This window comes from Agelaius phoeniceus, chromosome 19 (assembly GCF_051311805.1).
Source record: "Agelaius phoeniceus isolate bAgePho1 chromosome 19, bAgePho1.hap1, whole genome shotgun sequence".
NCBI lineage: Eukaryota > Metazoa > Chordata > Aves > Passeriformes > Icteridae > Agelaius > Agelaius phoeniceus.
The window spans coordinates 11954794-12098972 of record NC_135283.1 but is presented as its reverse complement, the minus strand read 5'-3'; positions in this window follow the sequence as shown (position 1 = coordinate 12098972).

The window sequence follows — 144179 nt, the reverse complement described above, 5'->3', positions numbered from 1 at the left end:
TCCCCCAAAATCCATCCCCTAAATCCATCCCCAAAATCCATCCCCAAACTCATCCCTTGTGCAGCCAGGGAGGATCCCCCAAAATCCATCCCCAAAATCCATCCCCAAAATCCATCCCCAAAATCCATCCCCAAAATCCATCCCCAAAATCCATCCCCAAACCCATCCCTTGTGCAGCCAGGGAGGGTTCCCCCAAAATCCATCTCCCGAAACCCATCCCCTGTGCAGCCAGGTCCCCAGAATCCATCCCCAAAATCCATCCCCCAGAACCCATCCCCAAAATCCATCCCCCAAAATCCATCCCCCAAAATCCATCCCCCAGAATCCATCCCCCAAAATCCATCCCCCCAAATCCCCCAAATCCACCCCCAACCCCGTCCCTCGTTCAGCCGGGCCGGTTCCCCCCCTCCATCCCAAAGCAGCACCACGAGCTCATTTTTCATTTCTCAGCTCCTTTCCAGCCTCCTCCGGGCTCCGGCTCCAGGCAGGAGCCAGCCGGGCAGACTCACCAATATTTTCATAATTAACTGCCCCAGAATGTTCATAATTTGTAAACACAGTAAAAGAGCCGGGAGACAGAGGGGCAGCGTGTGTGTGACGGGCAGGGGGAGGCGAGGAGGGAGGGAAACGTTTCCTCAGGCAATTCACGGTGGATTCGGGAAATCTGGGAAGGTGCCCGCTGCCGTGAAGTGATCGGGCTCACGGCTCAAAGCGATTTTTCTTGAAGTGTCACCGCTGCACACAACAACCACCGTGTGTTCTCTTCTTGGCTCCGCTTCCCCCGCCGCTGCTCCAAGGCTGCTCCAGCCTGGTTTGCATCCATTCGCTCCAGCAGGGAACGGGACAAAACTGGGGTTTGATGCCTGCGCTCCTCCTCCTCCTCCTCCTCCCGCTTCCACCAGAAGGGGCCCTCCCGATTTTTTGGGATTTGGACAGGAGTGTTGGGAGCTAATGGACAGCAAGGGCGAGGATGTGTGTCTGTGTGCAGGAGTGGAAAAGGAATTGAAAAATGTCAGGAGCCATCCAAAGCGTGTTTGCCAGACTGGACTGATGTGGCAGCTCCAGACTCCAGCACTGCCTCTGCTGCTGGGCTTGGGCGCCAGATGATCCCCCAAAATCCACTCCCAAAATCCCCAAAATCCATCCCCAAAATCCATCCCCCAAATCCATCTCCAAAATCCATCCCCCAATCTATCCCCAAAATCCATCCCCAAAATCCATCCCCCAAATCCATCTCCAAAATCCATCCCCCAATCTATCCCCAAAATCCATCCCCAAAATCCATCCCCAAAATCCATCCCCCAATCTATCCCCAAAATCTATCCCCAAAATCCATCCCCAAAATCCATCCCCAAAATCCATCCCCAAAATCTATCCCCAAAATCCATCCCCAAAATCCATCTCCAAAATCCATCTCCAAAATCCATCCCCAAAATCCATCCCCAAAATCCATCTCCAAAATCCATTCCCAAAATCCATTCCCCAATCTATCCCCAAAATCCATCCCTTGTGCAGTTGGGCAGGATCCCCCCAAATCCATCCCCCAAAATCCATTCCCAAAATCCATCCCCAAAATCCATCCCCAAACCCACCCTGTGTGCAGCCAGGCTGGATCCCCCAAAATCCATCCCCGAATTCCATCCCCAAAATCGATCCCCAAATTCCACCTTCAAAATCCACCTCCAAAATCCATCCCCAAAACCCATCCCCAAATTCCACCTCCAAAATCCATCCCCAAAATCCATCTCCAAAGGTTTCTGTCCAAACAGGAGCCAGAGGAGTCCCTTTCTGGCTTTATTCCAATGAAGGGAGAGGCCATGGGGCATTTCCCTCTCCAATTTTTGGAGGATGCAGCCTCCTTTTTATCCCAATTTCCAGCCACATTTCCCTTCTCTCTTTCCCCATTCCTGAGGTACTTGAGAGGTTCAGACTTCCCAAAACACCTGATCCCAGAGATTCCCCTCTGATGTACAGCCCTATAGGAGCTGGGATCCTGAGGCACCCCAGAGGCTCTGGGAGCCTCGAGCTGGGGGTGCTGGGGGTGTTCCCCTTCCTCCCATGCACAGCACAAGCAGAGTCCATAGTGTGAACACACAAATTCTGTCCCAAATTTGGATTTTGTGTCCTCCTTCCTCCCATGCACAGCACAGAGTCCCTGCTGTGCACACACAAATTCTGTCCCAAAATTTGGATTCTATGTCCTCCTTCCTCCCATGCACAGCAGAGTCGGTGTGCACACACAAATTCTGTCCCAAAATTTGGATTTTATGTCCTCCTTCCTCCCATGCACAGCACAAGCAGAGTCCATGGTGTGCACACACAAATTCTGTCCCAAATTTGGATTCTGCATCCTCCTTTCCCTCCTTCCTCCCATGCACAGCACAGAGTCTGTGTGCACACACAAATTCTGTCAGAATTTGGATTTTGTGTCCTCCTTCCTCCCATGCACAGCACAGAGTCTGTGTGCACACACAAATTCTGTCCCAAAATTTGGATTTTGTGTCCTCCTTCCCCCCATGCACAGCACAAGCAGAGTCCATGGTGTGCACACACAAATTCTGTCCCAAAATTTGGATTTTGTGTCCTCCTTCCTCTTTTCCCTCCTTCCTCTCATGCACAGCACAAGCAGAGTCCATGGTGTGCACACACAAATTCTGTCCCAAACATGGATTTTGGGTCCTCCTTTCCCTCCTTCCTCCCATGCACAGCACAGAGTCTGTGTGCACACACAAATTTTGTCCCAAATTTGGATTTTGGGTCCTCCTTTCCCTCCTTCCTCCCATGCATGGCATGAGCAGAGTCTGTGGTGTGCACACACAAATTCTGTCCCAAATTTGGATTCTATGTCCTCCTTCCTCCCATGCACAGCACAAACAGAGTCCATGGTGTGCACACACAAATTCTGTCCCAAATTTGGATTCTGCATCCTCCTTTCCCTCCTTCCTCCCATGCACAGCACAGAGTCTGTGTGCACACACAAATTCTGTCCCAAAACTTGGATTTTGTGTCCTCCTTCTCCCATGCACAGCACAAGCAGAGTCCCTGGTGTGCACACACAAATTCTGTCCCAAAATTTGGATTTTTTGTGTCCTCCTTCCCCCCATGCACAGCACAGAGTCCCGGCTGTGCACACACACAAATTCTGGCCCGATTTTGAAAGCAACCTGGAACAATTTGCCCAAATTCCCGACAGGAGCGCGGTGTCCTGCTCTCTGCTGCAATAAAATAAAAGATAAATGGCAGACAACCCCTCACTCATCCCCATCCACCTCCTGAGCCCCACACTCCCAGCCCAGGGAGGCACCCAAGGAGCTTGCCAGGATCACAAAGGCTGCCTGGAGGTGAGGAAATGTTTTTCCCCGGGTTCTGTGAGCTGTGGTTTCCCCTTTTTGGGGGCGTCAGAGGCTTTCAGCTCTGTCAGACACCCGGCCAGACAAGGGAGGGATTAGCAGAGCTCCCTGGTATTGTTCTAGGGGTGGTTTTAATCCACCCACAGCTCTTGGCACCTCTGCTGCTCCCACTGCAGGAAATCTCGAGCTGTTTATTGATTCAAAGGCAAGAAACAGAACATTGGGATGGAGATAATTGGCCGGAGACATCACCTGCAAGTCACCCAAATAAATATTTCCATTAATTGAGACCCAGCTCTGGGGGAGGAAGGAGCAGCCTGAGTCAGGAGTGAGAATCTCTTGCAAATCTCCATTTTCTTGTTTGTTTTTTTCACGGGCAGACCCTCAAGTGCTGCCTTAGCTGAAGATGTCACAGCACCAGACCAGGTGCCCCAGTCCACACCAGGCCTGATTTGGGCTGGACTAAGTTTGGCCTTACTAGGACAGGGCTGGTTGGTCTGCCTGGGCTACTTCAGGGTTTCACTGCAGATATTTCAGGGTTTTGGTGCAGATATTTCAATATTTCAATGTAGATATTTCAGTGTTTCACTGCAGATATTTCAGAGTTTTAGTGAAGATATTTCAGGGTTTCACTGCAGATATTTCAGGGTTTCACTGTAGATATTTCAGGGTTTCAGTGCAGATATTTCAGAGCTTCAGAGCAGACATTTCAGGGTTCCATTGCAGATATTTCAGTGTTTCACTGCAGATATTTCAGTGTTTCAATGCAGATTTTTCAATGTTTCAATGTAGATATTTCAGTGTTTTAGTGCAGATATTTCAGTGTTTCACTGCAGATATTTCAGTGTTTCTCTGCAGATATTTCAATGTTTCAATGTAGATATTTCAGGGTTTCACTGCAGATATTTCAGTGTTTTAGTGCAGATATTTCAGGGTTTCACTGCAGATATTTCAGATTTCAATGCAGATATTTCAGGGTTTTAGTGCAGATATTTCAGAGCTCCAGAGCAGACGTTTCAGGGTTTCAATGCAGATATTTAAAGGTTTCACTGCAGATATTTCAGGGTTTCACTGCAGATATTTCAGTGTTTCAGTGCAGATATTCCAGTGTTTCAATGTAGATATTTCAGAGTTCCATTGCAGATATTTCACATTTCAATGCAAATATTTCAGGGTATTAGTGCAGATACTTCAATGTTTCAATGCAGATATTTCAGATTTCAATGCAGATATTTCAGGGTTTTAGTGCAGATATTTCAGAGCTCCAGAGCAGACATTTCAGGGTTCCATTGCAGATTTTTCAATGTTTCAACGTAGATATTTCAGTGTTTCACTGCAGATATTTAAAGGTTTCAATGCAGATATTTCAGGGTTCCATTGCAGATATTTCAGTGTTTCCATGCAGATATTTCAGGGTTCCATTGCAGATATTTCAGTGTTTCCATGCAGATATTTCAGTGTTTCAATGTAGATATTTCAGAGTTCCATTGCAGATATTTCAGTGTTTCCATGCAGATATTTCAGTGTTTCAATGTAGATATTTCAGAGTTCCATTGCAGATATTTCAGTGTTTCCATGCAGATATTTCAGTGTTTCAATGTAGATATTTCAGAGTTCCATTGCAGATATTTCAGAGTTTTTTTTCCCTCCAGAGATCTCTGGGCCTGGCTGCTCCTTAGGGACAGAGGGGTTGGATGTGCCTCACATCCTTAAATTGGGTGCTCCAGTCTTGAGAGAGCCACACAAGTCTGATCAATCCCTGCAGAACACTCTCTCCTTTGTTAATTTTTAATTTTTAAGTTTCAATTTTTAAGTTTTAAATTTTAAGTTTCGATTTTTAAGTTTCGATTGTTAAGTTTCAATTTTTAAGTTTCAATTGTTAAGTTTCGATTTTTAAGTTTCGATTTTTAAGTTTCGATTGTTAAGTTTCGATTGTTAAGTTTCAATTGTTAAGTTTCAATTGTTAAGTTTCAATTGTTAAGTTTCGATTTTTAAGTTTCAATTTTTAAGTTTCGATTGTTAAGTTTCGATTGTTAAGTTTCGATTGTTAAGTTTCAATTGTTAAGTTTCAATTGTTAAGTTTCAATTGTTAAGTTTCGATTGTTAAGTTTCGATTTTTAAAATTTAGAATTTAAGCTTCAATTTTAAGCTCCAATTCGTAACTTTTAATATTTAATTTCCCCCTTTCACACTCAGAAATATTCACAGGCTGCTGCTTTGAGCCATCCAAGTTTTTGCAAGAGGCCGACTGGATCCCAAGCTTTTTTTGGGGAGAAAAAAATTCCCATTAAAAGGCCGCTTGGACAGCATGGAAAAATGAGTGGAATTGAGTCCCTCAGTGTCACTCTGGGCCCTCTGCTCCTGTGTCCCTGGGAGCTGGGGAGGATGGAGCTGCTCCAAAGCGCTCAGAAGAGCAAGGGCAATAAAAGCAGAGCAACATTGATCAAATTTCAGCCTCTGCAGCACCAAGGGCTCCACGCATGAAAGCTCCTGCACTGCACAGAAACCCTCAACTCAAGCGTCCCCTTTTTATTTTTTTTCTGATTTTTTCCCCCCCTCCCTATTTTTCTAATTAAGCAGGACTCCTCTCCTCGCCGCCTCTCGTTTTACAGCAAATTAGATCTGAAATCAGAGCTGCTTTCCCCGCTTCCCTGAGCTCCACTGACTGCCCTCCATGGAGGAACGTTTTGTTTGGGCCTGGGAGAGGGGGCAGGAGCCAAGAACAGCTGGAAACGGGCGGGAAATGGCCAAGGAACTCCTGTGCTGCTGCAGGGCACGGCCCAGGGACAGGGCAGAGCTGGGCTGCAGGGAGGGAAACGGCCAGCAGGGCAGAGGGCATTGCTGGCCACTCAGAAAAACGGAATTTACCCTTTCCAGGGGCAAAGAATTTATTTAGGGGTAAAGAATTTATTTAGAGGTAAAGAATTTCCAGGATTTACCCTTTCCAGGGGCAAAGAATTTATTTAGGGGTAAAGAATTTCCAGGATTTATCCTTTTCAGGGGTAAAGAATTTATTTAGGGGTAAAGAATTTCCAGGATTTATCCTTTTCAGGGGTAAAGAATTTATTTAGGGGTAAAGAATTTCCAGGATTTATCCTTTTCCAGGGGTAAAGAATTTATTTAGAGGTAAAGAATTTCCAGGATTTATCCTTTTCCAGGGGTAAAGAATTTATTTAGGGGTAAAGAATTTCCAGGATTTACCCCTTTTTTCCAGGGGTAAAGAATTTATTTAGAGGTAAAGAATTTCCAGGGGTAAAGAATTTATTTAGAGGTAAAGAGTTTCCAGAATTTACCCCTTTTTCCCAGGGGCAAAGAATTTATTTAGAGGTAAAGAATTTCCAGGGGTAAAGAATTTATTTAGAGGTGAAGAATTTCCAGGATTTATCCTTTTCCAGGGGTAAAGAATTTATTTAGAGGTAAAGAATTTCCAGGGGTAAAGAATTTATTTTGAGGTAAAGAATTTTTCCAGGGGTAAAGAATTTATTTCGAGGCAAAGAATTTCCAGGATTTACCCCTTTTTTCCAAGGGTAAAGAATTTATTTAGGGGTAAAGAATTTATTTAGAGGCAAAGAATTTCCAGGATTTATCCTTTTCCAGGGGTAAAGAATTTATTTAGAGGTAAAGAATTTCCAGGGTTTATCCTTTTCCAGGGATTTATTTAGAGGTGAAGAATTTCCAGGATTTATCCTTTTCCAGGGATTTATTTAGAGGTGAAGAATTTCCAGGATTTACCCCTTTTTTCCAAGGGTAAAGAATTTAATTAGGGGTAAAGAATTTATTTAGAGGTGAAGAATTTCCAGGATTTATCCTTTTCCAGGGGTAAAAAATTTATTTAGAGGTAAAGAATTTCCAGGAATTATCCTTTTCCAGGGGTAAAGAATTTATTTAGAGGTAAAGAGTTTCTAGAATTTACCCCTTTTTTCCAGGGGTAAAGAACTTATTTAGAGGCAAAGAATTTCCAGGATTTACCCCTTTTTTCCAGGGGTAAAGAATTTATTTAGGGGTAAAGAATTTATTTAGGGGCAAAGAATTTCCAGGATCTATCCTTTTCCAGGGGTAAAGAATTTATTTAGGGGTAAAGAATTTATTTAGAGGTAAAGAATTTCCAGGATTTACCCCTTTTTTCCCAGGCTGGCAAATACCAGATTTATGTCTTGCTGCTTGCCATGGAATATCAGGCAGGTAAATAAAATTTTTCATGGCCAACATCCCACGGGAAGGTGAAGAAAATGAGGATTTTAGTACAGAGAGATGGGTGTTCTAAAGGAATAACCCCCCAGTCCTGTCCTGTGCAGCCTCAAATCTTCATTTTCTGCAGAGGAAATGGAGCCTGGGAATTCTGTCAGGGTTAAAAACTGAGCCCACCTCGAGGTGTGTTAGGGTGGAAAAACATCACTGCATCTTTTCAGGAGCCTTGGGAAATAATCTGAAATCCAAAGAGTTCATGGGATGGAGGGATGAAAAAAGCCCTTCCCTCCCTGGGCTGTGCTGAGCTGGATGGGCCTTGAGGCTGCTGCTCCTTCCTCAACCTTCTTGCCTTGCAAAAGGAAATAAAAAATCTCATTTTGCTGCTTGTGAGCCCTTGGATGTGCTGAGGAGCAGGGCCTTGATGGTGCTGCTCTTCCCTCAAATTTCTTGCCTTGCAAAAGGAAATAAAAAAAATCTCATTTTGCTGCTTCCCAGCCCTGGGTTCTGCTGAGCTGGGCTGCAGGAGCGAGGCCTTGCTGGTGCTGCTCCTTCCTCAAACTTCTGCCTTGCAAAAGGAAATAAAAAATCTCATTTTGTTGTTTCCCAACCCTGGGATGTGCTGAGGAGCAGGGCCTTGATGGTGCTGCTCTTCCCTCAAATTTCCTGCCCCTCAAATGGACAAAAATCTTCTCATTTTGCTGCTTCCCAGCTCTGGGTCCTGCTGAGCTGAGCTGCAGGAGCAAGGCCTTGATGGTGCTGCTCCTTCCTCAAACTTCTGCCTTGCAAAATAAAATAAAAAATCTCATTTTGCTGCTTGTAAGCCCTTGGATGTGCTGTGCTGGGCTCAGGAACAGGGCCTTGAGGGTGCTGCTCCCTCTTCAAGGTTCTTGCCTTACAAAAGGAAATGAAAAATCTCATTTTGCTGCTTCCCAGCCCTGGGTTCTGCTGAGCTGGGCTGCAGGAGCAAGGCCTTGGGAGTTCCACTCCTTCCTTAAACTTCTTGCCCTATAAAAGGATGAAAATCCTCCCTTTTCGCTGCTTCCGAGCCTTGGGATGTGCTGAGCTGGGCTTAGGAACAGAGCCTTGATGGTGCTGCTCCTTTCTCAAACTTCTGCCTTGCAAATGGACAAAAATCTTCGCATTTTGGTGCTTCCCAGCCCTGGGTTCTGCTGAGCTGGGCTGCAGGAGCGAGGCCTTGTTTGTGCTGCTCCTTTCTCAAACTTCTGCCTTGTGAAATGAAATAAAAAATCTCATTTTGCTGCTTGTCAGCCCTGGGATGTGCTGAGTTGGGCTTCAGGAGCAGGACCTTGATGCTGCTGCTCTTTCCTCAAATTTCCTGTCCCTCAAATGGACAAAAATCCTCCATTTTTGCTGCTCCTGAGCCCTGGGTTCTGCTGAGCTGGGCTGCAGGAGCAGGGCCTTGATGGTGCTGCTCCTTTCTCAACCTTCTTGCCTTGCGAAAGGAAGTAAAAAAATCTCATTTTGCTGCTTGTGAGCCCTGAGTTTTGCAGAGCTGGGCTGCAGGAACAGAACCTTGATGGCACCATTCCATCCTCAACCTTCTTGCCTTGCGAAAGGAAATAAAAAATCTCATTTTGCTGCTTGTGAGCCCTCGTTTTGCTGCTTGTGAGCCCTGGGTTCTGCTGAGGTGGGCTTAGGAACAGAGCCTTGATGCTGCTGCTCCTTCCTCAAATTTCCTGCCTTGCAAATGGCCAAAAATCTTCGCATTTTGGTGCTTCCCAGCCCTGGGTTCTGCTGAGCTGGGCTGAGGGAGCGAGGCCTTGATAATGCTGCTCCTTTCTCAACCTTCTTGCCTTGCGAAAGGAAATCAAAAAATCTCATTTTGCTGCTTGTGAGCCCTGAGTTTTGCAGAGCTGGGCTGCAGGAACAGAACCTTGATGGTGCTGCTCCATCCTCAACCTTCTTGCCTTGCGAAAGGAAATCAAAAAATCTCATTTTGCTGCTTGTGAGCCCTGGGAGGTGCTGAGCAGCCAGGCTGGGCTGCAGCATCCCCTCAGAGCCCTGCTGAGCCCCTCCAACACGCCCAAATCAGCAGCAGCAGCAGCAAGAACAGGAGCAAGAACAAACAGCTGGCTGTGCGCTCGGGCTTGGGGGGAAGAGGTCCCCGAATGCCTGGGCAGAAATAACCAAAAAATCCAAATTACAATAAACAAAGGACATGTGCTTGCACAAAAAACCCAAAAAATCTCCCACTGGGAGCCCTCGCAGCCCTCAGTCCCATCTGTCCATAACCCAGCTGCTCTGCAGGGGCTGCTCAGCATCTCCCTCTGTTTTCCAGGCGCCCTGGCTGTGTGGAGCACCCTCCCAGTGATTTTCAGCCCTGCTCTCTGTGCCTGCTCCCCTGTTTGCTTTGCTCTTGACCTCACCACTGGGATCTTGCTGCTGTTGCAAAACCCATTCTGGTTCTTAAATCCCACTTCTCCTTTTCCTGGTGGGGAAAAGCTGGGTTTGTTCCTGAGGCAGGAAATTTCCAGCCCTGAGCTGCCTCTGGATCCCCCTCCCGGGTGCCTCAGCTTTCTTAATGATCTTTTATCACTCATTAGCTTTGTTCATTAGGTGAGAATCTGGGGGTGCTTTAATTGAGTTGGCCCAGAGATGTGGAGATAATGAAGAACTATCAGGGCTGCATCTGGGCAGGAATGAGCCAAGTCAGCTGGAGCTGCCGGGCTTTGGGGTGCCTCAGAAACGGCAATTGCAGACACCTGGGCTGTGCATGGACTTGTTTGACAGCTTCCCTCCATGCCAGGTGAAAGTTCCCTGGATCCAGCAGAGAATCCTTGAGAAAGGCAAAGAGAAAACCTGGTTCCACTTCAAACACCCAGCCAGCCCTCAATGCTCTTTCTTAACCTCATGGCAGCTTATCAGGAGCTCTTTATTCTGCAGTTTCAGGGAGAATTTCTCTGGTTTATTTTCCTGGTATTGTTTTGATTTCATCCCAACTCCAATTTCTCTTTCCCAGCAGGGATCCTCTGCAATTACAGCGTCACTCATCGTTTCCCATATTACCTGCATTGCATCACCGGGGCTGGCACCTGGGCTGGAAGGGAAAAATGTCATTTTAGCTTGGCTCCAATGCTCCCAGAGATGTTTCTGGGCCAGGCACCAGAGTGCTGCAAATGAATCTGCCCTAAAAGATGGATTTGTTATGAAAAAATTAAAGCCTAGAAGCTTTTAAAGGATTTCTCTCTGTGAACTCTGGGATGAAGGGAACTCCTCCTTTTTCCTTTCCTTTCCTTTCCTTTCCTTTCCTTTCCTTTCCTTTCCTTTCCTTTCCTTTCCTTTCCTTTCCTTTCCTTTCCTTTCCTTTCCTTTCCTTTCCTTTCCTTTCCTTTCCTTTCCTTTCCCCTTCCCCTTCCCCTTCCCCTTCCCCTTCCCCTTCCCCTTCCCCTTCCCCTTCCCCTTCCCCTTCCCCTTCCCCTTCCCCTTCCCCTTCCCCTTCCCCTTCCCCTTCCCCTTCCCCTTCCATTTCCTTTCCTTGAAATTTCCCTTCCCTTTCTGAAATATCCTCCCTGATGACTTCACAACTTTCCCCTTCCATTTCAAAAAGTCAATTGTGGCCATTTCCCTTCCAATGGAACTGTTTCATGCAGAAAAAAAAAAAAAAGAGAATTATTTCACCTCCCTGCAGCAGGGGGATGCTGATGTGTGGGGTTCCCCACTGGGTTTCTGAACGCTTTTTGTCCCCTCACCAAAAATTCTCATTTTTGAGCATCTCCTGAGGCCAAAATGAATCTCCCAGGTGATTTCTGGCCCTCCAGGCTCGTTCCTCAGGTGAGCCCATCCTGGAGCACCCCACTCCCTGCTCACACTGACTGCCCAGCAAAGCAGAGACTCAACCCAGGGCGTTTGTTTTGCAATAATCCCTGCAAACAGAGCATGATAGCAGCTCCAGGAACTCCTTCCCTTTCCTTTTGGCACTTGCAGCTCTTCTTGAAATAAACAGGGAACTTACAGGCCTCGGGGGGACCTTAAAAACCACTTGTCCCTCAATCATTTTTCCACTTCCCAGCTCCTGCCCGGCACCAAGAGCCCTGCAATGTTATTTATGTTCCTGCAGACTTGGCAGGGCTCATAATGGGCCGTGTTTTTTGGGGCTGGGGGGAAAGGGGGGGGGGGCACAAATTTCCACTCATTTTGTATAATTATGATACAGAAAATATTTGGAGATGGTGTTTTTGGACTGCTGTGCTCGGGGCTGGCTCCTACGTGAGCCTGACACGTTTTGCCCCTTGCCTGGGGGATATTTACACCCTGCTCGGTGGCTTTGGGGGTGACATCACGGGGCACAGGCAAGAAGTTGCATTTTTTGGGGCTGTTCTTTGTCAGTTGGCTTGGTTGGAATTCCCTCTGCCACAAACAAAACAAACCATGAAAGGAAAAAATCCCCCTGAACCCCCTCAGCTCATCCACAGGCAGGATTGGGTTGGGATTTTTTTATTAAAAAATGTTGTCCTGGTTTCTCTTGTTGGGTGTGTGGGCTGCTCGGTGGTGAAAACCACTGGGGAAGATCTTCAGGGGTTCCTGGAATAGCCAAATTTCAATAAAATTTGCACCCAAATAGCCTTTGGGTGCGTGGGGTGCTCAGTGGTGAAAATCGCTGGAGAAAATCTGTAGGGGTTCCTGGAATAGCCAAATTTCAATAAAATTTGCACCCAAATAGAGGAGCCTTTGGGTGTGTGGGGTGCTCAGTGGTGAAAACCACTGGGGAAAATCTTCAGGGGTACCTGGAATAGCCAAATTTCAATTAAATTTGCACCCAAATAGCCTTTGGGTGTGTGGGGTGCTCAGTGGTGAAAATCACTGGGGAAAATCTGTAGGGGTTCCTGGAATAGCCAAATTTCAATAAAATTTGCACTCCAAATAGAGGAGCCTTTGGGTGTGTGGGGTGCTCAGTGGTGAAAATCACTGGGGAAGATCTTCAGGGGTTCCTGGAATAGCCAAATTTCAATTAAATTTGCACCCAAATAGCCTTTGGGTGTATGGGGTGCTCAGTGGTGAAAATCACTGTGGAAAATCTTCAGGGGTACCTGGAATAGCCAAATTTCAATTAAATTTGCACCCAAATAGCCTTTGGGTGTATGGGGTGCTCAGTGGTGAAAATCACTGTGGAAAATCTTCAGGGGTTCCTGGAATAGCCAAATTTCAATGAAATTTGAGTGTGCAGCTCGGCTGGGTGCTTCTGGTGACTGCTGCTGCCTTCTCCCACATCTTGGACCATCAGTGTCCTCCCAGGGGGAAAAATGAGGTGTCCTGGGAGGCCCAGGGTTCACCTGGCACCCAGAGGAGCTTCAAAGGGAAAAGGGGAATCCTGGGAATCGCTGGAATTCCCGGGTCACACTTTTCCAGAGCCTGGGAAATCCAACATCCCGAGTGTCCTTCTGGAAGTCCTGCTCAGCCTCTTCCCCCAGTGATTGCTGACCCTGATCTACCTCAGGGCAGGGAAATGGTTCCAGGCTGAGGCAGCTCCATCCAGAGACTGAAATTTCCCCCCAAAACGAAGCCCCTTTTTGCCTTTTTATCCCCAAACCCCTCCCAGTTCCTGGTTCCCCTCCCCAGCCTCAATAATTGCTTTTTTTCTGCCTCCCAGGCACGGGGAGAAAAGCCCCACAGAACTGGAGGTGAGGCAGACAGATTTCAATTAGCAATGCCCACAAACCATCTGATTAAATCCATAAAAATAATATCTTCCCACCTCAGCAGCTCGCCATGCCCCCTAAATTAAAATAAACACTTCCAGCCTCCACTTTTTTTTGTTCATTGTAATCGTCCCAAATCGGTGGCTCCAGCCTCCCTCGCTGGCTTCTGTAAAAATAATTCCATTTTCCTGCTGAAGCAAAGCGTCTTTATCCAGGCCTGATTTACCCAGGGGAATTACAAACAGGATGCTTGGATCCCAGAAATTCCACCAGGAGCTGCTGATCCCAGTGCCAGGAATCAGGTGTGTGGCAGGGGAGTTATATGTAGTATATGTATTATAGAATTATATTTATGTATTATTAATTTAATAATATAATTGTTAATTTATGTATTATATAATAATATGTATAATTATATTGTCTTTATTATATTATGCCATACATTATTATATATTATATTATGTATTATGTATTATGTATTATATATTATATATTATATATTATATATTATATATTATATATTAGCCTACATTATTACATATTACATATTACATACTATATATTATAGTATATTATATATAGAGTATATTATATATACTATATATATTATTATATATTATATTATAGTATATATTATATATTATTACTATATATTATATATATTATATATTATATATTATATAGTATATATTATATATTATATATATTACATAGTATATAATAGATAAAATTATATAAATAAAATTATATAAAATATATATACTATACAGTATAGAGTATATAATAGATTATAATAGATTATTATAGATTATATTATTATATTATTATAATATATTATTATATATTATATACTATATATTATACATTTTATATTATATATTCCCTATAATTATATATTATATATTCCCCATCATTATTTATTATATATTCCCTATATTGTCCTTTCTAGGGAATATCAGGGAATTTCCTGAGCTGGATGTGCCTCAGGGATCATTCAGTCCCGCTAGGACACGTTCCCACCCTATGCAACCCAAATTCTTCCTGATCATGGCAAAAATTCTGATTTGAACAATCACAGGGCTTTTTTGGGAAAAAAAAAATTGGGGAAAAAGGGAATTTCTTGTCCTGCTCTGGTGCAATCCCAGGATTAAGAATTGATCCCTTATTTTAACACTGGATCTGCTCCTGCTGGAATTCAGACACAGAACTGGGCTCAGCTGGGGGAAAAGGAGATTTTTGGGATGCATCTCCCCAGGGTATTAACTGAGGGATTGCTGTAACCCCAAATGCACGGTGTAGGTGGAATAAATGGAATATTTGTGCTCTGGAGGGGCTGGCACTGCTGGCAGCTCCTGCTGGGGCTGGATCGAGCATCAAGGACATCCCTGGGGAAGGGAACCATGAGGAAAAGTGTCCTGGAGCAGAGGCTGTAACTAAAAACCTCATTTTGGGTCCTATTTGAAATATTGAGACACCAATTAAAACAAGAGAGCCACCATAAGGGAAGAGAAAAAGCGCAGGGAACTGCCATTCTTTGCTATTTTATCTCAAATTTTACTGTTTCAAAATGTATCCTTAGTCTCAAAGGCCGGAGGAGAAAACCAGGATAAGAATTCTTTCCTTAACTATTTTGATTTATTTTTTTTCCTCTCCAAGTTTACTCCAGGAGAAGGGAATTTAGCAAATGTTCCAACCTGAAAATGTAGGGGAATATTTTGAATTTCTTAAATATGGGTGCAAAGACGCAAAGATGCAAATCCTTTTTGCATTTTTTTTTCCTGCTTAACCTCCACCCCCAAACCGGATCCTTAATCAAGAGCCAGGATTTTCCCTCAGAGCAGGGGAAATTGGGATATTTTGGATATGTTGCAGTTGTTTTCACCCCAGAGCAGGAGCAGGTTGTTCCTGCCCTCTCTTTCCTGCTTTGCTGTCCCTTTATCCTGGGAATTTTGTCCAGAGCAGCCTTCCCAAAAGACAAAAGTCTTAAGTGTGAATAAACTGATAATTTGTAGCTTCTCCCCCTGAAGCATGTAGTTTGGCAGATTTTGCAAATTCAGGCAGATTTTTTTGCAAATTCAGGCAGATTTTTTATATCATGAGAACGTATCTAAGACATAATTCTTTCTCCCACATCAAGTGTCTCCTCAAAGATTTTGGAAGGGAAACTTTTAATTTCTAAATGAAAAAAAAATAATATAATAATCTGCATGCATGAAAGCTTTTTCTTAGCCTCATTTTTGGAACTGTGTGACTTTTTCCTGGGAGTGGGAGGACAGAATTTGCAAAAATGTTTCTTTGCAGGGTTTGGTTGTGATCAGCGATTCCCTGCCCAGGCCAGGCTCTTATCACCTGCCCTTGGGATGCTCAGACTCTGCTGGGTGAGGCTTGGATTTGGGGAATGTTTGAAGGATTTTTCAAATCCTTCCTGGACTCAGTGCAGCCTCTTGCAGGCTGCTGCTCCAGCAAGGATTTAATGGGGTTTTTAATGGGGTTTTTATTGTTCCTGATATTGCCGAGCTGCAGGGGAGAGGTGGGGAGGAATCCTGTGTTAATGCTGGCCTCAGCCTGGAATAATCCCAGCAAAGCTTTTATGGGGCTTTGCTACTGAGCAGGGCCCTTGAAAAGGGACTTTCCTCCCCTTTGGTTGCCACTGTGATGCCTCAGGTTTTGGCTTTGCTGTTTTTCAGATTCTGTGCTGCTTTAGTGTGTGGGTCTGGGCTTCACAGGAATTCCAAAACATTGCAAGCTGAAAATGGCAGGGAAGGCAGGAGGTGGCGATACCATGCTCAAACTAGAGAAAAGAAAAAAGAGCTGAAATCCCCCAAAAGTTTTGCTACAAATGCTCACCTTGGGTACAGCCCCTTGCAAAATGCTTTGGGATGGAATAGTCAAAGATTATTTATTCCAAAACATTGCAAGTTGAAAATGACAGCTCGGGGTGAAAGAGTTGAAGGTTGGGTGTCCAGAGTAACAAAAAACCACCTAAAAATGAGAGCCTTGGCACTGTGAGAGGTTCCTTGATGAAGAAAATCATCTGTGGAAGTCATTTCCTGTTGCTCATTGAACATCCATCGCTCTCCTCTGGATCTAATTCATGATTGTGGGGATGAGAATCTGATTTTTTGGGCAGTGACCTCCCAACCCAGTGAAGCTCCAGATCAGGTGGGGTTTCCAAACTGATGCCCAAAAGCCCTGGACAGAGGGATGGAGTGACATCAGTGATGGCTCAGGTTTGAGCTTTTCTATGTTTCAGGTTCTGTGCTGCTTTAGTGTGTGGGGCTGGGCTCACATCAGGGGATGCTGAGCTCTGTGCACAGAGCAGGGACACAAAACAATTCCTGCTCCAGCTGGGCACCAAGGACAAATGATCCAAATCTCAGCCCAGGAGCACAAACCCCGTGGGCTGGAGAGAGAAAAACAAGGATGGGACTGCAGGGGCTAAAGCTGGAATGGGACAATGAACTGCAAGATGCAAATGGAGCAGAACTGATCCAAGGGAGAGACCCCGTGCCCGGCCGTGCATTTTGGGACCATTTTGGTTCATCTTGGGCTCATTTCGGGACCATTTTGGTTCATTTTGGGACCATTTTGGTTCATCTTAGGTTCATTTTGTGGCATTTTGGTTCACCTTGGGTGCAGCCCTGGCTGGGCTCTGGTGCTGCCCAAGGTGGATCCATGGAGGAGATGCTTTGAATAAATCCCTGCTTTATTCTGTGACTCTGCCCAGCCTCTGCTCCAGCTCAGCCTCCTCAAGGCACCCCTGGCAGCAACAGCAAAGGTCCCTCAGCTGTGGCTGGGGCTCTGAGCAGAGCCCAGGAGCTTCCTGGCTGTGCCATTCCCCATTTCTGTCCTGGGGCAGTGCCTGGCTGTGCAGATGAGCAGATAAACTCCCCATTCCTCGGGAATTCTGCCCCTGATTCCCAATTCCCGAGCAGCAGCAGGAGCTGGGCCCGATGTGATCGGCCTCATTCATCTCCCTTTGCTCGCACCCTCCCTGCTCCGAGCGCGGCAGGGCCCAGCACAGTGAGATCCCGGTTTTATCTCGGTTCAGGGATCTCTCCTTATTTATTTAAACCTCTGCTGCCTCCAGCTCCAGTAACGATGCTGCTGCCCTCAGCATCACGGCCCCTGCCAACAACAACAAGCTCCATTTAGTCTGCTACAGCTTCCTACAGAGAATTGTTTTCTCACTTTACTCCTGATCCTCAACCCTTTCAAAATAGGCAAAGCCTAAAAATTATCCCCAACAGGCTTTTGCATTCATCCACTTTGAAACAAAGCCTTTACACATGTTTGTTCTGCAGGGTCCCACTGATTTTGCCCTTTGCAAACTTTTCTCCCATTGCTTCTCTCCAAGGCTTTTCCTTCCAGGGCTTTTTTTATCTGAATGTGAAAGGCTGGAACGGGACAGAGACAAAAAAAAAAATTAACAATAAAAAGGACAGGAAAAAAAATCCAATATGTATTTCTTTTATTTGATTCCCAGTTCCTTATTTATGCATCTACACACACACACAGGGGAAGATGCTGTGTTCTAATCCTACAATAATTGGCTCTGGAAAAACAGGAGATGATAACAATAATAATAATAGTAATAATAATAATAGTAATAATAATGATAGTAGTAATAATAGTAATAGTAATAGTAATAGTAATAGTAATAGTAATAGTAATAGTAATAGTAATAATAATAATAATAATAATAATAATAATAATAATTTTTTGAGTGGCCAGAATCAAAAGAGCTGCTGGAATGATGGGGAAATTAATCCTGAGTGTGCATGGGCACCCCAGCAGTACCAGGGAGAGAAAAATCCTCCCCTGTGCCTGCTCCTGTCTGCAGATCCCTGATCCAGCCCCAGCAGGAGCTGCCAGCAGTTCCAGCCTCTCCAGAGCCCAAATATTCCATTTATTCCACCTACACCGTGCATTTGGGGTTACACCAATCCCTCAGTTAATAACCTGGGGAGATGCATCCCAAAAATCTCCTTTTCCCCCAGCTCAGCCCAGTTCTGGGTCTGAATTCCAGCAGGAGCAGATCCAGCATTAAAATAAGGGATCAATAAGGGATCAATAAGGGGTCAATGCTCAGTCCTGGGAGCACCAGAGCAGGACAAGAAATCTCCTTTTTCCCCAAGGTTTTTTCCCCAAAAAACCACAGTTTTTTCCCCAAAGTCTCAGCCCTGTGATTGTTAAATCAGCATTTTTGCCATGATCTGGAAGAATTTGGGTTGCATAGGGTGGGAATGTGTCCTGTGCAGGATCCAATGGGCCCTGAGGCCCATGGTGGAGGAGACAGAAGCTGAGGTGGCTCCATGCAAGGAGCTCAGCAATTCCTGTCCTGCTGTCCTGGGCTGTTCCCAGCCTGGAACAGGGAACTCAGAGCTGGCAAAACCCCCACACAACCCCTGAGCCTTTGGTTTTGGTCAGATTTCTCCCCAAGCCTGGCTCTGCTGGGACAAGCGCAGCCTGGGAGGGCTCTGTGGCGGCTTTGTGCTCTCCAGCCTCCCTCTCTCCACCAACAGCAGAGGGAAAATCCCCAAAACAGCAGAGGGAAAATGCCAAACAGGCTGCTCTGCCTGCAGGACACTGCTTTGGGGCAAGGTGTGAAGAGGAAATCCGTGTCCTGAGCAGCCCAGCCTGGATGTGCTGAGGGGAAAATGCTCAGGAGGAGCAGCTCTGGCTGAGCTCCTGCAGCTCCTCTCTGCTGTCCCTCAGTTTTGGGCTCTCTAGCTGCTCACAGTGACCCCAAAATGCCTTGGGCAGTCTCTTTTCCCAGCCTGGCAGTCAAAGGAGTCAGAGCTCTTCAGTTCTTGTTCTCAAGGTTGTTTATTGTTCCTTATCTATAAAATTCTCTCTCCTGCCCAGGCGAGGTCCGTTCAGCAGGACAGACAGAGGCACTCTGCCTGCCCTGGGCTGGTGTTATCCTTTTATACCCAAAGCCACGTGTGCTTCCAACACCTCTTTTACCACAGAATTTTACCAATTTAGGAGGAAATTCAAATATTTATAACTGAGGGGGTGAGCTGTGATTAGTTTTGATTTGTAGGTGCTGGAAGGAACTTTTCACTTATCTGTTGCACTTGTGTTATCAAATCTATGAGCATGACATAAAAGAGAATTTACAAAATCATTCCCAACCACGTTTTCCAATTGCATTTGCAGGAGTCCATAAGGACAGTGATGTCTCTGGATGGTTCACACCAGTGAATTGTGGGGCAGAACTTTCTGGTTAAAATTCTCCCTGGTTAAAACAGAACTGGAGCAGCTCAGAGAACTGGATCTGCTCTTCACACATTTCTTGTTGAGAAGGTGGCTCCAGTGTGAAAGTCCTTTAAAAGTCCAGGCTGCATATCCAAAGTGAGCCCACCAGAAAAGAAAAACAATAAAGAAAGTAATAACTGGGGGTGAGCTGTGATTTAGTTTTGATTTAATTTTGATTTGTAGGTGCTGGAAGGAACCTTCCACTTATCTGTTGCACTTGTGTTATCAAAACTATGAGCATGACGTAAAAAAGAATTTACAAAATCATTCCCAGCCACGTTTTCCAATTGCATTTGCAGGAGTCCATAAGAACAGTGATGTCTCTGGATAGTTCACACCAATAAATTGTGGGGCAGAACTTTCTGGTTAAAACTTGCTCTGGTTAAAACAGAACTGGAGCAGCTCAGAGAACTTTGGGATCTGCTCTTCACCCATTTCTTGTTGAGAAGGTGGCTCCAGTGTGAAAGTCCTTTAAAAATCCAGGCTGCATATCCAAAGTGAGCCCACCAGAAAAGAAAAACAATAAAGAAAGTAATAACTGGGGGTGAGCTGTGATTTAGTTTTGATTTAATTTTGATTTGTAGGTGCTGGAAGGAACCTTCCACTTATCTGTTGCACTTGTGTTATCAAATCTATGAGCCTGACATAAAAGAGAATTTACAAAATCATTCCCAGCCACGTTTTCCAATTGCATTTGCAGGAGTCCATAAGGACAGTGATGTCTCTGGATAGTTCACACCAATAAATTGTGGGGCAGAACTTTCTGGTTAAAACAGAACTGGAGCAGCTCAGAGAACTTTGGGATCTGCTCATCACACGTTTCTTGTTGAGAAGGTGGCTCCAGTGTGAAAGTCCTTTAAAAATCCAGGCTGTGTATCCAAAGTGAGCCCACCAGAAAAGAAAAACAATAAAGAAAGTAGCTTTGAAAGCCTGGGCAAAGGTCTGGAGGAGCCAGAGTTTTCCTTCCCTGCAGTAAAGCGTGGCTAAAACAACACAAACTCCTATGGCTTACTAATTTTTCAACCCAATATTTTCATATAATTTGTGTGCTTTATAAGCCTTGGAAAAGCCACAAGAGGCCACACATTTCTGATGTAATCGTCTTTGAATTCAACAAAGCCCATTACCATGTCAATGAGGGGGCTGGGTTCAAAGAGCGCGGGGTGGTTTGCAGAGCACCCAGAGGGGATTTGCGCTGCTGCTACTGAAATCATAAACTCCTCTCTCCCCCTTCCCTCCCTCCCTCCCAGGGTCTGGCTCCAGCTGGAGACGTTTCGGGAGTTTCGTCCTAATGGCAGATGATTCTTTTTTTGTTGTGTCACTTTGGGTTCTGTTGCTGGCCATAACAAATGTTGCTACGTGACTGGGGCAGCTCTAGGTGAGGTCACTTTGAGCGCAACCTCTCCGCGTTTTGGCCCTTCAGGATGTTCCACACTTGGGGTGGAGGCTGCCTTTTGTTTTCATGGAAATGCCTTTTTTTGCTCCATGAGTTTATCCCAGTTTTTCTGCCCTCCGCAAGCTGTGCTGATTTTTGGGATATTTCTTTTTCTTTTTTTTTCTCCAAGCTTTAATTAGAAGAGGTTAATCACCGATGCTTAAACTGTCAAACACTTCTGCGTGGGGATATTTTCCTGCAGGAGAAGTGCCACTGCCTTACACTGAGCTATTCATGGTGCAGAATATTTTATAGACATTCAGGTTTTGCACGTTTTGGACCTCACGTGTGCCCTTCCAGGAGCAAAGGGGAAGGCAGGAGGTGGCGATACCATGCTCAAACTAGAGAAGAGAAAAAAGAGCAAAAATCCCCCAAAAGTTTTGCTGCAAATGCTCACCTTGGGTACAACCTCTTGCAAAATGCTTTGGGATGGAATAGTCAAAGATTATTTATTCCAAAACATTGCAAGTTGAACATGACAGCTGAGGGTGAAAGAGTTGAAGGTTGGGTGTCCAGAGTAACAAAAAACCACCTAAAAATGAGAGCCTTGGCACTGTGAGAGGTTCCTGGATGAAGAAAATCATCTGTGGAAGTCATTTCCTGTTGCTCACTGAACATCCATCGCTCTCCTCTGGATCTAATTCATGATTGTGGGGATGAGAATCTGATTTTTTGGGCAGTGACCTCCAAACCCAGTGAAGCTCCAGATCAGGTGGGGTTTCCAAACTGATGCCCAAAAGCCCTGGACAGAGGGATGGAGTGACATCAGTGATGGCTCAGGTTTGAGCTTTTCTATGTTTCAGGTTCTGTGCTGCTTTAGTGTGTGGGGCTGGGCTCACATCAGGGGATGCTGAGCTCTGTGCACAGAGCAGGGACACAAAACAATTCCTGCTCCAGCTGGGCACCAAGGACAAATGATCCAAATCTCAGCCCAGGAGCACAAACCCCGTGGGCTGGAGAGAGAAAAACAAGGATGGGACTGCAGGGGCTAAAGCTGGAATGGGACAATGAACTGCAAGATGCAAATGGAGCAGAACTGATCCAAGGCAGAGACCCCGTGCCCGGCCGTGCATTTTGGGACCATTTTGGTTCATCTTGGGTTCATTTTGGGACCATTTTGGATTCGTTTTGTGACCATTTTGGTTCCTTTTGTGTTCCTTTTGTGACCATTTTGGTTCATCTTGGGTGCAGCCCTGGCTGGGCTCTGGTGCTGCCCAAGGTGGATCCATGGAGGAGATGCTTTGAATAAATCCCTGCTTTATTCTGGGACTCTGCCCAGCCTCTGCTCCAGCTCAGCCTCCTCAAGGCATCCCTGGGAAGGAGCTGTCACCGAGCTGAGGGCAGGACTGAGTTGCCAAAACATCAAAGATTTAATTACCAAACACCAAGGTCTGCACTCAGAGCCCTGTGCTAGCCCAGGTGTGTGTGTGGGGTGGCAGAGAGGATTTAGGAGGTTTCAGAGGAGATCCCAAACCTTTCCACAGCACCTGTGGAGCAGGAAAAACACCCCAGTGATAAAATCCCCCCTCACCTCATGGATGGCTGAGCAGAAGGACCAACAACCACAGAGACACAAAACTTTTGGGGCTTTTAGGGCAGGGAAGAGCATTTTCCTCTCAGTTTGGGAAGACACCCCTGCAGGTAGGGTTGCAAATCTTGCAGCTCACCAGAGCAGAGCCATTAAGGGTTTATTACAATCAGGTTTTATAACCCACCTTCTAATAAGTCCTGCAAGAATGTGGCTGCATGCAGTAATCATTTCATAAATATTAATACAGCATTTAGAAACGGGGCCTTAATTTAAAGTGTTACCTTTTTACTGGCAAGTGCACGGTTTAATTACAGCAGTAAAAGCAGAGATTAGTTAAGCCTTGCTGCTGTTCTAATACCTGGGAACCAGCACCGGCCCAGCTTTAATAAGCAGCTTCTGAGGAGGTGAAAGAAATTCCTCTGGCTGGAGAGGCTGGGGGGGAAGGTTTGCTGCTGGAAAGTGGCTGTATTCTTTAACAAGGCTAGACTGTGGAATGACTTCTTCTTGCTGTCTGCATTTTTGTGTGCGTGTGTGTTCGCTCACACAGGGCTCCAGGCAGGGCCAGCAGGGATTGAGACTCCCTCAAATAAAGCACCAGGACAAGCAACCAGCACCAAAGGCTTGCATTTCTTTTCTGGAAATCCAATTGGATTTTTTCTTCTGGAAATCCTTTTTTTTTTTTTCCTAGAAATCCAAATTATTATTTTTTTCTGAAAAAAAAAAAAATTACTTATTTTTTCATATATGGGTTATTTTTGTTCACATGTTGGTCATTTTTGTTCACATGTTGGTCATTTTTGTTCAATTCCGTGCTCCTGGAAGCTCCTTTTCCTTGCCATGCTGGTTTTTGTTCCCAGATAGGGCAGTGGGGAGGAGGCAGGAGCCTGAGTTTCCATCGGAGGGAATGGAACAACAACCTTGGTGTATCATTTTCCCAATGAATGAGATAAAAACGACCGGCCTGGAGATTGTTGGGCACATGGGCCTGAGGAAGAGACAGCAGAGGCCTCAGGGGCTGCACTTTGAGCACTTTAGACCTGATTTAATCTGGAGCAGGGGAAAAAATCTGCTTAAAATCTCCCAGCCTAAAATCCACTGTCTAAACTCTCACTGCCTAAAATCCCAAAGCCTAAAATCTCACGGTTTAAAAATCTCACTGCCTAAAATCTCCCTGCCTAAAGTCTCACTGCCTAAAATCCCAAAGCCTAAAACCTCACTGTTTAAAATCTCACTGCTTAAAATCCACTGCCTAAAACCTCCCTGCCTAAAATCTCACTGCCTAAAGTCCCTCTTCCTAAACTCTCATTGCCTAAAATCCAAAAGCCTAGAATCTCACTGCCTAAAATCTCCCTGCCTAAAATCCTTTGCCTAAACTCTCCCTGCCTAAAGTCCAACTTCCTAAATTTTTTTTGCCTAAATTCTCCCTGCTTAAAGTCCCACTGCCTAAAGTCCAACTTCCTTAATTCTCACTGCCTAAAATCTCACTGCCTAAACTCTCACTATCTAACATCTCACTCCTTAAAATCCTGCTGCCTAAAATCCCAAAGCCTAAAACCTCACTGTTTAAAATCTCACTGCTTAAAATCCACTGCCAAAAATCTCCCTGCCTAAAATCCCACTGCCTAAAATCCCAGTGCCTAAACTCTCACTGCCTAAAATCCAAAGGCCTAAAATCTCACTGCCTAAAATCTCCCTGCCTAAACTCTCCCTGCCTAAAATCCCAATGCCTAAAATCCCAGTGCCTAAAATCCCAGTGCCTAAACTCTCACTGCCTAAAATCCAAAAGCCTAAAATGTCACTGCTAAAATCCCCTTGCCTAAGCTCTCACTGCCTAAAATCCAAAAGCCTAAAATGTCACTGCTAAAATCCCCTTGCCTAAGCTCTCACTGCCTAAAATCCCACTGCCTAAATTTTTTTGCCTAAAATCCAACTGCCTAAAATCTGACTGCCTAAAATGTTACTGCCTAAAATCCCACTGCCTAAAGCCCAACTTCCTAAATTCTCCCTGCCCAAAATCCCACTGCCTTCAACCCCAGGCAGCTGCAGCACCAAATTCCCCCTAAAAGCAGAGCCTGGCAGCACTGGGATGTGGTGTTTGGCCAAGGAGAGGACAATTCCAGCAGATGGGAAGGGAAGGGCAGGAGAGGCCGTGCAGGAGCAGATTCCAGGCACAGGAAACGCTCTGAGCTCCCTGAGGAGGCCCTGGCTGTGCCAAAAGCTGAACTCACGTCCCTTTAGTCCCAGCCTGGGGAGATAAGCCCTGGTTTTGGGACAGGCCCAGTGGGTGAGGACAGCTCTGGGAAGAGAGGCAGTTGTGGTTCTGCTCTCTGCAGCCCCCTCCATCCCGTGATTGATGACAATTCTTGTTTTTCAGGCCCAGCCAGTGCAGATTGGAACATTTGGAGCCACTGTGGGTCACACCCTCTCCAAAAGCCTGGTGGCCACAGGGCCCAGGCTGTGTCCCCACACGTGTCAGGGCTGAGGGCGCTCCTGGCCAGAGCTGGGATGGCAACAGGCCCCTCCTGAGGGAATTGTCACCCTTGGCTCCTGGAAATAAGGGCACACGTCCCCCTTGGAATCACTTGAATGTGGGGAAAAAAGAGCAAAATGAGAGAGATGAGGGAGGGGGATTGGAATCACAGAATGTCCTCGGTGGGAAGGGGACCCACAGGGGTCATCCAGCCCAACTCCTGCTCAGACAGCCCAAAATCCAACCCTGGGCATCCCTGGGAGTGGTGTCCAAGCCCTCCTGGAGCTCTGTGGGCCTTGGGAATGCGCCCCTGGGCACCCTGGGCAGGGCCCAGCCCCTCTGGGGGAAGAGCCTTTCCCAAAATCCATCCCAGCCCCCTGACACAGCCATTCCCTGCGTCCTGTCCCTGTCCCAGAGGCCAGAGCTGCAAATCAGGGCTGGGGGAAAGTGGCAAAGTGGAATCCCAGCAGGACTGGCGCTGGATCCAGGGGCAATCCTGAGCATTCTGGGTGTGCAGTGGGAATTCGAGGGCTGCAACCTCCCCAGCTTTTTTTGCACCTTCCTTGGCCAAGCTGAGCAGCATTCCCAGCCTTTCCCAGCCACTCCCAGCTGTGACACTTGGATCATCATTAGGGGATGTTGCCATGGCTGCTTTCACAATTAAAAACAAATCCGGTTTACGCCGCAGCCCGTGTTATAAAAATAAACACAAGCTACTTTGCATAACAGCAAAATTAGGGCCTAATTGCCAGCTGGTGTGTTAAACCATAAATGAAAACAAACAGGCAATAAATGGAATTATTAGAAAGATACAATGGCTTGGGGAGATATTACACAGTGAGGGCTTATTTGGAGGATCGCAGAGCGAACCCAGCCTGAGCAGAGCAAAGCAGGGCCCTTGTCCCTCCTCTTCCTCAAATCCCTGGGCATCAAACAATCCATCATCATCCTCTTTCCACCTGGGATCATTGGGCCGTCCTCATGGACAGAAATGAGTTTTTGGTGTGAAGAGATGCAGCAAATGGAATCACAGGGAAAGGCTCAGAGACAGAAAAGGAATATTTGTGTGTCCCTGCTCATTTCTGGGAGGGGGATTGGGGTTGGGAATGGCACCAGGCCCAGAGTTTTCCTGGAAATTTTACCTTATGCTAAAACATGATCCATCGTTAAAGCTGATTTAAATTTTCAGCATTTCTGCCTCCGTTTCCTGCTGGTGCTGTTTGGTTTTGGGTGAACATTTGGAATTTCAGGGGCGAGTCAGAACGGACCTTCCCAACGCTGGCAACCCAGGGAATGGTGCTGAGCATCACCTCCAGGAGCTCCTGAGCTATTTCCCTCCATGAACAGATGCAGGAACACTGGAGACACCCTGGAACAGCCTCTGCTGTCATTCTCCCCTTTTCCCCCCTTCACAAGGAGCTTTCCCGAGTGCTTCTATCAGAAGAAAAGCCTGTCCTGTCAGGCAGCCCTTAAAAATGAAATTACTCGGGGCAATAACAAATTCAGGGCAGGATCTGTTGAAAACAAGGCATAAAACACCTGTTGAAAGGGAGCAGGGAGGATAAAAGTTCACGGGGCACAGGTGTGCCCACAGCTGTCCCCAGCACAGCTCTCTGGTGTTGTATTTTTTATTTGCTGTGATAAGAGCAGGACAGGCAAAAGGAGAGGAGAAAGAAAAGGGAAAATCCAACCCCACAGCGAGTCATTGGGTCAGAAATGCTGAATCTTCAACAATTTCCCATCCTTCCCATGGCTCCACATTGGATTTGACAAGATTTATCCCTGTTCCCTGTGTGAGTCAAGTGAGAAACGTGAATTGGAGCAAGCAACGCTCCAAAGGTCCTTGGGAGCCTCGGGGGAGAGGGCAAACCTGAGGGAAGGGCATTTGTTGTGTTGGAGAGGATTTCCAGCTCTGCTGCCGCTGGGTTTTGGAGATAATTGAGGATTGCACTGCCAGGGATTGTCTTGCCAGGACCTGTGTGAGCTCAGGCGCCTCTGGAACACCTGGGTTGCATTAATGCTGATTTTGGGGCTTCCCCTGGTGACACCGCTCACCAGGGCAGCTCCAGGATGCGGCTTTGCCATTTCCTGGAGCCTCTTCACCAATTAGGGCAGCAATTGGATGGGGGGATCCCAGCCAAAGGGATTGAGAGGAAATCACAGGTATTTGTGGCACTGAATCCCTCATGTGAGGGCCCGGGGCGGGGGGCTTTGCTCAGCCTCTTGTTCACTCACAGGATGTTCTGCAATTTTGCAGCAGCTTCCAGAATTGGAAAATTCCAAATCCCTTCCGAACGTGGGTCGAACGTTGTGCCAGTGGCACCAGCAGGAGCTGGGTCTTTGCTGGATGTGACCCACAGGGTTTGGCCACAGAGTGTCCTCAGCCAGCAGATCTTCCCAGGGGTGATAAATCAGATTTTGGACAAGGTGTTGCCTTTGCTCAGAGCTGCACCCCTCTGCCTGCACACGCTCTAACCCTGGGTTTGGGTGCTCCAGGCAGCCCAGTTTTCCTGTGGATCGGCCCTGTTCCTGCTGAGCCTTTGGGCAGCTGTTTCCCTGAGCATTCCCACATTTGTACTGGGCACTTCCTTCAGGGACGCGTTGCCATTCACGTTTGTTTTCTGTTCTCTTTGGCTGCCTCTCGTTGCTCTCCTCCAGCAGTTCTGGCAGGAGAGGGGAGCTAATGACTTCAGAAGGTCCTATTTCATGTAAAGTTTATCTCCTCCTGACTGACAGCTCCGTGGATGCTTTCCAAAAGCTTCAGGTTGGTTTTCCTGATGTCCTCTTATGTCAGACATAAGATTTATTCTCCTGCCAATACCCAGAAGGTTTGAATCACAGAATGTGCCTGTCGTGCTCTGCCTCTCCACCAGCTCTGAAGGGCATGTGGGCTGTGAAATGGACACTCTCTTCCTTGGGGAAAAGAAAAGACACTTTATTTTAACAAGTTTGCTCCATCCGTGAGAGGGGAGCAAGGGAAAGAGATGCGAAAGAAAGACGTGAGAAAAACGTGAGCAAAATTAAGGGCAAAGAAAATGAATGAAGGATTAATAAAAGTGAATGAAAAGAGGCAAAAATGAAAAGAGATTTAAGAAGTGATCTTGAAATGTCCCGTGCAAGAAGTGCAGACATCAAACCCTGCTGGTGAGAAGGGATTTAGAGAAGGAGAGGGAAGCTCAGGGAGGAACGGGGAGAGTGGAGAGGACCTCAAAAGGATCCACGTGAAATGGAACCTTCGTGCCTGTGGTGATCCAGCTGCAGATTCCGGCTGCTGGGCTCAGCTGGGGCCTCCTTGGAGCAGACTTTGGGAATAAACTCCTCCCTGGCACAGATTCCCGGAGAGTTTGTGGGATGCCCATCCCTGGAAGTGTCCACGACACTTGGATGGGGGCTTGGATCAGTCTGGGACAGTGGAAGGTGTGGAATGAAAGGGGCTTTAAGATCCCTTCCCACCCAACCCATCCCATAATTCCATGGAACACAGGGAATTAATGAAGGCTCCCCGTGCTCCCTTTCCTGCGGGTGCAGAAGAAATCCAGAAAAACTCTGCAGTTCCTCCAGCCCCCCTTGGAAGGGTCACACAATAAAACGAGATAAAGGAGGGAGCCAAGGCAAACACAACGGGCCCACTCTCAACATTTATTCCTAGATATTTTTTTAGAAAAAAGAAAATACAGACTAAGCACATAAATGGACAAGACTTACTTAGCTCAGTCATTTTTTTCCCTCCCATGCACCACTTTGGAAAATAAATAGTTTTAAAAAATATGGAGGTTTTTTTCTCTTTGCAGTCCAAGGCCTGTGCATACACTCACAGCAAACCTTTAAGAGCTACATTTTTCCTTTTTTTTTTTCCTGCTGTAATTATGGTCTCATTAAGATTCCAATAAAAAATAGTCAAGAAAACCATTTTTTTCTTTTTTTTAAATTTTTTTTTTCAGAGAAAACAGAAGTGCCCACAGTGTCTCTCTCTACATGTTATGCTTTTAAAATATTTGCATTTGAAATTCCTCACTGCAAATAATTCCAAGCCAAATGTAAATATAACACTTAGATTACTCCCAGAAGAACATTCTTTTGACCATTAATCCCTCCAATTCGGAATCAAATTTTTCCCTCTCTCTCCTCTTTTTTTTTTTAATTTTTTTCCCCCCAGGACTGTAATTTCACTATATTGACTGGGTCCTGTGATTCAACAGGCGATGTGTGCTAGGGGGAAATATCCAAATTTTAGAACCTGCTGGAGACCTCTTGGTCTCCTCTGCTTGATTTTTGTCAGGCTCTTGCAGAACCCATGGGGACAGAGGTCCCAGAACACTGGGATGAGATTCCTGGCAGGGTGGGGAGTGGATCATGGAGGTTCCTGGCTGGAGAAACAAGGTGTGACATGCTCAGCATGGAAGCAGAGCTCAACACAGAGCTGGAATAGGAACATGACCACCCCCACTTCCCACCTGCATTTCCTTGGGACACTGAAAAGTCAGGAGGAACCATCCCAACCCTCTGAGGCCAAACTCCTATGGAACACAGGCCTAAGGATTCCACCCAAGAGCTCCTGCGTGAGCAAATCTTCTGAAAACAGAGGAAATCCTGCAGGAGGGGCAGCAAGGGTGGGAGCTTGCCAGAGGATTTTAAGGAGAAGGGCTCTAAACTAAAAGAGGGTGGGTTTAGGTTGGATACTGGGAAGGAATTGTTCCCTCTGAGGGTGGGGAGGGGCTGGGATGGGATTCCCAGAGAAGCTGAGGCTGTCCCTGGATCCCTGGAAGTGTCCAAGGCCAGGTTGGAGCAGACTGGGGTGGTGGAAAGTGTCCCTGTGGAACTGGATGGGCTTTAAGGTCCCATCCAACCCAATCCAGCCCAATCCACTCCACTCCAATCAAACTGAACCCAATCCAATCTGATCCCATCCGATCCAATCCAATCCATTCCAATCCAATCCAATCCATTCCAGTCCAATCCAATCCAACCCAATCCAATCCAATCCATTCCAAACCAATCCAAATTAAGCCAATCTGATCCAATCCAATCCAAGCCAATCCTATCCCATCCAATCCAATCCCATCCAATCCAACCCAATCCAATCCAACCCAATCCAATCCAAACCAATCCAATCCCTGATTCCATGGTTCTGTGGTCCCAATTTGTGCCAATTGGGTTGGATTGGATTGGATTGGATTGGATTGGATTGGATTGGATTGGATTGGATTGGGTTGGATTGGATTGGATTGGATTGGATTGGATTGGGTTGGATGGGATGGGATGGGATTGGATTGGGTTGGATTGGGTTGGGTTAGATTACATTGGATTGGATTGGGTTGGATTGGATCAGATTGGTTTAGTTTTGATTGGATTGGATTGGATTAGATTGGATTGGATTGGGCTGGATTGGATTGGATCAGATTGGCTTAGTTTGGATTGGATTGGATTGGATTGGATTGGATGGGATTGGATTGCATTGGATTGGATTGGATGGGATTGGATTGAGCTGGATTGCATTGGATTGGATGGGATTGGATTGGCTGGATTGCATTGGGCTGGATTGGCTGGGTTGGACGGGACTTTAGAGCCCATCCAGTTCCACAAGGACGCAGCGTTTGTTGGGATTTGTGCGCGGCCACGGCAGAGGATTCTGGAACATCTGAGCAGTGCTGGATGAACACGGAGCTGCAGGCTCCATGGACAATGCACTTCTATGCGCTCCCAGCTGCCCGGCCAGCCCCCTCCCCTCAGGAAGATGGTTTATGAACTGTGTACAAATGTTTTCATTCAATGGCAGGAATGTTGTTTTCCTAAAATCGGGAATTAGGACTGGGGCTCATTTCAGGAATTAAGGTGTTAAGCCTCAGGAATCCAGCGGCAAAGACAGGCAGCATCCAAGGGCAGAAATGCCAACCGGCAGGAATCTGGGTGCGGAGGCTCTGCAATGTTAATTGGCGCTTTTTTTTTTTTTTCCCCGAGATAGGTTTGTCCTGGTGAGTGGAAGGCATTTTGTGCACTCTCTGTTGAAGCAGCACTTGGAAAAAGGCCCTGAGGGACTTTTTCCAGCCCTTGTGTTCACTGGAAGCGCCGCGGTTGGAGCACCCTGCTTTGCCCGTGGATTTTTCCCGGTGGGAACGCGGCGCGGTGCTGCTGGCACCCGGCTGCCTCCCACCTCCGAGCCGGGGTGGAATGCAGGGAGCACAGACGGATCATCCCAGGAATGCAGTGGGTGTTTCCTTGGGTCTCGTTTCTAGGTTTTAATTGCCTTAAAAATAATAGCGAGTGTGATTCGAAAATACAAAAAAAACCCCCAAAAAACAACAAACCAAAAAAAAACCAAAAAACCCAAACAAACCAAAAAAGATACAAAGCTGCGAAGTGAAGGGGAAATTAATTTGTGAGATAATGGAGCAGATTGCAGCACCCTGAGCCAAAGGCCTGGGGCAGCTTTCCCCACCTCTCCTGCCCTGCCCTTGGCTGATGGGAATCTCCCAATTTCCCTCCTGCCAAACCTGCAGCTCCCACCCCGCTCCTGATGGGGACCCCAGAGGGATCCCCTCGGTTCCTGTGGGTCCAGACTGACACAGCTCAGTCCTGACCCAGTCACAGCTTCCTCTGCCAGGAATTGCCAAATGTCCAGATTTCCAAAATTGGGATTTTAACGGCTCCATCTGTGCTGCATTTGGTATGAAACATATGCAAATAGATCAACATCTCATACAAACAGATCAACATCTCGTACAAATAGATAAGCATCACCTACAAATAGATCAACATCCCTAAAAGGCATTTTTCTGCTTTGTCTGCCCCTCTCTCAGGTCTCCACTGTACCACAAACTCTTCCTTGACACAAACTCCACTTTCTCATTCATCGGCCAAAATCCAGAGCACAATTTAAATACATTTGCAAATGCATCAAAGCTAAATCAGAGCAGCATTTCTCTGAAACTCCTGCTCAGGATTTTGGGCTGATTTTAGACTTTCTTTTTTGTTTTCTTGTGTCTGCAAAGGAAACATCAGCCTCTGTCCTTGACCCAGTGAAGATACAATCACAGGAGACTCCCTGAGCTGGAGAGAAATCAAAGCCACTGGATTGGCCTTTATTTGGGGTCAGTGATTCCTGCCTGGCATTTCAGATACAATTGCAACATTTGCCACGAAAGCTTCTCGGGAAAGATAAACTTAATTTTCCTCACCACTACAAAATGTATTAATTTATTGTCAGCAGCAGAGATTACCTCTGGACACAGAGTCCAAACCACCCTTTCCAGATTTCACTTCTCATTCCCAAGGAAGGTTTTTCCCACCCAGCCATCCCTGGGCTTCCTGCCCCACTGACCCATTTGTGCTTTGGGTGATTTTTTGGTTTTTATTTTTTCCCTGCAGCTGCCCTGAGATGGAATTTAAGGGTGTCAGGGATAAATTTGCTCTGTGGATTTCATCAAGAGATCCGCAAAGGGGGAGAGGATTGAGGATGGAATGAAGAAAAGCAGAACCGAAGGCACCCACCAAGGATAAATTTTGTGAGCAGCAGAATTCCCCCGGTGCGAAGAATAATTTGAATAATTATGCCAATGATTTGAATAAATACTCGAATAATTTGAAAGGAGAGATGGCAGAAGTGGCTCGGACTGAAGGGCAAGGCCAGCTGTGGGATAACCTTACCCAGTGTCACGTCTGAGGGCATCCTGTCCCCATGCAGTGACACTGAGCCCAGCACAGAGCTCTCAGCACATTCCAGACCCCAGGAAAGCTCCTGGCAAAGCTGCTGGGTGTGCTGGAGGTGCCCCAAAGCGGGGGGTGAGCCCTGTGCTGGAGCCAGGGCACCAGGCTGGTCCCTGGAGGCCTCACCAGGATCTGCTGCTGGCTGGGGCTGTCTGGCTCTGGGTGTCACATCCCTGTCTGTGCCGGGACAGCCCTGTCCTTGGAAAGCCTCCTGCATTTCCGGGAATGTTACTGCCAAAATTCTCCTTTCCAGAGGGCCGTGGTTTGACCCTGGCACAATGGCAGTGCCCCCATGAGGATGCCCTCTCTGTCGCAGACATCTTTCATGAAAAATCCTCTCTTAGGATTTTTCCTTGTGAGAAGCTGCAGTTTCAGCAACCAAGAGTGAACAATGGTTATCTGCTGCTGTGGAATGCAACAGGTAGAGCCGGGATTGGTCTCCTGTGGGTGTTTGGATTTCCTGACCACTCATGGCAGAGCTGGCTCTTGCTCTGTCTGAGACACAGATCTTTGTTATTCATTCTTGTCTATTCTTAGCTTAGCTAGCTTCTGAAGAAACCTTTTCCTTTCTATTGCTTTTTAGTGTAGTCTTAATGTAACATATATCATAAAATAATAAATCAAGCCTTCTGATCATGGAGTCAACATTCTCGTCTCTTCTTCATCCTGAAAACCCTTGTGACCATGGTCACACCCTCTCCCTGGTTTCTGCTGCGAGATGTGACCAGGAATAAGCAAAGCAGGCTCCCACTTAGGAAAAAAAATATTTATTAACTAAACTACAAGCTCCCACAGCCCTGGAGCTTCTACAACCTGGAACTTCCACAGCCTTGGAGCTTCCACAGCCTTGGAATTTCTCTCCCCTTTCCCCTGCACCCTCAGCAGCAAGGAGGAGGCCATGACATTGTCAGGCTTCCTGTATTTGTTTTGGTTTAGAGCAAATTTAGGAGAGGATTTTTAAAGGGGTTTTTGTAGGAAAACGGATTTAATTGGTCTTTTATTTTTTTTAATTGGTTTGGGAGAAACTGCTTTTTTGGAGAAAAGTGGAAAAAAACTGTTTATTAAACACTAAATCCTAAATAATATTAAACAATAAAATTTTTTTTGCTGTTTTAAAAGAGATGATAAACTGAGAAAACCCCCCTCCTTGGGTTGTAGTTGAGCTTATTGAATTTTTTATTAATTTTTTTTGGTGCTGGAAATGTTGTAGGCTACGCCCGGCCCGGTGGGCTATGGGTGCAGTTGTTGGTGGTTTTTGGGGTGAAAACTGGGAGAGAGATACCTGGGTTTATCCCCTCACCAAGGCAAGGCTGGTGGACAGAGGGAGAATCCTGGTTTTATCCCCTCAAGGCAAGGCTGGTGGACAGGAGGAGATTGTGGACAGGAGGAGAATGTGGACAGAAGGAGAATCCTGATTTTATCCTCCCCTCACCAAAGCAAGGCTGGTGGACAGAAGGAGAATCCTGGGTTTATCCCCTCACCAAGGCAAGGCTCATGGACAGGAGGAGAATCCTGGTTTTATCCCCTCAAGGCAAGGTTGGTGGACAGAAGGAGAATCCTGGTTTTATCCCCTCAAGGCAAGGCTGGTGGACAGAAGGAGAATCCTGGTTTTATCCCCTCACCAAGGCAAGGCTGGTGGACAGAAGGAGAATCCTGGTTTTATCCCCTCACCAAGGCAAGGCTCATGGACAGGAGGAGAATCCTGGTTTTATCCCCTCAAGGCAAGGCTGGTGGACAGGAGGAGATTGTGGACAGAAGGAGAATCCTGGTTTTATCCCCTCACCAAAGCAAGGCTGGTGGACAGGAGGATAATCCTGGTTTTATCCCCTCAAGGCAAGGCTGGTGGACAGAAGGAGAATCCTGGTTTTATCCTCTCCCCAAAGCAAGGCTGGTGGACAGGAGGAGGCACTGGGGGAGCAGGCACTGTAAATCCAGTCTGTTTCCAGAGTTTACTCAACAGTGCAAACAAAAATAAACGGGTGTCAGCTCGCCTGCTTAAAGAGGCCATGAAAGGTGACACTGTGTCACTAATCCCTTGTTGCCATTCATTAAATACATCCTCTGGGCTGTTAATCTTCACACCTTCCTTTGGGGGCCACCAGGCAACAAGCTGGGAGGTCTTGATCATGGCAGAGGATGGCAGGAGATGCCGAGGGTCAGCCTGAATAAGCAAAAGCAGGAACATTGGAATGGTAATAGGATCATGTGTGAAGAATGCACGTTAAACATGATCAAACTGGCCAGGGTGGCTGCAGAAGGAGCAGCCCAGCTGAGAGGCTATTCCAGAATGCCCATAGAGGATATTCCAGAATGCCCAAAGAGGATATTCCAGAATGCCCAGAGAGGATATTCCAGAATGCTCAGAGAGGATATTCTAGAATGCCCAGAGAGGCTATTCCAGAATGCCCAGAGAGGCTATTCCAGAATGCCCAGAGAGGCTATTCCAGAATGCTCAGAGAGGATATTCCAAAATGCTCAGAGAGGATATTCCAGAATGCCCAGAGAGGCTATTCCAGAATACCCAGAGAGGATATTCCAGGGTGCCCAGAGAGGCTATTCCAGAATGCTCAGAGAGGATATTCCAAAATGCTCAGAGAGGATATTCCAGAATGCCCAGAGAGGCTATTCCAGAATGCCCATAGAGGATATTCCAGAAGGCTCAGAGAGGATATTCCAGAATGCTCAGAGAGGCTATTCCAGAATGCCCAAAAAGGATATTCCAGAATGCTCAGAGAGGATATTCCAGAATGCCCAGAGAGGATATTCCAGAATGCCCAGAGAGGCTATTCCAGAATGCCCAGAGAGGATATTTCAGAATGCCCAGAGAGGATATTCCAGAATGCCCAGAGAAATGGGAGGAATCCAGGTTCTCACTGATTCCCAAATGTGACAGGAATGGCCTTGGCCGAGCTGGGCAGCAAAGGTGGGGGAAATGTTGGGGCTGATCACGTCCACAGTGCTAGTGTCTCTGCAACATGAAACATCCAAAGGAAAGGAATAAACGTGGATTGGTTTCCCACAGAGAGCAGAGCAGCTGGAGGAGGGATCCCAGCCAGCTCTGCACCCACAGAGCAGTGGCTGTGCCTGGACAGGAGTGACCACAGGACCCTCACTGTCCTTCGAGGGCAGGACAAGGCACTCCTCACCTTGCCTGAGATCAAAATTGCCTCTTGCACCCTGAATTTTCCACAGGAGATCTGTTGGCTGGTCCTGCACTGAGCCACAGGAGCAGCAGAGCCATCACATCCCACAGGGAAACAAGGAAAGGCTGCCCTGGGATGGGGTGAGTGGGTGAAACCCCACAGGGTGGGCACTGGGATGAATGGGATAAACCCAAGGGTTTGGTGGTTTTTCTGGATATTTTTGGTCTTTTTTTTTTTTTCTTTTTTTTTATTGTTTTGGTTTGGTTTTTGTTTGTTTGTTTTTGTTTTTGTTTTTGTTTTTGGGGGTGTTTGGTTTGTTTTTTGTTTTTTTTTTTTTTTTTTTTCTGCTTCCATGTTGTACCATGGCACTTAGAGGCACGACACTCTATTCTGTTTTATGGCACAGGATGCATCTCTGGCTGATACACTGGAGGCCAGGCTGCTTCAATGCTGCCAGCCTGCATTAACCTACAGCTTCAATGAATACTGGCCAAATGAAATTGAGTTATTCATCAATAACTCAAGTGGCAAAATAATGGGAAACCCCACAGCTTGTGTTCTACAAGCTGCCAGTTATTTATTAACAAATAGATCCAAATATCTTATTCAGATGCAACAATGCCTTGTGAACAAGGAAAGTGGGGACAACTGGTCTTTGCTCTTTGCTGGAGTGTTTTGCTTACAAATCAGAAGTCTGTGTCTTTTTAAGGATAATTCTATAGAGATGCCCATGAAATCTTTGTGGTTTTGTTTTTCCATTCCAGAGAAATGCCATGAACCTGAATGTTCAGATGGTTCCTCCTGGGAAAGAAATCCACAACTGAAGTACAAGTTATGGGTGAGCTTGTAGAGATTTGCAGCTGACCAAGCCCATCCTCCTTCCTGATCCTGCATGGCAAGGAGGGGAATATTTGGGGCTACAAAGCTTCTCCCTCCAGCAGATAAATTTAGCTGAGGTTTGAAGCACTCACACAAATCTGCAAGGCAGGGATTCAGCTCAAATTCTTTCCAGTGTTGTATCACCACATAATTCTGCACAGGTGCTGTTGTTGGTGGTGTTTCGTGGTAAATAATCCGAGCAAGTGGATGTTTTGTTACAACAATCTCTTGCTCCACTGGTTTGTCCCTGGCTCTCTGTGCTGAAGTTACAGTGCCCTTGTCTGGAAATGGGGCCTCAGCACAAAATAGACAAAAGAAAATAAAAATAAAATAAGAACAACACCTGGCAAGGAAGAAATCATCCAGCCTGTGTTATCAGCCAAGAGTCTGGGTGTTATCCATCCCATTTTTCCTTGGATACACTGAGGTGTCAGGGTGGCTTTGCTGGGTGAGAGACATGAACAGCAGCTGATTCCCTGCCCCTGGGTGTCCTGGGGAATTCCTCTCCTCTGGAAGAGCTCCCACAGTATCCCTGAGCTCAAAGGAAATCTCTCAGTTGGCTCACAATGATGGCAGACCCCAAAAGAACGGGCCCAGAGGAAAACCACCCCCTTTTTGTCCCACAAAACAGGCAGGAAATAAGATATTTAGAAGAATTAAATCTCTCATTTGCCTCACAATGATGGCAGACCCCAAAAGAACGGGCCCAGAGGAAAACCACCCCGTTTTTGTCCCACAAAACAGGCAGGAAATAAGATCTTTAGAAGAATTATCTGGAATTTAGAATTTAGCAGAGATCAAGCTGCACCAGGGAGAGGTGGAGAGAGGCCACTGCAGCGGGTGGTGGCTCAGTGACCCTGTGGTGAGAGATGGGGAATTTTCCTGCAGGATCCAGCGTCATTCCAAGGTGGCAATGACCCTTTCCTCAGAGCACAGGGCAGAGATGGGATCCAGACCCCAGACCCGGGAGCAGCTCTGCCACAGGGCCATGGAACTCCTGGGATTTGCACAGCAGGACGGGCGTGTTGGTGCACGTGCTTTGCCACCAAAATGTCTCTGCGCTCATTTTAACAACAACAACAAAAAAAACCCCAAACAAGCCCCAAACCCACAATTCTGTTGCACGGGGCCCTATTTACTGTTTATCTTTGCTGAGAACATATGGTTCCACTTTCTTGGGCTGTTGGTCTCCAGGGTTAATGACATCTGACCAGATGGCCCAAAGCAAAGAGTGATGGGACCAACGTGCAGGACAATTAATCTGGATGGGGGGAAAAAAAAGCAAAATAAAACAAGAAATCCCAAAATGCTCCCCCCTTCACCCATAAAATGTCAGATCCTTGGGCTGCCATCTAGACAGATGTTGTTACCATCTGGGAAGATGTTGAGTGGAGCCTTTCTGTTCTCTTTTTTTTTTTCCCCCATTGAAATGCCCCAAATGTAAATAGTAGACACAAAAACATTTATAAATGATGCTGTCTTTTTTCCCCCCGCAGTTGTCTCCACGGCACTTCCAGCCCAGCTTTTAAAGGTTTTTCCAGTGACACACTCCCAACGTGTCCAGTGACAAATGATGTAACGTGTTGCTGGCCCAGGGGGGCTGCGCAGGGGAGCCCTGGCTTTCATTACATTTTGCACGCGAACGTTTTTCTCTCTCACAAACTCCTCCGGCCCCACCACGCCTCCCACAGCCCGGGGTGCCAGGGCAGCACCAAAACGCCACAAAAAAAAAAATTAAAAAATTGCCACAAAAGGGCTGCAACTCCCTCTGAGCTCACCCTGGACTTTTTGTGGGATGGGTACCCCTGGGAGATATTCCACACTGGAAACCCTGAGGGAATCTGGCGCCCAGCTCATTAAGCTGCCCCTGTATTTCCAGAAACCAGGAGCAAACTGGGCTCAAACACCAGCTCTGGCTCTGGAAAACTCAGCCTCCACCCTGGCAATGCTTTGTTTGGGGCTTGTTTTCCTGAGAGGAACAAGTTCCAGCGGTGTCACTGAAAGGAAAGGTTTCCTTTGAGTCCCTGGCTGAAGCTTTATGCCCGTGACACCGAGGGCAGATAGAGTTTTGCTGAGAGAAGAGTGCTTTTTGGAGCATTGCTTATTTGGTTTGGGGCACTAATATAAACTGTGCTGGCAAATCCTTTCTCCTGTAGGCAAAGGTTAAGTAGTCCATTGATTTAATTGGCTTAAAGTTAAGTAGGTGTCTACAAGATTAGAGCCCGAGAGCAGCCCTTCATTTCAAGCTGGCTTCCTTCTTCCTCTGACATCACAAAAAAATCGTCAGGGAGCTTTTTTTTCCTCCCCAGCTTTGAAACTTCAACGTTATCTTTTGTCAGCATCTCAGAAGTTGGCAGAAAGATGCAAAAGAAAGAGGTTTTGTGGTATTTTCATCTCCCTCTGGCTTCGTTGCTCGTGCAGCTTCACAAGCAGCAGAAGACACATTTGTCCTGCACCACCACCACCACATCTGAGGCAGCTCAAGGAGCAGCTCGGCTTTTTAGACTCGGCTTGGTATTTTAAATGCTGAATTCAAAGTTTTCCACCCATTTTTGCACTGTTTGCCCAGGTTTTATAGGCTGGCTACAGAGAGAATCCCAGGGAAATTGAGGTATAAAATGGGCAGAGTGTCCCAGGCTCCTTGAGATCCTTCTCCCTGGAGGAGCAGCCACCATCCCATGATTTCCACGTGGGAACACTGAAGGTTTGAGTAAGCCTTTACTGTAAAGAGCCTCTCAGCCCAGTGACTCCTCCACATACTCATCACCCACCCACCCAAATCCGTATTTTGGGAGTGGGAGCACTGCTGTGGGTGTCTGGAGCTTCAGTGCTGGAAAGCACAAAAGGTTGAAGCAGAAATCAGAGTCTGAAAGATGAGGGAAAATGACTTTAAAGGGTCTTCTGTGTATTTTTTACCTACTTGAGTCTGTGCTTCCTTTCTGTCAAAAACCTCCTGAATCAAACCCTCCCAACATCATCTCCAAATGAACCAGTAATTGGAAGACATCTGCTTCAAGTTGGAAGGAAATTATTTAAAAAAACTCTCTCCTTTCTATTTTTGGTAATTTCTTAATAGTGCAGAAGCCTGTTGGATTGTACATGTTTATTACAGATGTTTGCAATGCATACCTGGCTCCCTGGAGCACATTTAATATTCATATATTAGATTATATGATTAAATCTTTATTGGAGACACCGTCCAGCACAATTTTCCATTGCAGGATGTTTGGAAGAACAACTGAGCATGAATTTAGGGCTTCAAAGATCCTTCCTTGTTATTCATTGTCCTGTTTAGGATGGAAACATTGGATGAAGCAAACAGGTGGGAATTTCCTTCTTCCCTCCACAGGCAGCACCACTCTCTCCAGAGGGAGTTCCAAGGACACTTCAAGGGGGTGAAAACAACTCCATCCAAGCTTCCTACTGAAATCAGGGCACTTTAATTTAATTAATTTAATTAATCCACTCGTGCTTTAAGCTTTTCAGAATGGGAACAGAGTTTCCTTTCTGTTCCCACAACCCCCACCAAAAGGAAATTCTGGGTTTGTTTGTCTCTCTCTCTTAAACACTTTCAGTAAATGTAATAAATGAAAAAAATAAAATGGAGAGGTCTGGGAGAAAACATAGATTAGGTTTTCACAGGTTTTGAGATGTTAAAGGTGTAGAAAAATGCAGCTTGGTTTTGGGATCTCAGATGGGTTGGGTTGGGGTTGGTATGGGCATCTCAAATGGGTTGGGTTGGGGTTGGTATTGGGATCTCAAATGGGTTGGGCTGGTTTGGGGTTGGGATCTCAGATGGGTTGGGCTGGTTTGGGGTTGGTGTTGGGATCTCAAATGGGTTGGGTTGGTTTGGGGTTGGTATTGGGATCTCAAATGGGTTGGGTTGGGTTGGTTTGGGGTTGGTGTTGGGATCTCAGATGAGTTGAGTTGGTTTGGGGTTGGTGTTGGGATCTCAGATGGGTTGGGTTGGTTTGGTGTTGGGATCTCAGATGGGTTGGGTTGGGTTGGGGTTGGTGTTGGGATCTCAAATGGGTTGGGCTGGTTTGGGGTTGGTGTTGGGATCTCAGATGGGTTGGGCTGGTTTGGGGTTGGGATCTCAGATGGGTTGGGCTGGTTTGGGGTTGGTGTTGGGATCTCAGATGGGTTGGGTTGGAAGGGACCAAATTCCAATTCCAAAGCTCTGCCATGGGCAGTGACACCTTCCAGGAGCTCCATCCCAGCTGGTGGCTGGACTTTGTGATCCTGAAGGCCTTTTCCCACCTGGAGGAGCCCAGGTGCAGATGTGAGGCACTGTGAGGTGCAGGATGTGCTCGGGGTACATTCCTCATTCCCATTTGGCAAACCCTGGGACTGGCAGTGCCTTCAGTCACGTAGGGTGGGATTTCCCTGCCAAAAAGAACGGGAGCTCTGACTGAAACCTGCAGATCCCTTAATGCACAAATTACCCATTAAACAAGATAAGAGCAGAGCAATCCCTGCTGGAATGAGAGCTGGGTGTTTGCCTAAACGCTCGGATCTGAGCTGGGGACATCTGTGGGACGGACACTCCACTTTCCCCTTTCAGCTGGCTGGGCTGTGGGATGGACACTCCACTTTCCCCTTTCAGCTGGCACTTGGAAGGGCTCTGCTAATTGCTTATCTCCTCTTATCTGATCACCTCCCCCAGCCTCTCCGGTGTGGTTGTTAAAGGGGTTTTCAACTGTGCAAAACCCTGACAGAGACAGGTTCAAAAACCCAGAATAAACACCCCCAGGGGTTGTCTTTTCCCTGTTTCCTCAGCTGATTATCTGAGAACAATCAGACTGCACCGTGCTTTCTTTGGATCTGGCCGTGCCCTTACGGAGTTCCAGGAGAATGCAAAATGAGCATGCATCGTGTTGGAGCAGGCAGAGGCTGCTCGGGGTGCTGAGGAGCTGAGCTCTGGATTTCCCCTCCTTCCCGGGCAAGGGGGTCATAAATCCATCATTTTATAATTTAATGCATTTGACCATGGATCCATTGACATGGATCTCCCTGAAAAAGCCATGGAAACATGGAATGTTTGGGTGGCAAGGGACCTTAAAACCCATCCAGTGCCACGGGCAGGGACACCTTCCACTATGCCAGGTTGCTCCAAGGTGGCCTTGGACATTTTGACACTCTGGACAGCCTGGTTCCATTTTGTTCCCTGTGTGAAAAGAGAACATTCTTGGATCTCGAAACAGTTTCTGCGTTGGGAATAATCCAGCCTAAGAGTGGCCAGTAATTCCAGGTTTTACGCAAACTCCAGGGCGGCTCCAGGATGGAATTTTACTTTGTCCTTCACCCATTCCCCATTTCGTCTCTAACCAGAAGAGAGCAGCCGTCCCACCAGACTGGGGATTTAAAGGAATGTTTGGATTGCCTTTGGAGCAGACAAACAGAGCTGGAGCACGGAGGGAGAAATGAATTTAAATGCTTTTTGTGTTTATTTGACTTAAGCAGGTCCATTTTCCCCGCACCAACCCACGGGTGCTTCCTGGAGAAGTTCCCCAGCCATTCCTGTGACAGGCTGCATCAGACAAAATAAATTAACAAAAATTTAATTAGTTTGTAGCATTCCTGTCAAAACTGACAACTCAAACATGGGGAAAAGATCATGTTTTTCCCTGGGGAACATTTTTTATTCCTTTTATTTTGCTCTCTGTCTGAGGGGGAACACAAAGTTGCAGAGCTATTTTTGGGTTTTACACGGCCCGCTGCTTCCTGTGCTGTGGGAGGGTTCAGGAGTGAGGCCATAAAGGAATTGAATTTCCTTCTCTCCCTTCAGGACTGTGGATATGGACCCTCTGCTTATTTACATTCTCCCTGACAGGTTTTCCTGTAATCCCCACGGGATCCTTGACATGGATTTCCATCACAGAAGGTCCTTTCAAAGGATTAGGCCTTGGTCCTGGCCTAACTCTGTGGATAGAAATACATGGATGGATATGTGACGAGTAATTCAGATGGATTTCCTACAGCCAGGAAGAATTCCCCTTGGAAAAAAATCCCAAAATAGCACTCAGAACCAGAATTTATTAACAACATATTCACATCTCCCACTTTCAAACCCATTTCCCACCTCCTTGTCAGTTAATTGTGGTGACAGTTGTTAATTGTGGTGACAATTGTTGGATGCCACAAACAGTGAAATTGCAGTGAAAATTGTTGGATGTCATAAACAGTGAAAGATCAGAGGAATATAATCATATTATAAATATAATATATAGAAATATAGCATATTTTATATATAGAAAATATATAATACATATTATATACTGTGGTGACAATATATAATTGTGGTGGCAATTGTTGGATGTCACAAACAGTGAAATATCAGAGAAATATAATCATAATATAAGTGTAATATATAGAAATATAGAAATATCATATATGTATATCATAGATATATATTGTGGTGACAATTGTTGGATGTCACAAGCAGTGAAATATCAGAGAAATATAATCATAATATAAGTGTAATATATAGAAATATAGAAATATCATATATGTATATAATAGATATATATTGTGGTGACAATTGTTGGATATCACAAACAGTGAAACATCAGAGGAATATAATCATAATATAAATATAATATATAGAAATACAGAAATATCATATATGTATATAATAGATATATATTGTGGTGACAATTGTTGGATGTCACAAGCAGTGAAATATCAGAGAAATATAATTATATTATAAATAGAATATCTAGAAATATATAAATATAATATATATTTATATATATAATAGATATATTATAAATTGTGGCGACAATTGTTGGATGTCACAAGCAGTGAAATACCAGAGAAATATAATCATAATATATATAATAATATATAGAAATAGAATAGATATAATATATATTTTATATATATATATATTTATTTATTATATAGAAATATAAAATAATATCAGAAATATAATGTTCCAAATGCAGTCCTGGGGGATGTCCTGCAGGGAGGATGTAATTCCAGAGGAGCTCCCACATCCTGGTCTGGCACAGAGCAGGGGAAGGTGTTGTGGTTGGAGTAGCTGCGTGCTGGAATCAGCTCAGTAATGATTTTGGGCCTTGAAAGCAGCTACTAATTACTTTAATTAAACAATTATCCAGGAGATCAAATATATAGCAAATAATAAATCTTGCAGGTTGGGAGTATCATGCATTTCCCACAGATAAGCATCAGTGAAATATAATAGAGTTGAGTGTTATTGTTAATTTTGACTTGGGGCTTACAAATCGCAGCTCCCCTGAGCTCTGCGAGATCCAGGTAAAGCAAGAAATCCAAGTAAAACCTCTTTAATTCCTGTTTTCCAAAGAAAACTTTGCCTTTGGTTTCCATCTTCCCTGATTGTGGTGGGGGAAGGTCTGTCTGGGATGTCAGTGACTCCCCCTGGCTCTGCTGGGCCCCTCAGCAGGGAAAAAAACCAGAGTTTAATTCATTATTTGAAGCATTTCTGTGGCGCTGGGTGCTGCTGGCAGCTCACATCCTCGGGGAATCCTCTCCTCCAGGAGGAATCAGGAGAGGATTCCACACTGGGTGTGGAATGAGGGAGGGAGACAGAACACGGGAATGCTCCCCTCAAAGCGAACTTCAGGAGTTTAAACAATGATATTTACCCCAAAAGGGAGACCCCAAATCTCTGCTCCTGCCCTGAGTGCCCAATGCCATTTTTTGGGCCACTCTGGCAGCACCAGCCCCCCTTTCCCAGCCCTGCCCAGGTGCGGAGCTTGCACGGTCACAGAACAGAACTACTGCATTAAAACTTAATTAATTCCATGCATCTTATGAAATCAATAATAATCCCTGGGCCCTGAGTGTTTCTTACAGGATTAATTCCTGGGTCTGAGCCAGCAGCTTCCCAGTCTGCCCAGTTGAGGCCCAAAGGAGAACATTTCCAAGTCAGTAACCAGGGGCTGATTTGTGACACGTCAGGAATATCCAGGGAAAAACGATGGGAAAACATCCAGAAACCATGGAGAATGGAAATCCATCTTCTGCTTGGGAAGAAGAGGTGAACAACTCTTGGAAACCCAACATAATTCACCTTCCCCCCTTGGCTCCAAAGCCTGTTCCAAGGTGGAAGATCAGTAGTGTGCAACTGAAAGAATTCCATATAAAATAAGAAAGGGAACAGATTTCCAGGAGCAGGAATGGTACCAGAAGGGAGCCACTGCCTGTCCTGCACTGAGGGAACATTTATTCAGCAATTAGGTTGTAATGGCAAAGCTTTCAAGGCAGTGCTGGGCAGAAAGTCAAAATCTACATTTTAAGGCGATGTTTTAGGTCCCCTATAATGCACGGGAGCCTGAATGATTTTTCTTTCCCTGTAACACAAGAATTTGTCTCCCTACAGAGGAGATAAATACAGACATCCCATAAAATTCATTTAATTCAGCTTCTCCGAATTTCCCACCTGAATCCCAGAGATGGATGATGCAATGTCACTATGGGGTGTTCACTCTAAAATTGAAAAGATCTTGAGATTAATTACATTCCTTAAATTAAATTAATTTAATTGCATTCCTTAAATTAAAGATTTGAGGGGAAACAAACAAATAGGCATTTTAAACAAAACCAAAGAAAAGCAGCAATCAGCAGCACAGTTGTTGGTTTGCAGGTTTAAACCCATGTTTGAAGGATTCCTATTGTGGAATCAGGGATTTTCCACAGAATCCCAGAATGGTTTGGGATGGGCGAGAACCCGAAAGCTCCTCCCATCCTTTGCCATGGGCATGGACGCCTTCCAGCAGCCCAGGCTGCTCCAAGGTGGCCTTGGACACTCCAGGGATGACAATGTGGACTTCAGGAGGATCTTCAGTGGTTCAGAGCTGTCCATCCCATGGGATATTTTACCTGGCAGAGCATCCAAATCCCTGCCTGTGCTCCTGTGCTGTGCTCAGCTCACCTCCCTCAGGGATTGTGCTCAGGAAGGGTCTGACTCTCATCAGCTTTGCCCTAAACTTCATTTCTTGCAAGTTTAATGCAAATACAGCAAGAACAAGGCCCAGCTCAGCTGCTCTGGGGCTGCTCCCTGCACTGAGGGCAGGACTTGGCCCAGGACAGAGGAATGACTCCTGGGAGATGAGCTGTGCAAAGAAATAGGAGTGTGAAGAGCTGAGAAATCTCTTTGTAACTCCTCAGCTTCCTCTTAACCAGGAATATTGACACAACCAGCTCTGCAGAGTGCTGAAACCTGCGAGTCTGGAGTGCTGGAAAGAACTGGGGTTTTCATAAAAAATAAAATAATCCTTGAAGAGAGTGTGAAAACCCCAGAATGTGGGGAGTAGATGGCAAACTGAGCTCCAGAGCAGGGAGATGGCTGCAGGTCCCATCCCCTCCCCAGCCCTTGTTTGTCCCTGCAGTGCAGCCAATGCAGGAGTGCAGAGGGAAGGAGGGGGGTGCATTGCCATGAAAGCTTCCCCCATCCTTTCTTCTCCTCTCTCTAATGCTGCCCCTGATATATTAAGCTGCATTCCAGCCAGCTTCAAGGACATGTTTCTGAATCCCATTCAAGATGCTGACAGCCCCTGAAGGTGTGAGAGGAAACATGCCCTCAGATGGACTGCATTTATTCGTCTGCTTAGACCTTTAATCTGACATGTTTAGCAAAGCCTCTGCAGCGCTGCTGAGAACGTTCCAGCAGAAGAAAGGAGGAGAAGCAGGATTCAGGTGTTGCCTCTGGAGGTTGTTGTGGTGTTGGTGGGGCAGGCTCCAAAGCTGACAAGGAAAGAGTAGTGCCAGCCAAGGAATGGGGCTCTCTGGTGCTGCTGGGCTGGGCAGCTTGCCCTGGCTGGTCTTTACTGGGCTGTTTTGCCACATGGACCCCCAAAAATGCCCACAAGCTCCTCCACAACCTTTATTGCAAATGGTACCACGTCTGCTCTTGAATCCATTCCACCCCTGAGGGCCACAGAGCCCAGTTTCCCTTCGTGACCCAAACCAGGACTCAGTGGAATTACTTTGTGCAGATCCTGAGCTCAGACTTGAGCCAGACAAGCCTTGTGGCAGATAAGGGCTCCTGTCCTTGCTCTGCACAGAAATCGCTGAAATCCTGCCCACTTTGAGGAGAGATCTGCTGATTTCCAGCAGCAGGAGAAGGGCAGCTTTCCAGTCCTGGTTTTAATCCATCAGAGATCTCCTGCAAACAGCTGCCTTTTATTTATTTTCTTCTTTTTTTTTCCTCTCTTTTTTCTTTCTCGAGTAGGGACTAACTCAGTGTCTTTCTCCTTTTTAATTTTTTTTTTTTCCTGTGGAGAGAATCTCTATTTGCTGTGTCTTGGTGAAGTCCCAGTTATTCCTATTTCATTTACATCAACATCACTCAAGACTTAGTCACCAGCCTTAAATGATGTTGACTTAACATGGGCTTAAACAGAATAAAAAATGACTCATCACTGTGTGAGGGATTTCTGAGGCTGAGCAAAGGGGAGAAAGTGGAACAGCTTAATCCTTAACTTCTTCAAATCCTTCTTTTCTCTCCTGCTAAAATGGGAGGAGGGAATTCCCTGTGGTGCTGAAACTCTGACGATGGGAAAAAGGGGTCACTTTGCAAAATACAAAATGAAAAGAAACTTTAATCACTATGATAAGATTCTCCTTAAAAACGTTCAGTTCTGCCTGAGGGCCCTGCTGCAGCACATTCATCATCACAGGGACCTTGAGTTGTGCTAAATTGTAAAATTGTATTTGTAATTGTGGTTACAAATTCCTTGTGCTGCAATGCTGATGGCACAGCAGTGGGGACACAGAACAGTTCTGAGGGGGCTCAGGTCTGCTGCATTTTGGAGCAGGTCTTAAAAGGGAAAAACAATCCCCAAATCCTGAGAAACCCCTGCCTAAATCATTTTAAAGCCTGGCCCAAGGAGATGATGGCACAGCAATGGGGACACAGAACTTGGGGCAGTTTTGGGGGTCTCAGGCCTTCCCTCAGGTCTGCTCTGTTTTGGATCAGATTTTTAAAAGGGAAAATAATCCCTAACTCCTGCAAAATCCTGTACCTAAATAACTTTAAAGCCAGGCCCAAGGAGATGATGGCACAGATGTAAGGACACAGGACTTGGGGGCAGTTTGGGGGTCTCAGGCCTTCCCTCAGGTCTGTTGCATTTTGGAGCAGATTTTAAAAGGAAAAAAAATCTTCAACTCCTGCAAAATCCATGCCTAAATAACTTTAAGGCCTGACCCAAGGAGATGGAGGCACAGCAGTGGGGACACAAGGACTTGGGGCAGTTTGGAGGAGCCTCAGGCCTTCCCTCAGATCTTCCCTCAGGTCTACTGTATTTTGGATGAGATTTTAAAAAAGGAAAACAATCCCCAACTCCTGAGAAATCCATGCCTAAATGATTTTAAAGCCTGGCCCAAGGAGCTGATAGCACAGCAATGGGACACAAGGATTTGGGGCAATTTGGAGGGGGCAGTTCAGAGGGGTCTCAGGCCTTCATTCAGGTCTGCTGTACTTTGGATGAGATTTAAAAAAGGGAAAACAATCCCTAACCCCTACACAATCCATGCCTAAATAGTTTTAAAGCCTGGCCCAAGGAGCTCAGGGCACAGCAATGGGGACACAGGGCCTGGGGACAGTTTGGGGGTCTCAGGCCTTCCCTCAGGTCTGTTGCATTTTGGAGCAGATTTTAAAAGGAAAAAAATCCTAAACTCCTGCAAAGCCTCGTGGTTAAATAACATTAAAGCCTGACCCAAGGAGATGATGGCACAGTTGTAAGGACATTACAGTTGTAAGGACACAGGACTTGGGGGCAGTTTGGGGGTCTCAGGCCTTCCCTCAGGTCTGCTCTGTTTTGCAGCAGATTTTAAAAGGAAAAAAAAATCCCAAACTCCTGCAAAACCCTGTTGTTAAATAACATTAAAGCCTGACCCAAGGAGATGATGGCACAGTTGTAAGGACACAGGACTTGGGGACAGTTTGGGGGTCTCAGGCCTTCCCTCAGGTCTGTTGCATTTTGGAGCAGATTTTAAAAGGAAAAAAATCCTAAACTCCTGCAAAGCCTCGTGGTTAAATAACATTAAAGCCTGACCCAAGGAGATGATGGCACAGTTGTAAGGACATTACAGTTGTAAGGACACAGGACTTGGGGGCAGTTTGGGGGTCTCAGGCCTTCCCTCAGGTCTGCTCTGTTTTGCAGCAGATTTTAAAAGGAAAAAAAAATCCCAAACTCCTGCAAAACCCTGTTGTTAAATAACATTAAAGCCTGACCCAAGGAGATGATGGCACAGTTGTAAGGACACAGGACTTGGGGACAGTTTGGGGGTCTCAGGCCTTCCCTCAGGTCTGCTCTGTTTTGGAGCAGATTTTAAAAGGGAAAACAAATCTTCAACTCCTGCAAAATCCTGTGGCTAAATAATCTTAAAGCCAGGCCCCAGAGAGCCCAGGGTGTCCCTGCCATGGTGCCACAGCTTCTCTGGGGACAGGAGGGCTGTGGGGTGCCCAAGCTGGAGCCCCCCTGAGCACAGCGGGCCCTGTGGCAAATCCTCCCCAAGGGCTGGAATTTGGCAGCCAGAGCCAAATCCACATTATCCACATCATCCAAGAGCAGCCACTCCAGCTGCTGACGACAGCCAGGCCTCAGATCTGCACTTTGCTCCTTTCTGTGGAGCAGGGAGACGGATCAGAGGACACCCCCCAAGCCTTTGAGGAGCATCCAGCTCGGGCTGGAGAGCCCCATGACTTCACTGCGAGCGCCGCTCGACGTCTGGAATAAAGAGACAGACAGAAAAAAGCACCTTTGGAGCCTTTAAGACTAATTAAGGAGTGCATCAAAAGAAAAAAAAAAAAAGGAGAAAGAGAGAGAAAGATACGTTTGGCTGACTGTGAATGAATCTTATAAAATGGAAATGGGAAACATGTGCAAACACTTTAAATATTTTTGCCCCTGCAAGATACTTGAAGACTTCCCTTGTAAAACAAATAGGGAACAAAATAAAACCAGGTTTCCTTCAGTCAGCACATAATCATTTTCATGTTAATTTTTATCTTGTTAACCCAAAAATCTATTAGAAGAAAATTATCTGCCTGAAATCTGGCTTGTGACTCACGCTAAGTGGTTCTGATATTTTGAGAAAATAAATCTTTACACTGTTTACACAAGTCTATCTGAAATTACAGTGTGTAAAAGAAATAATGGTTTCGAGTGACCATAGGTGACAAATGATCAGGCTTCTGATGTTATTCCCCTTGGCCTTGGCTTCAGGGGAGGTTTTTTCCTTTTTCTTTTAATCCCTTCTCATTGTAACAATGGCAAAGCACACCCAGAGCTAAATGCAAAACTAATTGAACATTAATTCAACAGTAAAATAATTGTGCTGTGGCTTCTGCCCAGGTGCTGAGGGGTCAGATCCAGCCATAATTAAAAAGGGCAGAAGAGTAATTTAATTACAGACCTATCCTTCATTGTGAGAAGCCTCCCTGCTCTTCATGCCAAGCTGTGTTACCAAAGGGTTTGGATTTTAGAAAAGATCATTTGCACACTGAGAGCAAGATGGTTTTGAATGGAATCACAGAATCACAGAATCATGGAATCATAGAATCACAGAATCACAAAACATAAAATATGGAAAGGACCCACAAGGATGATCCAAGTCCAGCTCCTGGCCCTCCACTCCAATGTTTCATAGCTGTCACCTTAATTTTTAATTTTTTCTAAACAGGCCTATGGATTGCCACTAAAAGGAGAATTTAAGTTCTTTCAGGATTGAAACATTCCTGTTTCTCCTCACGGATACCACCAGTCTCCACACATTCCTTGTGTCATTCCTGAAATACAGTACAATAATAATAATAATTCAACATCTGTGGCTAATCCTGCAAGCCAAAGGCTATAATTAATTCTAACCCCTTTCTTCTGCTTGAATTTCAGCAGCGTAAAATAACAGGTAGAAGGAGATGTTCAATAGGGAGAAATCTGGATAAATACACAGAAGTTCATTAGCAAGAACAAGTGGTGTGTTTTGGCTGGAAAACACCTTTTTGGGGTAAAGAGAAGGAAGCAAATGAAATGCAACCTGGGCATTTTATTCCAGGATTTGAACTTTCCATATTCTGCCCTGAGCTGCTTTATTAGCTAAAGCTCTGGGAGGACAATTATTGAGTGGTTTATATTGAAGTTATTACTTAAATCCCCTTAAATTCATAGCGGGCAGCTTGGAAATCTGCCTTGGTTCTGGGATTCCTGAGGAGGGCACAGACTGCAGGCAAAAGCTGCTTTTTAGCATTTTTTTTGTTATTTTGCAAATTTCTTCCACTTCAGCCCTACCAGTTATCAAAACTTTTACAGCTGAGTTTTGCTTTTTAAAGGGAACAGAATCCTTCCCATCCTTCTTTGAGAGGTTCATTCCCATGCCAGCTTTTCCATCCTCTGGCTTTTAGTCTGGCTAACTTCATAAATAAAAAATAAATAGATTATTTATAATAATAGATTATTATCAACCTCTGCTTGAGGCTGAAGCCCTGGGAAGGGGAGCCAGTCCCAGCATCCACCTGATGGGATTGGCACATGGATTCTCTCTTTTTCCAGACTGGGAAGGCAACACACTGGCACAGACTGGCATAGAGAAAAGTTAGGAATAAATATTTGAATGGCACCTTGGAATTCCCAGGAGGATCAGAAAAGCAGGAAGGGCTTTGGCCCCTGGGTGAGGGAACAGCTGGGATGGGACTGGAGCGGGGAGGAGGAGATGCCCATGAGTGGAGCTCAGGCTTGGAGCCTGAATTCCTTCGGGAATTTTCTCCCCTGTTTAAAAGCTGTGCCTTGGCTGGGCGCTCTGGAGCTGTTTACCAGGAATTACCCCAGGAATTCTCCCGGGTGAGACAGGGCAGAATCCAAAGGGAAAGCCCTGCAGGTGCCTTTGCTGCTCAGGGATTTGCCCCTGCTGAATGGGGCTCTGGGTTAAAGCAGCTCCATACATCCAAGGTTTCCTCCTCATGTGCACTTCCCATCCCATCCCAAACCCTGTTGGATCCATGGGAGTGCCACAGCACAGGGCACAGCTCAGCATCCTCAAGGAATGAACAAGGAGCTGCATTCCAGTGGGACAGGGGCAGGAAAAGCCATTTATTGGAAATCAGCTCCAAAGACTGCAGAGTTCCGAGGTGACGGGATTTGTGTCGTGGCACTAAACAACATCCCAGCCCAGCAGGGCCAGGCAGGCTGAGGGTGATGCCCAGAACCACTCTGGGATGGCATTTTTGGGCTGTTCCCAACGGGAGAACTTCCCAGGAATGCTGGGGGTGAGCTGCCCACCAGGGCACAGCAATAACCGGCTTTGGTTTGAGATGCTCATCTCCCACCACAACAAGCAGCACTCCCAGCTGGGCAGCTGGCACCACAAACAGCTCCAGGAAATCCAATCCCACTCAGCAAGGGGAAAAGATTCCTGCTGGGAAAACAGGGAGAAGCTCCTGCCCTAAAAACCTGCCCTTCCATCCCTCCACAGGTACCTGCTGGGCTTGTTCCTTCCAGGTGCTTGAGGGTTTAAAACACACAATAATTTCACCGAGAGGAAAACCCAGGCTGGGCCCCACCACAGCATCAGCCACAGAATTATACCCTGTGCTTCCTGCAGCAAGGAGAATTTGCTTCTCTATTACCCAAAAACGACACGGCTGAGCTCCGTGGCTTGAAGTTAACATCACTTGGAAAAATGAGGAGGAATGGTTGAAGGATTTTAGCAGTGAACTGCAGTGATTCTGTTCATGAAGTGTCTTGGTGGCTGTTAAAACATTTAAAAATTCCTTAAATTTTTTTCTTTAATTAGAAATTAAATCGAATGGGATTTCTTTAATTCCGAGCACATCTAATTATCTTTATGGTCATATCTAATAATCCAGATTCTTGTTTGTGGATGTGATTTTGAGATTGGTAAATCATCATGAACCAAATATTAAGCCACACAAAATGGTCTTAAAATGGGGCAAACTAGAGAAGTTATTAATTAATTAAATGACCAGAATATACATTATTCACCCAGCACCACTAGATAATCTTTAAGGTCCCTTCCAACCCAAAGCATTCCATGAATCCATGAACCCTTCTATGAATATTTTAAAAGAGCCTTAAAGATGCTCTTCTAGAGCCAAACTCCCCCAAATTTATACACTAAAAGGAAACAGTTTGATCAGCAGATATAAAATAAAAGGTAGTAAATAATTTGAACATTATTTTGCTTCACGAAAAGCCCTTTCCATCCCCACAGCTGCAAAACCCAACTGATTGCCCAGGTTTAGCTGAGCAATGGTGACACCATTCCAATGATTTTTTTTTTTAAGATCCAAGCAATTATTGTCTGCAGGAGATGGGGCTGGCACTGAATTCCTGTCAAACCCAGCTCAGGTGCTGAAGTGAAGCTGCAGCTTGGGAAGATTTTGGGGTTGTTTGTGTTGTTTTGGGGTTTGTTTTTCTGCATTTGCCTCATCTTTGTCCACGTAAATATTCCGCTGCACCCCGGGTTGTTGTCTAAGAAAATAAATCACAGAGCTCTTGTCTGGAGGGGCTTGGCCTGGATAAACCAAGCAGCAGGTCCAGGCACATCCAGGATGCCTCTGTGTGCTTCAAAGAACCCCAACCCACAGCAGCCACCTCAAGGTTTGAGTCAGGAAACATCTTCACCCTCACTGGAGGGGGCGGCAGCTGATCTGCTGCAATTATTGAAGGTCTGATGAGCTGAAAGAATAAAGCTGTTATTGAAAGGCTGGTGAAGGTCAGGGAAAAGAGAGCAGATCGTCCAGAGAGGGGATTGGGTGATTTCTGAACACACTTTTTGTACTTAAAGGACTGAGAGTAAGAACTAGAGGGAGCCATGGCATCCTGGAATGGCTTGGGTGGGAAGGGATCTTAAAAATCATTTATTCCATGGGCCAGGACGCCTTCCACCATCCCAGGGTGCTCCAAGCCCCGTCCAACCTGGCCCTGGGCACTTCCAGGGATCCAGGAGCAGCCTCAGCTTCTCTGGGAATCTGTGCCAGGGCCCCTCCACCCTCACAGGGGAGAAGGTGAAGGCTGAGACACAAGAGCTGTGGTCCGAGCCCAAGAAAAGCAAATACTCCAATGTTTTGTTCAGGCAGGGCGAGCCAATCCTTTTGAAACAGCACATTGGAGCCTGAATCACTTGGATCCTTTTGAAAATCCAATTGCATTTTGATACACAGAGATCATCAAACGTGGAGCTGGTGGGTGGGGAAGAACAGAAAGTAACATTCTCCTTAGAATTCAGAAATAATACAAACTTCATGGAATGAACACACTGAGCAGTCCTAGGAAGACACCTCTGGGTTACTTGGATTGGGTAGAAATTAATCTGGATGGAAATAAGACCAATCCAGCAGCAAAAACATCCCTGACAGGCTAATGTTCAATTTAAATAAACAGTTCTAATGAGATCTGTTATTACCTGCTATTTTGTCATGCTCTGGCATGCAGTCCCAAGTCTAATGTTTCTAAATGCTGTCATAAATTTTTTCAGCCTAATCTGCTCCTAAAGATTTCAGCTCGTGTCCCTCCTGGTCCACAGTAAATTATAGACAGTGTTGAAGCCTCTGAGGGAGCCTAAACCTCTCTCAGAGAACCCCAAAACACCAAACCCAGCCTTTCCTCGTGCCACAGGCTGCTGTGACCGCAAAGTTTTATAAAGAACTCTTCAGATGGATGTGCCAGGCACCCAAATCTGCATAAAATATACACAGAAAATCACACAGATGATCCAAAATTACCTATTTAGCGCCCAAATAAAGGAAAAAAGCTGCAATAACCTGAGCCCAACTGACAGCACTTTGATCCTGGCGTGATCAACTGGTCAAAAACCCTCCAGGTGAAGTCCCTCCTGTCCTGCCAACGCTGATCCAGGCAGCTGTGCTCAAGTTTTGGGTGGAAAACCCCATTTCTGGCAGCTGCTGCTGGTCTCAGCAGAGGCCTGGCCATGGCATCTTCACCTGCCTGAGAGGGAAAGGCAGCAGGAGCTGTGTGCTGCACATCCCCTGCATGTTCACTGTGCCCTCAGCCTTGATGTGTCCCTGGCTTTTAGGAGGATCCCAGGCTGGTGATGCCCTTCAGGTGAGTTCAGCACGGGAGGCAGTTCCCTGTTCCATGGTTTTGCTTTTCCATGGATCCAGCCAGGATGGTTTGTTCAGACCTGCCCTGCAGGGATTGCAGAGCAGCTCCATTTATTCCAGTGGATTTGTGGTGGGTTAAGCTCTCTTCTGACCCAGAGATGGGGCAACTGAGAGGTGTTTTCAAAACTTTTATTCCATTTTCAGTCTCATGTGAAGGAGATGTTATAATTCACACCATCATAATCAGAAGCCAATTATTTCCTAATTACAGTACACTATAAATGTTTCTTAGCCTATCAGCTTTAGCCACACCATGCTGTAAATGCCTTAATATCCAAAAAAATTCATTTTCCACAGATTTGCTCTCAATTTTTTAATGGGAGGTGGTATCTGCAGGACTTTGATAGATCAAGGGGGCTGAGAATCCCTCACTGAGCCAGAAAAAGATGGGAATGCTCAAATTGCAGCATTCTGGGTTGTGTTACACCACCAGCACCTTCCTGCTGCTCCTGTGCTGGGAGAAAGGCACTCAAAGCTGGGAAGCTCCGAGGGAAAAGGGAAATAAAAGAGTTCTGAAGGACTCCTGAGTGGTCCTGTTTAGGGTTTGATCCCGATGTGGTGACACAGCACGAGGACCATGTTGTGATGCAGGGAATGAGGGAGGAACATCCAAGCTGAACGAGGAATTTTGGATGGTTAAGCCCCTGAAATAAAGCTCCAGGCAGGTGGTGATGCTTGAATAAAATACCAGAGACCTGGAACCACGAAAATTATCCAACAGTTGTGAATTCTGCTGGCTCTGGTCAATGGCTTTGCTCCAGTACCCTAAACAACCAGGCCCCAAATGCTGTTCAGAGCTGGAAGCTTTGGGAGTCCCTGTCCTGTGGGGATGGAGGGGAGCTGCTGATCAGCACCATGTGAGGGATGTCACCTGCTGGAAAAAGAACCAGAATCCACATTTCCCTGTGAATTGTGCAGTGTTAAAACCCTTATCACTGCCATGCAGGCAACTAGAGGCATTGGGAATGCATTTTTTGGGGGTAAGAAGCTTTTTAACTTCTTTTCCTGTGGTATATACATCTGCACAAGCCTTGTCACTCCCACAGTCCAAACAGTTTATTCAGAGACTGAGAGGAGTTTCACTTTTCCACCGAGGTCAGGACAACTTTGGTGTGCCCTGACAATCCCTGAGCAGGTAATACTTCTAATGCTTTATTAACACAGGCTGGGGTCAATAAACACTTTGTACTGCCCTCCTCCCATATCTCCCCACGTAATTCCCCAATCCTGCTGCCTAAAGACCGGAGGGATTCCCAGCCCCAAGCCAGGGAAAGCTCAGCAGTTCAGCTCCATTTCAGCTCTTTTTAAGGCCACCGTGGCTGCCACCTTGATAAATGCAGTTGTTACTAGGAAAGAACAAAATCCTTTAATCATTTTCAAACATTAAATTCCATCATGTCTGGCCCGTAAATGTAAAGTTCACTTTCCAGGAAGGATTTACCAAAGTCGATACCTTGTGCTGGCAGAACGTTCACTGCACATTTAGCAAAATGATTTTTCGGGGGAGGTTTTTGATACGTTCAGCTCCAGAACTACAACCATGCCCTAATTTGCCCCGAGTGGCTGCAGCTGAATGTTGTCATCTGTCCCTAATAAGAGCTTTTGTTTGTCCCGGGCTTATCCTGGGATAGTTAAAGCTGCAAAAAAATAATAAAATAAAAAAAAAAAAAATTACTTGAGCTCCAAGTCTGTTCTCCCTCCCCGTGCAGCCTCCAAAGCCTGACGTCTGTGCTGGTTTCTCAGAGGCAATGTTCAACATCTGGTGCCGAACCAGTGGGGTCAAATAATGTTCTCACCATTTAGCGTAATTAACTCCAACCGCCCGTCTGCTGCACGGCCCCGCCGCAGCCAACACAAGCAAAGCCGGGCCAAGGCGAAATTTCTGCTCATTATTAAACCCAAATCTAAGCACTTGTCTGTCTGTAAAAACAGAGCAAAGGGAGGAAAACTGAAACCAGCGAACAGGGTCTGAGGTTTCAATAAATGTCAGAGAGCGTCAAGTCTGTTTGGATTGCAAATTATTGCTGGCTGATGGTCTATTATTTTACAACTGGCGATTGCTGTCAGGAGGTGGGGAGGGGGTGGAGGGAGAGGGTGCTCGAATCCCAGCCAGAGGGGAACAGAAGTTGCAAAATACTGTAACAATAATTTAAAAGAAAACCACCAAAGGCACTTTGGTGTTGGCTAAATTTAGAGTTTTCATCGGGTATCTCTTGGAAGAGTAAAGAGGGCTTTGATGGATGTCCCATCACCAGGGACAGGCTGGATGGGGCCTGGAGAAAGCTGGGATAGGGAAAGTGTCCCTGCCTGTGGAGGAGGGATTGGACTGGCTTTAAGGTCCCTTCCCACCCAAACCAGCCTGGGGTTCCAAATCCAATCCCCTGGGACAGAAACCACCCCCAGTCCCTCTCTGCCATCCCTGCCTCTGCTTCCAATCACCATTCCCAGGAGAATGAAGGCAACTGGAGAGCCATGGACATGCAGAGTAACAAAAGCCCATCCCACCTCCCTGTTGTGCTTAAGGTGAGCTCATATCTTGTCAAGCAGAGATAAGAGAATTTTAAATGGTTCTTAAACTCTCTTGGTAAATGAATTAAAATACAAATGGGTGGTTGCTGCTTGAAATAGAGTGGAGAGGACAATTTATTGTACAGTCCCAGAACTCCAGAGTGGTTTGGGTTGGAAAGGACCTTAAATTTCACCCCATCCCACCCCTGCCATGGGCATGGACACCTTCCCATGGCTGCTCCAAGCCCTGTCCAGCCTGGCCTTGGACACTGCCAGGGATCCAGGAGCAGCCACCAACAAATCTGGGTGGATTTGACCCCCACTGACCACAAACACCGAGGATCAGACCCAGTTTGTGAGGAGAAGGGAGATGGTGAGGGATGAGCTGATGGATGGCCACAGCCACAGAAGGGCCACGACACCAACGTGCCCCAAAGAAGGGGACATTGTCCTAGTGCCACAAAAATCTTCCAGTTGCTAAAACCCGTTGGTTTTGGACTCTACCAAATAGCCCAGCTGAGGGTTCTGACATGGGGAAATGTAAATCAATCCATGCCATGTGCAAAACAATCAATGAAAACATCCTGCAGTTAACGGGGGAAAACATTTCCCCCAACAACGGCTGATTCCAGATCCAAATTTCTCAGCCAGCTTTTTTGGAAGCCAACCAAGCCATTGAATAGAACTTTACAACTCAACACAGACCGGGGAGCTTTGAAATCTGTGAAGGGATGAAATGCAGGGAGATGTTTTAACATGGAAAACATGGTTGCTCTAGATCAATATGTGAGGTGGCCTAAAATAATTTGCAATTTTATAAAGCGAGAATAAGTCTTTACAGCCCACCTATTATTTTTTTTTTAAATTTATTTTTCAGCAATGCAAAGTGAAGAATTCAAGTTTGAAGACAAGAAGGTTCTAAATGAAATATAAATATAAATTCACAACATGGCTAGTGCTATATGGAAAAGCAAATCCTATTTTTTTTTCCTATTTTTCTCTCCCTAAATTAAACCTGTGTTTTGCAAAGCCAACAAAAAAAAAAAGAAAAAAAAAAGAATGGATTCATGGTTACAAAAGAGTGGTTATGCTCTCCTGTGCCCAGCACCTCCTCCTCTCTCCCTCACACGCACACAGCCACTGGTAATAAAACTGTAACTTATGATTTCGCACCAATAATATCCCACGGAGGGTGCCTCGATTTTCCCCTGGAGCAAAGGAAAGAGGCCAAAACAATCAACGTCTCTCTTGTGCAGAGCTGAGCTTGGGCTCCGCTCCGTGTCCCCCCTGAGCCTGTGGAATATTCTTTACCTGCCAAACTCCTCAGCCCCAAATGTGATGGTGACCCTGGAGCTTTTTTTGGCCCCTCTCAAATTCAGGGAGGAACCTGGATCACCCAAACGTTTCTGCTCCACCAGCCCAGCAGGATCTGTCAGGCAGAGCTGATCGATATCTTCCCAGTGCAGAAGCTTTCTGCTGTGACATCCAAAGGTTCTGGAGAGGTATTTTAATTTTTCTGGCTTTTGTCAAAAACGATCACAGTTCCTGGAACACTTTGCTGTCCCCTCACATGCTTTGACTGTGGATTGCAACGCATTCAGGGGAATTTCTCTTTCTCATCAGTCCCTGACTTGGGTCAGCTCACACAGGACTGGAAAATGCTCCTGGGATGGGAAATCTCCGGGAGCACAGGGTGCAGGAGCTGCTGCACGCATGGCAGGGGCTGAGCTCCGTGCTTTGGAAGGATTCCTGCTTATCCACCCCGTGCAGCACGAGGCGCTGCCCAGGGAAGAGGAGATGTGCTCTTTGTAATGCACAGTAATTAAATCAGCTCTAATCAACCACAGCATCTCTTTGGGAAGCATCCATGAGCGAAAGGCTCCCTTTTTTTTTTTATTTTAGTACGAGTTTTTCTCATTAGTTACACCAAAGCTGCATTTAATTCTCATCCTGGCTGAACTAAACTCAGATGTACAGAGAGGGCTGAGAATAAACTTTAACTCTTCCATTTGGAACTGCCCCTGGAAAGCTGAATATCAACATAATCCCAGTCAGACCCCCTGTGACCAAACATGCACTTAAAGAAAGAGTAAACAGCCAAACCTCCTCGAGCTGCTTTGGCCCCAGCCCTGTTCCTTCCCTTTGGCACTTGTTCCCTTGGAGTGATGGATTAACAACTCCAAATTTCAGCAGTTTCTCTTCCCCCTCCCTGTATTGGGATTAAGTGTTTTGCTGTAATTAGTTTCTAATCGCTGTGTCCAAACCATGGGAGTCGAGAGGTGGATATCCATGAACATCTCAGCTCTCCTCAGGCAGGAGGGAGAGAATTTCCTCGGGAAGAGAGGCTGACCATGTTTAATGAGCGCTTCTGGCCTGACAAATGGCTGTGTAAAACACTTCCTCCCTTCCCATGTGCTCCCTCTGTGCCTGGGCCCTCCGAGTGCCAAGCTCTTCACTTCTGGATTAAGTATCACAAGCTCTACAATTATTTTGTCTCCTTGTCAGATGCTCGCTGTGGAGAGAGGCCACTGCCTTTGTTGCCCACCTGGGTGGTGTTAATGGGCTGCTCAGTCACCCCAGACACACAGAACAATCAGGGATTTCTCAGCTTTAAAAAAACCCAATTTCTCCCCCCCATCAGTACCCCCAGCTCCATTCCAGGTGCAGAATCTTGGAATGGAATCGTGGAATGGTTTGGGATGGGAGAGACCTTAAAGCTCATCCAGTTCCACCTCCTGCCATGGTCAGGGACACCTTCCACTATCCCAGGTTGCTCCAAGTCCTGTCCAACCTGGCTTGGGATATTCCCTGATGAACCTGGATTCATCTGCAGCCCTTTGCAGCCTGAGGTCTGCCCGCAATCTCTGCTGTGCTGCTGAACTGCCCAGAGCCCAGGAAATCCGAGGATCCTCAGTGGCCCCTGTGGCCCTCGTGAGTCCCTTCCAGCTCAGGGGATTCTGTGAGGTGAATCTCTGAGGTGAATCTGAATCAGGACTGGGTGAAAAACCTGAAGAGAACAAATCTTCACACTATATTTTACTGCTGAAGGATTTGAAAATAAAAATTCAGCGAATTCCCATTGAAATGTGACCCCCAGAATTGCACCAGCCTCAATAAATCTCATTGTCCTTGGCTAAAATATCCTCGGAATAATTCTCCAGTTTTAACCAGGGACATCTATTAATTGGCCTCACCCAGATGAGAAAAACACTGGGAAAGAACATCCCTTTTATTGGACCTTCAAAACATTTTCCAGCCAACACTTTCATCCAAACTGGGGCTTAACATTTAGAAGTTGGACTTGGCATTTTAAGATCTGGTCGATACAAAGTTTGGGACAAACCAGAAGAAAAAAAAAAAAGAGGAAAAAGATTGTTGAACAAAGCCTGATCTGAGCCCATGATGGATGGACCCTTTCTTTGGTCTCATTCAGCACTGAAACCACCCGTTGGCTTGGCCACCCTGAGCTCAAATATTATTTAATGCTGGCGTAAAAAGAAAATAATAATTCTGCAGTGTGAGTGTTCCACAGCGCGGCTTCCAATTCACCTCTGGCCTTGCAGGCTCTGGGCAATGATTCATTTTCCTCCTGACAGGAGGGGTACAACATTCTCAGCACTTCTTGGGTGGAAGAAAGTTTGTAGGAAGCAAATCCACAGCGAGCCATTAAACTTGATGAGGATTAATCCCCTCCCTCCCTGGTCTCATGTCCAAAATGCATCGATGGCTCGGAGGATTGAGCTGGAGTCCCCAGCTGGGAGCAGAGCTGTGATCTGGGCGTTTGGGGGAGTGTGTATGTACGACCTAACTAATGGTGGAACAAACCCCAGTGCTCTGGGCTCGGGGAGTCCCACTCCAGCAATAACAGATTGTAAAAGATCAAGTTTCAGCACAATTAGCTCCTGGCTGCAGTTTATTACCCCATCGGAGATTTAAAACATGATTTTTCCCCCCCTCCCCACTGCATTCCAACAATACTTAAGTGTCTGGAGCTGACACTGTAAAACAATAATAGAGTGACAAATATCTGTCTATCTGAAGACAAACCCAGTGGCTGGGCTTGTTTGGGGACATTAAATTGTAAAACATGCTTTAAAACGGCCTTTTCTCCTTCTTCTCGCTGGTCACAGGGCTGAGTGGGAATGTCTGTGGTGTCTTGTTTGGTTTTTGGTATTCGGTGGGATTTCAGGATGGTGGAGGCTTCTGAAGGACAAGGCCCAAGGGCTGAAGGAAGAAATCCCTGTTATTTCTCCAGCAGAACTGAAGGTCAACACCCAATGCCTCAATGTGAAAATGAATTAGGTGGATGAAATTCCTCCCTGCAGATGTGCAGCTCTTCCCAGTGGACGTCAGGAGTCCCTGGATGTCCCCTGGGATGACATGGAGAGCGTCCCAGTGGTTTTATTTCCTTGGGCTGGATGGAACACGTTGGAACAGCATTTTCAGGACACCATGAGCAGGAATGTGTTTGGGGACATCTCGCTCTGCGGGTTTTTAGGTTTTTAATAAGAACACCCTGCAAGCAGCCCTGCAGCTTCCAAAGCACCATGCCAAGAGTGAGCGAGAGAAAGGAAGGCACACAGGGGGGGAAAAAGGGGGGAGCTGGGAGCTGTCAGGGTCGATCTGGGAGAGTTTCCATGCACTGGAAGTGAGAAGCATCGTGCATTTCGCAGAACACGGAGTCGCAATTACGGGAGCAAATTGTAGCGATTAGAGCAGGTATGAAACTTCTCAGTGACACAATAAACAGCAGGGCAGAGTTATTTCCATTTAATTAAAGCCCCGTTTACCCAGCCCCTGATGTTTCAATCCTGAGCAGAGCCACAGGAGCGCGCTTGCCCCGTTGCCGTGGGCGTCGCGCGAAGCTGCGCAGGTGGAGGTGCCGCAGGAGCTGCCCTGGTGTGTCCCTGCTCCAGGAATGGGGGCAGCCCAACAGAAGGAGCCTCCAGGAGCCCAGGGCTGGACTGGGGCCTCAGGGAACGCAGGGTAACTGGAACAACCCCGGGGCGTTCACGTCCCCATTGCTTTGGGTGGACTCAGCTCACTGAGCCCTGCCCAGCTCCAGGGCACCTGTCTGCTCTAAGCTGCTCCTCAAGTCCAGCTCAAAGACAATGGCACAGAGGGAAGTTGGGAATGGAGCTGTGACACCTCCCTCTCATGGGGGTCTCACATGGGTCCTTCCCTATTTCAGGGAATCACGGAAACATGGAATGGTTTGGGTTAGAAGGGACCTTGAAGATCATTTAATTCCACCCAGGGAATTATTCCCTTCCCTTCCACTGTCCCAGGCTGCTCCCAGCCCCATCCAGCCTGGCCTTGGACACTTCCAGGGATCCAGGGGCAGCCTCAGCTTCTCTGAGCACCCTGTGCCAGGGCCTCCCCACCCTCTCAGGGAGCGTCCAGCTTGGAGCAGACACCTAATCCTGGAGAGCATCTCCATCCAGGAGATGGAGAAGCCAAATCCCAGCTGTTCTGGGTAAGAGCCCTGTGCAGGAGGGCGTTGCTGGTGCCATGGAAGCTGCAGCTCCAGCCCGAGTGCTGAGTGCCTTCCAAAGCCACCAGGACAAGGGGGTTTGGTGGTTTTGTTGGCTGCCTGCACGGGGCGGTTTGAGCCCAGCCTGGTTTCCACAGGTCAGGCCTAAGGCACGCTGGTGGAGAGGTGCAGGAGCCAGGCTGCAGTGCCAGGGCCTGTGGATAAACACAGGCTGCCCTCCCTGCAGGAACAGCAGCCCTGCAGCGTCATTTTCCAGTGATGTCGGTCTGGCACTTTCCTGCTGCACTAAACTCACTCTGAGGGAGTCAAGTGAAAAAAAAATAAAAATTAAAAAAATAAAAAAAAAAAAGTGGGAAAACCAACAATGCTAAAAAAAGGCTTGCTAAATTTAGGATAAAGCTGAGGATGCATTGGTCAGTGTCCAAGGGAAGTGGCCCAATGACCTGATTACTGCTCAGCAAAGTTGATGGGAAAAGCTGAAACTGGAAAACTCGATCGGTTTTATGACCTTTAAGGAGCGCAGTCAGAAAAGGGAGTTTAGTGCCTCTATCTTCCCATTTGTTTGTAATATTAGTCATTCGTAGAAGAGGGCCTGACTCACTCTGCCAGAGTTTCTCCTCCTGTATAAACTAAAACTCTGTGACATTCAATTATTTCATTATTTTAGGCCCCTCCCAAATTAATGCTCTCCCTGAAGCACCTTCTCCTCCCAGTGACACCAAGTCTGCACAGAACAACATCTGGCACTTGTTCCACTCCACTCCAGGCGCCTGCTGGAGGTGGCCAAAATTAGCAGCACATTCACCCTCAGTGCTGAGGGATGAACGTCCAAATTCAGGGCTTTCAACTTAATTTAGGGCTAGAATTTTCTGGTCTGGCACACGCTGGTATCTCTGCACTCAGAGGCACTCGAACGTGTTTATCTTCGTGTGTTTATGAGTTCATGAGCTGAGAAAGTGAGGATTGGGCAATAAAGATCATTCCACTGAAATCATCACCCCCCCACCCCAATCAACCCGGAGATTTCACACTTGATTTGAAAAGATGGGCTGCAAATCACGGCTGCATTTTTCTGCTGATTCCTCCTGGGTGCCACCTCTGCTTTCCGTGGCTGCGGAGAGGGAAGGTCTATTTATAAATCACAACCTGATCCCATCTGCACAGAGCCATCAGATCTGGCCTGTATGCCAGCTCGGAGCTGCAATCCCCAAATGTGCCCTTGGAGAAGCGTTCTGGGCGGAGGCCTTCCCCCATTTGGCTCCAAACCGCCCCGCAGGTGTTCGGTTCAAGGAGTGTCACCAAGGTGTGAGGCAAAGCAAGCCATTCCAGCCCAGACTGGCTCGTTCTTATTTTCTTTCCTGCTAATTGTGCCCGCAGCCAGCGGATTCCCTCGTTAGCCGCGGGAACGCCGCTGGATCCCCGCGTCTGCTTTCTCCCCGTCGCAGACAACTTTCATGGAAAAGCCTTTCCTTAGGATTTTTCCTCCTGAGAAGCTGAGAGGCCTCAGGAGCAAAATGTAACCAATGGTTATCTGCTGCTGTGGAATGCAACAGGTGCATCTGGGATTGGGCTCATGTGGTTGTTTCTAATTAATGGCCAATCACAGCCCAGATGGCTCGGACACAAGCTTTTGTTATCATTCTTTGCTATTCTATTCTCAGCCAGCCTTCTGATGAAACCTTTTCTTCTATTCTTTTAGTACAGTTTTAATGTAATATATATCATAAAACAATAAATCAGCCTTCTGAAACATGGAGTCAGATCCTCGTCTCCTCCCCAATCTGAAAACCCCTGTGAACGCGGCCGCATCTCCCTTCCCGCCTGGCACCGCTTTTATTCCCAAAGTTGGCAGGCTGCAAAGCTGGCCGGCCTCCAACCCTCCCAGAGCCTGGAACACACACAAGCCTTGCACAACCCTCCCAAGGCACCGCTTTCCCCGTTGTTGCCACCTCCGCTGGCAGCGCCAGGCCGGGTTGTTCCCTCTTGCCCAACATCCCAAAGTTTCCCCTGGGAAAGCTGACGGCTCTGTCTGGAATAGAAAGTGATGTTTGAAAACAAAGACACGTGGCAGGGGTGGAAGGGACGGCTGAAGCGAGGGACGGGGATGATTAATTGTGGGGAAATCTGCGATTTGATCGCGGTGGGGTGGTGAAAGCAGAGCCGCGCTTCATTCCCAGCTCATTTCCAGGGAGTTCATTCTGGTTTCCAGTCTCAGCAGAGGCTTTGGCTGCTCTGGAGGGATTTGAAGCATCCCCAAGTGATGCCATGGCCTGGGCAGAACTCGGGAGCAGCCCTGAGGGCAGCTTTGTCACCAACTGTCCCCTGCCTGCTGGGCACCAGCCCTGCCCAAATTCGGCTGTGAGGGGCGTGAAACTGAGCCCAGACTCTGGAAAATGGAAGGAATTGACCTGTCCAGAGCTCTGGGTCGGCTTTGTGCCTCCTGAGTAACCACACCAAGCAGCCAAGTCCCACATTCAAGGGATGCTTTAATTCCATCTGGGGATCCTGGAGTTCCAATCCCCATCGTTGAGTGGCTTCAACTCATGGGATCCTGGAATGGTTTGGGTGGGAATACTGCGATGGTTTGGGTGGGAATCCTGGAATGGTTTGGGTGGGAATCCTGGAATGGTTTGGGTGGGAATCCTGGGATGGTTTGGGTAGGAATCCTGGAATGGTTTGGGTGGGAATCCTGGAATGGTTTGGGTGGGAATACTGCGATGGTTTGGGTGGGAATCCTGGGATGGTTTGGGTGGAAATCCTGGAATGGTTTGGGTGGGAATACTGCGATGGTTTGGGTGGGAATCCTGGGATGGTTTGGGTGGGAATCCTGGAATGGTTTGGGTGGGAATCCTGGAATGGTTTGGATGAGAATCCTGGGATGGTTTGGGTGGGAATACTGTGATGGTTTGGGTGGGAATCCTGGAACGGTTTGGGTGGGAATCCTGGAATGGTTTGGGTGGGAATCCTGGGATGGTTTGGATGGGAATCCTGGAACGGTTTGGGTGGGAAGGGACCTCAAAGCCCATCCAGTGCCACAGGGACACCTCCCACTGTCCCAGGCTGCTCCAGCCTGGCCTTGGACAATTCCAGGGATCCAGCAACAGCTTCTCTGGGAATTCAATCCCAACCCCTGTCCACCCTCCCAGCCAAGAATTCCTAATTCCCAATATCTCATCCATCCCTACCCCCTGTCCGTTTAAAGCCATTCCCTGTCTCCTGTCCCTCCATCCCTTGTCCCCCGTCCCTCTCCAGCTCTCCTGGAGCCCCTTTAGACCCTGAAAGGGGCTCTGAGCTCTCCCCAGAGCCTCCCTTCCTCCAGGCTGAAAAACCTAATAAACAAAATAGGAATATTAAATATATTTGTTAACAACAAATGTTATAAATATTGAATTTAAATCCACATTTAAGACCTTTCCCTAAATGATTGACCAGAGGTTTATGACACAAGTCAGTAACTAAACATGATTTGTTTAAAGAACAGCTCCATTTTAAAAAGCAAATGCTGTCAAACCATTCATGGGGGAGAAAAAAGTGCCCTTGGCGTTGTATTAACGATATATTTTTAATTTCCCAGTCGCTGCAGCCTCGCTGTTTGCATTTAAGGCTGTCAGAAAGAATTGTTTAATAAGTGCCAGGGAACAAAGAGGCTGGAAATCACCTCCCTAGGAAAGCCAGGAGAGCTTTCAGCAAGGAGCTGGAGGGAGAAAAGCTGGTCAATACTGCTCGGAAGTGCCTGTTTGTGCTGCAATCAAAGGAATTTTGGATAAATTAAACCTTCTGTGGGGCTGAACGACGTCTCCTGAGGGAATGGCAGAGGGGTTGGAGGGAGCTGGGGTGAACTGGTGCCACGATTGGCAGGGCAGGGATCTCTGGAAGGATGTGCTCACTTTTTAGGAGCAGCGTTTTTCCAAGGCAAGTCCAGCAAAGTTTGGTCTAATCCAGATCCAGCCAGGACAGCCAGGAGGGGCTTGGCTATGGGGAAATGCCTCCTCCATCCTCCCACTGGAGGAAAAATTCATCCATCCTCTTGCTCCATTTCAACTGCAGCGTGAACTTCATGGGAATGAAGGATGGGGGCTGAGATATTGGCAAAAATCCCTGAGTTTGGTGGGAAAACCCAGAGAATTTCACTGGTATTGGGGTGGTTTTGTTGGGTTGATTGGGTTTTTTTGGGTTTTTTTGTTTTGTTTTGTTTTCGTGGGTTTTTTTTTTTGGTCTTTTTTTTAAATTTTTTTTAATTTTTATTTATTTTTTTTCAACATGGAGCCTCATCTTTATAATTAATAAAAACCAAATTCCAGAAAACACCATCTGGCATCAATTCCTGGCCTAAAGAACTGCACAGCACCAATCTGAGCTCCCTCCTGAGGAAGCATCCGTGCCCAGCAGGCTCTGGGACAGCTTTGAGCAGGAGCAGCACATTTCCAGCCCAGTTTTACAGAACTTTTCCTTGGCTTTGTCCTCCTTACACAGCCCTGACATTTCAAATGTCAGCTTTTTTATTGAGCAAGAGACTTGGAGGAGTTCAAGTGGCCTTGAAAAATAATCCCCAGGACCCAGCCCAGGTCTCCAGGGAGCTCCTGCTCTGCTGGAAGGACCTGGGAGCTCTGCTGGGCCCCTCCAGGCCATCCCTCACCTTCAGTTTTACCCCATCATTGTCCCCTCTCAGCCTCTGAGCCTTGTTTCCCGCTCTGCTCTGGCCAGGACAGGGCTGGGTGTGCATGGGAAGCTCTCCACACCCTCCGGGAGCGCTGAACTTTGCAGGGAGTTGGGAATTTTGGCACCTCCCAGGAGAGCTGGGGCACTGCTGAACCAGTTTGAGGAGCCCTGAGCATGAGGAGGGGTTTTTTAATCTGGAAAAAACAAGCGCTTTAATCCCTCCTGCCTCTCAGCTCCTTGTGCTGGGGACATTTCCTTCCCAGTCCAGTTTGGGTTGGTGCATGAGGAGAGCCAACAGCAATTCCTGGGGCACCACACTCCTGGAATTCCAGGAGAACTGGGGGTGCAAAAGCTCTCCAAGGTCACAGAGCCCAAGCTGTGCCCAATCCCCACCTTGTCCCCAGCCCAGAGCTCTGAGTGCCACCTCCAGGAACTCCTGGGACACCTCCAGGGATGGTGAAACCTCCCTGAGCAGCTCCTTCCAATGCCTGGCCACCCTTTCCCATCTCCTCACGTCCTGGCCCACCACTGAGGCTGCTCCCTCTCCTCCTGTCCCTGTTCCCTGACCCCCAGCTCCTGTCAAGAAGAGCCACAAGGTCCCCCCGAGCCTCCTTTTCTCCACGCTCAGCCCCTTCCCAGCTCCCTCAGGGCCTTCCCAGCTCCCTCAGGGCCTTCCCAGCTCCCTCAGCCCCTTCCCAGCTCCCTCAGCCCTTTCCCAGCTCCCTCAGCCCTTTCCCAGCTCCCTCAGTCCCTTCCCAGCTCCCTCAGCCCTTTCCCAGCAGCCTCAGCCCCTTCCCAGCTCCCTCAGTGCCTTCCCAGGTCCCTCAGCCCCTTCCCAGGTCCCTCAGCCCCTTCCCAGCTCCCTCAGCCGTTTCCCAGCTCCCTCAGCCCTTTCCCAGCTTCCTCAGCCCCTTCCCAGCTCCCTCAGCCCCTCCCCAGCTCCCTCAGCCCTTTCCCAGCTCCCTCAGCCCTTTCCCAGCAGCCTCAGTCCCTTCCCAGCTCCCTCAGCCCTTTCCCAGCTCCCTCATCCCCTTCCCAGCTCCCTCATCCCCTTTCCCAGCTCCCTCAGCCCTTTCCCAGCTCCCTCATCCCCTTCCCAGCTCCCTCATCCCCTTTCCCAGCTCCCTCAGCCCTTTCCCAGCTCCCTCAGCCTTTCCCAGCTCCCTCATCCCCTTTCCCAGCTCCCTCAGCCCTTTCCCAGCTCCCTCAGCCCTTTCCCAGCTCCCTCAGGCCTTTCCCAGCTTCCTCAGCCCTTTCCCAGCTCCCTCAGGGCCTTTCCCAGCTCCCTCAGCCCCTTCCCAGCTCCCTCAGGGCCTTCCCAGCTCCCTCAGCCCTTTCCCAGCTCCCTCAGCCTCTCCTGGGCTCCATCCCCTTCCCCAGCTCCATTCCCTGCCCTGGAGTCTCTCCAGCCCCTCCATGGCTGAGTCACCATTCAAAAAGCAAATATTTGGAGTCCCAGGGAAATCCGGGGTGCAGGGGGGGGTGTGGAATCACCAGGTTCCATTGGATTCTCATTGGATTCTGTGCTGGGAGGGATCTGAGCACCCAGGGCACAAAGCTCCTCCATTCCTGCAGCCACCTCACCAAAGGATCGACATTTTGGGGAGGGTGGAGAGAAGAAAATGGGCAAATGTGGCCAGAGCTTCTCTGATCGTTGTCAGGCTGCTCTAACCAAGGCTTCCAAAGCCAGGAGAGAGGGGAAAGAGAAGTGCTGGGGCTGTGGGGAGGCAGGGAGCCTGTTCTGGAGGGGGGAAAGATCTCCTTGGAGAGCGCCAGCACAGCTCCAGGCACTCTGGGCTCGCTGCTGGGCTGGGCTGAGGAGCTTGGATGGCAAAAGCAGCCTGGGCAGCGGGGACCGTGCTGGGAGGGACTGGCAAACGCCTCCAGCTGCCCCAGCAAACAGCACCAGGGCTGGGATTCAGGCCCTGCCTCTCATTAGCAGCAGCTCCCTGCTTCCAGGCCCTTTACAGGATGGAGGGGTTTAAGAACACATTTTACCATCCATTTAATGTAACAATATTAAGCTCGATTTGGCAGGGCCGCTTCAGACATAAAACTTTAAAATGAGCTTTTTCAGAGCATAAAATCACAATTGGTCCTGCTAGTAAAAGGATAAAATAAATGTCTATTCACCCTAATTGCTGTCAAACTTGTGATTTTTTTTTTTGTTTTGTTTTGTTTTCTTTTATATGTAGTAAAGCCAACGCGGTTTTATTGTATAGGGTGCAAACGCTCACCGTGTAATATTATAAATCCTGCAGAGAATTAAGCATCTGCACATTTTTCCTGGCTGTTTCTTGCTTTAACTCGAAACGTCTGTGAGCCCTGGCACAAAAGGGAAGCCTGTGGGCGAGCCTGATCCCACCTCTTTTCCAGCCCCTCTCTTTTCTGAGCCCTTTGCTCAGGAAAGGGGATCTGAGGAGCAGCCTGGGAGGGTGGCAGGCAGGATTCTGCTCCACAACATTCATGGGGCTGATCCACCTCGTTATCCCAAAAGGAGCCAGGCTCCTGCAAGCTGGAAAACAAGAATGGTGAGATCAGCTCCTCCTGCCCCCGAGCCAGTGTGGGAATTGCTGGATGCAGGAGCTGAGATCTCTGACCTTTGCTAAACTCTGCTTTGCTTCATGGGTCTCCCTGTGCTTCCAGAGCAGCTCTGCCTGCTGCAATCCCAGCAGAAATTCCTGCTCTGCCTCATCTTGTCCCTGAAAACCCCTACAAGGAATTATTGGATCCCTCTGACCTTTATTAAACTCTGCTTTGGTTAATGTGTCCTTGGTATCCCCATGATTCCAGAGCAGCTCTGCCTGCTGCAATTCCAGCAGAAATTCCTCTTGTCCCTGAAAAATTCCTACAAGGAATTATTGGATCCCTTTGACCTTTATTAAACTCTGCTTTGCTTAATGTGTCCTTGTCCTTAATGTGTCCATGGTTCCAGAGCAGCTCTACTTGCTGCAATTCCAGCAGAAATTCCTGCTCTGCCTTCATCTTGTCCCTGAAAACCCCTACAAGGAATTATTGGATCCCTTTGACCTGGGCACAGCAACAACACAAAAATGATCCTTCAAAAGCTTCCAAAAGCTTCAGGAATGATCCTTTCCCATTGTCACTGGTGGCTCCAAGGAGCCCTGGTCGTGCCAGGCATCTCCTGCCCAAATGGGAGCCAGAAGGGAGGCTCTTGTTTCCAAAACAATTTCATCATTTCCTTTATTTACTTCATTATCACTTCAATCTGCAAATGAGGTTTCAGTTGAAAAAAATAGAAAGAACATTCTTCACCTTGTAGTTTTTCAGTAGTTTCTTCCAATTTTGGAAAAATAATTATGATGGGTTTCTCAAAACTTTTCCTATTTTTTTTTAATTTGTTCTTTGTTTGTTTTTTAATCTTTACCAGTTCAATCCCAGCAGAGATTTTGTAGAATGACATTTCAATTGAAACGAAGGTGATTCACGCCCCCTTTGCTCCTGTCGCTCCTCATGGGATTCTCTGGAAAATGAGGATTTTTCCAGCCCAAACTGGATTTATTTGAAGATTTCCATCCTCCCAGCCAGCCCCAGCAGAGATAAGAGCTGGGATTTGCACTGTGGTGTTCTCCCACTAGATGTCCCAGTAAATATTATTTACATTGGTTGGGATTGGAGGATTTCCCTGGAATGCTGTTTGTTTCTCCACTTTTATGGGTTCATCCCTGGTGGCGGAATTTTGAAGTCACAGGCTCTGGAATAAAAAGAGGGAAAATGGATTTAGGTGATAAATAAACTTGTGGTGGGTTTAGTGTTGGTTAATTACTGATGAACTTGTTGTGAGGTAGGATCAGGAGAAAGGCAAAGCAGGTTCAAAACTTTAAAAGGGTGTAAAGAAAAGTTTATTAACAGTAACTAAAAGAAAGAGTAGTAAAAATCGGAACTAAACTTTTAGGATGCTTTTCTCCTCTTTACTACTTTGCTTTTTGGGTCCAGCTGTACTTTCTGGATGAAAATTTGTCTCCAAGAGTTGTCCTCAGCCTTGGTTGGGCCAGGGAGAACCAAGACAGGACAAGGGCCCTTAGGATGTGTTTTGTGTTTCTGCCTGGGGAAAGGGCCTGGAAAACTCCTGGGAAAAGCAGCTGTAAGTGCAATAATGACCTCCAGAGCTCCAGAGAGATGTACAGAGAATTTATAAAAGAAAAAAGGCCAAAATCAATAGGATTAAACAGGAATTCCACTGCCCAGCTTGGCCCTGTGTTCCAAACCCCAGCTCTTTGTTTGTTCCTGGAATCTGGGACACTGCTCAGAGGACAGGAGCAGGAATTCCCCCTGTTCCAACTCCCAAAACCCTCTGTTCCTGGAATCTGGGACACTGCCCAGAGGACAGGAGCAGGAATTTCCCCTGTCCCAACTCCCAGCCCTCTGTTCCTATAGGAGACAGGAGCAGGAATTCCACCTGTCCCAAATCCCAAAACCCTCTGTTCCCATAGGGGACAGGAGCAGGAATTCCACCTGTCCCAAATCCCAAAACCCATCCCAAAGGACAGGATCAGGAATTCCCGTGCCCAGCCCAGCCCTTCCTGGGGCAGAGCAGCCGGGACCCTCGGAATGTGCAGGAGCATCCCCAGGGCTGTAATGGGATTTTAACCCTTTGTTCCCATAGGGCTGTGCCTGGGAATTTAACCCTTTGTTCCCATAGAGATGTGCAGGAGCATCCCCAGAGCTGTAATGGGAATTTAACCCTTTGTTCCCATAGGGATGTGCCTGGGACCATCCCCAGGGCTGTGCTGGGAATTTAACCCTTTGTTCCCATAGGGATGTGCAGGAGCATCCCCAGAGCTGTAATGGGAATTTAACCCTTTGTTCCCATAGGGATGTGCCTGGGACCATCCCCAGGGCTGTGCTGGGAATTTAACCCTTTGTTCCCATAGGGCTGTAATGGGAATTTAACCCTTTGTTCCCATAGGGATGTACCTGGGACCATCCCCAGGGCTGTAATGGGAATTTAACCCTTTGTTCCCATAGGGATGTGCCTGGGAACCTGGGAATTTAACCCATTGTTTCCCGTTCCCAAGCAGCCTGGCAGAGTGAACCGCGCAGGGATTGTGGAGCCGGGCTCTGCTGGGTCCTACCCCGGGCTGGGGCTGGGAAATCCGAGCTGGTTTGATCCCTTTTGTTCTCGCGTGGTGGTCCAGCCCCAGCCTGCCAGGACCACAAAAAGCTCCTCACTTGTTCCTTCTTGCCGAGCTTTTCGCTGTCCCTCAGCGGGGGAAGGTTTGAGTGAGACGCTGTCACTGCCCCGGGGGCAGAAACGCAAAGCAGACAAAGCAAAACCCCCCCAGCCCAACCCCCAAAATCCCCCCAGACAGCTCCAGGTGCAGAACATAACACACGGAGGGGAAACACGGGAAACCGTGCTCCTTTCTGAGCTGGAATTGAAGGAATTGGATTAATGATTATTTCAGTAGATAGACACACGTGAAAACAGATAGGAAACAGGTGAGTGCAGACAGGATGGGTGATAAGGAGACAGGTGGGTTAATTAAATTGCTTTTAAAATACAGAAGAAGGGATGGAAGTGCTGGAGTTTAGGGGGGCTGGTTTGAATTTTAGCTCCTCATGCCCACAAAGCTGTCCCTGAAAAGGAAGATGCTCAGAGAGATGGGCAGAGCCTTCCTAAAACTGAGAGAATTCTCTTGGAATGACCTCCCTGAAATTCCTCTGTCCAATTTTGCACCCAACTCCCTCTCAGGCCAAGGAAGAGAAGAAATATTTGCCAGATTGTCCCTAAAACTGATAAGAAATGTTTGCCAGAGTACCCCTAAAGCTGATAAGAAGGGCAGGCAGGAGGAATCAGCCCCTCTGGGGGCTGTGCCCTCATCCCAGGTCAGACACCTGCACAGGTGAAGTCCTGACCTTCATTCCTCCAAAAAAATGCAAATAAATCACAAACAGTCCTGAGGATGGCTTCAATCACCCTCTTTACACATTTCCCTCCTGCAGAGAAAATCTCTCCTGGAACTCTCCAGTTCAGCTCTTCCTTTCCTGGCTGGCAGCAGGATGGTGCTTGGGAACACCTGAAAAACATTGGGATTGTTTTGGGGGTTTTTTAATACCCTGGGAGAAATTAAATCAACAGATTCAAATGTGGAAGCTCTGAGTGGAAAATCATGTCCAGGCTTGTGTGTAGGGGAACAAAAAAAAAAAAAAATAAAAATACAGTGATAACAAGGCAAACGCTGCAATTTCAGGTTTATGTTACACTCATGGGGTAATGGGGGAAACGTCCTGCTCAGCTTTTAGAGCTGTCCTCTGTCTGCAGGCAGCAATCCCAGACTCTCCATTAGCTGGGCAGTAAAAGTCAGGGAAAGATGGGAGCAGACAAAATATGGGATGAGAGAGCAGTGGCTGCAGGATGAGAGGATGATTTCTGCGCTGTTGCTTTGGCCTGACATGATAGAACAACCTAAAAAACAACCTGGGGCACCCAGACAGGCTCCTGCAGCTTCCTAAGTGCAGTTAAAAATGGACAATGTGTTTTCCCAATTTCCCTGGGCTACTCTGAATCCTGGGGATCCTCTTCCATCTCTCAACACAGATCTCCAGCCAAAAAAATATCCAGGAAAAGCATTGGGAAGCTCATCAGGGTCGCTCTGCATCTGCCACTGCCTGGCTCAGGGTTTGATGGATCAACAGTGCCAAGGAGCAGAGGATCAGCACTGGGAATTCCCAGCCTGGATAAATCACAGCTCCAGCCCATCCTCAGGCTGGGAACAGAGAATTGTGAGGAACCAAGTGACAGAGATGGGGAGAGAACAGGAAAATTAATGTTCCTTTAATAAATGTTTCTTTAATTCTCTTTATAAAACTCTCATCATTCTATTCCTTTAATTCTCTTTACAAAACTCTCATCATTCTATTCCTTTAATTCTCTTTATAAAACTCTCATCATTCTATTCCTTTAATTCTCTTTATAAAACTCTCATTATTCTATTCCAGACCCCTTGGTAAGAGCATATGGATTTTATTATGTGTGGTGATAGAGCAGCTTCAATCCTTGGGAATATTTTCTGAATCCTCACTGAATAGGAAAATTAACGTTTCTTTCATAAATATTTCTTTAATTCTTTCTATAAAACTCTCATAATTCTATTCCTTTAATTCTCTTTATAAAACTCTCATTCTATTCCAGACCCCTTGGTAAGAGCAATGGATTTATTCTTCCGGAGAAAAAACTAAAATTGTGAAAACCTAAATGGAGAAAAACCTAAAATTCTTTGGGAGAAAAACCGAAAATTTTGTCCAAATCTGTTATTCCTGATTTGCATCCTCACAAAAACTCTGCAAGGTCAGGTCCTGGAGCTGGAGCTTTCAGGACACCGAGCAATCCCTGCCTCACACCCAACAAACATCCCCAGGTGACTCCTGAGGTGACCAAGTGCCAATGGATGTCACCAAGGCTGTCTCTGATCCCCGGATCGGTCCTGCAGGGGCTCCTTTAGGATCAACAGGAGCAATTAAAGCTTTACCCTGTCCTAAAAACAGCTCCAGGGCAAGGGGAAACCTGGGAATCCTCTTCCGTCCTCTTTGGGACCAATGGCAGCAATTAAAGATTTATCCTGTCCCAAAATCAGCTCCAGGGCAGGGAGAAACCTGGGAATCCTCTTTGGATCAATGGCAGCAATTAAAGATTTATCCTGTCCTAAATTCAGCTCCAGGGCAGGGAGAAACCTGGGAATCCTCTTCGGGATCAATGGGAGCAATGAAAGATTTAACCTGTCCTAAAACCAACCACAGGTCAGGGAGAAACCCTTCAGCCCTCCCTGGATCCTAGAGGTGGACACCACCATCATCATCGTCATCATCATCATCGTCATCATCACCATCATCATCATCATCATCATCATCGTCATCATCGTCGTCATCATCATCATCATCATCATCATCAAAATTCTGATTTTTGGGAGATCCTTTCCAAGCCTCTAAAATCAATGTACAGCAGCACCAGGACACCTCGTGCTGTCGTGGCTGCACTTCCCATTCTCCACCAGTTAAAACCCAAAAACGGCCAAAGTGGAGCCTTTCAAAGGTTTCAGTGCTGAAGTTTTCCTGGTTTTTCCTCCCAGTTTGCACTGGGAAGGAGACCCAGTGATTCCCACGGGGTCACCCAAGGTATCAGCCACGACAGGGAAGTTGGAAGCCTTCACCTCCTGTCCCAGCCCTAGAAGGGCCCAATCACAAAACCGACCCAGGAGCTCCAGTTTCTGCCTTTCCCTCTTGCCCAGCTCTGGGCACAGGGCCTTGGTGTCCATCCTGCCGCCTGCTTTTGGATTAAATGCAGGTTTTAGGACATGAAAATCCTTTCAGTAACTCCAGCGAGCGGCAGAGCTCTGAATTTCCTCCCCGAGCACTGCAGTAATTCTTGCAGAGGCCATTATGACCCTTCCAGATGTTGGTGCTTTCCAGGCCCTTTCCGAGCCCAGCTGGAATCCCGCATGGAAGGAAGGGGAGCTCAGCTCGGTGCCTGTGGGATTCCTCCTCCCTGCCTGCCCTGCCACAATTAGCTTAATGACTGGAAATGAGCACCAGGGAATTGCTGCAAGGAAGGGGACGTGTCACAGCAGGCAGAGCTCCCAGACAAGCACCACGTTTGTCCCCCAGACTTTACAGTGCTGTGCTGCAAAACAAAAAAATTATCATTATCCTGATCTAAAATCATTGAAATGGAAATGGAATTTAATAAATATAAATTTTTTAAAAGAAAGAAATAAATGTGAATTAAATGGAAATATAAATAAAATTTAATAAATGTGAATAAAATACTTAAAATAGAAGTGAAATAAAAATTAAATAAAAATAAAAATAAATAGAAATAGAAATAAATAAACATAAAACTTAAATTTAAATATAAATAAAATTTAATAATAGAAATAAATAGAAATAAATAAATATAAATAAACAAAATAGAAATAGAGATTCCATATCAGAAAACCCCCAGCATCACAGGTTAGCCATTATTTGTTACATTCCTCCTCATCATTTTGACATCTTTAGGGAAAACATCCAAATGTGGAGAAGCCAAGAGCATTCTCAGGAAGATTTGTGTTTGCTGATTTGTGTTTGCTGATTTGTGTTTGCTGATTTGTGTTTGCTGATTTGCATTTGCCGCTCGGGCCCAGCCTCACTCAGCGCAGCTTTGTTCCCAAGTCAGGCTTTCTCCTCCCTCAGCTGACTTTTCACATCCTGATTCAACAAAGCCCTAAAGCCTGAGCAATCAGTGCTGGCCTAAGCCTGAGCTGCTCCCTGCTGAACCTGCTCCCCAGAGTTTCTGCAGGGAGGCATGAAAGGCACCAGGAACTGAGCTCCAGCACTGGATTCGCTTCTGCATCTCGCTGTCATCCAATCTTGGGTTTTTCCTGGCGAAGGAAAGCACCCGAGCTGTGCCAAGCAGGCCTGGAATGTGTCACACTCATTTTTGACAGGATTGGGGCGCTCCAAAATAGGCAGCAGCAGTGGGGTGAGACCCCAAAAGTGACATTTTTACACTAAAAAAATCTGCTTTTCACTGCCATGAATGATCATGAATGACGGTGGTGATTCCCTCCTTTAGGCTTTGGATGAAGGAATTCAGCTTTGTGTAGCAAATGCCATTAGGGTTCTTTTAGGGGATTGAATCCCAGCCTCAGCTTGGGATTTCCCCCCCTTTTTTATTTTTGGTTTGTTTGGGTTTTTTTGTTTGGTTTGGTTTAGTTTGTTTTTTTGGTTGGGTTTTTTTGGTGTGGTTTTTTTCTCCAGCCAATGGCCAGGAGGAACATTTTGCTGTCAGGAAATGGTAGCAAGCACTAAAAGGAAAATAGGGGATAAAAATATCAGTGGGTTCATCTGTGATCACCGCAATTAACATCTATCCTTTTTTATTGCTTCTTTCTCATCCCTAATCCTTTCTTTTTCCTATCAGCTCTTTCCCTGAGCACGGAGCAGGCTGAGAGGGGAGCCTGGCACAGGCAGCTCCAAGCCCAGGGGATGCCTTGGGGAGGCTGAGCTGGAGCAGAGGCTGGGCAGAGTCCCAGAATAAAGCAGGGATTTATTCAAAGCATCTCCTCCATGGATCCACCTTGGGCAGCACCAGAGCCCAGCCAGGGCTGCACCCAAGGTGAACCAAAATGGTCCCAAAATGAGCCCAAGATGAACCAAAATTGTCCCAAAATGCACGGCCGGGCACGGGGTCTCTCCCTTGGATCAGTTCTGCTCCATTTGCATCTTGCAGTTCATTGTCCCATTCCAGCTTTAGCCCATCCAGTCCCATCCTTGTTTTTCTCTCTCCAGCCCACGGGGTTTGTGCTCCTGGGCTGAGATTTGGATCATTTGTCCTTGGTGCCCAGCTGGAGCAGGAATTGTTTTGTGTCCCTGCTCTGTGCACAGAGCTCAGCATCCCCTGATGTGAGCCCAGCCCCACACACTAAAGCAGCACAGAACCTGAAAAATAGAAAAGCTCAAACCTGAGGCATCACTGATGTCACTCCATCCCTCTGTCCAGGGCTTTTGGGCATCAGTTTGGAAACCCCACCTGATCTGGAGCTTCACTGGGTTTGGAGGTCACTGCCCAAAAAATCAGATTCTCATCCCCACAATCATGAATTAGATCCAGAGGAGAGTGATGGATGTTCAGTGAGCAACAGGAAATGACTTCCACAGATGATTTTCTTCATCAAGGAACCTCTCACAGTGCCAAGGCTCTCATTTTTAGGTGCTTTTTTGTTACTCTGGACACCCAACCTTCAACTCTTTCACCCTGAGCTGTCATGTTCAACTTGCAATGTTGTGGAATAAATGTGAACCCACAGACTAAAGCAGAACAGAATCTGAAAAATACAAAAGTCAAAACCTGAGGCATCCCTGGGGTGCTGGAATCCCCCTTGGACCTGTCAGATCCCGCTGCCAGAGCCCAGGAAGTGGCAGAACAAAGGGATCCCAGCTCCTCTCCGAGGTGTCCCCCTGCCCTGCCACGGATCAGGGGAAATCTCTCGGGGAGAGCAGCCCAGCCCAGCCCAGCCCAGCCCTGCTGGGAGCTTTTCCGGATGACTGGGAGTCTGTAACCCGCTCCTGAACCTCCTGGTGGCTCAGCCTGTGGGAATTGTTGTGGCGGAAGGCGAGACCCAACAGGTCCCTGCTGAGTGCAGCAGGAAGGCTCTGACAGCCGGAGGTAATTCAGGAAAACCCAGGGCTCATCCCTGCTCCGGTGGGAGCCTGAGCAGTGCTGGGGGCTCCCTGTGCTCCCCCCGGCTCAGGGCGAGCAGAAAATCCCCCCAAGTCCCACTTGGTTCTCTCCTGACTCCCCCCTTTTTATTTTTTTTTTCCTTGGGGCAGATTTGCTTTGTTCTCATTTTTAATTAAGAGAGGTCTCTTAATTTTTAATTAAGAGAGGTCTCAGCCTTTCGAGGTCTCAGCATTTCGAGGTCTCAGCTTTTCGAGGTCTCAGCATTTCGAGGTCTCAGCTTTTCGAGGTCTCAGTGTTTCAAGGTTTCTGAACTCTCAGCATTCTGAGCTCTCAGCATTTCCAGGAGACAAAAGGAAGATACTGAGGGGGAAATGCCTTGGAGGAGTTTTCCCAGTTATAGGAAGCAGGTAAACAGATTTCCCCCTCACTCATCCATTATATGCATATTAAAAAGGCCCAAACCCTCCCAAAAGTTCCATGTTGAGTTTGGGACACTTTTTCCCCCCCTCTATTTTGTTCTAATTTGGGTTGATAATTAACTGCAGAAGAAGAGTTTTTCTCCTGGACGTTCTGCCTTTGCACGTGTCAGAAATGTTAATTACACCTGGTGAGGAGCTGCAGAGTTGGGCTCTGATGCTGCAGCTCATCCTGGCCCTGGGTGAGCTGGACCCTTGTGCCCCACCCAGGGACAGGGACAAGGAGGACAGGAAGACCTCACACGTTTGGAAAAATAGTGATGTGTGTGTCAGGAAACTGCCAGGAACATCTGGAAACAGGGAAAGCGAGAAATCTTTGCACAAAGATGCTTCCAAAATGAACCACGAACAAAAGGGGCTCGTTTTGATTATTTTGGTTAATTGGAAGCGGCTGCCCAGGGAGGTTTGGAGTGCCCATCCCTGGAGGTGTCCAAGGAAGGGTTGGAGGAGGCACTCAGAGCTCTGGGCTGGGGACGAGGTGGGGATCACAGCTTGGACTCGGTGATCTTGGAGAGTTTTTCCAACCTCAGTGCTCCTGGGATTCTGCTCTCCCAGGCTGAAGACATCTCTGCTGCCAGCTCTGCACGGCTCTTCCTTGGCAGAGTGAGAGTTGATTCATAAATCTGGAATGCTTCACCTTCCTGATGGGATCCAGACACTGCCAGAGCAGTGGGGACAGGGAGCTGCTGCAGTGCCCCTGCCTGGGGAGCAGAGAACAGCTGGCTGCTGTCCTGAGCCCCTCAGCTGCACTGGGACCATGGAACCGTGGGATCACAGAGCCACGGGATCATGGAACCATGGAACCAGAGAATCATGGGACATGGAATCAGGGAATCATGGAATCATAGAACCATGGAGCCATGGAACATGGGATCAACCATGGAATTGTGGAATCGTGGAACCATGGAACCATGGAACAATGGAACCATGGAACCATGGAATCAGGGAACCATGGAATCATGGAACCATGGAGCAATGGAACCATGGAATCATGGAATCACAGAACTACGGAACCATGGAATCATGGAACCATGGAACCAGGGAACCATGGAACCATGGAATAATGGAACCATGGAACCATGGAATCATGGAATCACGGAACCACGGAACCATGGAATCATGGAGCAATGGAATCATGGAACCATGGCATCATGGAACCATGGAACCATGGAATCATGGAACATGGAACCATGGAACATGGAGCCATGGAACCATGGAACATGGAACCATGGCCTCATGGAACCATGGAATCACAGAACCACGGAACCATGGAATCAGGGAACCATGGAACCATGGCATCATGGCATCATGGAATCATGGAATCATGGAACTATGGAACCGTGGAACCATGGAACCATAGAACCATGGAACCATGGAATCATGGAACTATGGAACCATGGAGCCATGGAACCATGGAATCATGGAACCATGGAATCGTGGAACCATGGAACCGTGGAACCATGGAACCGTGGAACCATGGAACCATGGCATCATGGAGCCATGGAACCATAGAACCATGGAACCATGGAATCATGGAACCATGGAACCATGGAATGGTTTAGGTCGGAAGGGCCCTCAAGGACTGCCCAGCTCCAGCCCCTGCCCCAGGCAGAGGCGTCGCTCTCCAGCTCAGGTTGCTCCAGGGCCTGGCCTAGAGCATTTCCAAGGATCCCTTCTCCATTCAGAACCTCTTGCTCACCTTATCCTGCCTTTTTACCCAAATTCAGGTCATTCCAGGAGTTTCCCTGCTTTTCCTGCCCTTCTCAGGTTCCCCAGCACCACCTGATGAATTCCAGCTCTTCTTCCCAGAACATTTTGAGAGGCTTCCCAATCATTTCCCACTCCCCACCTCCCTGATGCTTCTGGAATCCATCTTTTCATGAAGAAAAAAGGAATAACGAAAATAATTTTGGTTTGTCACCTCTATACAGCACCCATGGAACAATTGATTCCTATTTAACACCCCCGTGACCCTTGGAAAAATATTTAAAATTCCTAAATCTTGCAGGAGCCAAAAACCAGAGCTGTTTAATCATGGAGCAGAAGAGAATAAAGCTCTCTGCAGACCCACACAGTAAATCCTTTAAGAAGTTTGAATGCATTTATTAGAGAAAAGAAAAAAAAGTTATGGATGTTTCAGAGGTCAGGAGAAAATGCCTGGGAGACCCATTCCAGCTGATCCATGGAGGTCACTGTTTATATTTTTTGCTATTTATGTGTGAAATGTTCTCTGAATGAAGGGCATTATCTGACAATTTACTGCTGATTTTCTCCAAAAGGTGGGAAAAAACGGATATTCCAAAAGGTCTGGCTCTCCAGGCAAGAAACTGTGATTTAAATAAATTCAAATTTTTTTGCTTTGTGCCCTGGATTCCTCCTGGGAGTTGTGGATGGGTTTTGTGGGTGAAAACAAAGGAAAAAAAAGAAGGGAGGCAGCAAGAAAGGAGGGAATTGGGAGGCAGGGATTTCTGCCTGAGGAATTGTGTGGGGAGGACAATTCCCCTGGTTCACAAATCTCTCCAAAAATTCTCCAAGCGATGCCTTTGATACCAGCTCTGTGTTTAGCACCTGGAATTTCTGATTTCCCTCTTGTGTGTCCCATGGATATTTGGGAGGCAGGAATGGCAAAAACCACAACAAGGGAAGGAAGAACAGCAGGAAGAATCCTGCAGGAGCGAAGATCGGATTTTATGTTAATGTTCCCTCTGTGTTAATTAATGTTCATTATGGACCAAGGTGAAATAATCTTAGGGAAGCAGGGATCTGTCTCCAGGTGCTGGAGGATGCCTGTTTTCCACTTCTAAACTTTATCTGCTTTCAGACAGTCCTGTCTGAAATAAACAAATAATAATAAATAATAAACATTAATACAAATTAATAAAATAATAAACATTAATAAAATTAATAAAAATTAATAAACCAACAATAAATTATAATAAATAATGATTAAAAATAATAAATGATAATGAATGGGAAGGCCAAGCCTGGGAGCTTTGGGAAGCTCCCCCTTGATGCCCTTCTGAAAGAATATTTGGAGAAAATATTCCTGCTTTTCTCATCCTAAGGAGAGGTGGGGTGGGATTTAGGAAAACTCTGAATTTTCCTTGTATTTCCTTGTGTTTGTGTTTCCTTGTATATGTTTTCCTTGTATAGCCACCACTTTTTGGGGATAGTTCTGTCAGGGATGGGAGTTTGGGTCCCTCCTACAACAGGGACATGGAAAATCTCTGCTGAGGGAGCTTTTTTTCCCTCTGGAATGGGAAAAATGATGCAGGTTTGTAGATGGGCTCTTATATTTCAATCATAACAAACCTTACAAGGTCCCGAATCCCACAGGATTGGGACCAAATAAGTGGCAAGAAAGTTCAGAGTTTTCTGTTGTTATTTGCTCTGATCCTTTTTTTATAGGAGCATATTTTTATAGGCTTTTGGAAAAGTAAATTTTGAAGCAAAAGAAAAAAAAATAAATCATGTTTGGACACCTCGACTTCTTCTTGAAAGCATTCCAAATCTCTACTTTTAGGTTGCTAAACCAGAATAATAATAATTATCACACATGACAATTTGCAAAGCTTTTAATTAGCAAAACTCCCAGAAAAAAAAAAAAAGAAGAAAAAAAAAAAAAAGAAGTGAGGGAGGAAAAAAAAAGCAAAAAAACTCAAGAAAACTTGCAACAGGTTTTCTCTAAGCATGGGTGGAGTGGAAAAAGTGAGCCAAGATAATTACCCACACTTAGTCATAAGGAGCAGGAAACACAGTAAAAGAAAAAAAAAATCTAATTGGGGCTGTTTTTCATATATATATTAAGGTGTTAATTTCCATCACATCATACAATGCAAGAACTTGGGACTTGGAGTGCAGGATCCTTGGCCTGCAGACGGAGTGACAGAGAAAAAGGCAAATCCACGCGCAGACGTCGATGTGCGCACAGTTAAATACCCACAGAGCAGCTCAGGCAGCGCTTTGTGCTCATGGAGGGCTTCGTTTCTTTGCTTTCAGCCAGAAGCTGCTGCCCCACAAAAACAGGGGAGCAGGGCAGGGCAGCAAAGCCAGCAGGCAGGGGAGGTGACAGCAGAGAGGTCCCTGTTTGTCACAGAGCGGGTGTGACGGGGTGAGGGACAACCCAAACCCACCACAGCAACCCCAGCTCCTTCAGAGAGGGATGGAAAATGAAAAAATCATCCTTGTGCCACGGGCATCCCTTTTCACCCCACAGGAACAAAACTTGCTCCTCTTTGGAGGGCTCCAAATCTGAGTTCTGATGCTCTGAGATGATTTCATTGTGAGAGGAGTTTGACCCACCGGGTATTTTCAGTTTGCAAAGCCCTGTGTGCTTTAACATCATTGTTAATAAACACAAATCAGGTCTCTGTGACCAGCTGGGGGGAGCTTTGGGGAGGCAGAACCTATGGGATGATCTTTTTTCCCAGGATTGTTCAGGCCCCTGGAAGGCAGAAGGGAACTGACAGGAGGAGAATTTGGGATTGCCAGCCCTGCAGAGGAGGAGGAGGAGTCCAGGAAAACCAATGGAGGGTGAGAATCCGAGGCTTTCCAAGAGCTAAACCTCCCTGCTGGTGTGGAGTGGTGCATGATCCAGCTGGGATGGGGGCTCTGGGTGCCAGGAAGCCCCCGCTGGCCAGGCAGGGTTTTGGGCTGGCTCCTGGTTGTGTTGTGCCCTTGATGCCTTGGAGGGGCACCTCGAGCAGAGGCTGGACAGAGTCAGAGAAAAAAACAAAGGTATTTATTAAAGGCCTTCATAGCTACACCTTGGGCAGTGCAAAGCCTTGCAGAGGTGAGAATCTGAGAACCTGAGAGGCTTTGAGAATTCTCTATAGATTCATTTCCCACACAGAGGCTACACCCAAGATGGACGATGGCCATGAGTTTTTGGGGCAGATGTAAGTTTGGTCTGTTTGCTTATCAAGGGTTAATTGTCCAATACACTCAAGATAGACGATGGTCACCAGTTTTTGGTCCATTTGCATATCAAGGATTAATTGTCCAATTAACCCGAGATGGATGATGGTCACCAGTTTTTGGGGCAGATATGAGTTTGGTCTGTTTGCATATCAAGGGTTAATTGTCCAATATGACCAACAATGGTCACCAGTTTTTGGGGCAGATATCAGTTTGGTGTATTTGCATATCAAGGGTTAATCGTCCAATTAACCCAAAATGGACGATGGTCACCAGTTTTTGGAGTAGATTTGAGTTTGCTCTATTTGCATATCAAGGGTTAATTGTGCAATTAACCCAAAATGGACAATGGTCACCAGTTTTTGGGGCAGATTTGAGTTTGGTGTATTTGCCTATCAAGGGTTAATTGTCCAATTACAGCTTCAGGTAATGAAGTCACATTCCCCCAGTTTGTTTATATTTTTGTTTATATTTTTTGGGGTCTGAGGTCCTTGGGTCCCGGGCCTGGATTGTTCTGCCTGCCCAAACTGTGAGGAGAGCTTGCTGACCCTCTGTGTGGAGCTCAGAGTCCTGCACTGATGCAGCACAGGAACTGAAAAATACAAAATCTAAAATCTGAAGGCATCATCACCCTGCCAGGGCTGCAGGGCTGACACGTCCCCAGGGGTTTGTTGTTCCAGAGGGTGGTGGTGCTCCAGGCCCTGCTGCAGAAATCCCTTTTGCAGAGATGTCAACTGGAAAAAAACCAGAGGTGAGCAAACAGAAAACCTCATCTGTTTGTGTTTGCAGGGCCTCTCCTCCCCCTGGTGCTGTCTGTGCTGGAGGATGGCATTCCCTGGCTCCTGGGTGGCAGCTGGCACAATTCCTGCCAGGGCTAGGAGCTGGCTTGGCCTGGGCACTGCAATGTCAGAGACAATTCCTAAACTGTTCCATGAGTTCATGTCTCCCTTCCCTTCTCCTCTTCCTCTCTGTTCCAGCTGAAATTGGCCATGCCCGGGGCTGGGAATGGCAGCACGGGTACCTGTCAGGGACAGCAGGGGCCTGGCTGTCTCCAAGGAGTCTCAGGAACACCCTCTGAGTCACTGGGCTCCAGATCCAATCAGCCCTGCCAATTAGGGATCCTAATTGGAGCAGCTCAGTGGAGAGAAAGCTCAGCTCCCTGCCACGGAAGGGGAGATGATTGTCACTGTTTCATTCTTCCACCCCAGCACTGTTTTTTTCTTCCACCCCAACAAAAGGAGGATGAAACCAATCCAAATTTGATCCCCAAAACGACAAACTCCCCAGAATCTCTTTGGGGTTAAGAGGATCCCTTTGGTGGAGCAGCCATGGGGAACTTCAGCAGTGAAATCTGTCAAAAAACACAACCAAGCTGGGCCTGAGGAGGGGAGGATGGCACCAAAATCGGCCTCCAACCTGCCTTGCCATTGTTCTCCAAGGCCCACCTGAGTTATTCAGAATAAATGGATGGAGGATGATTGAAATCCAGGCCATCCAGGGCTATCAGCACTTTCCAGTGACATCCATCAAAAAGCACAACCAAGCTGGGCCTCAGGAGGTGAGGATGGCACCAAAATTGGCCTCCAACCTGCCTTGCCATGGTTCTCCAAGGCCTGCCTGTGTTATTTAGGATAAACGGATAAATGGATGATATAGGGAGATAAATGGCTGGAGGATGATTGAAATCCAGGCCATCCAGGGCTATCAGCACCTTCCAAGCCCCCACACCCAAATCATCCACACAAGGGTGCCCAGAGAAGCTGTGGCTGCCCCTGGGTTCCCGAACTGTCCAGGCTGGGTGGGGTTTGGAGCACCCTGGAGAGTGGAAGTTGTCCTTGGCAATGAAATGAGTTGATCCTTCAGGGCCCTTCCAACCCAAACCATTCCATGATTCTCTGATGATTTATCCAGGGTTTTTTGTCGCTCCCAAGCACAAAGCTGCAAACAGAAATGTCAGAGAACCCCAACGTGCTCATCCCCAGCACCCCTGAACCTCTCCCTGCCCTCCTCTTCCTCCCAGGAATCCTGACAGCCTCATTCCTGGTGCTCCTCCTGAATCATGAGGGATTTTTATGGGCCATAAATCCCTTATTGGCCAGATTCATCTGATTTAAAATGTTGCACCCAGTAAACACCGTGTGCTGTTTGTTTGTGGAGAAGGACACCCTGGGGACACCCTGGGGACAACCTGGGGACAATCTGGGGACAATCTGGGGACAATCTGGGGACATCCTGGGGATGGGAATGGTTGAGGGGCCTGGATGAGGAAGGATCCCAGGAGGGAAGGGACTCTCCCTTGGTGTGAGCTGCTCCCAGGGCTGTCCTGTTCCACCTCAGTGACTGTCAAAGCTCTGCCCAGCCTCTCCTGCTGACTCAGGCCTGTCAAAGCAGGCAAAGTCTCTGCTGGGGCAGGGAGGGAAACACTTTAAAAAAATGAATAAATGGGTGCTGGTTTTCTGGTGGTCTCTTTTTTATTGCTTGTATTGCCCTGCCTTCATTGCAGAGGTCAAAGCTGCTGGGTATTGGCAGAGGATGCGGGGCCTGAGGCAAATATTGGCAAAATTGGAGGGGACAGGGGAAATTTATGGAAAGATTTGATGTGTTTGTAAGGATGGGGATTCCTGGCCAAAGGAAAAGCAGAGAAGACCAACTGACTTCTCCAAGAGGGAGCTGGGGACAAGCGAGCAGAACCATGTGCTGAGGCCCACCTGCCTTCCTTCCCCTGCCAAATGTCTGCTCTCAACAAACTCCCCTGGATCAAAGAAGCTCCCCTGGGTCTTGACAAACTCCCCTGGGTCTTAACAAACTCCCCTGGATCACAAGAAGCTCCCTTGGATCCAGGTCTCCAGCATCACTCCAAACTCTGCCTGCCCAACTCTTCCAGCACCACCTCGTTGGAGAAAATCAACTTTCAACCCAAAGTTCCTGTTTGAATTGGAGAGATTAAGGGTGGATGAGGAAAACAGCAGCATCCTCCCAGCCAGACAAAGCGAAATTGTGCTTTAATCACAAAGAAAGGCAAATGTTGCTTCAAACCTGTTTTTATTCCAGCATGCATGCTTTTTATCAATTCTTACCAAACTCATGAGTTTACACTTTACTCACTGGTCACCAGACAAACCAAGGTCTCATTGGAACAGGCAGCTGCAGGTTTCTCTTATTTCTCCTTCTTCCTTTCTTGGTTTCTGTGTCAATGACCTTGGTAGGAAATTCTTCCAGGGGTGAGCACGGATCCTCTGATCAAACTCCTCTGTGGCCCACAGAAGTTGCTGTAAAACCCCTTCCACATGCCTGGGGCTGTCTGTGCCATGGACCCACCCTCCACAGGGGCTGAGGGGACATTTCCACACTCTGCTTCCACACAAAGTGCTCTGGAACTCCAGAAAATTCTCCAGCATGAGGATATTGGAACGTCCAGCTGTGCTGTCCATGAAAAATATCAATTAAAAACAAAGATATCGCAGCAAAGGGGTGTTTGGAAGGGCGGCCAAGCACCAGCTCCTCGTGGCACAGTGGGGAAGATGCAAATCCTGCAATGCACAGAGGGAAGGATGATAAATTATTATAAAATATTGCCATCTGTTGGCATCCTGGGCAAGGAGATCTCTCCACATTCCAGGCTAGTGTGCTTGTGGACAGGGAGAGGAGAGATGGGGCAGCAGAATGCCCTAAAAAGGAATCATTTCAAAAGACAACACTCTTCTTTTTTTTTTTTTCAAATTTTTTTTTTTTTTTCATTTTTGCTTGGGGATTCCAGGTTTTGAGCTCCCTCCACTCCTTCCCACCCATGGTATGTCACCACACGGGTTTGGCCAAATCCTGAATCCGGATTTCCAGGGTCCAGGGGCTGCTCTTGGGAAGTTGTCTATCCAGAAAAGAACCCCTCAGGGAGCAGCACTTTAATACCATCATTAATAAGCACAAGATCAGGCCTCTGTGACCAGCTGGGGGGAGATCTGGGAAGGCAGAACTCGTGGAAGGATCTTCTCTCCCAGGATTGTCCAGGCCCCTGGAAGGCAGAAGGGAACTGAAAGGAGGAGAACAACCCAAATCTCTCTTTATTGCCTTGAAGCCCCTCAGGGCCTGCCCTGGAGGGTTTGCAGCTGGAAGCTGGCGATGGGGGGACCAAGCTGCGAGATTCCACGTGGAATCCAAGTTTTGATTCCAAGATTCCAAGTTTTGCTCATTGCATAGGAAAAACACCTGAATGCTCTTGAGCTGTGGCAGAAACTCTGGGACAAGCCCTGCCCCATCCTGGAGATGCCCAAATCCGGGCTGGACAAGGGTTGGAGCACCCTGGGGTGGTGGGAGGTGTCCATGCCCATGGCAGGGGTGGGATGGGATGAATTTTGAGGTCCCTCCCAACCCAAACCATTCCATGATCCCATGAAAACTTGAGCTGGATGGGTCCCTTTGGTTCTGCCATCTCTTCCATGTTTATTCCAAATATTTATCCATCCTCAGCCTCCTCCATTTGCCATCTGAGGGCTCCACGCTGCTGCCCACCCTCTCTTGGGTCCACATCTCCAGCATCGCTCCAAACCCCATCTCCAAACTCTTCCAGCACCACCTCGTTGGAGAAAATCAACTTTCAACCCAAAGTTCCTGTTTGAATTGGAGAGATTAAAGGGTGGACGAGGAAAACAGCATCATCCTCCCGGCCAGACAAAGTGAAATTGTGCTTTAATCACAAAGAAAGGCAAATGTTGCAACCTCAGGATCAGAGATTTTGGTTTGATCAAAGGCCCAGAAGGGTTGGAGGTGTCTCACTCCTGGCTGGGAGTTATGAAAATGCAAAACTTTCTCATAACTTTTTCATAACAAACGGGCATGCAAAAACAATTGCACGGCAAAACAGTCAAAACAGCAAAGATTTGTATTGATTTATTTTTTTGAAATTAAGATTTTTAAAACAAGAGTTTCGGAAGTTGAACAGAATATTTTTTATTCCATTGTTTTTCAAACACTTCAGGTCAGGCAAAGCGCTCCAAGTAATGAGGTTTTTGCAGTGCAAGTGATAAAAGAAAAATGCCTTGCAATTGTTTTAGGCAAGAAAAAAGTTGAGAGGTTTAAGTAAAATTTGCAAAAAAGTATTGATGGTGAAGACAGTGATTTTGACCTACAGAACTGGTACCATCAGTTTGCTGAAAAGTTTAAAAAAATTATTCTTATCAATTCTTGCAACCATTTCCCTACATTCCATTCTCAGCAAAACTTGATGATTTCACCGTTTCCCTCAGGAAACTACAAAACCTCATCTCCTCCATCTGCTTTTAGTTTGAGCTAAAAATATGTCCAAAAGAAGAAGAGCGATGCCTTCGAAAAAAATATTCCTGAAGCAAATAAGTCAAAAAAAAAAAACCAAAACAATTCTGGATAAAACCCCAAAATCGCCTGAAAACCTTCCCATCCCACAAAAATTTGGTATTTCCAAAACAATTCTGCTGTGCAGTAGGGATGAATTTTTTGTAGAGAAAAGAACAGACCCACCCAAGAACATCCAATAAGCTGGTGGTGAAAGCTCAGATTTGGGATCTTGGCTATTCCAACCCAAATATTCCCCCTGTCTGAGGACTCCTCCTGCCCCAAGCCAGGAGCTACCCTGGATCTGGGAAGCTTTGCTCCAAATGGATGCATTCCTAAAAAAAAAAACAGGAAAAAAAGAAGAAAAAGAAAAAGAAGAAGTTGTGGTTTCAGTGAATCACGGTGAAAAATTGTCCTCCAGAATTTCTGACTCGGAAAAATTGGGGATTAAAGGAGCTCAGGGTGGCTCTGCCATCCCTCAGGGGCAGGAGATTTCCCAGGTATTTAAGGAATGGGATTTAAGGAATGGGATGGGATTTAAGGAATGGGATGGGATTTTAAGAATGAAATGGAATTGAGGGAATGGAGTGGGATTTTAGGAATGGGTGGGATTTAAGGAATGGGATTTTAGGAATGGAGTGGAATTTAAGGAATTGGATGAAATTTAAGGAATGTGATGGGATTTTAGGAGTGGAATGGGATTTTAGGAATGGAGTGGAATTTAAGGAATTGGATGGGATTTAAGGAATGGAGTGGAATTTAAGGAATTGGATGGGATTTAAGGAATGGGATGGGATTTTAGGAAATGGATGGGAGTTTAGGAATGGAGTGGGTTTTAGGTATGGGATGGGATTTGAGGTATGGGATGGGATTTAAGGAATTAAATGGGGTTTTAGGAATGGAGTGGGTTTAAGGAATGGGACGTCAGCAGCTCTGGTGCTTTTGGGGAGGTTTGGCAGCCCCAGCTCTTTCCCAAAATCCACCCAGCGAGGTCCCACAGGCTGAGCTGGTCCGTGTGGGCAGAACTGGAGTTAAGATCTCACCTAAATAATGCAAATTTTTCAGTCTGGGGCATACCTGGGCTGGCCAGAGTGACCCACAAGGAACAGCAGCAATAACCTGACACCTGTCCCAAAACTCAGCTCCACCAAATGCAAACCCCAAAGATGAATATTCTCTGAACAAACTCCTTCCAAGGGAAGGGCTGCAGCTCCCATCACTGCTCAGCATTCGTGGCACTGAGCACGGGCTGGGGGTGAAATTCCCATTTCTGGGGGTGAAATTCCCATTTTTGAGGGGCACTTTGGCTCTTGGAAAGCTGGCAAAGATCTCACCAGGCCAGGAATGCAGCAGGGTGGGGCTGCAGGTGACAGACACTTTCTCCCCTGCTTCCCCTTTATTTTTAGAGCCATCATCAGCTGAAATGTCACCTTCCCTGCACAGGAGCCTGGGCTCTCCTCGCTGGCAGCAGGGTGGGATTTTTTCCTTTTTTTCCTCCTCGCTTTGAAGTCAAACCAATAATTAAGAAGGAGGCTCGGCTCCCTGAGAGTCCCTGTCTGGTGTTCCTGCTATTAATAGGATCGGAGCTGTCTGTGAGGGCTCTGTGGGATCTGAGCGGGGCTGGACTCCTCTCATCCCCATCAGGGATTAACTCCTCACCCTGCCTGACAAACAAGACCCAGAGCAGCCGAGGGCCCTGCGCAGCCCCATCCCCTGGGCTCGCCGCAGAGCTGGAAATGCAGCGTGGGAGGTTTTGGGGCTGGGCGCAGGAGGAGCTCGTTCCCATGATAATTCCTAAATATTCAACTGGGAGGCTTCTGTTACACCCCTTAAAGGACATCCAAAGGCAGAAAAGCCCCTTGGGACAGTGTTAGAACCACTGAGTGTCAGAGGCCAGGAATTCCCTCTGGCTGCCCTGGAGGACTCAAACCCCTGCCCTGGAGGACTCAAGCCCCTGGCACAGAGCTCAAGACCCCTGTGCCTTTAATTTAGCCCTTAAAAAAACACAACAACCAACCTTTTTTACATGAAAAATTACAAGTCAAAAAAGTTTAAGTAGAATAATAGTTAATTTATCACAAAGTGAAAAAAATAGATTTTTGAATCTATTTTTGAAGGAAGGATGAGGAGGAGGAATGAGGGGGAAAAAGGAGGACTAGGAGGGATGATGAGGAGGAATAAGAAGGAAAAAGGAGGAGGAATAAGGAAGGATGAGGAGGAAGAATAAGAAGGGAAAAGGAGGATGGATGAGGAGGAGGGATAAGGAGGAAAAAAGGAGGAGGAATAAGGAAGAAAAAAGGAGGAAGAATAAGGAGGAAAAAAGGAGGAAGAATAAGGAGGAAAAAGGAGGAAGAATAAGGAAGGATGAGGAGGAAGAATAAGGAGGAAAAAAGGAGGAGGAATAAGGAAGGATGAGAAGGAAGAATAAGAATGGAAAAGGAGGATGGATGAGGAGGAGGGATAAGGAGGAAAAAAGGAGGAGGAATGAGGAGGAAAAAGGAGGAGGAATAAGGAAGAAAAAAGGAGGAAGAATAAGGAGGAAAAAAGGAGGAGGAATAAGGAGGAAAAAAGGAGAAGGAATTGAGGAGGGATGAGGAGGAGGAGGAATAAGGAGGATAAAGAAGGAGGAATAAGAAGGATAAATAAGAGGAAAAAGGAGGAGGAATAAGGAAGGATGAGAAGGAAGAATAAGAAGGGAAAAGGAGGATGGATGAGGAGGAGGGATAAGGAGGAAAAAAGGAGGAAGAATAAGGAGGAAAAAGGAGGAGGAATAAGGAAGAAAAAAAGGAGGAAGAATAAGGAGGAATAAGAAGGATAAATAAGAAAGAAAAAGGAGGAGGAATAAGAAGGAAAAAGAGAAGGGATAAAGAGGAGGAATAAGGAGGGATTCAGAGGAGGGATTTAGAGGAGACTAAGAAAGGATTTCTAGCAATCTCAGCCTCTTGAAGCACCAGGAATTGCACCAGAGTGGGGGGGAAAAGCCCCAGAGGGATCCATGAGGAGCAAAGGAGAGAGGAAGGGGCAGGGAGGGGGCAGTTCGGGTGTTCTGCCATCGACCCCCACCTCCCTTTTCCAGGGACAAGCCTGGCTCCCTGCAGCCCCAATCCTGCTGGCACCTCAGCCTCTGGGAAGCCAAAGGGAAAATATTTTCCTTGGAAGGCAGCAGCTGATAGCTCAGCAAGGTGGAAGTGGCTGTGACACCTCCTGCCCCGAGCCCCTTGGCAGTGGCAGCTCCTTCCTGAGCCCAGCATGTCCCAGCCTGTGGCAGCCACTGCGGCTCCCTGACCCGGAGCTCCCCTGCCCTCCCCTGCCAGCACGAAGGGGATTTGGCTCCTCAGGCTGTGGGATCCATTCCAAGGGGGAAGGGGAGCACATCCAGGCTGCCGTGGCCCAGCCCAGACACCTGATGGTGTTCACTGAAGCATTTTCCTGCAAGACCCATCCTGAGAGATTCTGGCACTTCCACACCCCCAGCTCCCACCCTCCAACTGCCACAGTGTACTTTGGGAGGCTGCCAGCTTCTATTAATTAAACTATTATCTTCCCTCACTCTCTTTTTCTTTTTCTTTTTTTTTTCACATTTTTTTTTATTGAAGATCTCGTAGCTCTGAGGAATCCATTGTTTATTTTAATTAGTAGCAAGGATTTGTCTGGAAATCCCTCCGTGGTGCTGGCTGCATAACCAGGCTGGGGTTTTGTACTCTTCCCAGGTGAACATGGAAATGTTGCTGGCTTGAAATTAAGGGCACAAAAGTATCTTTCATTTCAGCACAAACCTTAAAAAAAAAAACCCCAAAATCTGAATCTCCAGGTAAGGGAAAAGTGAATATCAGCCTCATTGCGCACACATTTATTAACTCCAATTTATTCATGGAGGAATAAATGGGCAGTGGAGGAATAAAGGGACTCCAGGTGGACAATCCCTGCTGCAAACTGAACAGGATTTCTTTGCTGATTGGACACATTGAGAGAATAAAAAAATGAAGGCAAAACTCCAGCCTGGCTGTCCAGCCAAGAGTTTTCACCTGCTCCTGCTTCTGACTTGGGGGCCTCCCCGAGTGCCAGCTCACCCTGAGAGCAAAGCCAGGCACAGAAGTGATGGGCACATCCCAAAAGTGTTCATTCAGATCGTGGAATCACAGAGTCATGGAATGTTTGGGGTGGGGAGGGACCTTAGAGATCATCCCACCCCAGCCCTGCTGCGACATCTTGGATGGAATAAACTGCATTTTGGATACAATAAACTGCATTTTGGATGCAATAAACTGCATTTTGGATACAATAAACTGCATTTTGTATGCAATAAACTGCATTTTGGATACAATAAACTGCATTTTGTATACAATAAACTGCATTTTGGAGAGCCCCTAGAGTCCCACATCCCTCATTTCGGCTCTTTCACCCTTCCCCTCACTTATTTCTTCTCCTCCCTCCAAAGCATGGAACACTGATGGAGGGAAATCCTCTGCAAACCACAAATTCACTTCTGAAGAGTTTCATCTCCTCTTGGCCCAGCATTTTGAGCATTTCATCTGCCAGGGAGAAGAAAGGAAGGAGCAGGAAGGAAAGATTTCCTCTGCTCACAGTGCCTGGCCTGGGAGGGTTGGATCTGTGTCTCTGGGAAGGGACAAAGGAGTTGGAATTCCCAACAAATAATAATAATGATGATGATGATGATGATAATAATAATAATAATAATAAATAAAATCCAATTCCCAACAAAACCTCAGCAAGCTGCTGCTGTTTGACGTTTATCCACAGGATCCCCAGCATGAGGAGGCTTTGCTGGGAATTCTCCAAGCCTGTCTGTCCCTTTCCTTTCCCTTGGAGTGGTTTCTGCTGGAGGGGATTTCACAAGGCAGGGGCTGCTCTGAGACCAAGGAGGTTCCCTCCATTCCCTGCTGTGATGGTGCTCACAGGGGTTCCAGGGTGAGGGGAGAGATGAGGATCTGACTCCATGTTTCAGAAGGCTGATTTATTATTTTATGATATATATCACATTAAAACTATACTAAAAGAATAGAAGAAATGATTTCATCAGAAAGCTGGCTAAGAATAGAATAGCAAAGAATGATAACAAAGGTTTGTGGCTCAGCTCTGTGTCCGAGCCAGCTGGGCTGTGATTGGCCATTAATTAGAAACATCCACATGAGCCCAATCCCAGCTGCACCTGTTGCATTCCACAGCAGCAGATAACCATGGTTTGCATTTTGTTCCTGAGGCCTCTCAGCTTCTCAGGAGGGAGAAATCCCAAGGAAAGGATTTTCCATGGAAGACGCCTGCGACGCCCTGCAGTCAGTTCTGCAGGGAAAACTCCTCTGTCACCACCGGGCACAAAACGACACAAAACAGCACAGCACAGCCTCACTGCTCCTTCCAGGTGAAAAAGGAGCGTTTATTTCTCTGACTCCAGCATTTAGAGATTTCCAAAACCTATAAATGGATTGGAGGGTGACGGTGCCGCCTCTCCAACGACGCTGGACAAACCAAGAGTCCATCAGATTTCTTCTCCTCCATGAGAAAATGCAAAACAATGAGATATTTACAGCAAGCGTGTGAGGGGGTTTGTTACAAGAATGTAAACATCAAAAAGCTTAAAAAATCTTAAAAAAATCTTTAGAAAATCTTAAAAATCTTAAAAAGTCTTGAAAAATCTTTAAAAATCTTTAAAAATCTTAAAAAAATCTTTAAAAATCTTAAAAAACCTTAAAAAACCTTTAAAAATCTTTAAAAATCCTAAAAAATCTTTAAAAATCTTTAAAAATGTTAAAAAAATCTTAAAAATCTTAAAAAATCTTAAAAATCTTTAAAAATCCTTAAAAATCTTAAAAAAAATCTTTAAAAAATCTCAAAAATCTTAAAAAATCTTAAAAAACCTTAAAAAAATCTTTAAAAATCTTAAAAATCTTAAAAAATCTTTAAAAAATCTTTAAAAATATTTAAAAATCTTTAAAAATCTTTAAAAAATCTTAAACAAAACTTTAAAAATCTTAAAAATCTTAAAAAATCTTAAAAAATCTTAAAAAATCTTTAAAAATCTTTAAAAAATCTTAAAAATCTTTAAAAAATCTTTAAAAATCTTAAAAAATCTTAAAAAATCTTAAAAAATCTTAAAAATCTTAAAAAATCCTAAAAAACCTTAAAAATCTTTAAAAATCTTAAAAAAATCTTTAAAAATCCTAAAAAATCTTTAAAAAATCCTAAAAAATCTTTAAAAAAATCTTTAAAAAAATCTTAAAAAACCGTAAAAAATTCTAAAATTCTAAAAAAAAATTCTAAAATTCTAAAAAATCTTTAAAACTCAGGGCGACACTCCTCCTGAAACACTCTGGGATATTCCTGATTAGCGACACTCAGGGATTTTTATGGGCTCCCCATCAGGAATTTGCCTCTCCCAGGGATTTATATGGGCTCCCCATCAGGAATTTCCCTCTCCCAGGGATTTTTATGGGCTCCCCATAAGGAATTTGCCTTTCCCAGGGATTTATTTGGGCTCCCCATCAGGAATTTGCCTCTCCCAGTGAAGCCACTCAGCTCCAGATGCATTTTTCAGCCTCTGTGATGTCAGCCCCCGCTTCCTGTCCTCCCTGAATGGAGTCTGTGCCTCCAAGGAGGCTTTTCCCAAAATCTGGATTCTTCTGCTTGTGGGATCTCAGCTCATTGTTCCCAATGTCCAGAGATGCCAGGAGAACCCTTGGGGTTCTCGGAAATCCTGGAATGTTGCCAGGAGTGTTTGGTGGCTTGATTTTGATCCATCCACAGAAGTAACAAGAGTTTGAGGACAAGAGAATCACTTTAGAGTACAAGGTGTAAAAGAGACACATTTATAGGGTGAAATATAGACTTTAAGGTTTTTGGTACAGGGGGGTTATGGAGACAAGATGGAGGGATCAGGGCGTGTCTCGTCCTTCTTCTTTCTTCTTCTTGTCCTCCATCTCCTGTGGTGATGTTGGCACTTGGGGATTGGTTTATGGTGAAGGTGCACTTGCTAACACGGGTGAAAAGCATTGGGAAATAAAGGTAAATATTGTGTACGTAGATTTTAGTATAAAAAGACATGACCGCCCCGTGGGTGGTCAGAGAGTGCCTGTGACTGCTTGCAGATCAGACCTCTGTTGGGCAGACAGAAAATTTTGTAGATAAGAAATAATAAACAACCTGAAGATGGAAAAGCTGAAGAGTCCAGACTCGTCCTTTGAATCGCGCGCCACCCAAGAACCACCCTACCCGTGTGGGGCAGAGACAGACAGACAGACAGACGGACCCAACATCTGCTGACTCACGCCCAGGTGGGTCCCATTAACGCGGCTCGGGAGGTGGAAATGTGGAGAGTGGAAAATGTCCCCAGAGACAGGCAGGGATTCTGGCAGGAGCAGCCCTGGAGAGGAGCCAGCTCAGGAAGCAGCTCAGGATAATAAGGTGCAGATTTGTTGGAGGGAAAAGGCCAAGGTGCAGAGTGATTTGGGTGACTCCATCTGCTCCCAGGGCAAAATTCCAGTTCCAGGCTGGATTCCAGGTCAGATCTCATCCCCAGGGTCTGAGGAGAATGGATTTTTTTGGATATCAACCAAAGTATCTGGTTGAAAATGGATTTTTTTGGATATCAACCAAATTGTCTGGTTGAAAATGGATTTTTTTTGGATATCAACCAAATTATCTTGTTGAAAATAGATTTTTTTGGATATCAACAAAATTATCTTGTTGAAAATGGAGATTTTTGGATATCAACCAAATTACCTGGTTGAAAATGGAGATTTTTGGATATCAACCAAATTATCTTGTTGAAAATGGAGATTTTTGGATATCAACCAAATTATCTTGTTGAAAATGGAGATTTTTGGATATCAACCAAATTATCTGGTTGAAAATGGAGATTTTTGGATATCAACGAAATTATCTTGTTGAAAATGGAGATTTTTGGATATCAACCAAAGTATATGGTTGAAAATGGAGATTTTTGGATATCAACCAAATTATCTTGTTGAAAATGGAGATTTTTGGATATCAACGAAATTATCTGGTTGAGAATGGATATTCAGGGAATGGGATTCAGAGTGACCATTACAGCCCAAAACTTTCAAAAGAAGAGGAGAGGAAGTTGCTCCTTTCTGACCACACGGCTGGGAATTTGATTCCAGCAAACTTTGGGGTTTTCCAATCATTTTTGTGAAAGATCCAATCGCTTTCCTTGCAGCTGAAAAACTGACAATTAACATGAGCTGAGTGCCTTTCCTGAATCACTTGGCCAGATGGAAAAGAAGAGCAGGGAACTTCCCAGACAATGAAGAAGAATTTGGAAAGGTCCAGAAATAAATTTTGATATTTTTTTTCTTTTATTGAGAGAGTATATAATGAGGTAATTATCTATAATTTTTTTTGAGCAATATTAGAATAGCTGGAAATGAAAGAATGGAGTGCAGGAGCCCAGAACTCTGATTTACTGTTTTCTACTCTCAGACCACAAGAATTTCACCAAGCATTCCTCAAGAGCAAACTCTGCTCGATTAGAGCCTGATGGAGCAGAATTGAGGACAAAGTTCCACTGCAGCCTGGCTGCCCACTGCCTCAGCATCCTGAAATTTCCACAGCTGATGATGGAAACCAGAGGGAAACAACCACAGCAGCTCCTGAGGACCTTCACCGGAGAGCCCAGAAGGCAAAACTTTGGGCTGAGCTCCAGAGTGATCCTGGAAACCTCATTTTTAATCCAGAGTGAGACATTTCCACTGGCTCAGGACCACGCTCCATGAATAACCCTGGAGCTGCTGATGGGACATCATTCCTGGGAAGTCCTGGGAAAAACGGGGATGGATATTTGGGCCTGCCTAGAACACCCCTTAGGCTGAGCCTAAATGCTGGGACTGACATTTCCAGCTGGGCTGGAGACAACCCAGGTGATTTTGGAGCTTTGACTCTGGCAGTTTCAGGAGGTTTTTTTTTTTTTTTTTTGCTCTCCTGGCTGTTGAAAGTGGCCATTTAGGGAATAGGAAAGGTTCTTATTGACAAAGATTAAATAAATTTTAAAAAAATTAAAACAAAAATAAAGAATAAATATCAGCCACACAAAGAACCCAACCAGCCAAAAAGACACATCAAAACAGAGAAAGGAGCTCGGAGGAGGGTTTGGGATCAGGGCTTGAAAGCAGGGAGGAAAACATCCCTGGGATCTGGGGTTTGTCTGAGCAGGACGTGTCCGAGCAGGGACACAGGAGAGGTCACGGCCTGGAGGCAACAAATCTTCCCTGGAAGAGACAGCCTGTGCCACGGGAAGGGCTTGGGAAGGTGAGGCCCTGGAGATTGAGGTGATAACAGCAAAATGCTCCAGTCCCACTGCAAAGAAAGGCTGGGATGCTCCGAGGTTGCTCCCAGCCCGTGGCAGCTTCCAGGAGGGCTGGAAATTCCTCAGTTCTCACCTCCACCCACCCTCAGCGGGAGCTGCAGCGCTCTGCAGGCAAACCCTGGGGAAACCCAGGGCGCTGGGAATATTTCTGTGTCTGCTCTGGGTGCCCTGAGCCCCAGGGCAGCTCTGGCTCTGACCCTCATCCATGGAGAAAGCTTCCTAAACTCCAGAATAGACCAGAACCCACAAAAGTGTGAAATGGATTATAGAGAGCAGTGTGGGTGTGTGAGAAATTGAGGTTTTGGGATTTTTAGTGTGCTGTGGATGGCAGCAAGATGGAGGGCACAGGGTGTCGTCCTGGGATTCTTCTTCATGCTTCTTCTTCCTCCTTCTTCTCCATGGGTTTGGGTGGCATTTTGTAATTGGGCAGAAAAGTCCCCATTGTGGGCTCTGTGGGATCAGTTATTGGGTTAAAAGGGAAAATAATCCAGGTGTCAGCTCTTAATTGGAGAGTTTAACCTTAAAAGACCTTGGAACAAGAGATTGTGGCCATTTTGTGCCTTCTAATGAAAAGCTGCAGAACTCACAGTTTTGCTGATAAGAAATAATAAACACCTGAGTGTGAACATGAATTACTGTCTCAGGTGCCTTCAGTCCAGACCCAGAGAAACCCACAACTGGTGCCCCCACACTTCTCCCTCATGGGTTTGGGTGGCATTTTGTAATTGGGCAGAAAAGTCCCCATTGCAGCTCTGTGGGATCAGTTATTGGGTTAAAAGGGAAAATAATCCAGGTGTCAGCTCTTAATTGGGTAGTCTTGTCAGTTCTTAATTGTTTAGTCTTAAAAGACCTCGTACCAAGAGATTGTGGCCATTTTGTGCCTTCTAATGAAAACCTGCAGAACTCACAGCAGTGAAACTGTTTTACTGACAGAACCTGAGTCCCAAACATGACCCTCCATCTCAAGTGCCTTCAATCCAGACCCAGAGGAACCCACAACTGGTGCCCCCACACTTCTCCCTCATGGGTTTGGGTGGCATCTTGTAACTGGATGGAAAAATCTGCATTGTGGGCTCTTTGAGAATCAGTTATTGGATTAAAAGGTAAAATAATCCAGGTGGCAGCTCTTAATTGGAGAGTTATTCCTAAAAGACCTTGGAACAAGAGATTGTGGCCATTTTGTGCCTTCTAATGAAAAGCTGCAGAACTCATGGTTGTGAGGCTGTTTTGCTGATAAACACCTGAGTGTGAACATGAATTACTGTCTCAGGTGCCTTCAATCCAGGCCCAGAGAAACCCACAACTGGTGCCCCCACACTTCTCCCTCATGGGTTTGGGTGGCATTTTGTAATTGCGTGGAAAAATCTGCACTGTGGGCTCTTTGGGAATCAGTTATTGGATTAAAAGGTAAAAAATTTAGGTGTCAGCTCTTAATTGGATAGTCTTGTCAGTTCTTAATTGATTAGTCTTAAAAGACCTCATACCAACAGATTGTTGGCCATTTTGTGCCTTCTAATGAAAAGCTGCAGAACTCACAGTTTTACTGATAATAAATAATAAACACTTGAACATGAACTATCATCTCGAGTGCCTTCAATCCAGGCCCAGAGAAACCCACAGCTGGCACCCCCCAAAAAACCCCAAAGCAGAGCCCAGACCACAGCGTGCCTGCGATTGTCTCCCCCTCACAACATCTCAATTTCCCCGGGCCATTAACAGACACATCTTTCCCTCTGCCCTGACATCTGGCCGGGATTTTCCCCTCAGGAAAGGCAGGATGCCATCCCCGAGCCGCGATTCCAGGGCTGTTAAACAGCAGGGATTATCGGGCAGGACAATATTAAGTGGTATTTAACAGCAAGACCAAAGTTCCTTGTCAAACGCTTGACTTAGCGCTCCTTGATTGTTCGCATCCCAGCGCCCGGGACCTTTTGCACTGAACCATTTTTCATTTTGACAACAAACTACCGCAGCTCTCCAACGCTGCCTGGCTGGAGCTGCCAGCAAAATATTCCTGGGGCAGAAATATGGGCAGGGAGAGGGGAGCTGCTCGCGGGGAGCGATGGAGGCCTGGGCCAGAGTGCGCGCACTGGGATCCGCTGTCCAGCCAGAACAACGGGGGGAAAATGTCCCAAAAAATGGGAGGGGAAAGGAGGAAATGGGGGGAAAAATCACAGATAATGGAGGGGAAAAAAAAGAGAAAAAATGGGGGGAAAAATCGCCATAAAAGAGAGAGAAAAAGAGAAAATGGGGGAAAAAAAAAACCTAAAAAAGAGAAAATGGGAAGAAAAAAAATTCCAAAAATGGGAGAGAAAAAGAGAAAATGGGGAGGAAAAAAAATTCCAAAAAAGGGAGAGAAAAGGATGAAATGGAGGGAAAAAAAAACAGAAAATGGAAGAAAAAAAAAGAAAAAAAAAAGAGAGAAAATGGGGAGAAAAAAAAATTCCAAAATAGGGAGAGAAAAAGAGAAAATGGGGAGAAAAAAAAATCCTAAAAAAGGGAGAGAAAAAGAGAAAATAGGGAGAAAAAAAATCCTAAAAAAGGGAGAGAAAAAAGGGGAAAAATTCCAAAAAAAGGGAGGGAAAAAGAGAAAATGGGGAGAAAAAAATCTTAAAAAAGGGAGAGAAAAAAGGGGGAAAATCCCCATAAAAGAGAGAGAAAAAGAGAAAATAGGGAGAAAAAAAAAACCTAAAAAAGGGAGAGAAAAAAAGAAAATGGGGGGGGGGGGTGGGTAAATCTCAAATAAAGAAGAGAAAAGAGAAAATGGAGGGAAAAATCCCAAAATAATATCCAAAAAAAAGGGAAAGAAAAAGAGAAAATGGGGAAAAAAAATCCAAAGAAAAGGAGAGAAAAGGACAAAATAGGGGGAAAAATCCCAAAAAAGGGAGAGAAAGAGAGAAAATGGGGGAAAAATCCCAAAAAGGAGTGAGAAAAAAAATTCCCAAAAACGGGGGAGAAAAAGAGAAAATGGGGAGAAAAAAATATCCAAAAAATAAAGGAGAGAAAAAGAGAAAATAGGGGGAAAAATCCCAAAAAAGGGAGAGAAAAAGAGAAAATGGAGGGGGAAAAAAAGCCCCAAAAAGAGAGAGAAAAAGGGGTGGGGGGGAAATCCCAAAAAAGGGAGAGAAAAGGAGCAAAATCGAGGTTGAAATTCCAGGTGCCTTCTTGTGGATGCATCTTGATGAGGATGTGGGGTGGGAGATGAGGGGATAGGGAAGGGAGGCTGGGCTGCTGATTTAGGGGGGATTCCAAAAGGTTCTGGGGGAGCCTGAAGCGCCTTTAAACCTCCACCAAAGCTGTTTTGATTAAAGCACTAAACCCAGGAGTGCTCATGAAAGTCAGAGTGTGATGTGAGCAAAAGGCAGGAAATAAAGGGGGAAAAAAAAAACCCAAAAAAAAAAAATAAAGGGGGAACTTAATGAAGGTTTAATCTTCAAGGGAATATGGACTTGGAGACTGTAAATCTCATGGCACGGCCCCATATTCCAGTGTCAAAAGCTGCCATCTTATGCCAGCAAATTTAACATTTTTCAGAGGAGAAATGGAGTTTTAAGCCCAGCTCTCTCTGCTGTTAAAAGATGGGATGTGGTAGCTGGAGACAGCTACAAACCCCGGCTCTTTCCAAGGGTTTTGCCACTGACAGATTTATTGGGGAATTCACCACCCCTTTTCCATCCTCTCCTGTCTCTACATGCTCCCTCTGTGCTTCCAGGCTGGAAAATTTCCATGAAAAATCCTGGAAATTTGGTTGTGAACTACCCAGCCAGAGAAGGGGGCTGGTTTTCACTGCAGGAGAAACAAACATTTGTAATTTTCAAAATTACAAGAAATTTGTAATTTGGGGTTTGCAATCTGTATTTCTGGTTCTTATTTCGAAATTCCTACGTTTCCTCGGTTTCCCTTTTCGTTTTGGAAAGGGGAGCAAAAACCCCACCTTAAATTCCCACTTTGGGGTCATTCCATGCTCTTTTAAAGGGATTCGAGCAAGATTCCTGGAGAAATGTTGCGTTAATATCAGAAATTAATATCTGGGATTATTTTTTACTTCACCCTGAAGGGAACTGGGGATTTTTACAGATTCCTGTGTACAGATGTTAATTAATGTTAATTAATATCAGAAATTAATATCTGGGATTATTAAAGATTCCTGTGTTCAGGTGTTAATTAATGTTAATTAATATCAGAAATTAATATCTGGGATTATTTTTTACTTCACCCTGAGGGGAACTGGGGATTTTTACAGATTCTTGTGTACAAATGTTAATTAATGTTAATTAATATCAGAAATTAATATCAGAAATTAATATCTGGGATTATTTTTTACTTCACCCAGAGGGGAACTGGGGATTTTTACAGATTCCTGTGTACAGATGTTAATGAATGTTAATTAATATCAGAAATTAATATCTGGGATTATTTTTTACTTCACCCTGAAGGGAACTGGGGATTTTTACAGATTCCTGTGTACAGATGTTAATTAATGTTAATTAATATCAGAAATTAATATCTGGGATTATTTTTTACTTCACCCTGAGGGGAACTGGGGATTTTTACAGATTCCTGTGTTCAGCACAGCATCACTGAACACTCCAAACCTCTCCTGCTGCTCCATCTGTGCCCTGAGCAAGCCCCACTCCCAGTGCTCCCTGATTCACCACAAAAAATCAAAATGTGGCTCCACAGGTAACACGGTGAGAAATGCAGGAAATCAAATGTAATCCCAGTTTTATTCACTGCCATGGATTCCTCTTGTCAGCCCAACAGCAGAACTGAGAGCTCATCTTAACATCAATTTTTTTCCACAGGGTCTGATCCAATTCAACAGAAAGTTGGAAAAAAAGAAAGAAAAATCTCATTATTTGGAACAAATGAAAAAAGAGGATAAAACCTTTGAACTGCCCTGAGAATGTTGCCAGCCTCAGAAAGATGCAAAGCTTATTAATTATGAATTATTAGCTCAGATGTTACAGCTTTTTTTCTCTTTTCTCAGCCATCCATGGCCTTAAATCAGATGGGACAGAGTTTGTTATCTGATTTCAGATTAGCAAACACTGAAGGAGGAACATAAATAACAGAAATAAAACCAGCTCAGGCAATGAATTCCTCCCCGTTGCTGCTGTGAAAGAAAGGAGAATCCTCACCAATAAACAAGAGGGGAATTTGAGAAGAGAATTTCTCTGTTTTCATGTCTGTAAAATGACACCAGGCTTGGCTGGGTGCAACGTGACTCGGAATTGAAGGAAAATAATCTGGGTGCACTTTGAGGCTGTAATAAACCCTCCAAATCTGTACCTAGAGCACAGATCTCCGGTGGAATTCTCCTGGAATTCCTGGGAAGCGATGGAATGGACACCAGGCCGCGATCCTGGCTTTTCAAGGAGTGCTCTGTGCCCCTCTCCTGCTCCCTCACACACCAAACCCAAAGCCAGAACCCTTTGGCTCCCCAAGTGTCGCTCAGCTGCTGTGGGAATTTGGGAATTGTGTCCCATGGTTTGTTCTCAAGCAATTAAAGCATTTCAAATGAAATGAATGCTGGGGCCGGTAATAATCATGCCTGGCTAAAAATGGATGAAAATTAACACCTTTAGCTCCAAAACCCCACAGTGCCACGGCCTTCCCCCGCTGCTCCAGCCAGGGGCCGGGAGCTGCCCCGGCTTTGGTTCTGAAAGCAAAACCCCACCTTAAAGTCACATTTTGGGGCCATTTCCATGCTCTTTTAAAGGAATTCTAGCAAGATTCAAGCAAGGAGCAAAGCTAAAACCTGTACCAGGATAAGCCTGGATTTAGGAGCAAAGCTAAAACCTGTACCTGGAATAAGCCTGGAATTAGGAGCAAACCTAAAACCTGTACCAGGATAAGCCTGGAGTTAGGAGCAAACCTAAAACCTGTACCAGGAATAAGCCTGGATCAGCCTGGAGCCTTAAATTCACATTTTGGCCATTCCATGCTCTTTTAAAGGAATTCTAGGAAGATCCAAGCAAGGAGCAAAGCTAAAACCTGTACCTGGATAAGCCTGGAATTAGGAGCAAACCTAAAACCTGTACCAGACCCTGCTGAGGAGCTGCTGCTGGAATGGAGCAGGGCCAGAAACTCAGCTGAGCCCCCAAGGTGGTCCAGGGAGGGAGGGGACACACACACACACACACACACACACACACACATGTGCCTGGCAGCTGCTGAGCCATGGGCAGCCCTTAATTCCATAAAAATTCCAAAATATTGGTATTACTGATATCAATAATATCAGTATTATTGAGGTTATGTTATCAATAACAACCTCAGACTGGAAAACGATTGGGACAGAAGGTGAAGAACAAGTTGTTGCATCATGAGCTGCACAAACTTCAAATCCTGCTCTGCTTTATTTGCATTTAAGCTTAAATCTTCTCCACCTGCAGGCACACAGGTATAAAGTCTGTACAGCTTCACTCTGAGTGAAAATTACTTTGAGTGAATTCAAATTTGAATTTGAATTCAAAGCACTCAATTATATTCAGTCAAATTACAAAATTTTTGTAATTTTGAAAATTACAAAATTACTTGGAGTGAATTCGAGGCGAAATGTTGTAAATATTTCAAAGTGGCTGTTCAGTATTTCAGGTAACAGTGGCAATGAATAAACAGCCTTGCTCCACGTGGTCACATCCAGCCCAGAAATCCCTCAGCTGGTTCTTTTAAAGCCCAGATTGTTCAATATATAGAAAACGAAAGTGCAGCTTGTGGAGATAGACAGGGAAGAAATATGGCTTTGTCAGAACCCCAAAAACCCTTCCATCAATGCAGCTTCTTCTCAGCAAAACCTCAAGATATCACAGGGACATTTATAACTCCAGCAGCCTTTGATCAGCAAAAAAGCCCTCCAGAAGGGTTATGTTCAGCAAGAGATCCACAAGCATTAACAAAACAGATGATCCATAAATCTGGGACAAGTGCTGGGTGACAGCTGGGGCTCTCCTGACATGAATTAAAGACCAAAGGGTCCTCTCAGCTCTCTCTGCCTCCTGTCCCCACCCCAAGCTATATTTTTTCCCTTCTTTGCTCTGAAGCCACAAGTCTGGAGGGTTCTCGGCGCGAGCTGCGCCTCTGTCAAAATCACTTCACACCCGCAGGAAAATTTTCTAATATGAATTGGGCTTTAAAAAACTTTACCTTGATTTAGTGAGAATATAAAGTGGGGCCACAGTCAATGTGTTATTTGTAGGAACCCTGGAACATGAAGGGTCTCTGCTACCAAGGCAACGTTAAGCACTAACTCCCATTGAAAAAGCTCCCAAAGAAGCTCTTTATTCAAGGCAGGGTTTTTAAAATGAGGAAAGCAACGAGGAAAGCAACGTTATCTGCAAGCAGACATTCAAAATATACATAAATCCAGGAGGTTTTTGGGCCAGCACACTTCCAGGGATTGCTGCAAGTGATGTTGTTTTAGTGCTGCTAAAGCAGGAGGCACAAGCTGAGAGTGGGAGTTTAGGCTGAGCGGGACAGTGGGGACATCACTGCAGTCACCCAGCCCAAAATCGCAACTTTTATTCCAGAAACAGAAAATTGCAACTTTTATTCCCATTTGCTACAGAAATCTGGAGCTGGCCCTGTAATTCCCAATCTTTCAGCTTCCATCACTTTAAGAACCAGAGAGGGAAAAAAAAAGAAAAAGGAAAAGAAAAGAAAAGAAAAGAAAGGTACCGAAGATTTTATGGGCTGCCAAGTGATTGCTGAGCTCATGCTCTATTGGCTTTGAGTGCAGGATCCATTACAGATCCCTCGACTGCATTTTATCCCCCAAGAACATTTCAGCAGCATCGCAGCCCTGGCTCCGCAGGGAGCAGGGGCTGCTCCTCCTCCCGGGAGCCGGGAAAGGCTCCTGGAAAGCCACGGGAGGGTTTGATCTTCCTGCCCAACTCGCTCTGAGCTCAGGAAGCCTTCACCTCCCCAGCAATTGGGAAATCAGGGCAGAATTAGGGGATTAAGGTGCAGGTCCGGGCTCTGCTCTGCCTGCAGTTCTGGCTGGAGCAGCCTCGCTGGATGGCTCCGTGTCACATAATACACTCAGCAACGGCCTTAAACAAATAAGTGGCTTTTGTGTACAATGGGATGTGTGCACAGACCTGCAAAACCACATCCATGCAAGAGCAGCCAGCTATTCTTCACCCCCCAGTGAGTCCTTTCCTCACAAAATCTCCTCAAAGCCCTTCCTAAGCGTTCTTGCACTTTATTAAACCTGGCAGCACGAGCCTTTGGGATGCCTCTGCCTGGCAGCCGGATGGGCTGAGGGCAGGGGGAATTTAGGTGCCGCCTAAAGGGGATAAATTGGGAAAAAGTTGGGCTTGCTGCCTTGATCCTCGAGCTCTGGCCAAGATCTCCAGGTAAATTTAGGTCCCACCTAGAGGGGATAAATTGGGAAAAGGTTTGGCTTGACCCTCGAGCTCTGGACAAGATCTCCGGGTAAATTTAGGTCCCACCTAGAGGGGATAAATTGGGAAAAGGTTGGGCTTGATCCTCGAGCTCTGGACAAGATCTCTGGGTAGAATTAGGTCCCACTAAAGTCCGGCTTGCTGCCTTGACCCACAAGCTCTGGCCAAGATCTCCGGGTAAATTTAGGTCCCACCTAAAGGGGATAATTTGGGAAAAGGTTCAGCTTGCTGCCTTGACCCACGAGCTCTGGCCAAGATCTCTGGGTAAATTTAGGTCAAACCTAGAGGGGATAAATTGGGAAAAGGTTGGGCTGGCTGCCTTGACCCACAAGCTCTGTCTGGAGATCTCCAAGTAAATTTAGGTCCCACCTAAAGTCCAGCTTGCTGCCTTGACCCTCAAGCTCTGGCCAAGATCTCCGGGTAGAATTAGGTCCCACCTAGAGGGGATAATTTGGGAAAAGGTTCAGCTTGCTGCCTTGACCCTCAAGTTCTGGCCAAGACCTCCAGGTAAATTTAGGTCCCACCTAAAGGGGATAAATTGGGAGAAGGTTGGGCTTGACCCTTGAGCTCTGGCCAAGATCTCCGGGTAAATTTAGGTCCCACTAAAGTCCAGCTTGCTGCCTTGACCCTTGAGCTCTGGCCAAGATCTCTGGGTAAATTTAGGTCCCACTAAAGTCCAGCTTGCTGCCTTGACCTCGAGCTCTGGCCAAGATCTCCGGCTGATCCTCCTCCCGTGCATTCCCAAAGTCTGGAAGCTCAGAAATCAGGAATCACAAAACGTTTCCATGCTTCCAGGAATGGTGAGAGCTGCGATTGTCCCCTTGTGCCTGGCGGGAGACACACACAGGAATATTTTAACCCACCTCAGCAGCCGCCCGATTGATTTCCCTCCAGGGAATTGTCTTCCCAAAGAGACAAACCTGGAGATTTTGATTCCCGCATCTCCTTCAACCCGCGGCTCGCCTCGGAGGCTCCCCGGCCCGTGGGCAGCGAGGCATTTTTGGGAGTCATCTCCCTTTGTGGGCGGCTTTGATCTCGTGCCCTGTCACGCCGGGGCGGCTCTTTGGAGCATCCCCATCTCTCAGCAGCATCCTTGATGTGCGGCCGGCGGGGGCTCCGCGCCAGGGCAGCGCCAACAGCTCCTGTTAGCGCCGCTGCCGCCGTGCCACGGGGCGGGGATGCCTCGAATTCCGGCCTTTGATGCCCCCCCGGGCCCCGGCTGAAAGATGCGGGGACTTCGGCAGCGCTGGGGAAGGGAAGGGATGCGGCAGCCCCTGGAGAAGCGACGCGGTCGCTGAGCGAATTAAAGGAGCGGGGTTAAGAGGTGGAAATGGGAAATATTGTTTTGAATTTGCTCTCTTCTGGTTTATTTTGCTTTCGGGGGATCGTTGTTAGGCCAGGAGTTGGTGGGGTTGAGTGGACACCGCGTATTTCCTCTCTATCTCAGATCCCTTATCCACACTCGGGTCCCCCCTTCATTAATAAACTATGAAAACCAATTAACAAACCCGCCCAGGTGGCCTCCAGTCCTTCTTCCAGCCATAATTTCTATTATTTCTATATAATTAGCAATAATTTCTATTATTTCCATATAATTAGCAATAATTTCCATTATTTCTATATAATATAATTTCTGTTCTATAGATCGCCACTTGCAAACTCCACGTTTTAAACCTCGCAGGTGGGGGACACCCGGCCCTTCCAGGAAATATTCCAGGATGGTTCCCTGCGTATCTCATGAATCAAAACTCACTCATCCTAACAAAAGGAACGCCTTGAGACATCTCCTGCCGCTCATTCGAACAAAAAAAAAAAAAAAAAAAAAGAGAAGAACGAGCCGCTAATTAGGCTCATAACGAGTTATTTTGTCTCCCTTCCCTCTCTTATTTTAAATAAAACCTGATGATGCTCAGTGTTCCTTGGCTTCTCGCTCCGTAACCAACCGGCTCTCGGTGGAAAGAGCTTCTTTTTTTTTTTTTTTTATGGCTACATATTAAAAGTAAACCAGCCCATGCCAGGTTTGGATAAAAGGCTATTTATTTTCAACCAATTTGATAGCTGCAGTTTTCGGTAATTGAATTTTCTGTGGTCGGAGAAGCAGTAATCTTAGAAACCAAATAAATATTTTTTAATAAAATGGAACACTGAGAAACCCTATAATAATGTCAAATATGTAGCCACTTATGGATGGATAAATATTTTAAGAAATTTACATCTCACCCAATGCTTTAGGCCTTCAGCTTCCCTGGAAATTTCAAACAACGCTATTTTATTTTGGGGAGGGGAACGGGGTGGATTTAGATAAAGAGCTAAATACGAATCCTTCACTTTGCAGGGCTTGATTTCCAATATTTATGCAAGGAAAGAGAAACCCAAAAACGCTTTCTCAGACCCTTTTTTCCCTGGCACGTGGCAGCCCCGGGGATCCAGGCTGTCCTGCAGCCACCCAGACTCTAAAAAAAATTGACTGATTCTGCCAGAATCACCCCAAAAAAACCCCTCTGCAGAGTCAGAGCTGGTGAAAATAATGGAATCTGAGAGAACAACCATCTTTTGTTGAAGCATCTGCGACAATCCTTTGGATGGACACTTGTTGCTGGTGGTTTGTGCAAAAAAACAGAGCTCAGGGAATTGTACAGGAGGAAAAGCTGTGGGTGCTGCAGCCACCCAGGCTCCAAAAAATTGACTGATTCTGACAGAATCACCCCCAAAAAAACCCCTCTGCAAAGTCAAAAATAATGGAAACTGGGAGAAAATCCAATTTTGTCGAAGCCTTTGGTGACAATCCTTTGGATGGACACTTGCTGCTGCTGGTGGTTTGTGCAAAAAGACATCGCTCAGGGAATTGTAAAGGAGGAAAAGCTGTGGGTGCTGCAGCCCCAGGAGTCGATGGACACAGACCCAGAGGTCTCTGCCATCCCAAATCCTCACCCACTTCCCTGCTGCCACCACCCCACAAATCCCTGATAATTTTGCCCAGCTCCTTTCCAAACTCAGTGTGGTTCCCTTTCCTGGGGAAACACAAGTAAAACACCTCTAGATTTTTTTCCCCCAGGCCGTTCTAATTTTCTAAGCCAGTGCTAAGTCACTGTGGAATAGAGCAGATTCCATGGGATGTGCAGCAGGGACAGAATTCCCGTTTCCTGCAGAACAGCCAAGCTGGAACTGGAATTATTGTTCTCTTATGGTGACACCTGCTGGCAAGGGCAGCCTCCTGTAACAGCTTCTGGAAAAGGATCAATCCCAAAAAATCACCTGGATTGGTGAGACCAGCTCAGGGTTTTGGGAAACGAGGCACAGCAGAGCGGGAGGAACTGGAGTGAATCAGCCAAAGCAAGGAAAAAGAGGAATGACACACACTGGGGCTGGGAATCCAGGGAATTCAGAAGGGGATGAATTGTTCTCCAGCCCACAGGTGAGACACAATAAAGGATCAATTTACACATCCCATTGAGGCAAACGAGGATTTGGGCAAGGCCCTGAGGAGTGGAAGGTTCCTACCTGGGGAGGCAATGCTGGGAAATCCTTCACAGCCTCTGCACATCCGAATTTCCAGTCGTGTTTATTCCAGCTCACTCAACCAAGGCTGATCCCAGCTCAAACACAAGCACCACGCTCAGCCCCCCCTCTTCTTCTTTTACTCATTTTCAGTGTTGCTGAAAAGTGAAACCCAGGTGGTTTTCAGCAGGACACCGTGGAAATCAGGGATGAAATTCCCAGTTTATTAATGATGTGCCAGAAAAATGACACAGGAACAGCAGCTCCAGCACTGATGGGGCAATCACAACCACGTGTTCCACACCACAGGTATCCTAAGGGACCAGAGCTTGGCATCCCTGGGGATTCAGCTGAAATCCCAGTGTTTTATCCCAAAGTTTGAATTCCAGAAAGATTGAAAAATTATTCCAAAATGGAAGTGAAGAGTGTGCTTGGTCACTGTTCTGGTGTGGTGGAGCAGGGATGGTGGGATGGGTTTGCCAGGATAAATCCCTTTGCTTGGCATCCCAACAGATGGAACCACCATCAGACATGGAGCACTCCTGGGCTCACATTAAGGTGATTAATTTGCAATTAAAAGCTCTGAGCTGCTCACACACCACAGGTATCCTAAAGGATACAAACCACAGGTATCCTAAGGGACCAGAGCTTGGCATCCCGGGGGTTCCAGCTGAAATCCCAGTGTTTTATCCCAAAATTTCAATTCCAGAAAGATTGAAAAATGATTCCAAAATGGAAATGAAGCCTGTGCTTTGTCACTGTTTTGGTGTGGTGGAGCAGGGATGGTGGGATGGGGTTTGCCAGGATAAATCCTTTGCTTGGCATCCCAACAGATGGAACCACCATCAGACATGGAGCACTCCTGGGCTCACATTAGAGTGATTAATTTGCAATTAAAAGCTCTGAGCAGCTCACACACCACAGGTATGGGACCAGAGCTTGGCATGCCTGGGGATTCAGCTGAAATCCCTGTGTTTTATCCCAAAATTTCAATCCCAGAAAGCAACAATTCCAAAATGGAAATGAAGCCTGTGCTTGGTCGCTGTTCTGGTGTGCTGGGATGGTGGGATGGGGTTTGCCAGGATAAATCCTTTGCTTGGCATCCCAACAGGATCCCATCAGACATGGAGCACTCCTGGGCTCACATTAAGGTGATTAACTTGTAATTAAAAGCTCTGAGCTGCTCCCATCCCACAGGTATCCTAAAGGACCAGAGCTTGGCATCCCTGGGGTTCCAGCTGAAATCCCTGTGTTTTATCCCAAAATTTCAATCCCAGAAAGCAAAATGGAAATGAAGCCTGTGCTTGGTCACTGTTCTGGTGTGGTGGAGCAGGGATGCTGGGATGGGGTTTGCCAGGATAAATCCCTTTGCTTGGCATCCCAATATCCCCCCCAGCACTCCTGGGCTCAGATTAAGGTGATTAATTCATAATTAAAAGCTCTGAGCTGCTCCCACCCCTCTGGAGAGCAGGGAACAGAGCAGGAATAAGGCACAACTCCCAGGAGATGGCAAACAATTGTTCAACTGCATTGAAAACCCCTCAGTACAATTTCCAGCCAGTTTATCTCCCTCTCAATAAAGGCCACGTTTCCTCCTTTGCCTTTGTTATGGAAAATTCTTGGGATAACAGACAGCGTGGAACCAGCAGGACTAAGTTTGACGAAACTTTTTTAATGATGCATCATGGAAAGAGCAACTGTGGATTGTTCTGGCTGTGCCAAAAACAGTTTCTGGTTCGTGCGGGGAGTTTCTCCTCCAAGTTTTAGTCTCCACAAGCACCTTGGAGCACACAGTCACTAACAGCTTTTCCAGTCTTTCTCCTGGAGCCTCCATCCCACAATATTTGCCTTGTTCAAGGGGGAAAGATGCATCTTGGAGCCATTTGCTGGGGCAGCTCTGGGGCATCATGCAATATTTATATTCTGTTAATCTGAGAGCTTGAAATGAAAAGATGGAAGAGGCCAAATCCAACCTTTCCATAAATGCTCTTGATTTGGGAACAGCACTGGATTTGGGCCAGTGTTTTCCCTCGCCTCCCTCTCTGCCTTTCAGGATATTTGTGGAAATGAGGAGCGGGGTCATTTGGTATTCAGCCCTGGCTATGAATTATAATCTGGGTATGAACTGCGCAGAAATTTAAAAGGCAAATTTTTCACCTCAGAAACAAACTTTTCTTCCAGCAGCCAAAAGAACCCAGGGCCAGAGGCAGCCCCTGGCTGGCAGGAAAGGGCAGCACACAAAACACACACGGGGGGTTCGCCCTCTGCAAAACCAGAACAAAATTAAAGGAATTCCCCCCTGAGCAAGGGGGACAGCTTGGAAACTGTTCAGAAACCTGAGGGGGTTCGTGAGATTGGCATCATCAGGGACATAAATTTCCATAATATCTGCATCAAAAATGCAGCAGGCCACCTTTATGTTCTGTACCTCGTTTAATAAGGGCTATAATGCAATTAAATCACTTCACAATTAATGTTTTGTCTCTGGGCCATTCCTTGGAGTGGCTGATTCCTCCCCCTTGGAGCAGGGAGAACAATGAGGGCACCAGAGGGGCTGGGCAGGACCCATTTCATGAGGGGTCACCCTGCCCTGGAGGATCTGCATCTGCTGGGGAGCCTGGGGGAGGGCTCAGATCCTAAGGATGTTCTGAATTCTTGGATTTGCTGAATTTGTCATGAGATCAAACCTCCAGAAAAGCACCTCAGTCCTGCTGGGTTTCACTGCCTTTCAGATTCCTGGGTACACAGATCTCTGAGGGATCTGCATCTTCAGGGCAGGTGGGATAAGGTCTCAGATCCTAAGGATGTTTTGATTCCTTGGATTTGCTGAATTTGTCATGAGATCAAACCTCCAGAAGCACCTCAGTCTGGCTGGGTTTCATTGCCTCTCCAATCCATGGCTGTATCAAACCTTTCAGATTCCTGGATGTACAAATCCCCGGAGGATCTGCATCTTCTGGGGAGGCTGGATGAGACTTTGGATCTTAAGGATGTTCTGAATTCTTGGATTTGCTATGAGACCTCCAGGAGCACCCCAATCCTGCTGGATTTCACTGCCTTTCCAATCCATGGCTGTATCAAACCTTTCAGATTCTGGATGTACAAATCCCCGGAGGATCTGCAGCTTCTGGGGAGGCTGGATAAGATCTCGGATCCTAAGGATGTTCTGAATTCTTGGATTTGCTATGAGAGCTCCAGGAGCACCTCAATGCTGCTGGATTTCACTGCCTTTCCAATTCCTGGGTGTATCAAACCTTTCAGATCCCTGGATGTACAAATCCCTGGAGGATCTGCATCTTCTGGGGAGGCTGGATGAGACTTTGGATCTTAAGGATGTTTTGAATTCTTGGATTTGCTATGAGAGCTCCAGAAGCACCCCAATGCTGCTGGATTTCACTGCCTCTCCAATTCCTGGGTGCATCAAACCTTTCAGATTCTGGATGTACAGATGCCTGGAGGATCTGCATCTTCTGGGGAGGCTGGATAAGATCTCGGATCCTAAGGATGTTCTGAATTCTTGGATTTGCTATGAGACCTCCAGAAGCACCTCAATCCTGCTGGATTTCACTGCCTCTCCAATTCCTGGGTGCATCAAACCTTTCAGATTCTGGATGTACAAATCCCCGGAGGATCTGCATCTTCTGGGGAGGCTGGATAAGACTTTGGATCTTAAGGATGTTCTGAATTCTTGGATTTGCTATGAGACAAAACATCCAGGAGCACCTCAATCCTGCTGGATTTCACTGCCTTTCCAATCCATGGCTGTATCAAACCTTTCAGATTCTGGATGTACAAATCCCCGAAGGATCTGCATCTTCTGGGGAGGCTGGATAAGATCTCGGATCCTAAGGATGTCCTGAATTCTTGGATTTGCTATGAGAGCTCCAGGAGCACCTCAATGCTGCTGGATTTCACTGCCTTTCCAATCCATGGCTGTATCAAACCTTTCAGATCCCTGGATGTACAAATCCCCGGAGGATCTACATCTTCTGGGGAGGCTGGATGAGACTTTGGATCTTAAGGATGTTCTGAATTCTTGGATTTGCTATGAGACAAAACCTCCAGGAGCACCCCAATCCTGCTGGATTTCACTGCCTTTCAGACCCCTGCATGTTTTAAACCTCACTCTGAGTCTGTGCTGGATCCTGACCTCACCAGCTCCACTGCAGATGATAAAAGCCTGAACTGGAGCGACTTAAGCTGGGTTTTAGGCCCTGGGATCAGTGCTCAGAATGAGACTGAGGTTCAGGCTCTGTGGAATAGTCCAAACCATCCAAAAATGGACTCTGTACTTCTGGCACCTTCTTTGGGTATTGGCTTTTCCTGTTTGGAGTTAATCCCTGCTCCATTTATGTCCAGAGCGTCTCCACACATCCAAGATTTTTAGATGCACTTTTATCTTAACTTCAGATTAATTCATCCTTCAAAATCAAAAATATCAAGAAATGCCACATATTTCCTTTCTAAATTTAACAATCCCAGGATTATTGAGGTTGGAAAAGTCCCTCAAGTCCAGCTGTGCCTGATCCCCTCCTTGTGCCCAGCCCAGAGCTCTGAGTGCCTTGGACACCTCCAGGGATGGGGGCTCCAAACCTCCCTGGGCAGCTCTAAAGCCTCATCACCTTTTCCAGGAAGAAAATGAAATGAAAATCCAAATTTTCACACGAAAATCCAAACTTTCCACCTAGAAAGTGTCAGCTCTGCCCTGGTGTCCTTTTCCATCCTTTCCCTCCATCGGCACAGGCACTTCCAGGAACACTCTGGGAATTTTTTCAGAATTCACTTTTCCAAAGCCTGAAGCTCCTGGGAAGCTCCAAGGGCAGGATTTGCTCCAGGGGTTCCTGGATGTGCTGTTCAGCAGGGGCAGGGAATGCTGGAAATGCTCCTGTGAGGACTCACAGCATCAAACATTCAAACTGAATTTGCCTAAAATTGTCCTGTGTGGAATTCTTCCCTGGAAAATCCCAGTAAGAGCAGGAGAATCTTCTGCCTGTTTGTGTAAAAATGCTGTTTGTTCATAACTTTTTATTCCCCTTTTCCTCCATGAAAAGACAAAGCTTATTAATTTATTTTTATGATTTAATTTATTTTCACTGCTGAATTATTTTTTATTATTTATTTGTATGAATGAATTTATTTTATTTTTTAATTTATTTGCATGATTTATTTGTATTATTTAATTAATCTGTATTATTTAATTAATTTGCATTATTTAATTTATCTTTATTATTTATTTGTATGATTTAATTTATTAGTATGATTTAATTTCTTTTCATTATTTATTTGTATGATATAATTTATTTGTATGATTTAATTTATTCATATTATTTAATTTATTTGTATTATTTAATTTATTTTTATTATTTATTTGTAGGTTTTAATTTCTTTTTATTATTTAATTTATTTTTATTATTTAATTCCTTTTTATTATTTAATTCATTTGTATTCAATTTATTTGTAGGTTTTAATTTCTTTTTATTATTTATTTGTATGATTTAATTTATTTTTATTATTTAATTCATTTGTATTCAATTTATTTGTATTATTTAATTTCTTTTTATTATTTATTTGTATGATTTAATTTATTTTTATTATTTAATTCATTTGTATTATTTAATTTATTTTTATTTCTTAATTCATTTGTATTATTCAATTTATTTGTATTATTTAGTTTTTTTAGTTGTTGCGTGGACTGTGTCGCATCTGAGCATTGAGCTGGGCCATGATTAAACTGACCTGCAGGAAATTGTTGAATTTGCTGAGATTTCTCCTGAAATAACAATAGCATCTTTTCCTAGGGGAAACAGGGGTGGACAAAAAGGGAAAACCCAGCGCCCCACTAATTTCAGCCTCCATCCAGAGGCACATATGGCATTTTCAGTTCACCTTAACCCTTCCCCTTGGCATTTCAAGGCCTATTAATAAACAAAACAAACTGGCCTCAGAAAACACATGAGCAAACATCTTGGATGGCTGCAGCCCATTTCTGAGCCCCTTCCTTCCTTCACCCAGCACCCCAGGCCTCCAAGCTTTTCCCTGGAATATTTTTACCACCAAGGAGCAGCCCTGGGATGTGTTGTGGTAAATATTCCCTAAAAAGAAAACAAAAAAAACCAAAAACCAAGGCCAGGTGGGAAGGTCAGGCAGAATTTCCTGAGCTCCACGGGACCTCCCCAGCCACTCACACAAACCCCCTGTGTCCCAGGCAGGAGGGAGGCAGAGCCAGCCTGGCACCAGCAGCCTAATTTACTGTGCAGGTATTGGGTTTGATAAAAAAAAATATCTTTAATTGGAAAGAACTGCATGTCTGGGTGCAGCCATGGATCTGTGGAGGTGGATAATGGGCTCCTGACAGGGCTGGAATTCAGTGAGAGGGGCCAGGCCCCGCTTTGGGGCCGACATGTCACTGCAGCCCCCAGCAGGCCGGGTTTCCCAGCACCCCTAAGAGGGCAGCATGTGGCAGCTGGCAAAAAAATAAACAAACCTGAGCTCTGTGCTAACAGGGCTTTTTTTTTTTTTATCCCCCTCTCCTATGATTTATGCCACGAGCAAAGGAAAAACAGCCACGCGTTTGTGAGGGGAGGTTCCATTCGGCCCCTCCACGCTTCCAGCATGGCCTGGGCATGGGCACTGGGAAATGCCCAAAAAGAAATGAAATGATAAAAAGAAATGAAATGATAAAAAGAAATGAAATCATAAAAATAAATAATACAAAGAAATAATACAAATAAATTGAATAATACATATGAATTAAATAATACAAATAAATTAAATAATACAAATAAATTGAATAATACAAATGAATTTTTTGGGGAAGGGCAGCATCTTAAATGCACGTGGAGGAGTTGATTTTTTAGTTTTTCCTTTTTGATTTCCAGGGAAATCTGTGCCTCTGGGGAGGAGGAACTCGTGTGCAGCAGTCAAGCAGCGCTTTTGGTATCACTCATTAAAATAAGGTTTTATTTAAAACCTCCTCCTTTATTCTGGAGTCAGAAAACCAAACACATCCCTCTTCCAAACAGGATTTTCTACTCTTGGCTACCTCGGTGGGTTTTTCCAAACACTGCCTTCAGAAATAAACTCATTTAGGCTTTTCCCCATCTTCCCTCTCTGCGGATTCAGAGCTCTGGGTAGGAGCAGAGTCCTGCAAACTCCGAAATGAGCTCAGGGAAGGTTGGGAAGCCCTGGATCCCTGTCAGGCTCTGGAATGAGGGAGCACACAGGGCTCAGGAGGGGTCTCAGCCCCCCAGCCCCGCTGAGCTCCCCCGTCCCCAGCCCTGGGATTCCCTTTTCCAGCTGGAGCCTGGGAAATGGCTGAATTCCCTCTCCGGGCTGCCTCTGGCCTTTCTCCCATTGTTCCCGGTTTGTTTTTCTTTCCAGCAGGAGCACAGGGCTGCAGTGTTGGATTTGCAAGTGGAGATGACAAACACAGAGCATCAGGCCTTGCTTTTCACCTTGGCCATGTGGAACGTTTCACCTGGAAGCCAAAAGAACTGAGTGGATTTCCTCCCCCATTCCTTCTATCCCAAAAGTGAAAATTTTCAAGGCAATAAAGATTTTCAAGAGGGGATTCAGGCCTTGCTTTTCACCTTGGGCATGTGGAACGTTTCACCTGGAAGCCAAAAGAACTCTGTGGATTTCCTCCCCCATTCCTTCTATCCCAAAAGTGAAAATTTTCAAGGCAATAAAGATTTTCAAGAGGGGATTCAGGCCTTGCTTTTCACCTTGGGCATGTGGAGCATTTTACCTGTAAACCAGAAGAACTCTGTGGATTTCTTCTCCTGTTCTTCCTATCCCAAAAGTGATAATTTCAAGGGAATAAAGATTTTAAAGAGAGGATTCAGGCCTTGCTTTTCACCTTGGCCATGTCTTACCTGGAAGCCAAAAGAACTCTGTGGATTTCTTCTCCCATTCCTTCCTATCCCAAAAGTTTTTAATTCCTGATAATTTCACAGGAATAAAGATTTTAAGAGGTCTCAGGCCTTGCTTTTCACCTTGGCCATGCGGAATGTTTCACCTGGAAGCCAAAAAACTGTGTTGTTTTCTTCTCCCATTCCTTCCTATCCCAAAAGTGAAAATTTTCAAGGGAATAAAGATTTTAAAGAGAGGTTTCAGGCCTTGCTTTTCACCTTGGCCATGTGGAGCATTTTACCTGGAGGCCAAAAGAACTCTGTGGATTTCGTCTCCCATTTTTTCTATGCTGAAAATTTTTAATCACTGATAATTTCATGGGAATAAAGATTTTCAAGAGAGGATTCAGGCCTTGCTTTTCACCTTGACCATGTGGAACATTTCACCTGGAAGCCAAAAGAACTGAGTGGATTTCCTAATCCAATTTTTTCTAGATAATTTATAATTTAATAATTTATAATTATATTTCAATTATATATAATTAATATAATTTTATAATAAATTATAAAATAATAAATTAGTAATAATATATCAATATTATATTATTAATACATTAATAATAATAATTAATATATATGATTTTATTTTTATATAATATATATTAATTATAATAATAATTTATAATTATAATTTATAAAGGTTTCTGTGATAACTTTTTTTAGAAAAATCTTTTTTTTTACCAAAAATAATCACAGCAATTTCTGTGCCAGCAGAGGGAAAGGGTCTCAGTGGCACTGGGCTTGTGCTAAAAGACAGAAATGAGCCAATATCCTCCATCCCAGAACAGCAGGATTTGCTTTTTACAAAAAAAGAATCACAGAAAAAAACCCATAGAAATATCTGTGATATCATTTTTTAGAGAAAATATCACAAAAATATCTGTGCTTTTTTTTTACAAATATATAAATATCTTTTTGTTTATCTTTACAAAGCTTTTTTTTACAAATATAGAAATATCTTATTTTTTTTACAGAAAATATTACAGAAATATCAGTGACATCTTTTTTTTTTTACAAAATTACAGAAATACCTTTTATTTCACAAAAAGTATCACAGAAAAAAATCACCGAAATATCTGTGCTATCTTTTTTTTACAAAAACACAGAAACACCTTTTTTTTACAAAAAATAACACAGAAAAAAATCACGGATATATCTGTGCTATCTTTTTTAATAAAAATACAGAAACACCTTTTTTACAAAAAAATAACACAGAAAAAAATAACTGAAATATCTGTGCTATCTTTTTATATAAAAATACAGAAAAAACCCTTTTTTTATAAAAAAATAACACAGAAAAAACATCACAGAAATATCTGTGCTATCTTTTTTTTTTACAAAAATACAGAAGCACCTTTTTTATACAAAAAAATAACACGGAAAAAAATAACTGAAATATCTGTGCTATCTTTTTTAATAAAAATACAGAATCACCTTTTTTTTACAAAAAATAACACAGAAAAAATCACAGAAATATCTGTGCTATCAGTTTTTATAAAAATATAGAAATACCTTTTTTTTACAAAAAATACCACAGAAATATCTGTGTTATTATTTTTTTACAAAAATACAGAAACACCTTTTATTTTACAAAAAATACCACAGAAATATCTGTGCTATCATTTTTTACAAAAATACAGAAACACCTTTTATTTTACAAAAAATACCACAGAAATATCTGTGCTATTATTTTTTACAAAAATACAGAAATACCTTTTTTTTTTACAAAAAAATACCACAGAAATCCCCTTTTTACACTAATATTTCAAACGGGAAAAGGCTTTAAAAGAATGGGCACAAATGACTGCTTCAAAGGTTTTATTGGGCTTCCAGCTGAGCATTGCTTCTGTTAAGGATGGGGATTTGGGAAAAAATAAAATGAAATAAAATAAAAAAGCAGCGTTTAGGCTGCTTTATTGGGGTTTGTTTCCTCTGCTGCTGCAGCCCTGAAGGAGGGAGAGGAGCAGCACAAAGAACAAGGAGCAAAAAATGATCTTTTTTCCCCCCTATAAATCCCAATAACTCTGATTTTTTACAGTTCATAAAGACTGAACTCTAAGTTATCCTGATTTTGAGAACTTGGGGAAATTCAGCTCAGCAGAAGTGAGGTGGGTTTCCCATCAGTGACAGCCACACGAAAAATATCTCAATATTTTAAAATATTATTTTATGGAATATTAAGGAAATTGTGGGCAAACATTTTGTTGAAAATTCAGGTGATAAAATCTGATTTAAGAGGCAGCAGAGCAGACAGAGGCAGAATCAGCCTGGCTGGAACTGAAGGGATTCACACAAGGGTTTGGGGTTTTGGGGATGATTCCCCTGATTTTAGAGCTTTGTCACTTCCCAGGGTTTATCAGCTCAGCTTGAAGAGTCTGCAGGGCCCTGGGATGGCCAGGGCAGCCCATCCCATCCATCCCATTCCATCCCATCCCATCCCATCCCATCCCATCCCATCCCATCCCATCCCATCCCATCCCATCCCATCCCATCCATCCCATCCCATCCCATCCCATCCATCCCATCCCATCCCATCCCATCCATCCCATCCCATCCCATCCCATCCATCCTATCCCATCCCATCCCATCCCATCCCATCCCATCCCATCCCATCCCATCCCATCCCATCCCATCCATCCCATCCCATCCATCCCATCCCATCCCATCCACCCCATCCCATCCCATCCCATCCCATCCCATCCCATCCCATCCATCCCATCCCATCCATCCCATCCCATCCCATCCCATCCCATCCACCCCATCCCATCCCATCCCATCCCATCCATCCCATCCCATCCATCCCATCCCATCCCATCCCATCCCATCCATCCCATCCCATCCCATCCCATCCCATCCCATCCCATCCCATCCCATCCCATCCATCCCATCCCATCCCATCCCATCCCATCCCATCCATCCCATCCCATCCCATCCCACCCCACCCCATCCCATCCCATCCCATCCCATCCCATCCATCCCATCCCATCCCATCCCATCCATCCCATCCCCATCCCACCCCATCCCATCCATCCCATCCCCATCCCCATCCCACCCCATCCCATCCCATCCCATCCATCCCATCCATCCCATCCCATCCCATCCCATCCCATCCCATCCCATCCCAGCCCATCCCAGCAGTGCTGGTCCTGCTGGGAATCCCACCCTGAGCTGGGCAGGTGGGGATCAGCTCTGGGTGACACTGCCAGGGCTCCCAGGGAATTGGAAATATTAAAGCAGAGGGGATTTTGCAAAGAAACCCTCTGGGAGGCTGGGGAGGCGCTGGATGGAATTCCCAGAGGGGCTGGGGCTGCCTCTGGATCCCTGGAATGTCCAAGGCCAGGCTGGAGCAAACTGGGACAGTGAAAAGTGTCCCTGCCATAGCAGGGGTGGGTTTGAGGTGCCTCCAACCCAAACCATGCCGGGATTCTGTGAGAACTCACTCGTGGCATCTTTTCCATGACATTTATTGCTCCTTGCTGTTTCCAAACACAGGGTTTGAGTGTGGACAGGGATCTGCCTTGCTGCTGCTCAGCTCTGCACTTTCCCCTCAGAGCAGATGCTGATGAGCCACTGCTTGTGGGGTGGGGAATAAAAAAAACCCCCAAGCTCTGCATCCAAAAGCTTTTCAGCTCAGTGTGAAAGCAAAGGGGAACTGCACTGCTGGAATCACCCATCCCTCCCTGCCAGGGAAGCAGCTCTGGGTGGAGAACAGCCTGGAGAGATGGATTTGGATCCAAGAGGGTGGATCAGGGGTAACCCAGCCCTGTTCCACTCAGGACTGCAGTGCCCAAGCACAGCAGGCTCTCCCTGAGCCCTGTGCTCTTTCAGCAGGAGCTTCCCAGCTGGCAGGGCTGCCACAGGTCCTTTCCCTCACCTGGCACCTCCAGGACCTGGTCCTGCAGGGGCTGAAGAAGATCTGAGCCTCTCTCCAAGGAAGGGAAATTTCCATTTATTCAGCCATGGAGAAGCAGGTCTCCACACCAGGGATTAACAACACTCCGTGCTAAGGAGCAAAAAAAGAAATAAAAATAAAAGAAACAACAGCATTTTAGGTTTTAGAACACCCAAATCTGCTCAGATATTAAAAACCAGATTAATTTATAACCCCTTGCCTCACAATGGCACCTTTGGATGCTGATTCCCTGCACTTTACAGGGAGTTCATGAATCCCTTGTGCAGACAGTGATGCCAAAGCCACATGAAAGAGGGACAGAGATCAGAGGCAGCAGAGCCAGGGATCCACAGAAGGAAGAAGACAACTTGAAGAGTAAATCAGGGTTTAAAATTCAACCAGCACTTTTCAATTATTCAAGGCACTGTTTTTTTAACAGGGATTAGAAAATGATATTTCAAATGCATCACTTGAGCAGGATGACACCTTTTCAAATGAAGGGTTTCTGTTGCTGCTCCTGTTATTCTGTCTGGACTAAAAGATGACTTTCAAGTATTTTGCCTGTCATTTTTAAAGAGGGAAAAAAAAAAAAAAAGCAAGCCTGAAAGAACAAAGGCAACACTTCAAAGCCTTCAGCAGAGAAGGAAGCGCTTTCGAGCAAAAATCACCCACTTGTGTCAATGAAACCTTTGTCAGGCAGTTCCTCTCCTGCCTTGGCTGCTGCAGCTGAAGACAGAAGGGAAAGAGAATCCCTGAGAGAATGAGGGAAGTCCTGTCCCAGCAAAGTCCCCTGCGTGCCCTCTGTGTGACGAGCTGAGAGGAGCACACACCCCTTCCACTGCCCTGCAGAGGCTTTAAACCCCTGGAAATTTGGGATTTTCTGTCCCCTACCCAAGGAGCTTCTGGAGAGGATTTTGCAGGAATTAGGAGCAGTGGGAGCTAAAAGTGAGGCCATTGAAACCCCTGGAAATTTGGGATTTTCTGTCCCCTACTCAAGGAGTTCCTAGAGAAGATTTTGCAGCAATAAGGAGCAGTGGCAGTTAAAAGTGAGACCATTGAAACCCCCTGGAAATTTGGGATTTTCTGTCCCCTACCCAAGGAGCTTCTGGAGAGGATTTTGCAGCAGTGAGGAGCAGTGGGAGTTAAAAGTGAGGCCATTTCCAAAAGAACTGCAATTCCTCGGGCTCTCCATATTTTTTCATGTTCCTCAGTACCAGGGAACTTTGCCGTTTCAGAGAATTGCTCCAGCGATCCACCTGCACTGGGCTCTGGACCAGCCCAAAGCACCAGGGGAGGCTCATTCCCTCCTGACCCTCAGCCAATGGAGATTTCTCTCCCCAGCCATCTGGAGCACCATGGGGGCTTTTCCAACTTTTTTAGTTCAGGTTCTAAATTCATTCGGGGATGTCTGTTTTGTTTTCTAACAGGATTTTCGTGGTCACATCCTCCCGTGCACCACTCCTTCCACAGCCCCAGAGCTCCCAGCTCTCTCCAGGGCCCCTTTCCAGGGGGGCCCTACCCCAGAGCTCCCACTGGCAGCGCTCCCTCTCTCCCGGAATATTTGGAATATCGCAGAACACGATGTTAATTAAACACGGCTTTAACACGACTCGCTGCAGTTGCTCTGATAGCTGTCACCCCTAACAAGCTCCCCCTCAAAGCCCGGTCCCTTCTGACCTCCACACACCTGGAGACTTCACCCTCTGACCTATCCCCCGTAATTGGCACGGGGCAATTATCAGCAATTTGTTGGCTTTGTTTTCCTTAGCACCCAATTATGCAAATACCAGAGCCGGAATGGAGCTGCTGTGAGCTTGGAGCAGAAGTGTTCCATGCCTGAGTGACTCTGCCAGCCCGGCCGATGTGCGGGAGCAGGAAATGAGAATTCAGGGAATTCTTGTCCCAGGCAATCTCTGTCGGGGTGGCACGAGGATATTTAATACTTCTTTGTTTTTTATTAACTCTTATGAGAGCCTCCAGCCTGGATGCTGCCTGCTCCCATGGACTGCTGGATATTTCATTTTCTTGGGCTCCTGAGCTTCCCACCCTGGATATGCACCCTCAGCTTTTCTCCAGGGACAAGGCAGGGCTGGGGTTTTAGGTAAATACCAACAAAAACCCCACATTTTCCACACCCAAAGGGGAAGACTTGATCCAAGTCATGAGGAGAATCCCCCCATTTCTTGCTGCACACAGGGAGTGGAGCAGAGCTGTGCTCTGGCTGTGTCCACACTGGATTTTGAGCTTGAATTCACTGGTTTGCCTTTTTCTTTCCATGCTCTGTCCATGTCCACCTTGGCTTTTGTGCTGGAATCTGTTGGTTTGCATTTTTCTGTCCATTTCCACCTTGGATTTTGTGCTGGAATCCATTGTTCTGCCTTTTTCTGTCCACGTCCACCATGGATTTTGTGCTCGAATCCGTTGGTTTGCATTTTCTGTCCATGTCCACCTTGGATTTTGTGCTGGAATTCATTTTCTGCCTTTTTCTGTCCACATCCACCTTGGCTTTTGTGCTGGAATCCATTGTTCTGCCTTTTTCTGTCCATGTCCACTATGGATTTTGTGCTGGAATTCATTTTCTGCCTTTTCCTGTCTCCCTGCCCACCATGGATTTTTTGCTCAAATCTGTTGGTTTGCATTTTCTGTCCATGTCCATCATGGATTTTGTGCTGGAATTCATTTTCTGCCTTTTTCTGTCCATGTCCACCATGGATTTTGTGCTTGAATCCATTGTTTTTTGCCTTTTTCTGTCCCTGCCCACCATGGATTTTGTGCTTGAATCCGTCGGTTTGCATTTTCTGTCCATGTCCGCCATGGATTTTGTGCTTGAATCCATTGTTTTGCCTTTTTCTGTCCATGTCCACCATGGATTTTGTGCTTGAATCCCTTGGTTTCTCTTTTCCTCTCCATGCTCTGGGCAGTTCACAGTGCTGAAAGCAGAATTTCCAAGTCCTATTAGGTTTTTTTTTTTTAAATTACTTTTTGTTTGTTCGCTTGAAAGCAGAACAGCTGATCCCATCTCACCCCGCCCTCTGTACATCAAAAGGGTTTTTAACCCACAGGGTTTTATCTGCACCAAAGACAGGGAGAAAAAAACAGTGGAAAAAGGACATTCTGGGCCCCTTTTCCCCACCTTTCTTCACCCCACTTGGGTCTGTGGGATGTCTCAAGATCAGCATTGTCTCCACCAGCCCCTTGCCAGCCTTGTGACCTCATCCACTTCCCTGCTAAAAGATTAGGGAGCATTTTCAGATGTTCAGGGCTATTTTGAGACAGACCCAGAGACCCGAGGGGAGGAAAGGGGCAGGAGGATTTTCTTCAGCACGGGACAATCTCTGTGTCTGGAGAGAACGCTCAGATTAACGCCAGAGCAGAGAACTGTGCTGGGGAAAGCTGGATTGGCTCCATCCATCTGAGGCGGCGCTGCTGGAATGGATTCCCCCGGGGAAGGGGCTGAAAATGCACAGGGGATGGATGATGAGCTCTGAGAGGTGTGAAACAGGAGCAAGGGCAGCAGGGCAGAGCTCAGACAGCAAACAGGGCAAAAAGCCCTGCCAGGGAGGGAAGGCCTCCACTTTTCCATGGCAAGGGCACAGCTGAGGCACAGCCCCAGCTCTGTGCTGCTCTGAACCCAACACAGAGAATTTGGTCTCCTGTCACTCCCTCTGTCCTCCCCAGGAGCACAAAACTTGGATTTCCATCAGGTTCCGTCTCAGGAGTCAGCAGGAAAGGAAGGGAAGAAAGACAATTGAACAAAAAACCAAATCCCCCCAAATCTCAGAATAACACAATAATCCAAACCCCCCAAATTCCATAATAACACATTAAACCACCCCCCAAAATCCCAGAAGAACACACTAATCCAAACCCCCCAAATCCCAGAAAAACTAATTAACCTAACCCCACCAAATTCCAGAATAAGACAATAAACCAACCCCCCTAAATCCCAGAATAACACACTAATCCAAACCCCCCAAATCCCAGAATAACACATTAAACCAACCCCCCCAAATTCCATAATAACACATTAAACTAAACTCCCCAAATTCCAGAATAACACATTAATCCAGCCTCCCCAAATTCCATAATAACACATTAAACCCCCCCAAATTCCATAATAACACAATAAACCAAGCCCCCCAAATTCCAGAATAACACATTAAACTAAACCCCCCAAATTCCATAATAACACAATAAACCAACCCCCCCAAATCCCAGAATAACACATTAAACTAAACCCCCCAAATTCCATAATAACACAGTAAACCAAGCCCCCCAAATTCCATAATAACACAATAAACCAACCCCCCCAAATCCCAGAATAACACATCAAAGGCATCACTGCAGAACAAAGAATCTATATTTTATAAAGAATATATATATATATATATTTTTTTTTTGGGAATATCCAACAGGCAGCCGCAGAAAGCCCCTCCCAGCCCTGTGCTTGGTGATCTGCCCACCCTGCCAAATGCAGAGCTTGCTCCCAGCCATGCCTGGCACTTTTCCACCCAGGAACAGCACTCTGGAATCAGGAATGGCTCCTGCATGTCACGCTCGTGGGCATTTGGCCCATGGAGTGCTTTGTTACCCAACCCAGAAATCCATGAAATCCAAGCCTGAGTCAAACCCGAGACACTGTGGAAACCCAGGAGGGCCTGAACGAGCTCCTGGAATAAAACTGCAGCCCCTCCCCAGGCAGAGCAGTATTTTTAGGAAGTGGATTGAGAAATGTTTTCCTTGCTCCATTTCCATGTTTACTGGGATACAACATTGTTACACTGGATTGCATCAGAAAACACGGGAACAGCTCCGCAAATCGATCCGGCCGCAGGATCCCCGAGGAATTTACTCCTTGTCTCCAAGGAGTTTACTCAGCACAAACAATGGCAAATAAAGACAAGTGCTTCTCCAATAAATAAATACTGGGATATAGATATGCCAGGGAGTTTGGGGTGGATTTTAGGACCCTAAAACCTTGGGTATGGCCATTTATAAAATTAGAGGGTATAATCACATCCAAGTGAAATTTGCTGTATTTCAGGGAAAGGTCCTATGACTGAAATAATGATGGGACCGTCCCCTCCTTGGGGCTTTCAGTGTCTCAGCCACTCCAGGGAAGGAACTGAACTCTACTTTAGGATTTCCAAAGCCCAGAAATCCTTTTGAGGTCTGAACTCACATCTCCAGCCAGCCAGAATTCCAGGGAATTGATTACCAACCTAATGGGAAACATGGCAGCTTAAAAATGGTTGGTTTGAACTTGGGATCTCTTCAATAACAGAGAATAAAAACGTCCAAGCGTTGCCTTTCAGACATCTGAGTGGCCTCTGCGTGTAATCAATTTCAAACCAACTCCATTCCACAGGAAAATGGCTCTGGCTTAGCCAAAAGATAATTTTTGTGAAATAGGTGAACTAATTTTTCCCAGGTCAAGCATATCCTGTGACTCCTTCCCTGCTCTCTCTGCTCCTTGCCTTGTCTTCCCAATTAGTTTCAAGTCATTAGTCCAAAACCTGTCTGAAAATGGAATTTTCTTTCCAGAAATAATAATAATAATAATAATAATAATAATAATAATAATAATAATAATAATAATAATAATAATAATAAAAAAATATTGATGGAAATTATTCTGACAGGGACAAAAATCCCAATAAAATGGCAGCAACAACCCTGATATTAATTCATTTACGTGCAGGGATTTCCAAGTCCTGTTAGGTTTTTTTTTTTTAATTAGTTTTTGTTTGTTTGCTTGAAAAATTAAAAAAAAACATTTTAATTCAGTTTTCTTTCCTTCAATAGACAGCAAAAAAAAAAAATTGACACTGTGAGGTTTCCAGGTGGGCAGGCAGGGGATGCTGTCAGTTCCATTTCCCCACTGAGATGAATTTTTCTGGCAAAACTCTGGCAGGCTCCAGGAGCAAGTTTGATTTTGCAAAGAGATTATTTTGTATCAGAAAATTCTCTGGATGGAAAATGGCCCAGCAGACCCATTCAGCGAGAGCGGGAACATTGAATTTCAGGGGGATTTGGTGCAAGGCTGCTTTTGCCATTAGTGACCAAGCACTGCTTGCAGGAAAATCTGGGAATTAAGGGGCTTAATAACAGGAATTAATTACCTGAAGGAAGAGGAAGCGTGGATTTATGGAGAATACAAGAAGTTGTGGCTGCCCCATCCCTGGAAGTGTTCAAGGACAGGGCTTGGAGCAGCTTGGGATGGTGGAAGGTGTCTCTGCCACGGCAGGGGTGGGGTGGGATGAGATTTAAGGTCCCAAACCATTCCAGAGTTAAAATTCTGGAATTCTGATTCTGTGAAGTTTGGCTCTTGCTGTGAAGTCCTTTAGAATTCCAACCCCACAAAGAGAAGTGGTTCATTCAAAAGCAGATTGAAAAATGAGCTCGGAGCTTCTGTCTGCCACGGCTTTGGAGCAGAAACCACTCAGCTCCCGAGCTTTTCGTGCTCTCATCAGGACCGTGCACATTTTCAGGCTGAGGAAAGAGAGTCAGGGACCAAACCCAGCCAGAGCTGCAGTGCTTCAGTCCCAACACCACAAACAGCACCCAGAAACTGTCAGAGTTCAGGACACCCCTGAATGTCTGTCCTGGATTGCCCAAACCCCTGCCAGGGGGCTCAGAGACCCTGGCACAGAGCCCAGGACACACCTGTGACTCTGATTATGACCCATGGAAAAAGTTACCAACCTTCTATGAGGATCTGCAAGCCACAAAAGTCTAAGCAGAATAATAATTAGTTTGTCATGGGGTGAAAAATGGATTTTTTGGGGTTTTTAGAATGGGGGTTCAGGGGGAAAGATGGAGGGATCTGGGCATGTCCAGCCTTTCTCCTTCTTCTTCTTGGCCTCCATCTCCTGCTGTGCTGGTGGCACTTTGGGATTGGTTCAGAGCAGAAGCTCAGTGTCTAACACAGGTGATGGGTACTGGGAAGTTATGGTAAATATTGTACAGGTAGTTTTTAGTATAAAAAGATAACACCAGAGTGCCTCTGTCTGTCCTGCTGAACGGACCTGGGCTGGACAGGAGAAAGAATTTTATAGATAAGGAACAATGAACAACCTTGAGAACGAGAACTGAAGAGCTCTGAGTCCTTCTTCAACCACTGGGCTGGGAAAAGAGACTGCCCAACCCATGCTGGGTCACTGTGAGCAGCAGAGACCCCGAGAGGGGAAAGCTGAGCAGCTGCTGCCCCTGCCCAGCCCCTGGCGTGCACGAACCGCCCCGAGTTCTGCCGCGATGTTTAATGCGGAATTTCTGGGAACTCGTGGTAAATAATGCACACGTGGCTTTGGGTATAAAAGGATAACACCAGCCCAGGGCAGGCAGAGTGCCTCTGTCTGTCCTGCTGAACGGACCTGGGCTGCACAGGAGAGAGAATTTTATAGATAAGGAACAATAAACAACCTTGAGACCAAGAACTGAAGAGCTCTGACTCCTTTGACTGCCAGGCTGGGAAAAGAGACTGCCCAAGGCATCTTGGGGTCACTGTGAGCAGCAGAAATCCTGAGAAAAAACCAGCCCTGAGCCCAAGCTGCTCCCCTGGCAGTGCTGCCAGAGCAGGGAGAGCCTGGGCTGTTCCCAGAGCCTGGCACACCGGGATAATTCGGGAATACAGCACAAGCCCAAGAGGAATTTGTTCCTCCTCCACCCTGTACGTGGCAGACGCTCAGTGAGGACACCCAGATGAACTTTTTCACCTGAATTAGAACAAAGTGTTTTGCTCTTCTCTCTCGGGTTTCCTTCTCCTCCCTCTCCACCCCTTTCCCTGTCCTTATTTTAATCTACAAACCAGGAATGGCTCCGTGGGCGTCCTGCCAGGGCACAGCTCGCATCCACCTGGCAAATGCTGGGCTCCTTCTCCTGGCTCCAATTAAAAACCAAGACAAAAAGGAGGAGCCAGGAGGTGCTTTCTGAGCCAAGGCATCCGCCCAGGGTGTCCAGACTTTATAGGGATTAAATTTATGGGAACTAAAGGCTCTCATCACTCTCTTGCTCTTTCTTTTGCTCTGGAAGATGTTTTTATCGCACTTGGTACTGGGGTAAAAATGTTTTAAAAGGCTGAAATTATGAATATTTTAGTATTATTTTCTTTTTGCTCAATAAACGAAATGGAAATCGTTTAGAGATGTGAATTTTCATGCAAAAACAACCTTTATTTCTGGTCTAACAGCTAAGTGAGAAATGCTGGGAGGGGCTTCAGAACACAGGGCCTGTGGGGCTCTCCAATCCAGCAGCAGCAAGTCATCCATCAACTCATTCCCAATTGTCTCATCCCTAATAAACCAATCATAATTTAATTGAGCACTTTGCAGGCCTCACTGAGGAACTGGGAGCTGCTACTCACATCCTAAGGGCTTCTCCAAGTGGGACAGAGAGCCACCAGCAGGTCCTGGCTGCAGTGTTTGGGGGGGATCCTTCCCCTCTGCCAGATGTGCACATCTGCTTTGGATCCTTCCCCTCTGCCAGATGTGCACATCTGCTTTGGGTCCTTTACCTTAGCCAGATGTGCAGCTGTGATCTGGATCCTTCCCCTCTGCCAGATGTGCACATCTGCTTTGGGTCCTTCACCTGAGCCAGATGTGCTGCTGTGATTTGGATCCTTCCCCTCAGCCAGATGTGCAGCTCTGATCTGGATCCTTCACCTGATCCAGATGTGCAGCTCTGATTTGGATTCTTCCCCTGATCCAGATGTGCAGCTCTGATTTGGATCCTTCACCTGCTCCAGATGTGCAGCTCTGATCTGGATCCTGTCTTTGAACCACCCTCCCCGTGGCCCTGTCACCCACCCCTGTCCCTCACACCGATTTCTTGCCCCCACTTCTCCCCACTCTGGCATTTTGCCTCAACATTTGAGTTCTGGCACTTGGGAGCGCCCTCAAACCCCTTTTTTCTCCCCGTTTCAGTCCCCAGACCATAATTCCAGCACATTTCAAGGGTGGAAGCTGGAAGAACAGAGCCTCGAACCCATCCCTGGCACTCCCTGCGATGGAACTTCCCTCCCGCAGGTCAGGTGAAGGCCTGAGCGCCCTCATTTCCATTTCAATGAAAGCAGGACGGGAATTCACCCCGCTGGCTGACGTGGGAACGGCTGGAAAGGCGGCATGAAGAAAGCAGCGCTTCTTCAAATCGCAAACTCCTTCGGGCAGGGAAAAGTGCCAGGTCCTGCCGCTGCTGAGTGACTTGGATCCCTCCAAGGGCAGGGATGGGACGGGGACAGCCCAGACCTTCCAGTCCGGCCCGGGGCACCTGCTCGCTCCCAGCCCTGGGCAATCTCATTAATTAATGATTCATGATGATAGGGCTCTTGGAAACAATGTTTTTTTAGCCAAGCATCACACTCGCAAATGACTCAGAGGAGTCGGTAATCGCTGGGCACCCGCCAGCAGCTGCAATGCAGAGGAGGCAGCCCTGGCTCCAGGGGATTGCTCTGCACTCCGGGGGAATTCGGGATACCCCTGGAATGCCATGACAAACACGGGCTGCCATGGGATCAGGAATTCGGGATACCCCTGGAATGCCATGACAAACACGGGCTGCCATGGGATCAGGAATTCGGGATACCCCTGGAATGCCATGACAAACACGGGCTGCCATGGGATCAGGAATTCGGGATACCCCTGGAATGCCATGACAAACACGGGCTGCCATGGGATCAGGAATTTGGGATACCCCTGGAATGCCATGACAAACACGGGCTGCCATGGGATCAGGAATTCGGGATACCCCTGGAATGCCATGACAAACACGGGCTGCCATGGGATCAGGAATTTGGGATACCCCTGGAATGCCATGACAAACACGGGCTGCCATGGGATCAGGAATTCGGGATACCCCTGGAATGCCATGACAAACACGGGCTGCCATGGGATCAGGAATTCGGGATACCCCTGGAATGCCATGACAAACACGGGCTGCCATGGGATCAGGAATTCGGGATACCCAGGGGAATGCCATGACAAACACGGGCTGCCATGGGATCAGGAATTAGGGATACCCACTGGAATGTCATTACAAATGCCATGGGATCAGGAATTAGGGAAATCCAATGGAATGTCATTACTAATGCTGTGGGATCAGGAATTCGGGATACCCAGGGGAATGCCATGACAAACACGGGCTGCCATGGGATCAGGAATTAGGGATACCCACTGGAATGTCATTACAAATGCTGTAGGATCAGGAATTAGGGATACCCAGGGGAATGCCATGACAGACCCCGTATGTGAGGGGATCAGGAATTAGGGATACCCAATGGAATGCCATTACAAACCCCAGGCTGTAAGGGGATCAGGAATTAGGGATACCCAGGGGAATGCCATGACAAACACGGGCTGCCGTGGGATCAGGAATTAGGGATACCCAATGGAATGTCATTACAAATGCCATGGGATCAGGAATTCGGGATACCCAATGGAATGTCATTACAAACCCCGGGCTGCCATGGGATCAGCCTGTGGCAGATCAAAGCTACTATTGAGCAATAACTGGAATTAATAATCGGCATTAATAATCTGCATTCATAATCGTCATTAATAATCGGCATTGATAATCTGCATTAATAATCGTCATTGATAATTACCATTAATAATTGCCATTAATAATCGGCATTATTAATTAGCATTAATCTGGGCCCAGCTCGGATCAGCCTCTTCTGGGATGCTGGAGAGCAAAAGTGAAAGTCAGCTGAGTGTCCAGGGCCCTGGGGCTGTCAGCAATCACCTGCAATCACACCAGAGCGGATCAATTCCTGTGAAATCAGAGCATTTGTGCCCTCCTGTTGTCACAGCTCTTGGTTCAATGTTCGGGGACATTCCCTCGTTCTGGAGGCAGCGAGGAGCACTCAGAGCAGAGCTTTTGCTACACAACACAGAACCACTCCCAACAATTTGAAAACTTCCCACATTCTCTGATTTCACTCCCTCCTGAAGAATGACCAGAACACCTTTTTTCTCTAAGATTTCCATCTGAACCCTCCTGCAGATGTGGCTGCACCCATCAAAGGACTGGGATAACCTGCTGAAAACACTTTCCCCTCAAAGCAGGGGCGAGGGCAGGTCGGAAAATGCTGGGGGACAGAGAGTGACTCACTGCATGTCCAGACAATCAGACTGGACCCAAAAGGTGTCAGACATCACCTAATAGTGGAAATGAGGAAACCCAGATAAGATAAAGTGCAAAGGGACTCGGTAACTCTGCGACTTGCAGCAGCCCAGAAGTCCAAAAATAAGATGAAACAAAACGAAACAACGCAAACCTGACAGCGTCAAACAAAGCAGCAAAACAAGGCAGAGCCCCCGGATGGTTCTGGAATTCTGCCTCCCTCCCTCCCTCCCTTAATGTGCTCGTGGAACCCTTCCCAGCTCCTTTCCCTGCTGGCTGGCCCTTATCTGGGCAGCAGCTCATTTTACAGGAATGACAGAAAGGGTGAAATCAGTGCTGGCTATCTGCAGTGTCCCCAGGGCCCAGCTGCCAGCCTGCAGGGGAAGGTGGCACCACAGGGGACACCGGTGCTGAGCTCAGGAAGAAAATACGGCACTGGAGGATGCCAAAGCCCAACCCCTGACCTCTTGTGGGTGATCCCAGGGCACAATTTGCCAGGCTGGGGGTGTCAGCCCTGGGACATTGTCCAAAGCTGGGTTATTTATGGCCACCCTCCCTGAAATATTGCCTGGAAAAGTTAATTTTGTGTCCTGCCCGCAGGCCCAAGAGCAGCAGCATGGGAGCAGTGGGCCCAGGGTTGCAGGATCCTGGGAGGAGAAATGTCCTTTATCACCCTGCAGCAGCACTTGAACACCCACACAATGAAAAGAGACTGATAAAGAATAAATTAAAAAGGGATTTATTTCAACCCTAGACTTTTCATGTGTTTAACAGCCCTAACTTCAGTCCTGTTTTTCCCCCCATAATGCTCAAAATTCCACATCTCCTCCAGACACCTGGAGCTGTGGATTCCAGCTCTGCATTCCCATCACAGACATGGAGGTTTGAAGGGTCAGGAACCAGGAATGAGCAATATTTAATTAATTTCCTCTCTTCTCATCATCTGTGATTAATTCTGAACAGTTGGTGGGTTCAACCTTGAAGAGCATTTTGCTGGGGAATATGAAGATTTCTCAAAATTAAATATTAATTCCCGTGTCCGCCACATAAAATAAATTCTAAATAATTCTAATAAATGATTTTTATTTCTAAAATAAACCAGTCAGAGCATAGGGATGGAAGGGCAGGGAGATCCTGGGAAGCAGAGCTTGCCAGCTTCTTGGATTTTCCACTCATTTTAGCAATAGAATCCCAAACCCTCAGCATTGTGCTTTTTGCCATTATTAAATCAAAGTTTTCCACCGGTACAGAATTTAATACTGCATCTCTGGAAGTGGAATCACGGGGAAAATTGTGTTTTCTTTACCTTTCAGATACAATAAATAGATAAAAGAGCGAAAAAGGAAAGTTATTGAAAGAACTAAAGGCTCCAGCTCAATGCAGCCAAGACAATGTACTGTGAGACAGATCTGGAAAAGAGATATCAGAGAAATGTCCACCAGCCAAAGTTAATATTTGCACAAAAAGGGTGACTCATTTCAACTGGGATTTCCTCTCCTGGCCACTTATGGAATATCAACTGTGTCTCCATCGAGTTTGATGCAACAACTTCCATGTGAGAGTGAAAAATGTTCAGCTCAGGTAAGGGAGGTTTTATTTTTGGGCCTGGATTCTTCCCCTGTGTGCAGCTTCTGAAGGGTTCAGGGAATACTCCTGTCACCCAAAATCCCATCCCAGGGAATTGCTCAACTCTTTTTATGATGCAGCCACTTCCTGATCCCAGTTATCCCCCAGGAATGCAGCATGGAACCAACACACCAAATTCTCAAATTGGACTTCCCAAATAAAAGCAGAAAACACCTCAGGAAAAACAACACTCCAGATTTCTTCCATTTCCCTAAAACACAAATTTAGTTCTAAGCTGTTCAGACTAAAAGGAGGCATTTCAGGGCAATTTCAGTTTGCTCCAGGCTGGGTTTTGGAGTTTTGGAGTTTGCTCAGTGTCTCAGAGGTGGAACATTGGGAAGCTCCACCTCAGAATGGCACAGATGATACCTGGAGGTGCTCAAAACATTCAGGAACACGTCAGGCAAACATCCAAACTCAGGTGTAAAGTGAGAAACCAACACCACCTATTTAATGTCCTTCTGGCTCTGAATTTTATAATTTCAATATCACTGAATGTGTTTTATTCAGTGTTTGAGGAGTTTTCCCTGCTCCTCCCGTGGCTCGCAGGATGCTCCTGAACCAAAAGGATCCAACTGCATCCATGGAAGGGAATGATAAATAAACATGGCAGGAAAACACCCAAACCCAGGTGTAGCATAAGAAAATGACACCACCTATTTAATTTTCTTCTGGCTCTGAATTTTTTAATTTCAATATAATTTAATGTGTTTTATTCGGTGTTTGAGGAGTTTTCCTTTCTCCTCTTGCAGCTTGCAGCATGCTCCTGAACCAAAAGGATCCAACTGCATCCATGGAAGGGAATGATAAATAAACAATTAACACTGAAAGAAAATCACTGCTGCTTTTCTTTTTTTTCCTTTTTTCCCCCCCTTTCTTTCTGAAAATCACCATCAGGAGTGTGCTTCATGTAAAACACAACGGCTCTGGGGATGTTCGCTGGAAGAAACAAAAATCAGCAGAAAATCTGGCCTTGATCAGTCAGAAGTAACTTCTGAAATTCAGAATCTGCACAGAAATGAAAAGACAAAACCCTGCTGTGAGGTGCTGAGGGAGAAGCTGCGTTTCTGTCTCAGTCTGCCTGCACTCTTACCTGCTCGTTAATATTTTGGATTCTCCAGAGCAGGCACTATTTTCCAGAAGTACAGAGTATTTTAGTGCTCAGCTTGCTGCTCTTGGCACTGGATAAACACTGGGTCACAGTTAAAAAAAGCACATTATGCATTTAATCATGTCGATATGGAAAGAGTAGGATTTATTAAAAGCACCTAGATAAGTTCCAGGCCTTACTCCCATTAGCTTCCAGTGGTGACTCACAAGCTGGTTTTATGAACTGTCTGGAAAAATCCCTCTGGGATCCCACTGCATCTTTAAGCACATTTTGTAAATGTGACCTGCTGCTCCTTCCAGCCCTCAGAACAACCGGGTGATTCCTGTGGGGATTTTAGGAATGACAAGAATAAACCAAATAAACCAAATAAACCCGGGACACCCCGCTCAGCACCCATCCCATTCTTAAATCCATTTATTTCTGATTCTCTTTTTGTTGACATTCTTCTGAAAACCCACTGGGCTCTTGCTATTTCATTAGCTGTCTAGACTGTGCTGCAGGTAAATACGGGGGACTTTAAAATGGGAATTAACACAGTGGGGATTAAAAAAAAAAGGTAAACAGCGGAAAACAGCGAAGGTGTTGCTTCTGCTGCCCTAAGCCTCTGCAGCGCTTGGTCAATTTAGGAGGGTGTTTCTGTGAATGCTCAGCCAGAAAGTGCCTGAGGATTATTTGCTGCGTGAGGAGGGTGCTTGGGAGGACTGGTTAAGGACGGAGTAGCTCAGGGATCGAGTAATTTACAGAGATTTTATTCCTTAAAACCAGCCCCGCTCCCGGCCCCGCTCCTCTGCCCGCTGGCGCCTCGCCGCCGCCATCTTGCCGGCGGCGAAATGCCGGGCGCTGATTGGCTGCTGCGCCGCGCACCGACCAATGGGAGGCGAGCTAGCTGTTGCCACGGCAACGGCGTGCGAGAGCGGCCCCGCGGCCTGTGCGGAGTTCTGAGGAATTAAATGTGAATTATATCGCTTAAAACGAGTTCTGCCCGAATTATAACCGAGTTATACCTGAATTATAACAGCTATAACTGACTTATAACTGAATTGTTGCCCCGTCCCGTCCACACCATTTAAATTTTTCCCTCACTAACGAATTCAGTAGCTCAACCCCCAAAAGAATCTATAGGGACCTTGTGGCTGTATGGAAACATAGTCATTAATAACTATATGCTCATACATATACATATGTGTGTGAATAGCGCATAATTTTATTCCAGTGGGCCAATTTTGCTTTAATAAATAAAATGTTATGAAGGGAGGGTGGTCAGCTTGTTTGGAAGAACAACACTGGCCGGCGGCGACTCAGCTTTCCCTGGCTTTTTCACAGCTATGAACTGCTTGATATTTTTGGCTCGGCTCTATTATTATAATTTTTTTTTCCCTTTTAAAAAATATGAGGCAGTAGGCTTCCTCCCAAGACACACTCAGGTGGGGCTGCTTCGAGCTGCTGACTTTCCCCTGGGGCACCTCATTTTGGGAAAAAAAAAAAAGGGAAAAAAAAATGGACAACTCCCCCGTGACACACTCAGCAAAGCTCAAATGGCCCCGCTGTCCCCTGCCCGTCCCTCCAAGGCTGTGCAGCCTCATTACATCCCTCCAAAATGGTTTTAAAAGGCTGCAGATGGAAGAGCAGTGACATTTATCACTTGCAAATGAGGGCCCTGCCGTCACCTCCAAAGGAGAGTTACATTCTGTAATGCTCATTGCAGGGTATTTTTCTGCTGACTTTATACCCGGAGTCTCGGGGAAAATGAGCTCCCTGTGCTCAGTTTTATTGCTGCAGGGTTGGAGTGGCTCCCCAGGGGTGGATTTGGAGCCCCCCAAATCTCTGTGGGATTGTTTTAATTTGCACACATCACCTGAAACGAGCAGAATTCCACTGCTGCTCTTCCATCTCCCCACCAGGAATTGTTTTCCCTGATGTTTGGTCTTTCTCAGACCAGAGTTTTATTGTATTTGTTCCACCTACAACTGTGCTGGGCCAGCTTGTCAGGTTGAGGTTTGATTTGAATCAGACAAAGTTTTGACTCCAGAGTTTTAGTAAAAATGATAAAAGTGTTTGAAACCAGTCCATCGTTGGGGAGTGGGGCCACTTTGTGCTTTGTGCTGAGAACCAGTGTCAGCTGCACAGTAAAACAGAATTTATCAAGAATGTTTGATCTCTTTAGTAAAGAACATTATTATCCCTGTTCAGGCATTCATTTCTCTTTTATTTGCTCTTTTTTTTTTTTTCATGGCACAGCATTTCCAAATAGATGGGAGTGAGAAAAGAGGGAACAAGCAGCGCTGGGAGAGAACATAAAACACCAACCACGATGGGAGTGCTGGTGTGAACACAATCAGAATTAGGAAATTCAGGAAGAGCCACCAGATATAAAAGGGTGGAAGGCAAAATGTGGGATTTGCTTTATCCTCACAGCTGGGGGTTTTAGTGGCTCAGGTGATTCTTCTGCATCATATTCATTAAAAGAGTCTCAATCTCATTTACAAAGGAAGTAGTTGTTTTGGCCCACTAGCTAGATCTGAAAAAACAGGAGAAAGCTTCACATGGAACAAAATTTTTAGACAATTTAGGAAATTCTGAGCATTCTGGGTCCACTTTTTTACCTTTTGACTGTAAAGAAACTGCATAGCCTGGAAACTTCTTTCCCAAAATACCTCCTGAACTGAGGTGCTTAAATATAGGCAGTGTGAAGAGTTGCCCAAAGCTTGGTTCCAGTGCCTCCAAATCCCTTAAAAATGAAAATCCCTTGTGCTGCCACTGGGCTGTGGGGAAAGAATTGGAGAGAGGAGGAGAGAAAGCCCCAGCAGCTCCATTCATGGGGGGGATGCAGCCTCTGCCAAGTGTCATTATGAAAATTCTTCCTTTTCATACGATATTAAACTCTCCTCTTGGCAGGTCCCCTGATGCAGCCAGTGTTTTTAGTGAAAATACACGAGGCACTGAATTCTTTAACCTCAGTTCATTTCTCATTATATTACTCTGTTAATAGTCCTGGGAAATGCACAAAAACCCCAGAGCTGTGTCCGAGCTCAGCGGGGATCTCTGCGTGTTTAGGGTGGCCCTTGGCAGCCAGCGAGCAGAGAAGAGGAAAAACCATTTTTGCAGTGGGCAGAAGGCTCAGGAAAGGTTGATTTTTGTGAATTTAATTGGGCATTGAAACAAGGCCATTTGGACCTCATCTTTCTCTTTAAATGTCAGGGCTTTGAGGTTGGAATCATTATAGAATAAGTGCTGGGTTTGATTCCTCCCCAAACTGAAGATTTTATTTAGTTCTTGTAGGCAGCAGAGAGAAGGTTGACATGGATTAACTGTGGAGTTTGCCCCAAGAAGTTCCTGCCCATTGGGCAGAACCACAATAAACGAGAAACTCGGTGTTTCTGCTCTGTCCCAAATGTAAATCAGAGATGTGAAAGGACACACGGAAGTGTGACAGATCCCAATCCCTTGCAAATGGGGGTCACCAAAACTAACACGAGGGTGTTTCAAATACACCTGCTTTTGCTTGTTGCTCTCAGGAGCAGGCTCACAGGCAGCTTTTGTGGCTGAAGTCACCAAGTAAAACTGGGCAACTGCAATAAATTTATTGCTTATGACCATGAGTGTAGCTGCAGGAGACTGGATGGTGATTTATGGTGGTGTGCCTATAAATTTTGGTCCTATCTCCTGGTCTGGGTGTATTTCATTCAGAAATATTTGATTAATAATATTTTTTTTTTCTCAAAACGTCAGTTGATCTTTAGTTTTACTGCATCAGCCAAAGAAGTAGAAAAATGTCTAAAACTCCTGTTGAATATTGATTGCAGGTGAGCAGTGGGCACGGCCTCTTGACCAGGAACTTTTGCACACACGTGTGAAAAATGAGGAAAGGAGGTAGAATGGTTTGCTCAGCATTGTGCAAAAATCTGTGGCACAGGTGGAAAACCATCCCTGGTGATGTTTGCCCCGTCCCTGTCATCATTCCTGCCCTGGCTTCTCAAGGCAATACTGAATTCGTAGGTTGTTGTGAGATTCTGTCCCCCAGCTGTGTGTTCTCAGCACTGCCAGCCTGGGGATCCTGCTGGGGATGGGGAGCAGGGAGCTGCACTCACACTGAGCTGCTGAGCGCTGCTCTGCATCCTGTCCCAACAAACCCAGAGCTCCTCCAGCATTGCTCCCAATTTCTGCTCTGCACCCTGTCTCCAACAAACCCACTGCTCCTCCAGCATCCCTTCCAATTTCTGCTCTGCACCCTGTCCCAAAAAACCCAGTGCTCCTCCAGAATCCCCTCCAATTTCTGCTCTGCACCCTGTCTCCAGCACAACCACTGCTCCTCCAGCATCCCTTCCAATTTCTGCTCTCACCCTGTCCCAACAAACCCAGGCCTCCTCCAGCATTGCTTCCAATTTCTGCTCTCACCCTGTCTCCAACAAACCCAGGGCTCCTCCAGCATTGCTCCCAATTTCTGCTCTGCACCCTGTCCCAACAAACCCACTGCTCCTCCAGCATCGCTTCCAATTTCTGCTTTGCACCCTCTCTCCAACAAACCCAGTGCTCCTCCAGCATCCCTTCCAATTTCTGCTCTGCACCCTGTCTCCAACAAACCCAGGGCTCCTCCAGCATCCCTTCCAATTTCTGCTCTGCACCCTGTCCCAACAAACCCAGGGCTCCTCCAGCATCTCTTCCTCTCTTCCAATTTCTGCTTTGCACCCTCTCTCCAACAAACCCAGTGCTCCTCCAGCATCCCTTCCAATTTCTGCTCTGCACCCTGTCCCAACAAACCCACTGCTCCTCCAGCATCGCTTCCAATTTCTGCTTTGCACCCTCTCTCCAACAAACCCAGTGCTCCTCCAGCATCCCTTCCAATTTCTGCTCTGCACCCTGTCCCAACAAACCCAGAGCTCCTCCAGCATCCCTTCCAATTTCTGCTCCCACTGACTCTTGCAAATGGTCGTTCTGAGCCAGCACAAACTATACAGATGTTTAAATGTTCATTCACTCTTTTTTTTTTGTTTTATTTTTGCCCTCTCATTTTGCTTTTAGTTCAGACCATGACAGCTTTAGGTTGGGAGTTTTTAAGACCATTCTCGGCTCCACTCGCAGCACCTCAAGCAGCACCACAACCTCTATTTGTGCATATCTCCAGAAGCAGCAGGAAAAAAGTTCCATTTTCCAAAAATTCCTCCCACTTCCTCTTCCCTGCGTGTGCCTCTAACCACTGCTGTATATGCAGTTAATTGAAATGGTGTTTGTTTTATCTTGAATAACCTTGTAATTGATTGAGGTGGTGGACAGCGAGACTCCAGAGTCATTTACATACCTGTGCACGGAGCACTCATTTCTGGGAGCCTTTCCACTGCTTTTTTTTTTTAATTTTATTTTTTTCCCCCCTGAAGAACTATAGCTCCCTGTCTGTGCATGTTTGCATATATCTATAGATACTCGCCTTCATATAGATCTCCCCACAGTCCATTCACTCTGGCTGCCACTGTCCATTTGCTGCTCCTTGGGATCTTATGTTACCTGGGCTGGGGAGACTCCTGGCACTCTTCCCTCTGAAAGAAAAACAGCCTGATTTGGGGAGTGCTCCTTCTGCACAAGGCCCCGATTGTGTGCGAGGGCCCAAAAAGTAACAAATGCACTTTAATTATGTTGGATGCTTGGTGGCTGGCTTTGCAAATCTTTTATTTGTTTTGAGAAGTGCCCCAGCAGCAGCAGCAGCAGCAGCAGAGCAGCAGCAGCAGCACTAAATTTTGTGTGCATTTGGGGAGCCTCGTGGGCTTGGGCTGGGGGAGGGAGGACGGGCTAATTAACTGGGCTGCTGTCAAGCTAATAAACTAATGGAGAGCTTAAACAAATACAAAAATAAAGGAAGTAGACATGATGGGGAAAAATAAAGTGACTAGACATGAAGTCTTGTGCTTTCCAGCTGCCATGAAAAGGTGGCCGTGGGCACCCAGAGCCCTGTGGAGGGAGTTTTATGTCTCCTCATTCAAGTGCCCCTTTTAGGAGGCAAAGGTTTAGCAGATCTCTCCAGGAATGAGTAACCAGAGAGGAGCTTTTCCCATCCTGCCCAGAAACCAATTCCAGCTCATCAGAGTTGTTCATTTTGGAAAAGAGTCAGATTCACATTCATGGGACAGAGGGGAGTGGAAAGCAATCAATGTTTAAATCTTCTCTTTGCCAGGCCGAGATGTTACATAAGGTTGAGGAAAATGTTTTATGATCCCAACTAAGCCTGAAGTGTCAGATACTGACGGCGTTTCGGAGACAGGATACCGGGCTCGATGGTCCAATAGTCTGACTCAGGCTGACAGATTCTCTCTCCCGCCCTCTCAGACTATTACTTGTTCTTTTTTGGTCCATTAGGCAGGAGGTGGTTTGAAATTCAGAAAGGTTAAAGCAGCACACACGTTACTGTGGGACTGGGCTGAAAGGACCCTCCCAGCTCTGCTCATCCTGGGGCACCACACAAATACAGATCTTTGCTCATCTGCTTTCTCAAGGCCTGCCATGATCTCACCCTGAGGTGGCACACGCTGGGATGGGGCAGTACCTGTGCCCAGCTCTTTGGGTTTGTCTCATCCTTCTTTGGCTCAGTGTTATTCCATGAGACTTTGGGGTATCACATCCCAGTTTCAGTGAAATTTTCAACCCTTTTATCACGTCACTGAGTACTGCTTGTTCCACCTGCATTTTCCAAGGCTTATCTCAGCTCTAGAGTTTACTTAAAAACTCACAGGGCTTTCAAATGTTGTTGAACACTCAATTATCTGACCCAGTGGTTAACAAAACACACGGTGCTCCGTGTTCCTCTTTGGGAAAATATTTACCAGCAATATCTGTGTTACTTGGCCACCTTTGCTTATCAAACACAGAGGAGCTTGTGCTGAATAAATCAAGGCAGCCATTGCTGGATAATAACTTGAAAACCATCTTTTCAAATGCTATAGAAAGGAAGTTTTGCATTTGGAGAGCTGCAGGAGATGCTGGGTGGTCCCAGCCAGTGTGGGACACATATGGCTGGGATGACACAGCCCTGGGGCTGGGCCAGGCTCGGCTTGGAGCAGGCAGCCAATATTCCAGATCTCCTGGAAAAGCTTTTGAACTGCCCCCTGATTTGCCTTTCATTTCCAGGATGAAATATCGGCCCAGAGGTTCCTTGCCTGGCTTTGATGGCGCCTCTTGAGTGTGACAGCGAGTCAGAGGAGCAGAAGCATTTTGTGGTCTCACAACAAAACCATCGAGCCACATTTTCAGTAGTGATTTTCTTCCTGGAGATCTCTGCGTGGCCTGGTGGTTTCATTTCAACTTGGAAAGGTTTGAAAGGCAGTGAGGTTGTTGGTTGCATTCTTGCAGCCCTCCTCACACATCCTCTGGGGTGTTGCAGGCAGATTCTGGAGCGCGAGCCCCAAACCCCATCCCCTGCTACCTTCCTGAATCCCAGGATTTCCTTCAGGAGCCTGGTGGTGAAGGCTCAGCCAGAGGCAGGAGTCCCACAGAGAGCTGCTCCAAAGGTTTGGAGGGGGGAAGAGAAATCAACACCAGCATCTTCCAGGAAGAAGTTTGATTTAGTGCATTTATTTCCATTTCTAAGGCACTTCAGGCTAGTTTTTGATGAATAAATCTGGCTCTGGGAGCAGCTTCTGGTTGCCTTTGGTTAATGCTGTGCTGGAAGATGCTTGGACACCACACAGATGACGTGACTAAAAATTTTGCCATGAATAAAAAGAAGCTTCAGGGTGGTGAATTGCTGGTGCTATGAACAACCCCTAAAGATAAATGTTCTCAGATCTGTGTAAATGTTGAGTGAAAATTAATTCAGAGGGTCTTGTGTTTATCCCAGCAACGTCACTGGAACAGAGGAGAAGCAAAACTTTCCATTTCACTCACAACAAAAGCTTTCATCTCCCTCAACCCAAATTCAGAATATTTTCTTGCCTCAAAAGCTGAGCTGTTCCCAAGCTCATGAAAGGCAGGGAAGAGGTGGATGGTGCCCATTACTCATAACT